The 144,179-nt window shown below is 40.8% G+C and overlaps 1 protein-coding gene across 8 annotated transcripts; it reads right to left on the bottom strand.

Moving 5' to 3' along the window:
* Nucleotides 1-41,019: 41,019 nt before the first annotated feature.
* Nucleotides 41,020-143,759, bottom strand: ADD3 (adducin 3). 8 transcript variants are annotated; one of them, XM_084903383.1, is made up of 15 exons: nt 143,454-143,759; nt 70,064-70,284; nt 57,907-58,045; nt 56,720-56,871; nt 55,706-55,786; nt 54,522-54,671; nt 53,904-54,047; nt 53,693-53,791; nt 52,380-52,562; nt 51,551-51,808; nt 50,142-50,261; nt 49,612-49,698; nt 45,536-45,659; nt 43,860-43,955; nt 41,020-43,255 (listed from the first exon to the last, which is right to left on the bottom strand). In XM_084903383.1, the coding sequence occupies exons 2-15, from the start codon at nt 70,256-70,258 to the stop codon at nt 42,963-42,965; spliced, it is 2,121 nt and encodes a 706-aa protein (XP_084759509.1). In that variant the 5' UTR covers nt 70,259-70,284; nt 143,454-143,759; the 3' UTR covers nt 41,020-42,962. The 8 variants fall into 8 exon arrangements, with proteins under 8 accessions (XP_084759509.1, XP_084759508.1, XP_084759510.1 ...); XM_084903382.1 differs by lacking the exon at nt 143,454-143,759 and adding an exon at nt 141,223-141,582; XM_084903384.1 differs by lacking the exon at nt 143,454-143,759 and adding an exon at nt 89,356-89,463.
* Between the last annotated feature and the right edge of the window lie 420 nt (nt 143,760-144,179).

The following is a 144,179-nucleotide window of genomic DNA, read 5'->3' as shown; positions in this document are numbered from 1 at the left end:
ACCAAAGCCAAAGTAAACAATGGCTTGAAGAAAATCTACAAAAAGTGCTGATTTGCACTATTCCCACAGATGGCCACAGCCCCCACCACCATTCCCATGGAAAACACCACCGCGGTGCCAAATCAAGTTTCTCCTCCCCCCCCCCCCCCCATCATAGGGGCATTGTTTTTGTTATTATGTGAGTGCTTAGCACCAGACAATGGCACCACAAGAGACTCAGTGGAGGCAGGAGAAACGCCTTTTTGTTTCACAAAGTCTGTGCTGCCGTAGCCCAGAGCCTCACATGTACTCATTTTGGTAACATGTATGTGGAGGGATGAATGTGTCAGGCTAAATTAGCGCCAAGCCCCTTCCTTGGTTTTGCAGAGCCCATCCAGTGTTAAATCATGTTAGCGTCCTAGAGAGTCCCCTCCCCCACCGTCCCCAATTAACAGGTTTCTCTAATAAAAATGGCCTCAGCAGAAAGAGCGGCGTTTCAGGGGTTATGTCATGGGACAGGCCTCCAGGATGCTGGGTTACAAGCTCAGCTCCATTCCCGATTAGCTTTGCTTCCCAGGAGGAACCATTCAAAAAACCCTCTGCACCTCGCTTTCTCCGGGGCTTTGACTCCATAAGTCAGGGGTCTTCAAACTACGGCCCGCGGGCCACATGCAGCCCCCAGGGGAGTCTGATCCTGCCCGCCAGGTTTTTTGGGCAGTGAGCGCAGCCAAGGTGTTACAGTAGAGATTAGTAGTTCATATAGTCCGGCCCTCCAGCTCTCTGAGGGACCGTGATCTGGCCCCCACTTTAAAAAGTTTGAGGACCCCTGCTAAGTGAACAGGCCTCTTTGGAAACTGGCAGGGAATTTGTGCAGAGAACAGGTAGGGCTGTGGTTGGCAAACTGTGGCTCTCAAGCCACATGCAGCTCTTTGGCCCCTTGAGTGTGGCTCTTCCACAAAATACCACAGCCTGGATGAGTTTATTTTGAAGAAGTGGCGTTAGAAGAAGTTTAAGTTTAAAAGATTGGGCTCTCAAAAGAAATTTCAATCGTTGTACTGTTGATACTTGGCTCTGTTGACTAATGAGTTTGCCGACCACTGAGGTAGGGGATAAGAAGGCAGGTGCAGCCCATGAAGAACACGTGTGCTCTCTGAAAGGAAAGTGTGACTGTGTGCCCAGCAAGGCCGGCCTCAGCGTCCTAAAGGCCCAAGGTGTCTAGAGGTGCCTGCTCAGCATGGGTCTTATCTTCCAACCTTCTTTTCCTTTCTTCAGCCTGTTTGCCTGTGGGTAATATTTTCCCATCAACCTTGTTTGCATTCTAAAGTAAGACCACTCTCTCTTTTATTTGCCCCTCTTTCTCCCCAGACATGCTGTACTCTTACTTCAAAGGAGTTGTTTTGTCTGTAATCGTGTTTTCAGGTGCACAGAGGCTGGTTAATCACCGACATGGCGCTGGGACGGTTGCCCAGACCTCCCCTTCCTGCAACAGTATGGGATGCTGGGATCCCTATGCTGGACCATTCTGTCTCTCCTGGGCTCCTCAGCTCTGCTCCTCCTCCTTACCTGTTCTCTCCTCGCAAGTCCTTCCTATCTAAGTCTGTCCCACCAAAGTCTAGCTTTTCTTTGGACCTTGCCAGCATGGCCAAGTCAGATTCTTCCCTGCTCTTTGACCTGTGGTCTTTGTACTCAGGCTTGATAAAGACCATCAAGAGATTGCCTGCCCCTGCATTGGCACTTGAGTCCTAACCCCCAGAGCTTTCCCAGCAGGTTTTTCCTGGGCATGTTTCCCTTCGATAAGGCATCATGGCAATGAGTGGAGGAGCTGGCTTAGGGCTCCTTCTCTCCTTAAGAGTCTTCATCGTGTCTTCATCTATTAGAAGGGAGGCCTACGACTAGTCAGGAGCTGTAAGACACAAGGAGCATGTCAGGAACAAGGAGAGCTGCCTCTCCCAGTGGCTCCTGGCACAGCCTTAAGAGTGTTGACCAGGCCTCCTCCAACCACTCCCCGCCCCCACCCACACACTCACCAGCGGGTGTAGACATGGGCAGAGGATAAATAGCCTCCACCCTCCACGGGAGCTGGCCCGGGTGTCACCTGCTCCTACGCATTATCTCTGCTCTTCTGGACTCTGCCCTCCCTCCTTCTGGACCTCTGAGGTTGGCAGGCCCTTCCTGTCTCAGCTGGGCTTCTTCTGTACAACGCCCAGCACTTAAAGGGTTCATTAGACTATGAGCTCATCAAGGACAGGAAGCATGCCTCTCTCCCCTGGCATTCCCAGCCCCTGTCGCCTGGCACAGTACATGCAGGACACAAAACAGGGGCTTGGGCCATGAGGGTCAAAGGCAGGAATGCCCTCACCTGCCTGGCTAGAATCTTGGTGCTGGCCCTTCGCAGCTCCCTTGCTCAAGAGAGGCAAGAAGAAAGAAGCATTTGACACTGTCTGCGAAACTATTTCTGAGCCACTCGATTAAAGTTTAAATATCAAGATGCTGTCTCTGCGGAGAAGCCAGAAACCCAAGGAGCCAGATAGTTGAAGATCCCTGCCCCCAAAGTACTCAGTCTGCCTTTCCACATCCTCACTGCTCCACCGACCTGGTGCCGTGATGTGTCTCCTCTGTAAGAAGATGCCTCTGATGGGGAATTTTCAAAAGTCACCAGGCAATAAAGGCAGTGGCCTGAGATCAAGGTGAGATTCATACACAGCTATTTTTTTTGTTGTTGTTTACATTTTCTCCCTCTGGGTGTCTTGCAGATGGATCAAGGCCCCTACTTTCTTTGCTGTCTTCATATTTTGTAAAAAAAAAAAAAAAAAAAAAAAAAAAGGGGGGGGGGCGGGGAATTTCTCAAAGATCCTAAATTCATGTACATTAAGGTACCCATGCATGATACTAGCTGAAATGCAATCATTCCCAGAGACATTTGGCATTAAAAGGTGGCCAATGCCTTGAGCTAAAAGGAGAAAGTTTTACTCAGCCAGTGTGGCTCAGTGGTTGAGCGTCAATCTATGAACCAGGAGGTCACGGTTAGATTCCTGGTCAGGGCATGCAGGAGGCAGCTGATAATGATTCTCTGTCATCATGCTGTTTGTCTTCCCAGCCTCCCCCCTCTTCCCCCCAGCCCACCCCAGTCTCTCCTCCTCTCTGAAATCAATGAAAATATATATATATTTTAAAAAAGAATAAAGTTTTAATGGTGAAATGTTAGCTATCAGGTGATAGAAGGGAAGGTATCTGCAGATGGTAAAGGATTTCCCTCCTGATTGTTAGCTGGACAAATCTGTGTACGCCACTTGACCTGTCAGAGCCTCTGAATTCTCACCTACAAAGTGGGAAGAACAAGGATTGCCCTGCTGAAGGGGCGTATATAGAAACTTTGAAACTGTAAAGTGTTGTGCACATCAGGATAATAGGCTAAGAGAATTTGAAAGATTATCAGGGAAAACAAAGGCAATGACGAAAAGATGGATGAGAGTTGAAGCCCAGAGTTTTGAGCTGGCCCTTCCACTGTGTTACTGTGTAACGCTGATAAGTTACCTCTCCATCGTCAGCATCAGGGTCCTCACCTGTGAAGGGAGAGTTTCTCCACATAGTCCACCTCTCCCCCATTCCGAAAAGATTCATTAATTCATCTCCCCATATTCGTTAATCACAGGCTGCGATGTGACTGCCCATGGAGGTTTCAGATTAGCAAGGGAGAACCAGCATGACCACCCTGATAAAATTCTAGTCCTAAACAAAGCAACCGGCATTTTAGGTCATCCAATCTACCCCACTACTGGGAAAAGCCTGCTACCCATTGGTTCTTTTTAAAACAGCAACAACAATAACAACAACAAAAAACCCACACACACAATAAAATGCAAGAGGCAGCTGATCAGTGATTCTCTCTCATTCTTGATGTTTCTATCTTTCCCTCTCCTGTCCTCTCTGAAATCAATGAAAAAATATTTTTTTAAAAAAGAACAAAGGAGGCCCATTCCTGTGTTCAGAGAGGTGTTGGGGGTGGGTTCTAGGACCCCAGGCTGTGAACTCCTGGGTCAATAATCTTGGAGGCAGCCCACACATCGGGGTCATACAAAACCTACAGGTTAGTCCCTGACCTTCTGCCTGGAAACCTGTCCACCCCCACCCCCATCCTCCCCTCCCCTGAAACCTATTTCTCTTTCTCTTTTTTCATTTCTCCTGCTTGAGCCCTATAAGAGCAGTGAGCAAAGAGCCAAAACCCACAGCCTCATGGGACTTATTTCTTACCCAGGTATACATGTAGACATAGGACCAGTCCTATGCATGCAGATGTCCATGTGAGCACATACATGCGTTCAAAGACAGACCCCTTTACGCCTGTGTCTTTCAGAAAATGAAATTAAACTCCAAGTTGGAGACAGGTTGCAGGTTTGATTCCTGGTCAGGGCGCATACCTACATTGTGGGTTCCATCTCTGGGAGGCAACTGATGAATGTTTTTCTTTCCCATTGATGTTTCTCTCCCCCTCGCCTCACTAAAATCAACAAACAGCCCTAGCTGGGTTGGATCAGGGCATAGAGTGTCAGCCTGTGGACCAAAGGGTCCTCGGGTTCAATTTTGGTCAAGGGCGGGTTGGGTTCCGGTCAAGGGCACATACCTTGGTTGCAGGCCTCACCCCATGCTGGGCTTCTCCTCGTCCTGGGCTCATGCAGGAGACAACCAATCAATGTGTTTCTCTCACATCAATATTTCTCTCTGTCTTTCCCTCTCTCTTCCATTTTCTCTAAAAATCAATGGAAAAATATCCTCCAGAGAGGATTTAAAAAAAAATAAATAATATCATTGGTGAGGATAAAAAAAAAATAAGAGTGAGGAAGGGTTTGCCTTCATATTTCCCTGTCTTCTTGCATTCATTGGAAATTAATTTTGTTTGCATAAAACTGGCCCTTTGCAGGTTTCCACAATAGTAAGACACACCACATTTGGTATCAGAATAGTTAAATTTTTAAAAATTTCATATGTCATTATAATTGACATAGTCCCCATGATCTCACAGGTATGTGTGGCCTGCCAAGGAATCACGTCAAAACAACCATCTGAAATTATAACCTACCTGGAAAAGTCAGAAATGTAATCAGAGGCTCTTTTCATATAACTACACCCTAAAACACCCATCCCAGACAGGCAGGCACATGAGAATAACATGTTGGCATACAGATGCAAGAAACTGCCTTGGACTTTTGATACTTAATTGCATTAAAGTAGAATTGAATAAAATAAAAAAAATCCCAGACAGAGGCTAGAATTGGGAAATTCTTTTTCATTTCCTGTCCGTGTTTCAAAGTTGTGGAAGAGCTGGGCTCTGTCAAACCTCTGACTGAACGAATGTTAAGGACCATCTCATTAATTTAATTTTATATCCTGTGAACATGAACCCTTTTAGGTACATTATATAGGGGTGGGCAAACGAGAAGCAGTTCATTCTTGTATTATTACTTATTAATTATAGTATTATTTATTGGTATTGCAACCATAAACCTACTTTTGCCCCAATAAATTCAAATAAATAAGCAAACAAAGAAAGAAACATCACGTTTTCAAGCTAAATGTGAGTCAAACAAACAAAAACAAAACAAAAAAAAAGGAAGGAAACTTCTGAGTTCATTTTACCTTTTGCCCTTCTGTAAAATGGTCATAAACTCACCAACACTGGCCATTGTCAATGCCCATGGGTACAAAGGGGCTATTTTGAGGGCATTCAAAAGCTGAAGTCTCCTTCCCAGCCCAGCCTGGAGAACGCTGGATACACCTGTTCCTTTTCTCTTTAGTAACCCTTCCCTAATCCTTTTTCAAATTTCACCTGTTGTCGGAGGCCACTGCTGTTGTCATTTTTTTTCAAGGACAAACCTGTTTTTCAAGTGGTAATTGTATGGGCCATCTGTCTCCATTAGCCAGCCCCAATCCCACCATCTTTCTCCAGCCCCCTAAGTGAGTGAAATAATAGCGCAATAAAAGACTCTACTTTCAGCAGACAGCATTCTGTTCATGTGTGTTTAATATCAGGATGAACCTATGAACAAACCCGGTAACAAAAGAAAAAGTCAGCTGAAACCGGTTTGGCTCAGTGGATAGAGCGCCGGCCTGAGGACTGAAAGGTCCCAGGTTCGATTCCTGTCAAGAGCATGTACCTTGGTTGCGGGCACATCCCCAGTGGGGGGTGTGCAAGAGGCAGCTGATTGATGCTTCTCTCTCATCAATGTTTCTAACTCTCTATCCCCCTCTCTTCCTATCTGTAAAAAGTCAAAAAAATATATTAAAAAGAAAAAGAAAAAGCCATCTTTGGGTTTCCAGAAGTTTTCCTGCCACAGGGCTCAGAGCTTGAGAAACAGCTAACTGACCCCTTTGATGAAGAAAATAATTTTATTAGTGTAGACCCCTGGGAGGCATTGAGCTGCTCTTATATATTCAGAGAGGAAGGCAGAGATAGAAACATTAATGATGAGAGAGAATCATTGATTGGCTGCCTCCCACACACCCCAAACAAGATTGAGCCTGCAACCTGGGCATGTGCCCTGACTGGGAATCGAACCATGACCTCCTGTTTCACAGGTCGATGCTCAACCACTGAGCTACACAGGCCTGGTGTGCTGCTTGTTCATAGGGGAACATAACTGGCTAACGTTTGTGCTGATAGATATTCTGAGAGCACGCCTATCTTCATTAGGACTTCAGATAAAGTCCTAATCAAAGTGGTTATGACTCCTTTTGAAGCTGCACAGGAAATCTCTAGGAAACACAGTCTAAAGGACTCTCACTCAAAGGAAACTCCTCCTTTATTAATAATATTCAGAAATTTGTTTCTGATCTGGTTTGGGTAACTCACTGTGCTAAAAGAAACATCATAGGGATTTGGACAGTTTTTCTGGGAAACCAAATCCAAAAGGTTAGGGTAGGGGCTGCAGGTCATTAATTTTGAGGGACATTGTTAGCCACCACTTGCAGTTTGGGCCTGGGAAAGGAAGACCCAACCGAGGGGCATGTTAGTGAGTGTAGGGAAGCTATTCTCGGTGTAAAACTATCTTTGCCTCTTCCCCTTTGAACTGGTAAGGTTTAACATCCTTTGATGTAGTTAATTTTACTGTGATAGCAGATTTACCCAGAGATGATTCTTGCATAATTCAGGCCTGATTATCTCTCTGGAGAGATGGGTCCAAAATATCTCATGGAGATATTCTATTAGCAAAGGGCTTTGATCCCTTAAAAATATTGGTGGGTTATGCTAAAGGTGGACATGACACTGAAATTCTGGTGGGTGTTTGCTTTGGTGAAGAGGTGTAGGTAAAAGCAGGAAGGAAGGCACTTGCACTTCCAGGAAGATGAGGTAGGCAGTTTTCTCTATAGGGATCCTCAAGGCTCAAGGAACAACACAGTGAAGAGTTCTCTGGGTTTTAGTTTTGCTTCATTTATCCCGGTCTCATAGCTAAAGAAGCTGGCAGCCTGGAAACGTTAAGTGAAGACAACAAAGAGGTCAAGAAAAACCTGTTCTCTCTTCCAAAGGACCAGGAAAGGGACACCCTGGCATGACAGAAATCTTTTGGAGAGTAACCACTGTGCTTCAGCCAAGCACCACAGAAAACTGTGACCCCACCCACCCTCACCCCAGTCAAGGCCAAGTGGGAGCCTTGACTTCCACCTTAGCTAGGCTGCAACAAGGCTCCCCAACATCCCCCTCGCCCCCCCCCCCCCCCCCAGCCCAGAGAGGTGCCAGAGAAGGCAGAACCGAGAGCCAGAACCTTGAACTCTGCCAGCCAGGAATGAGGCACACCCCTCTGCAGTGTTGGGGTAGGTCACACTGGGAATTCCCACCCCTGTACAGCTTAGCCAAGTACCCTTCTCCTCAAAGGTTAATGGAGGCCCATAGGCAAACCCGGACTTCTGTCCCCACCCAGCAGTTACAAGGCAGTGCTCCTCTTTTCCTGCCATAGTGGTGTCAGTGGGATTCACACAAAAAAAACAGGAGGTTTAAATAGGACGAAGAGTCTTATAATATGAAAATGCCCATGTTTCAACAGAAATTCATTCATCATGTCAAGTACCCAACAATCTCAAACTAAATACAAAAAGACAATCAATAGATACCAACACCTAAAACAGAGAACTAGCCACATAGAATTTTTTTCAACGAACAGTTAGAAAACACGCTTGAAAAAAAGTTTAAAAAACAGGGGGGAGGGGTGTTGCAGCCAGCATAGCTCAGTGGTTGAGCATCAACCTATGAACTAGGAGGTCCCAGTTTGATTCCTGGTCAGGGCACATTCCTGGGTTGCAGGCTCAATCCCACTGTGGGGCGTGAAGGAGGCAGCCGATCAATGATTTTCTCTCATCATTGATGTTGCTATCTCTCTCTCCCTTTCCCTTTCTCTCTGAAGTCAATAAAAATATATTTTTTTAAAAAAAAGGAAGTCTCAACAAAGAAATCTGAGATATAAAGGAGAACCCGATGGAAGTTTTAGAATTGAAAAGTACAATGAACCAACATAAAAAGTTCAGTGGATGGGCTCAGCAGCAGAATGGAGGAGACAGAAGAAATCGTCCGTGAACTGGAAGCTAGGACAATAGAAATTACCCAATCTGAGCAACTGAAAGAAAATAGACTGAAAAAAGAAGTGAACAGCTTTAGCCAGGTTGGCTCATTGGATAAAGTGTAGGCCTGTGGACTGAAGGGTCCTGGGTTCAATTCCAGTCAAGGGCACATGCCCAGGTTGTGAGCTCAATCCCCAGTGGAGGAAATCAATAAAAAAAAAAGTATATATATTTTAAAAATGATAAGTGCTGATGAGAATGTGGAGAAAAGGGAATCATTGTGCACTGTTGGTGGGAATGTAAATTAATGCAGACACTGTGGAAAACAGTATGGAGATTCTTCAAGAAATTAAAAATAGAATTACCATATGACCCAGCGATTCCAGTTCTGGAGATATATCTGAAGGAAATGACATCACAATCTCAAAGAGATATCTGTCTGCACCTCCATGTTCCATGTTCATTGCAGTGTTATTTACAATAGTCAAGATATGGAAACAATCTAAATGTGAGTCCACAGATGAATTGATCAAGAAAATATTGTATATATATATATTTTTTTTCAGCCCTAAAAAATAAGGAAATCCTTGAGGACATTATACTAAGTGAAACAAACCATACAGAGAAAGACAAATGCTGTATGATCTCACTCATATGAAGAATCTAAGAAGAAACTGAATCCACAAAAAGAGAGGGGTCACCAGGGGTGGGGTTGGGAGTGAAGGGAGGATAATGAAATGAAGGTAGTCAAAGGGTACACACTTCCAGTTATGAGGGAGTTCTGGGGATCTCATGTACAGCTTGATGGCTGTATTAATAATACTATATTGTAAACTTTAAAGTAGATCTTAGAAATATCACCACACACACACACACACACACACACATACATCTATGTGAAGTGAAGCTATATTAGCTTAACTAACCTCTTTGTGGTAATCATTTCACAATATATCCGTATTTCAAGTTATCACATTGGACTCCTTAAATTTATACAATGTTACATGTCAATCACATCTCAATAAAGCGGTATTTTTATAAACACTCACACAAGTGTACTTGCAAGTACCATTGGGGGCAACCAGGTAAAAGGTAGACAGGATCTACAATTATATAAACATCAAATATTTAATTTTAAGAAACAGCTCAGGGGGAAATAAATCAGAATTACCCTTAGAAGTCACAACCATGCTCCCCATTCGTAAGTGTAGAGGTTAAGCATGTCATAATATGCCTCATCCCACTTCAATATGGGTAACCTCTGGTCCAAAAAGAACTAGAATTATCTTACTGTGATGTAAAATTTAAGAAAAGAAAAAAATGCGTTAGTGCTGCCCAAATGTTTAGTACAACGTGCTTACCATTGCTTTATGCTACATTCAGATGTTATTTTTATTAAGCTATGGTTGCAGCTAAACAACACAAAACAGAAAGAAGCTCTCTAGTCTGAGCGTGACCACGGTCCTGGGTTGGAGTTCTCTTTTTCCTGTTCTGCCCGGTTCCCACTCGCAGCTCCCCTGCACAGCAGCAGTTTTGGTTTCATTGTGTGTGTAGTTTTTATTTTTTTCTCCTTTCCAAGCCTCACCAAAAAGGAGGTGACCACGTGGCAGAGTCAGGCCAAGGAGAGCCAGCGTCTGCCCAGAAATGGAATCTAGCCATGCCCGTACAATTGACCCACGGAGGCGTGACTACAGGAAAGAGGGCCTGGCCATCGGTGGCATGTGTCCCAGGGGCCCGGGGAAGGCCATGGGCACTGTCCCTGAGAGACTGGGGATGAGATTCCAGAGCCACCGGAGTTTGCAGGAGTTTGCATTGCTGCTCTCTCAACTCCCCATCCTTCTTTCCCTCCTTCCCTCCTTCCCTCCCTCCCTCGTTCCCTTCTTCCCTTTCTCCCTCCCTCCCTCTCAGGTCCTCCAGCCACCTTCCTTTGGATTTCTTTTAGTCTACTTTTTTTTTTTTTTAAAACCAACAACACCAAAAAAAAACTTTAAAATTTTAAATAAATCAATCATCATCACAGAAATACAGAAAAGAAAAAAAATAAGATCATAAGAGTTATTCAAATCCCAGCTGCTACTGATAACATTTGGTTGGTAGATACAAAGAAACATACTTATTTTCACACTTCAGGTCCTTCATTCGTAACCCCCTTCCCTCCAGGGTAAAGTCAAAACTTGGTAAGGGGAAAAGCCATGTTACCATACACAACAGACATCCCCTTCGGCCCCCAGTCCATGTGCCTGTAGCCACGTCTCTCCTGGAAGAATGTTCTCCCTCGTTACTCCCCAAAATGTGTACACACTTGGAAGCCAGTGTTTGTTAAAATACATTTTATTTTCAAAATGTGCTAGAGTCTACAGTTATCAGCTGTTAACGTGTGTATACATACAAATACACACATATACACACACACACACAGATTTTTTAAAAATAAAAATGAGATCCTATCAAACAGACTGTTTTGTAACCTCTTCCCCCCCTCTCCCCCTCATTCATGAACATCTTTCTAGGTCAGTAAATATGCTTCACAATATTATAATGGCTGCACAATTATATTCCATTATACGACTGGACCATAACCAGCCCTTCCCAATGGTAGACATTTCAATTGTTTCCAAATACTGCTTGCTGCTGTACTGTAAACAATGATACAATAAACATCCTAGACTCAGCAAAGCCTTCCTGGACATTCTTACTTATTTCCTTGGGACACATTCCTGGAAGGGAACAGCTAGCTATATGTTTGAATTTTTTTTAAAAATAAGTATTTTTATTGATTTCAATTCCCTCCAACTCCTGGTTCATAGGTCAACGTTCAACCACTGAGCCACACTGGCTGGGCCACTAGAGGGTGTTTCTAAGGAGCAGTCATTCAATGTCAGGTCTTCCTGGATACATTGTTTTAAGTCTTTTTGTATTGGCACCTTCAAAAGCGTTGAGCTAAAGACAACTCCAGCCCTCTAGTTCCACCGCTATTGTAACATCAGAGCCTGATGACCAGTCTACTTTACAAAACCACCTCTGTCACAGTCCAGATTGGGAAGAGCGCTGGAATCAGAACTGAAGACCTGGGTTCAAGTCTCAGCCACACACACACACACACACACACACACACACACACGTCACCTTGGACAGACCACTTATTCGTGGAGCCTCGGCTTCCTCTCTGTGAAATGAGAACCATTGTCATCGCTGCCTGCTTGCTTCACAGAGTTGCTATGAGAGGACCCGTTAACACGGCCCATGGAGAGCCCTGTCATTACTAGAGCACCATACAATTACGGGGCTCCATTATTATTTTTTTCATGCCCAGACACTTATTTGGTTATTTTCCCCTGAAGATCACATTCTATTCCATCTGAACGTGGGGACATGAACTTTGGGCAAAGCCAGGTACGCCTCCGCTGGCCCCAGGGGAAGTGGGGGAAGTAGAAGAGGTGGGGGAGGTGGTGACAGTGGGCCCCCTTTCCCTTCCTCAGCAGCCCCAGCCCCACCCCAGCGCCCAGGCACTGTAAGATGCTGCTGTCAGGGCTCACAGCACGGTGGGGACTGGGGATGGTGGAGAAGTGAGTGACGATCACGTGTTGTGGTCAGCGTTACAGAGGTCACCTGAATCTGCGGAGGGCAGGTCCTTCCAGATCAGAGAATCTGTCCCCGGAGCCTGGTGATCAGGGCTGGCTTCTAGGGAGGGAACCCATGCTGAGTGAAAACAAACAAGCAGCTAAGCTAGGCAGGGCAAGGAAAGAGGGCAAGGAACAGCGCCTGTCGCCTGTCGAGGTAGGTTTTTTTTTGGCAGCATACTGGGTTCCCGAGCCTGGGGTGGGACAGCCAAATCCACAAGGCGGTGGCCGGCTCACTTTTATCCCGTGCATTTTCCAAAGCCCCAAGCCCATCCAGCTCATTCGGAGCGGGCCTAGGGGTCCTGCAGGCTGCATCCCTGTCCTGGAACCCGACTCCGCGTGGCTATGGAACTTGGACGGCAGCTTCAGCTCCTGGCTGCCTTGCTGTCACCAAATAGTTTCCCACTGAAGGCAATTTTGTTAGTGGGGGTGGGGGTGGGGGATTGCCCTGTCACCTCTTTCCTCCCCCAACTCCCTGACGTGAGGTTGTGTCATTAGTTTCTTGCTTTGGCAGTTTTGTTATGGAAATGACATATGAAAACACAAATTGGGACGCGTACAGTATAATTACTGATCCTGCGTATTCATTTCCTCCCTTTGTTACTGGTGCGTCCCCACGAAGCCCTCACACCGGCCACGTCCCAATCCTGCGCGCTGTTGGCTCTCGCCTCTTTCCTTCTGCGGGCCAGGCGGGCCGAGAGGGAAACGCAGCCAGAGGAAGTACCTGCCTTCCCCGAGAAGGGCTATTTTTGTGACAATGCTGAGCTGTCCCGGCCTCCGAGGTCCAAGGGCTTCCCAGCTCTCCCCACACAAATAGTTCGCAGACCGAGCCAGACACGGGAAGTCCCGGCCAGGGGACCTTTCTAAAAAATTAACTGCAACAAAACAAGTATTTTCCAGCCGTGCATCAGGCTGGACGATGCCACCCTCCCGGGCCCGTGACTGTCTCCTGTCAGCACCTTCTCCGGAGAAGGAGGTCACATACGCTGCTTGATTTGACCACCTGCCAGAGCTCACAGTCAGGGGTTCAATGCTGTGTGACCTGTCCCAGCTCCTTGGATGACCTTGACTTTGGCTTCTCTCCAGGGGAGCTGTAAACACACCTGCCGGTGAGGCAGGAGTGGCTGAGAGAGTGGGCTCTGGGTTTTAATCTTGCTTCTGCCACAGAGCACTTTGGGCAAATGTGCTTACTCAGACTGACTCAGTGTCCTCGTCTGTAAAATGGGGCCATGAGCGGTTGCCATGTCAAAGACATGTTCTGAGGCAGATGAAGCATGTGGAACAGAACTATTGTGCTGTAGATTCATTGCACTGATGGCCTCGATTCATATCCTCTCTGTATACAGCCTCTTGCAATGTGGATTTGCAGGAACCCCTGTCAGCAAAACGAGCCTATTTCTCCACTCCTGGAGTCTGAGTCAGCTTGTTTCCTTGGCCAGCAGAAGTGACAGTGGGCCAGTTCAGAGCCTAGGTCCCCAGAGGTCTTACTCACGGCTGCTCTGTTGGATCCCTGGCTCTGCCAGGAGAACAAGCCCAGGCTAGCCTGCCGGGTGATAACAGACTACGGGAGGCAGCGATGAGTCAGCCTTATTGTACCCACAGAGGCCCCAGACGTGTGAGGAAGTCCAGCAAGGATCAATGAACCAACCCCTAGGCAACCCTTCTAACAAACGAGCAGCTGACCACTGGGGCATGAGTGAGGCCATCCCAGACCAGAAGAACCACCTACCCAACCCACAGGCTCCGGAGCTGATTGGATGCTTATTATTTTAAGCCACTAAATTTTGGGGGTGATTTGTTATGCAGCAATAACTAACCGGTGCATGTAGTAAATTATTAATGTACTTTCCCCCTCCTCTAGGACTCACTTTCTAAATGTATTGAACCATTGCCCATCTATACCACCATCTGATAATAAGGTATCAGAGCAAGAACCTTAGCCCTGGGCTCAGACAGACAGAGTTTAAATCCTAGAGTTTAAATCTGACAGGTACAGAGACAGAACCTTTAACAAGTAACTTTTGTTCTATTACATGGAAATTACAGCATCATACAAGGTTGTAGTAGGAATTGAATAAAACAATGGATGGAGATGAGTCTGACACCCAGATTCTCCTTCTCAATCATATTTGACAAGGTTGGGCAGTTAAACTCAGTTACCTGATGCTCTACAGAGAAGGCATAGGCAACAGCTTCATTTGGAAGCACAAAGGAAGTGTTCTCCAGTTAGCCAGTGATGATAATCCTGATCCCAGTAACTATAGGAATCCAGGGCGTTTGCTTCGTGTTTGGGAAGCACATTCCCATAGACACTGTTGAGCTTCACAGTCACTTGGTGGAGCCCTTTGGGATCAGCACTGTCCCACGGTACAGCCTCCATATAAACAGTGGAGGTCAGTGGTTTGCCCTTTGATACTCAATGGCAGGACTGGGACTCCCAGGGTGAATAATACCCCCAATATTCCAGTTGATAGAGTGCTGAGAGCCCATGCCCAGGAAGAGTCCTACTAAGGACATATTCACCTCCACTTTTCTGTGCATATACCATTACACTACATGTTCCTCATCTCCTGGAAACACAGCTCAGATCTCCCCTTGGCTGAGCACTGAGGTCTTGGCTTTTTCCATTCAAGAGCCTTTTTGTTGAGGCAAAGAACCTTCTCTTGTCCTTATCATTCTCTGCTAGAAAATAAAAGGACCCAGTCAAACCTGTGGGCAGCCAGTCTACTACACTGACGGGCCTTCCTCCTGCAATCCTGGGAGGGTCCTCCCCAACCGCCACTGGCCAATGTGTCTCAGCAGCTGAATCCTTCAAGGATGAGGCTGGTTCCTGAATAAAGACCATGAACTCCTTTCTATACTCCCTTTCAGTAGGAAACTCAGAGCTTCCCCTGCAGTGTCAGTCAGCTTGTGCACAGAGCCCTCCTGATGGGCTGGCTTCTGTCCTGGGTGAGATCATGAAGAGGTGGGCATGGAGGATGCAAAATGTCAGTGAAACGGTCAAGTAATGCTCCTGCCTTCCAGGAGCCCAAGATCCAAATGGGTCCATCCAGGAAGTTGGCCAAAAGTTAAAGAACTATTTGTATAAAGGTATTTAGAGCAGCATGATTCCGAGTGAAGACAATCTGGAAATTGCCCAAATGCCCAACGAAAGAAGGTTGGTTATGCAAATGTTGTTTTATCAAATTGAGGGAATATTACTTTCCCATTAAGGATACTCATGAATTTTAAGTAGATCCACGGAAAAGTGCATATGAAATAATATCGGGTAAAGGAAGAATGCAACAGTTCTCATGCTTGGTTACACCTGTGCAAAATCTGTCTTGCACAGTGATAATGACTGTAGGAAGATATCACAAAATAAACAAAATGGTGGTAACGGCATGATTGAAATGTTTGGGTATGTGAGCTTAGTATGCAGTGAAAACAAATCTAGAAAGCAGCAAGAGAGACACAAACCATCTTTATGCATCCAAAGTCCATCTCAGACTGAAGTTTGAAAACAGACAGGTAGCTTTCGGAACACTGGGCAAAACACCAAAGTGCAAATGAGAAGAAGATACATGCACAATAGTCAGGGGAGGGAGGGGATTAGAAAAAGTTGTGATTATTCAAGTGTTGGACTTTGAGTGGCTGAATGATGTATCACTGCTAACCGGCACTCCTAGGGACATTTGGCCATACTCGGGGAGCGTGCAGCAGCCGTTAGGATGGAATCCCAGACACAGGGTGCCCACTGGGAGAGCTGTGGAGTGTAGGGAGGTCTATTGGGTGCTCTTCAAGTCATATCAGCAACTTGGCTGTTCACTCAGCATGGGGAAGGCTGGTCCTCGACATGTATTCAAGTTTTCTGGTGTGTGTGTGTCTTGTGTTTTAATATATTTTTTAAAATATATTTTTATTGATTTCAGAGAGGAAGGGAAAGGGAGAGAGAGAGAGAGAGAGAGATAGAAACATCAATGATGAGAGAGAATTATTGATTGGCTGCCTCCTGCATGCCCCCTACTGGCAACTGAGTCTGCAACCCGGGCAAGTGGCCTTGACTAGAATCCAACCTGGGACCTTTCAGTCTGCAGGCTGACACTCTATCCACTGAGCCAAACCAGCTAGGGCTTGAGTCTTAATATTAATAGCACTGTATAATGATGCGAAAGAACACAGATGAGCAATGGGAAGGTGAAGTATGCATTCAATTTGCTTTGAAGAAGCAAAGTCTTATTATAGAGATGTTTAATATAGGATGTTTCTGGAGGATCAAGGGAGGACAGTACATGTACCCTGTCTGATTTTCTTCTCTGGTCACAAGTTAGTGTCCCAAAATGCACAGCCTGAGACTCTACCTGTCTGTTTTCAAACATCTGTCTGAGGTGGACTTTGGATGCATAAATATGCAGATTCCAGGGCCTCCGCACCGATTCGGACTCAGACAGTTAACTAGTTGTCAACAAACCAGCTCTCTAGGAGGGACCCGTGCTTTCCAAAGAGGAGTCATCACAAGACTGGACATCACCATCAGCCCCTCCCAACTCCTGCCCTAGGACTACAATTTGAGAAGCATTGAGCTAAAAAATGTCAATTTATTTAACAATGAATATCCTGCCCTAAATGGTTTGGCTCAGTGGATAGAGCATCCACCTGTGGGTCCCAGGTTCAATTCCAGTCAAGGGCACATACCTTGGTTGCGGGTACATCCCCAGTGGAGGGTGTGCAGGAGGCAGCTGATTGATGTTTCTCTCTCATCAATGTTTCTGGCTCTTTATTCCTCCCCCTTCCTCTCTGTAAAAATCAATAAAATATATAAAAACTAAATTAAAAAAATAAAAATACAAATCCTAATCTAGTCCTCCTGGAAGGTGTAGGGGCCATTTTCACACAGTAATGGGGAAAACAGGAAAAAGGAGGAAAAGCAGAAGGGCATTGGATGCTAAGGAAGAGGGGGCAGGTCCCTCTCCCCTGAGCAGGGACAGCAAGACCAGGAAAGCCAAGCTTTTTATACCCAACTAGACTGATGCAATCTCTGCCACCATTGGCCAATGGTGCATGACATCTATGACGTCTTCCATCCTGTTATGAATGGATTGGGGAGGATGGGTCTATGGGTGGTTGTGTGTGAGTTTCGGGCCTCAGGCCGGGACAGGCAGCAGAATGGATTGGGGGCTGTAGGGTCCTCTAACTCTCTCAGTGTACTCACAGTTAGAGAGAAAGAGACAGGCTCAAATAATTTGTTACAACAAAATAATTTTTTAAATGCCCTGAGAGAGTAATACAAGTATTGTGGGAACCAGGGCAGAGAAGGGAGTGACTAATATCTCTGTGTGGGGGTAAGGAGAGGGCGGGGCTGGTTGGATGATTAGCTGATGGCCTGTTAAGGGACAGGTATGGTAAACAGTAATTTCATCCTCGCAACAAATGCAAAGGGAGATGTCATTTTATGTGGATGAATGGGTATCTCAGAAAGACTGGTTGTAGGCCAGTCCCATATAGTGTTGATTTGGGTACAGGCAGCTCTGTCAGACCCTGAAAGACGAGGTGTGATTTCCCCCTCGGATTCATTTGGTTGTGATCTTGGGTGAGTCATTTCCTCTCAGGTTTCATCTACGAAAGAAGGGTTGGGTTCCCTGTGTGATCTAAGCAGACGTGTTCCCAGCTTAGATCCTTGTGGAGCCTGCCGAGGCCTCAAGTGGGGAATCCCTAGGCCTGAAAGGAAACAGATTCTGCTCTCCAGGAGGGACCTGTGCCTTCCAAAGAGGAGTCATCACAAACTGGACAGCACCATCACCCCCTCCCAACCCCTGCCCACCCCCACCCTCCTGCTAGGCTTGGGCAGGAAGCCAGCATGGATATTCCAAAGCCCCAACATATTTCAAGAGGCTGCAGCAAAACCACCAGGGAAGCAGGAGAGGGTTTTTGTTTGTTTGTTTGTTTGTTTGTTTTCCTGGTTTAGTATTTTGTCTCTTGATCTCCCATCGCTGTTACAATAGAAAGTTTGCTGATTCTTGATGCCATGTGGGACAGAGGAAGTCTTCTTTGTTAAAAGTCTAAATAAAACCTCTGGCCACTGGTGGCCCAGCAGCCCACAGCGGCTGCAGAATGGATGGGCCGGGAGGGAAGCACCAAGGTGGGATCCTCTCTGGGGAGCCCGAAGGACCACACATCAGGCTGTACCTCCCAGAGCTAACTGCAAACAGAAGGAAAATCAATCCCGGTGGTGCCAAGTCCCTGGCTCCAGGCTGTTAGGAAGATAAAAGATTCCTTCCCTCCCCCTCCCCCAGCCTCCCAGGTCACCAGCCAACCTCCTCAGCTGAAAAGCCACACCCATTCCTGCCGGCTCCGGGGGCAAGCCTGCACGCAGGCTGCTAAGTCTACTGCCACCAGCAAAGGCCACGGAGACTGACCGTCCCTTTCCTGGGGCAGCGGCCACTAACAGGACCCAGGGTCACAGCGGTGCTCCAGGCCGCTCCAGGAACAGCCCGGGGGCCACCCATCCAACTGGGGACCTTGGCAAAGCCCAAGCCCTGGTCCAGAATTATTTGTCTCCATCCATGGACAGTCCCGCCAGCCGGCCTCTGGGCTCTCGGGGACCCCGTGTGGGGCTTTGACACCTCGATGTTAGACCAAATAGTTCCCAGCTGTGGAAACAGGCAGACCAGCTGTGGTAGCTCAAACCGAGGGGTGGGGTATGGGGTGGGGGAACTGTGGCTCATTTGTACCATTCCCCACACAGCGCCAGACTAGCTTTAGCTCCCTCTGTTCGTACCAGTGGCAAAGGCTTGCTAGAGACTTTTATGCGGGTTGTCTTATTGATTTCTCAAGGTAACTGGGTGAAATGGATGCTAGTTACTATCCTTTTTGTTGTGGATGAGCACAGGGCGGTTAGAGAGATTAAGTGGTGGAGGTGAGATCAGCTCCATGGCGATTTGGCTCCAGAGCCTGGGCTCTCCACCAGTTCACCAGGGAGGATCCTGGGTTCAGAGTTGCAAAATATCCACAATGGCCTCCACCCCATGATGACCAGTCCATGGGAAGTTCTCAGGCACCCCTGTCCCTGCTGGGAAGTTCCTGAAAATAGGAAGCAGGAACTCCAGAAGGTTAACGCCAATGGGAGGGCCTGTGGGAGGGGGCGGAGGGTGGGGGTCAGGGACGGAGCATGTTTAGCACCAAGAGGTCACCTGGAACCATGGCTTGCTAGCTGCTCCAGGCCCTGGGGTGTGATCCCCTATCCCTCAGCACCTTGCTCACCCCTTCCCACACATCCTATCGCTCAGTTGTTCTCACCTGCTATTGGCTGCCTCTAAGTCACCTGTTCCCTCCTTTGGGTCACCAACATTTTTACAGGGGCCTTCCAGAAGTAAGGATGGGAAGTGCTGGGGGTTGGTGGCGCCCCAGGAGGCCTGAGGGACTAGCTTTACCTTTTCCTCAAACTGAGCCTTGGAGGCTGCTGCCCAGCCCAGCCCAGCCCAGCCCGAGGAGCCTCACTTTCAAGGGCAGAAAAATACAGCTTCGTGGGGATGGGGGAGTTAAGTGGGGTGTGGCCAAGGTAGATGTGAAAACAACCTAAATGTCCTAGACCCGTGGTCAGCAAACTGTAGCTCGCGAGCCACATGCGGCTCTTGGCCCCTTGAGTGTGGCTCTTCCACAAAATACCACAGCCTGGGCGAGTCTATTTGAAGAAGTGGCGTTAGAAAAAGTTTAAGTTTAAAAAATTGGGCTCTCCAAAGAAATTTCAGTCATTGTACTGTTGATATTTGGCTCTGTTGACTAATGAGTTTGCTGCCACTGACCTAGACAGATGAATGGATCAAGAAAATGTGGTGTGTTGTGCATATGTTGCATATATAAATATGATATAATATATTGTGTGTGTGTATATATATTATGTATTATTTTATGTATATTATATGTTTGTATATAATATTATATTTACCTCCATACACACGATGGAATATTCAGCCTTAAGAAAAAGGAAACCCTGCCATTTGAGACACCATGGAAGGACCTGGAGGACATTATTCTCATTGCAATCAGCCAGACACAGAAAGACAAATACCGCATCATCGCATTCTATGTGGAATCTTAAAAAAAAAAAAAAAAAAAAAAAAAAGAGTCTCACTCACGGTAACAGAGAGAACAGGTGACTCTCAGGGCCTGGGGAGCGGGGCAGGCAGGGCGATATGGGCCAAAGGGTACAAACTTTCAGCTACGGTGGGTAAGTGCTGGAGACCCGACGTGAAAAACAGCATCACAAACTTGAAACTTGCTAACAGGGCAGATCCTAAGTGTTCTCACCACATTGGCACCAAGATAACTACGTGAGCTGATGGCCGTGGTGATGAGCTTGATCGGGGTGGTTACTTCCCGATGTACACGTGTCCCGAAACACGGGGTTTACACCTTAAATATACACGATTTATATTTGTCCACCACACCTCCATCAGGCTGGGGGAAACGTGGAGTGCGGCGTCCGCCTGAAGGGCTGTCCCGGAAGAGAGATTAGGAAGAGGGGCTCGGAGGGCAGAGGGAGCGAGGGGAGCAGATGTCAGCTTAACATAAGAAAGGCCGCATTATCATTCTCGCAGCTGCCGTCCATTGAGGACCGTGTCAAGCCTTATGCTAAATGCTTTTATCTCCCCTGGTTTAAGCAAACCTCCTGGCCACCTGGGGAGGAGATGCCTGCAGGTAGTGCGTGTCCCTAACATCACCGGGAAGGGAAGCTCGGTGACGTTAGCTGGTTACAGGTGGCTGAATTAGCATCTGGGAAAGCTGAGGTCCCTACCACAGGTGGCTCCAGAGTCCACGCTCTTCACCATGAAGCCTATCCTCTCCCCCACCCTCTGAAGAGGACGGCGACTCCCCCATTCCCAGAGGAATTCGGAGATGCTAAAACGTGCCTGATCCTAGGAATCCCCTTCCCCCCAGATGCTCTTCCATATCCAGCCCCCCCCACCCCCCTGGCCTTGCCCGGAACCACTCGAGGGCCTCCCCAGTCTGTCTGAGCCTGGGAAGCCTGGCTTTAGGGAGAGGAAGCCGGACCCGGGGACTTGTCAGGGCTCCCGTTTCGATGTGGCCTAACACTCTGATATTGTACTTGCAGGCAGGGCCTCCCTGAGCCAACGTGTCAGACTTTCTGGCACCTTTTGATGGCTCCGGGGCACCCGAGCTGGCTTCAGAGCCGCCTTGATGCCCCACAGATACGTGGAGCGGGGCTGGGAGGGGCCCTGGGAGCCGGGGGAGAGGGAGAGAGAAGGGGAAGGGAGGGGAGCAGTGGGAGGAGTTTTCCACTTCCAGCTCTGAGGGGCGGTCCCGAGTCTCTCCACACCCACCTGGCAGAGAGGGTGATCCCTTACTGGAGAGCCCGGATTGAGGGAGGATATCTCCATGGACCATCTTCTCAGCTGCGTAGGAGGATGGCTTTTGGACAATGAACCAGGGAGAAGTCCCATCTCCTGGAAGCAATGACGGAGGACGTGGGAGCCCTCCTGAGCTTGGGGAGCCCTCCTGAGCGAGGCTCGCTTTGTGGCGGACACTGCGCAGCCTGCAGTGAATCCTCGTGAGCCCTGTGATGCGTACCGCGAAGCTCCCCTTCTACAGATGGGCCAATAGGCTTAGGGAGGGGGGCTGATGTGTTCCCAGCCCCACATTAGCTGGCAGAGCCTCCCGATCTCCCGGAGCAGCACCCCACTCCTAGCCACCCCACAGTGTGGCCTCTCATCTTCCTTTTGGATTCTGAAGACGTGCCCACAGCCATTGTTTTGTCCTGACAGCCAGTGACCAGGAATGTTGGCCACGGGCCAGGCACTGCCTTAGGTGCCCTACACAGACTGACTCACTGAATCCAGCAACAGCACTAAAGGGTGTTGTTGTTATCCCCATTCAACAGGTGAGAAGACAGAGCCTCGGAGACGGTGGCTCAGCAGTGGGGCACGGATACAGCCACGCCTCACACGCAGCGAGTGTGACCCCGAAGTCTTCAGCATACGCCAAGCTGAACACGCAGGCCCTGCTCCGCTGTACTTCACAGAATCCGGCTTCACAGATGCCGTGATTTTTTATTTATTTTTTTACAAATTGAAGGCAAGACCCTCCACCAGCAATGGGGTAGGACTATCCCAGTGGTCGGCAAACTCATTAGTCAGCAGAGCCAAATATCAACAGTGCAACGATTGAAATTTCTTTTGAGAGCCAGATTTTTTAAACTTCAACTTCTTCTAACGCCACTTCTTCAAAATAGACTCGCCCAGGCCGTGGTATTTTGTGGAAGAGCCGCACTCAAGGGGCCAAAGAGCCGCATGTAGCTCTCGAGCCGCAGTTTGCTGACCAGTGGACTGTCCTCTTGCGACGCTCAAAATAAATGTGGTCTAGAACCGAACCTGCATGGCCTCTTCCGCCATCCCCCCTCCCACATACACACAGATGTGAGCTCCATTTCAGTGATTTGGGGAACTCCTGGGGTCCTCTTTTGGGGTCCAGTTCTAGGATGAGTTTTGTTTTTAACTCAAAACAAAGATTTGGCTTCATGCTTCCAGGGAGACATGGAGGAGGGAAGCACAGGCCTGGAGTCTCCGTCCCCTTCACCACGCCCAGGGGAAAGGCCAGCTCTGGCCATGCCTTTCTGACCCTTTGGAAAAAGACCACGCTGTTGGGCAGCTCACACCTGCCCCTCATCCAGAAATGGGGCCTCCATTTTCCCTTCCTGGAGTGGGAACTGGGGTGGAGTCCAGGAGGGTATCAGGGCCGGGCCAGGAGCAGGAAGTGCTGCTGCTGCACCTCAGGGTCCTCGAGTTTAGTCTACATCAGCATCACCTGTTCAAAGGCGCATGCCCGGGCCTCATCCTGAGGAGTCTCGTGGAGTCCGTCTGAGGTGTTTTGAGTAAAAGCCTCATGTGTGCCTGATGAGGTGGCCCCTGGGCCAGGAATCTGACAAGGTCAAGGTCAGAGTCCACAGGACCCTCCATGCTGGCAGTGCAGTGGAGAGGCAGCTCATGGTTAATTCTGCTCTTGCTTGGGCAATGGCGCCGGTGGGAATCCCTGGGGCGGGGCGGGGGCTCCTGGGCTTGTTGGTTAAGGTGCGGGAGAGGAAGAGGTTGTCCCTGAACTTCTCCCCAGTGCCTACCTCCCTGGTTCCCAGCAGGTGGCCCCAGGCTCAGCCTCCATCCTCCATCCTCCTCCCTTACCTGCAACCTCTCAGGCCTCCCCCTCAGCCTCCCATGGAGCTGCGGAGGCCACCAGGCTGCATGTATAGGACAAGACATAGTTCCTGGCCCCCAGGGACCCAGAGTCGAGTTGAAAAGGTGGACAAGTCAAGCGAGAAATGCCCGTGAACCTGGGCGTTTGAAGCCTGCGCTGGGGGAAGTGGGAGAGGCAGTGTTAGGAGAGGCTGTGGCTAATGCTGGTTGGGGGCATGGAGGCGGCTGGAGGGGGACCTGGGAAGTGGGGTGGCTAACCTCTTGGGTTTGCAGGGGATGGAACGGATCCCCCTGGATGCAGGAATTCCATAGAAGTGCTGGGCAGACCCCACATGGAAGGCCCGAGCGCTCCCAGAGGCACAGAAGCGCCACCTGAAATCTGTGTGACATTAGACTCTCCCTCCACCCAGGTGGAGGAGGGGAAAGAACACTGGGCAGTCTGGAGGTTTGGGGACCCACCTCTGAATACTCCGGCTCTTTCACACACCTTGAAAGAGGCCTGGCCCAGAGCGCCTCAGGTTTCAAGTAAACAGATGACTTACAGGACAAGCAGCAGTGGGGAGTGGCGGCGACTGCATCAGCTCTTCCCTGAGCTCCTGCCTGCGTCAGGCCTGGGACAAATGTCCAGCGGAGACTGTCCATTGAATCCCCGTCTCTTCCCCGCGAGGCCCATTTTACTCCCCTCAGTGGACAGGTGAGAAGAAAGAGGCACAGAGGGGGCAGGCCGCCGGCCCGGAGTCACACAGCTTCAGTGCTGAGCTGGGACTTGGACAAAACACCTTCCTTGAGGAATGAAGATCCACAGACGTTTGCTCTACTGGGCCAGGGGGCACCTCCCCGGAGTTCTAAACAAGAGTCACCTGTGGCAGAGAATTAGCGCCAGAAGGAGGGCATGACTTAGTTCAAAGCACAACATTAAACCACAACAACACCCCCAACGGCTGGAGACAGCGTAAACACGAGGCTGCAGAGCCGAAGCTTCGTTCTGAGGGTCTAAGTCATACCCAGAGGCCGAAGCCCGCACAAGCCCATCTTCCCAGGGGAGAGGGGCTCTCTGGTTGGGGCCGAGCAGCCTTTGAGAAAAGAATGGAAGGATCGGTTGCGTTTCTGGAGCACGGTGCCTAACAAAGGGGGCCTCTGTCAGCCTCTGGGTCCGGCCAGGTGACGCCGCTAATCCTAAAATCTACCCTGCAAATCGCACGGCCCGGAGAGAGGCCCCTGTCCCCGAAGCCCTGGCCAGGCAGTCACCCCGGTGCAGGCGGCAGGTGGGGGCGGCCTGGAGGCATTCCCCTCCCTCGGGGAGAGGCGCAGTGTTTTTGCAAACTTTCTCGTGACAAGTCACAGGAAGAAACGCATTCGGTGTCACGACCCGGCATGTGCCTGCCTGTGTGTGTGTCTCAGGAAAAATGTCCTCGTTGAACGCACTGCACTGTTGTTTTCTAGTTTACTCTAATTCATTTGTTTGTTTTGTTAATTATTTTAAAAAATTTCTTTATTGAATGTGGTATCACATAATTGTCCTCATCCCCCCATCCCCATCTCAAACCCCTCCCCACGCATGCCCCCAACCCCCTGTTGTCCATGACCGCCGGTCAGGCTTATATTTGTTTTAAAGCTGGCTGTGAGTTGCTCAGTTGGTTTCACTCCCCACGTATGGTTTATGATCCTGTTTAAAAACGCCCACACTGTGAACAGGGACACGGCTAGGAGGTGTTAAGGACAGGAATTTATATGGCGGCCACTCTCTGTATCCCTGCGCCTTCGAATAGGGTTTTGTGTTTACCCTCCTTGCATCTCATCAGCATTTCTCAAAGGAGTTTCATGGATTACCTTGGTTCCCAGACATCGGAGTGGATGTTTTCCTCCAAAGTGGTTCTGTGCTCAGAAAAGCTTGGGAAATGGATGCACAGGATAGCCACACCCGACATGTCACAATGCACTGAGCATGTTCAAGGCTCTGAGAAGGTCTGCAGCGAAGGGCCTGATGAACTCTGAGTGCCCAGCCTTTCTCGGACTCCTTTTGGACCACACAGACACTTGCTCTCCCTCAGGGGAGCATTGGTGTCCCCAGAACCCAGGGCCTCTGGATGCTCTCCATTCTTTGTGTTCCTCACTGTCCCTGCCAGGCCAGGGAGGCGGGTGTCCTGGGAGCACTGTTGAAACACACGGTTCCCCTGCTTGTCTGATCTCCCACATCCCAGGGCTCCTGGAGGGCCACTTTCCCAAAGGACTAAGGAAACACCTCCACCTGGGCTGCCTCCAGGGACTGGTGCTCAGTGTCTCAGGAGTTCAGAGAGCTCAGCCTGAAGGACCGTTAGCTCCTCACCCTCCCTGAATGCAAAAAGGGGATGGGGGCCTCGGGCTCCCCTTCCTCCCTGCCTCCCACTCCCGAACAGGGGTTCAGTAACTCACACAGCAGCCATGCCTACACAGTAGCCATCCACGCCCCTGACTTCCAGCTTCTGTTGTGGTTCAGGTCAGCCTTGGCCCAGGAACACGTGTTCAGATGTGTAGAACAGCTCTGCTGCTGTCCTTCAGTGCTTTTTTTGAATCTGTCATTTATTCTTCTGCATACAAAAGAAACACAGGGATAGATAATGAAATTGTTTTGCTTCCAAAAAAATAAGGAAATTTATTTCGTATCTCAGTTCTCAAATCCCCCAGTTCCTCTCGGGAGTCGACCAGTTTCTAGTATCTTCAAATCTACAGAAAAAGGTCTATATCACGTGCCCACCTCCACATGCAACGTTAAACACAAATGAACATCCTCTGCACACTATCAGCACCTTATTTTAAAAAAATGTTTTTGTTGATTTTAGAGAGAAAGGAAGGGAGAGGGAGAAAGAGAGAAACATTGATGTGAGAGAAACACCAATTGGGTGGTTGGCCTACCACAGGAACCAATGATTGAGCCTGCAACCTGGGTAAGTGCCCTGACCAGGAATGGAATCAAGACCTTTCGTTGCACAGGATGATGCTCCACCAACTGAGCCAGACCAGCCAGGACTCAGTACCTCACTTTTTAACTTGAAGGATTTGGGAAATTATTAGTATACTAAGAGTTTCCTTAGTCTCTCTCTCTCATTGCTGTAATGTTGTGGCCGTTTATACAGACATCAGAGTGTATGTAACTCGCCTCCCGAGGAACACGGATTCCTCCAGTGCTTTCTGCCGGAGACGACACTGCAGTGGGTGAGCGTGGGTCTCGGTTGCCGTGCACACCTGTGAGCGCGTGTGCAGGATGCAGTCCTGGGAGTGGAGCCAGGAGACGGGGGTGTGTTCTGCCTGTCTTACCCCAGCTGTGTGACCTCGGGGAAGGCACATGCCCAGCTCCAGTCTTTCCTCGCCTTGTGAAGCCAGGAGGTGGGGCCCACCAGCTCCCGATTCTTCCTTATTCCGGTACAAGTTCTCGAGTTCTTGGCGCATTCTGCAGGGCACGTCAGGCAGCCCTGGCCTGTTCTTACTCCCGGTCTTGTCTCCGTTCTGGAGTCGCTTCTGTTATGAAATCGCTGGTTAGAAACAGGCCTTTGGTCTTGCTCTTGGGGAGAAGCTGGCTGAGCGGCGTGACTACTCTCTGCCTCCATAAAAGCAGAATCTCCACGTGGCTGGGGGCTAGTGGGTCTCACTCACTGCTGTGTCCCAGGGTCTAGAGCAGCCCTGTTGAATAAAGACATAAAGTGAGGCTGGCTGGCATGGCTCAGTGGTTGAACATTCACTGGTAAACCAGAAGCTCAAGGTTCAATCCCTGGTCAGGGCACAGGCCCGGGGTTGCGGGCTCCATCTCCAGTGGGGGGGGAGGGGGTGGTGGTGCAGGAGGTAGCTGGCCAACAATTCTCTCTCATTATTGATGTGCCTGCCTCCCTCTCCTCTCCCTTCCTTTCTGAAATCAATAAAAATATATCTTAAAAGAATAAAGGGATACGACAGCAATGACACCCCATTGCACACCTGCTGGAATGGCCAAACTCTGCTGGCCAGGGTGTGGAGCAGCAGGAACTCCCATGGTTGCTGGCAGGAATGGAGCGCTCACCTTTCGAACAAGCCCATCACCGGAGGGCCTTGAGGAAGGCAGGCCTGTGTGTAGGGTGGCAGACACCCCACCTGCCAGGGCAAGAAGAAACATCATAACCAAGACTCCCCGAGAGCTGACTTCTTCTACTCTTCACAGAAACACTTGATTTCATCTTCAAAGCCAGCCCCCGGGAGGCAGGCGCCCTTGATGCTCTCTCTTTTGTAGATGGAAGCCTGAAGTCCCAGGGATGGAGTGCCGGGTCTCACAGCTCGGGAGAGCCCGGCTTCGGGCAGGTGTGCTCGCCTCCCTCCCTCCAGGTCGTTTCTCTGCCCCGGATGCTCACACAGCGCTCTCTGCCCTGGCATTCCCGACGTGTGGTAGCCGGAAAGGCCGACAGCATGAGCGAGCCGCTCCGTGGGCAGGTGCCTGGTGTGGTTCCGGGTGAGGTATTCCCTAGCAGCTAAGCATCGGGAATAGAGATCATTTCCGGGTGAGGAAAGCAAGGCTCAGAGACGTTAAATAACTTGTCTCAAAGCAGTCTCAAGGCGGAGATTCAAACTCCGCGTTGGACTCTCAGTTCACGGTGATTCTTCATTGGGGGCAGGTTGTCTTCCTCAGAGATTCTGATGAAAAGCCAGCTTCCCCATGTCTCGAGTGAACACCATGCGTGAGTGGTGTGTTCAGGGCTCACTCTCATCATTGATGTGTCTGCTTCCCTCTCCCCATCCCTTCCTGTCTGAAATCAATAAAAATATATTAAAAAAGAATAAAGGGGTACGACAGCAGTGACACCCCATGGCACACCTATGATGCTCAGGCCCTGGTCAACGTGCTCTGCTTTGCTCATGGTTGGAGGGACCCCTCCCAGGAGCAGCGCCTGGGAGCACCTCTCTGGGAGAAAGGCGGCTTCCCAGGGCTGGTTTATCACACACACGGGCCCCTCTTCGCAGGCCCACGGAGGGGGTGCCGGAAACCATCAAAAGCCGAGGCTGGGAAACCCGGCTTCCTGCGTGTGGCCTCCGTTCCCCACCGCCGCCACCACCACGACCACTGAAAACAAGCCCAAGCCCAGCACAGGCCCTCCCCACGCCATTCTCCTGTGATTTATCTCCCGCTTCCTGTTGATCTCCAAGACTGCTTGACTTCACAGCTTCTGACTTCGGTTCACAGTCCACTGAGCGATTCCCAGGGCTTGAGAGGAAGCAGCATTTAAAAAAGAAAGACCGAGACAGAGTGGAAGGTGGGAAATGGCAGGGTGGCCTGCCTCTCTTCACCCACTTTGCTGGGAAGGTGGGGACCTCTTCTCGCCCCCCAGGTTGGCTGCCCCAGGGACCTCTGGCCCAGGCCGTGTTCAGCACATTTGTCTCAAGCAACACGGAGAGGCTCAGGGCCTACCTGGATGAATGGTCGGTTACTGGTTTTAGTAAATGTACCCACTCTCTCACCGGTGGTTCTGGGGGTGTGGAAGGCAAAATTGCTGTCAGGGTTTTTGGGGTGCAGTAGGGACAGGGCCACAGGACACAGGACCTTTGGAGACGGTGGATGAGAAAAGCACATTGTCCCCTGGGAAACCAAGGGCCATTGGCCCCGTTTCCTGGCTCGGCTCCCCAAATGCCTTCTTGCAGCCATAATTTCAAATTCCACCCCTCCTACCCCCCCCCCCCCCCCCCCCCCCGCCAGGAGATCTCTCTGGAGCACCAGTAAGACTTAACTCCGCCCTCTCCCAATCTGCTGGTCTCCCTTCCTAACATTTGTATCTGTCTTCCTAGATTGTGGGGGTGGTGGGAGGGGAGAGCATGGGTGACCTCTTAATCACTCTTATTAGAAATTACACAACGGATATGTGTTCACTGTGTGGAAATAGAAAAAAAAAAAATCAAAGAACACCCCTCTTCCTCCAAAGAGTATAAAATCTGTCCACGATGCACCAGCTAGGACTGGGACATTTTGGTGATCTTTCCCTTTTCTTGGGTGTACACACACACACACACACACACCTCCCCCAGGTTTACTTAAAGATGGAATCAGCCCTAGCTGGTTTGGCTCACTGGATAGAGCATAGGCCTGGGGATTGAAGGGTCCCAGGTTCGATTCTGGTCAAGGGCACGTATCTTGGTTGTGGGCACATCCCCACTGGGGGGTGTGCAGGAGGCAGCTGATCAATGCTTCTCTGTCATAGGTGTTTCTAACTCTCTATCCCTCTCCCTTCCTCTCTGTAAAAAATCAATACAAATATTTTTTAAAAATGGAATCAAACACTATTTCCTGTTCTGTAACTCCTTTTGTACCTGTTTGATAATCTTAACATGTTTTCATATCAACATTTTTATCACTGAGAATCACTGCAGAACATTCTATCAAACAGTTGTAATCACAGTAATCTCATTTAGGTTGTATGCGTGTGTGTGTGTGTGTGTGTGTGTGTGTGTGTTTAAATAACAGCTTTATTGAGATATAATTCTCATACCATAAAATTAATCTTTTTGAAATATAGGATTCAGTGGTTCTAATGTATTTACAGAGCCCTGCAACCATCACCACTATCTCATCTTAGAACATTTAAACACCTGTGCTCCCTGGAAACCTCTGATCTACATTAGGTCTTTATGAATTTGACTTTTTTAAATATATATATATATTTATTGATTTCAGAGAGGAAGGGGGAGATAGAAACATCAAAAATGAGAGTGAGAGAGTCATTGATTGGCTGCCTCCTGCACACCCCACACTGGAGATCGAACCTGCAACCAGAGCATGTGCCCTTGACTGGAACCAAACCTGGGACCCTTCAGTCCGCAGGCCGATGCTCTATCCACTGAGCCAAACCAACTAGGGTGGATTTGGTTATTCTTGACATCTCATACAAATGAAATCATATAATAAATCTGGCTTCCTTGGCTTAGGGTAATGTTTGCAAGATTCACTGTAATGTTCATCTCTGCCATAGCATGCACCAGTACTTTCTGTAGCAGAATAAGATCCCATTGCATGGATAAAACCATGTTTCATTTATGCATTTGATGGTTATTGAGGTGTTTCCTCTTCTTGGCTATTATGAATGATGCTTCTATGAGCATTTGTGTACATGTTTTTATGTGGACATATGTTTTCAGCTCTTTTGGGTAGACACCTGGGAGTGGAATTGCTGGATCCCAGAAAAACTCACCGTTTAACTTTTTGAAGAACTGCCAAGCTGTTTTCCAAAGCGACCTTCCCATTTTGCATTCTCATTAGCAATGCAGAGAGACTCAGCTTTCTCCACATCCTTGCCAGCCCTTGTCTTTGTCCACCACCTGGAGTTTAACCCCAGCCCTGCCCCTTGGACACAGGAACTCCTGAGTCCATGTTTGCTGGATTGAGCATGCACTTGCCCTGCTCAGAAAGGATGTGTTTCTCTGAAACCCCTCTCCACACTCCGCCGCCTCAAACACCAACCAGATCCAACCGCACTTGGAGCGGGGTGTGTGTGTGTGTGTGTGTGTGTGCAGTCTGGGCAGGGGCAGCGACAATGTCTGGGTGCCAGGAGTGGGCTAGCTCCCTGCCAGGCATGGACTCACCAGGGTTTTATCCCCAACACCAACCCCATGAGGCCCACAGGCTCATCGCCACCTTCCAGCAGAGAAAGCGGAGCTGGGAAGAGATCTGCCCACGGCCAAGCGGCTGGTCCGTGGCAGCTTTGCCTCCAGAGTTCCCACGCTTGCTTCCTTCTCAGCCACGCGGCCCGTCTCCCCACACTTTCTCGCTCTGGGGGTCGTCTGTCTGTCAGTCTGATCACAGGCCTGAGCACCCACAACCCAACTTCTCCCTCGGTTGGGCTCTGCCTTCTAAAGGGATACCCTTGGCCCTGTCTCAGGCCCCAGATCTGTGCTGGATAAGATCATATCGCAGCAGGGATCACATGAGCAGCCCTGACAGCTTCCCGAGGCCGGAGGGCCCAGCCTCCATCCTCAGAGGAAGCGGGAGCAGAGCAGACACAGAGAGGCAGAATGGGGGGGCGGGAAGGTTCCCAAGCATGGAAGCAACTTCTCTCAGGAGAGACACAGTGGCTCCAAGGGCTCCGGAGTCAGAGATGCTAACCTTTGAATGCTGACCCCACTGACTGATGAGTCGTGGGCAAGTATGTGGTCAGCGATGGGCCTGTGGGTCCGAATTCAGAAGACACAATGAGTGACACCGGTGCCTGCCCTGGGGGGCATCGTCAGGAATGTGTGCCCACGGAAAGCACCCAGCACCCTGCCTTAGACATGCTCATCACCCTGTACTTCCCACCCTTAGGTGACCCCTCCCAGCGCCCATGCTGTAAACTAGGGGTGTCGAACTCAATCAGAGAAGGGGCCAAAATCTAAAATCCAGCCTAAATTGCGGGCCGAATGGTTTACTGAACAGTCATAAACTGACAATGTCATAAACTGACAGCGGAGTGCAGTGATGACAGCGCGGTGCGGGCCACATTGCAAGGCCTGGCGGGCTGGATTTGGCCCGCAGGCCTTGTGTTTGACACATGTGCTGTAAACTCTTGAAGCTTCAGGCACCAGGGCTGACAGTTGAGACAGCAGGCCACCGGGCAGGACTCCCGCTCACCTGCACTTAACAGGCACAGGATGACTGTGGGCTCACCCTGCTGTTCACCACGGTCACAAGTCCGGGACTCACAAGCGAGGGATCAGCCCCAGCTATAAGGAAAAGGAAACGCAAAGCCTAATTGCTGCCCATAGAACCAGGAGGACAACCCGAGGGGGAGGGGCACAGCCAGCTGTGTCTCCTTGTGACCCAGATCCGCCCAGAGAAGCCCTGCTCAGAGGGTAGCCTGTCCTGTGGACACACGGCTCCAACCAGGGCTGACAAGCCCTGGCTCCTTCTATGGGAGCTAACAACTTGGTGGTGGTCCCCAGCAGGTGACCTCTCAATGCTTGTTACTCCATCACTTAGAGAGGAGGTTGAGCACAGAGAGAAGGGTGGAGGACCACGTGGGGTGGGGTGGAGTAGGGTGGGGTGGGGTGGGAGCAGTGATGGGTTGGGAAGTGGGGGTTGGAGAGGTAGGAATCCACAGCCCCTGGCCAGTACACCTGGTGCCCCAAAGAGCTGGTCCTGCCCTGGATGGGGTCCCATCTCCCAGCAGCAAGGAGGCTACCAGCTACTTCTGGAGGCAAGTGGCCATGTGACAATCAATGACTGGGAGGGTAGTGTCGGGACAAAATCTATATTTGGAAGAGGACGCCGAGTTGGGTGGGTGGATCCCCGGCCTTATCAGGTCTCCGCAGTCCAGCATGGCACCAGGGCAGATGGGCTGTCTCATCTCCACCCTATTGGGCTTGGCTCAGTTCCCCTAAGAGGGAGGACCTTGTTCTTACACACACACACACGCCTGTGCTCAAGGTCGCCCTACTCCATTGACCCCACCCACTGGCCTCCATGCCACAGCCAGCTGCAATGGGAAAAGAAGTTGGCTGGCTTTCAAAGTCAGCGGTGAGGCGAGGCACTACCCAGACTGTGCAAATACTGGCAATAGCGGAAGGCAGGAGACATGCTTCTGAAAGGGAATTATCATCTGTTTGATTCCAAAGGACTTAGAAAGGAATTAAACAGCTTGGTTAAGAGTTTATCAAACTTGGAGGACTTAACCTGTTTCTCCCTGGCACCTCATGGCCATGGCTAAGACAGGCCAGGTAGCTAATGGTTGGGAATGGTCTCTGTTTCTCTGAGGCAGGGGGATGGCACACTGGTGACTTCAGGCCAACAGGTATTTGCTATGCTCTTCTGACACTTACTAGCTACATGATCTGGGACAGTAATACATCTTCCTGAGTCTCCATTCCTCATCTTTAAAACAAAGAATAAGTTTTTTTTTCTTTTGTTTTTTTTTTTTCTGAAAGAACGAATGTAAAATATAGGGCCTAGGTCTTGGCAGGTGCTCCATAGATGTTCCCTCTTAAAAATGACTTTCCTTTTATTTATTTCTTTATTTATTTATTATTTAAAAAATATATATATTTTATTGATTTTTTTTTATAGAGAGGGAGAGAGATAGTTAGAAACATTGATGAGAGAGACACCGATCAGCTGCCTCCTGCACACCCCCTATGGGGATGTGCCTGCAACCAAGGTACATGCCCTTGACCGGAATCGAACCTGGGACCTTTCAGTCCACAGGCCGACACTCTATCCACTGAGCCAAACTGGTTTCGGCCCTTTTATTTATTGTCATACTCATTCTATAGAAAAATGGGGAGCTAGAAATCAAACTCAGGTCTCTATGACTCCAGGGCACAAGCTCCTAATGACATAGCCCCTGTGTTCCCAGAGCTCACAATCTTGCAGGGGAGACAGATATATAATCAATAATGTTAACGTAAGACAGGCTCAGTGTGATCCTAAAGTGCCACTAGGGTTTGGTTAAAGATGAAAGTCGTTTTGATGGGAGAAACATCCTCCATCAGTGGGGCCAGGTGGAGGGTGCTTGGAGAGCTAGAAGGGCACCTGGGAGGGTGCAAGCTCTCGGCTGGGCACGTGGGTGAAGGGAAGGGGGTGGGGGACTAACAGGAACAGGTGTTCTATGGACAGCTGCTGCAATAGAAGACGGAATGATTCACACAGATGATGACGACAGATTGGGGTTCCTACAGGGAAAGGCCCAAGGCCCTAGCAGGCGGAGGAGTGCATGGAGAGGCCATTATTTGGGCAAGTGGCAAGGCAAAGCAGAGAGGTCTTCTGACTCAGGAGCAAAAGTCTGTTTCCACAACCAGAGGGTTATGGAGGATGTACCAGGGAGCATCAGAGCTGTTTCTCTAATCTAAAATCACAGGCTCGTGTATTCGAGGAGGAAACACAGACCACTCTCTCTCTGGTTCTCTGCTATCTGGTTAGTACTCCGGGACATCTTAGAGTGACTCCCGGTAGGGGGCCAGAGGCATCGTGAGAGCTCGTTTTTCTATGGTGAAACTATGCCTCAGAGAGAGAAAAAAAAAATAGTTTGCAAGAAACAGAAGGCCATCTTCATAGCTAGTACTTGGGTAGCACTTGGCCCTTGTTCATTGGTTGTTTTGGTCCTCGTGTGAAATATCAGTAACTTATTCCCGCTGCCCTGTAGCACTCATGTCTCTTGTCACATGGACAGCTTTTATGGTGGAAGTCAGGCTCCTTCCTGTCTCAGTAGCGTTCCTGTCCCCAACAGCTGGGGTCACCTTACCCCCTCACCTGGCTGTGGTCTCCAGGACGGGTCCTGATGAGGGAGGAAGAACTAAGCTAGCTCCAACCCCAGGCTCTGAAACTCACTCAACAGCAAGCCTTCCTTGCAAGTCTCCAGGCCAATCCCGACCTCGTGTCTTGGCTGTGAGCATTGACTTGCACCTGGGATTCTGAGCAGTATCATGTCCCTTGGCTTTGATAACAGGATCCCCATCTGCCATTCTCTTTACATCAGAGTTCCTGTCCCAACCAGCTATTCTCAGGCCCCCGAAGCCTGAGGCCCTGCCTGACCTTGCCATTGCCCCACAGGAAGTGGAGGAAGCGGTGCTCTCAGAGCTTAGCTTGGGGCTGGGGCTCCTGCACAGGCCACAGGACTCCTGCAGGTCTGCTTTCCTGCACCGGATTCCTGATCAGGACTCCCACTTCCCTGATAGGCTACTTTACCAGATTGTGCTTTTGGTTGATTGCCACGTCTTCCAGATTCCATATTTCACCTGCTGGGCTGGCTGTCCTATGAGCTGGTTTAGCGCAAGCTGCTCCAGCAACGTCTGACTTTGCTCAGCGAGCGGACAGAATTCCAGAGCCTGCCCCACCCAGTCTGCCCTGTTCCTCTGCACTGAATTGAGCCACGCTCAGCTCGACTTTAGCAAGTGCATGTGCGTGCCTCTTGCTCAATATTAACCTAAAGGTCAAGATGGAGACACAAGACCATACCTATACAAAATTATTTCATATACATGGTTCTAAAATACAAAACTATTTATTTTTAAACATCTTTATTGTTGAAAGTACTATATACGTCCCCTTTTTCCCCATCCACCCCCCTCCAGCACCCTGCACCCTCACCCAAGGTCTTCACCATCCCATGTGTAAAATTATTTAAAAGGTATTTTGAAAATGAAACATCTTGCAGTTGCCACACGGTGTATTCTAAAGGGCTTAACACATCCAAACATCAGGGAGTACTGGGAGCCTCTCCCCTTCCCTCCCCACTGGGGACCAGTAGATAATATTCAGAATGCATTTTTAGTTGTCTTTAGAACCTCAAGTGACCTTTATTGCAGTCGAAAGAATTGAAGCCAACGTATCCAAAAGAGAAAGCAGGTAGGAAGTAATGTTTAACCTTAACTTGTTAGCCGAGTAAACACCTTTGGAAGAGTATGCCCGTGCCTCCCAGCGAATGGGCTGTATCTCATGTTCCCTCATAAAACTGTCAGGAGGTCATCTATTCCGAAGTCAAAGTCTATCAGCCCGGCCGCCGCTGAAATCCAGCTCCCAGGGCGTTACTCAACAGGAAAGGGGTGAGTTATAGGGCGCAACGACGACTTCCTCCATAGCTCTGCTCGGTGAGACACACCAGAAGCTATTGCTTTTGGAAAAGGTAATTCATTTAGGTCCTGCTTATGAAAGATAATGCCCATCTGTAACCCCGACAATAAAAATAAATTTAAAAAATACCCCGTTTTAAGTCAATAAGGACAGACACTAGCCTGGCAAATCACTAAAGAGTCTAGCAACACTGCAGCTCCAGGTCCAGGCTGGGACTGTCACTACCAGTGTGTGTGTGTGTGTGTGTGTGTGTGTGTGTGTGTGTTTTACCAAATGGTCAGAAAAGATCATTTAAGTCAAGAGGACAAGTGGAAAATCCACAGAACAGTCTACTTCTTAGAGCCTGCATTTTTATAAGCTTACATTTTTAGAAGCTTACTACTTCCTCATTTCCATCCCCAGCTATAAGGATATTTCAGCTTTGGGAAATCCAAGTGTTTTCTTGAAAAATCTTAAGTCTAAACTGGCTAGAACACTGTTTGGCTTAAAAAGTCCAATTACTTCACCCCCAACTCGGTCTTTTCACAGGGCTCACACATTCACTGGCTTTTTGAGAGGCAGTCTAACATAAGTAGACAATGAGGAACATTCTCATCTTTAAGAGTTTGTACTACATATTTGTTCTTATTTGTCATTTCAAAAGCACATTAGAAAGTTTTAGAATTTCTTTTCTTAGAAATTTAATATTCCTCTGTGCAGATCCAAATTAGATGATGAATAAAATCAATGCTGCTGATTCTAAGGTATGGAGGTTAGCAAGAAAACATTATTTTGTCTAGAGACAGGAGTTACCTGGACTGAAAATATGGGATTAAAAATAAACACAATATGAGCTAGGTCAAGGCTGGCCCTGGAGGACAAAACCTAAAGTAGTTTGCGTAGGGGAAAAAAAGCTAGCATAATCAACAACCTTCACTATTGCTTCGGTCAAGACACACCCAACCAGAAATTACATAGAACTTAAAATAATTGTGGATCATATATATATATCTCCATCTATTTTTTCAGCTAAATAAAACATATTCTTTTTTTATGCTATAGAGGGAGTATAAAAAGTACTAGTATGTCATTTAAGGTATAACAACAGTATCCTATATAATAAAATGCAAACAACAGAACAGTGGAACAACCAATCAACAGAACAGCCAGTCGCTATGACATGTGCTGACCACTAGGGGGCGCACGCAGAACATGGCAGGTGGTGGCCATGGCAGGATGGTGGAAAAGGTGAGTGGGGGCACCAGACCAAGGTGGGGCGCCGGGTGCTGTCATCGGGGCGAGCCCTGGTGGTTACTGAAAATTCTTTGCTCCTGTGTACTATGGTCCTGCCTGGTTCTCGCACCTGTTGCCAGTGCTGGCCCCGCTTGTATCCTATCACTTGGCACAGTCAGTGGGTGCGAGTGGCAGTTGGCAGCCCAATAGCCCCTGAGGGCTTCTCCACCTCCCCCTGCTCCTGAGGGGTAATTGGGGCAGCAGACGACACTCGCACCCGCTGATAGCACTACCCTGCCCCAATTGCTCCGTGCTGTCAGCATGTGTGAGCAGGGGCAGTGCAGTCAGTACCTGGGAGCAGCGGTGGTGGGAGTGGGGCTGCCAGCAGACAGGAGATCAGAGGCTGTGGTGGGAGGGGTAGGGCAGGGGCGTGGAAGATGAGCCAAGACCAGCCCCTGTGCCCACTGCAGCCTCACAGGTCACAGTTCAAGGTGCACAAATTCATGCACTGGGCCCCTAGTTTAAAATATAGGTTGCAGCAGTAAATAACTAAGCATCATGATTAAGTTGAGAAAATAAATAAAAGACTTTCACAGAAATTTTAGGACTTGAAATTTTAGGAAAAGCAATTATTAAGACTCAGGCTTGGTCCTGCCATACATCTAATTATTCCCATAATAAAATTCTGAGCATTAATTTGCAGGGAACTTCAGAAAAGTATATTGATCTACTTATTTACTATACTGATCCATTCCTAAGTTGTGATAGTAGAAAAGCAGGGAATGCAACCTGAAGATCTTTGCTTGAACCCTGGTGTATGCCTCTGAGCTGTATGGTTTAGGCCAGTGGTCGGCAAACTCATTAGTCAACAGAGCCAAATATCAACAATACAACGACTGAAATTTCCTTTGAGAGCCAAATTTTTTAAACTTAAACTATATAAGTAGGTACATTGTTATCAACTTAATTAGGATACTCCTAAGCTGGTCTTTGCTAAAAACTCAAGGGGCCAAAGAGCTGCATGTGGCTTGCGAGCCGCGGTTTGCTGACCATTGGTTTAGGCAAACACAACTTTCCTGGAAGGAAGATTTCTCCTAAGTCATAACGAGATAACTAAGGAATGAACGAAGTAATTTGGCCTCTGTAAACTTTCCTCAACTTCATACTGTGTGTAGCAATGCATGATCAGAATGAAGTTCTCAAGCCAAAGTCAGATATTTGAAGGAAGTTCTTTCAATGAACTAAAACTAAATTTAGACCCAAGATTGCCCCCTAATGGTCAGATCAGAAATAAAATCTCTTTGAAAACCACTGAATTCACAAGTTATTTTTTCTATGAAAAGTTCTCAAAGGCTTATCCTTGGTCTCATCTCCAGCATGTACACGAGGTTTTTCTCCAAGAAAGACTGTCTCCAAGTATAGTCACTTAAATAAAGGTGTAAGTAGATATGGTATATTTCTCTTTAAACCTACTTATACTAACTAAAGTCTTTTCAAGCTATTTTTAGAATATATTTTATTGATTTTTTTACAGTGAGGAAGGGAGAGGGATAGAGAGCTAGAAACATCGATGAGAGAGAAACATCGACCAGCTGCCTCTTGCACACCCCTCACTGGGGATGTGCCTGCAACCAATGTACATGCCTTTGACCGGAATCAATCCTGGGACCTTTCTGTCCGCAGACCGACGCTCTATCCACCTTCGGCATTTTTAAGTTTTTAAAATAACACTTACCTTAGAATACCTCTCCCCCCGCTGCAACATTGGAAATCAAAGAGAGAGGAAAAGAAAGTAAAAAATAAAGAGCTTCTACCCAAGTCTCTTGGTAATTTAAGCAAAGGTATAGGTGCCCTGCCTTCTGGTGTCGTGCTGAAGTCAAGAGCCGATCCTCATCCTGAAAGGTGACCTCACCCTGGGTCATTCCCACTCTCCAGGATTCATTAATATCTTCATTCTTGGGGCAATTTGCTGAAAAACAAAGTGTCTTCCAAATCAAAGGTTAATGTTTTATCCCCAATGTATATCCCATAGCTTATAGGGGTCTTCAAACTACGGCCCGCGGGCCACATGCGGCCCGCAGAGGAGTCTGATCCGGCCCGCCAGGTTTTTTGGGCAGTGAGCGCAGCCGAGGTGTTACAGTAGGAATTAGTAGTTCATATAGTCCGGCCCTCCAGCTCTCTGAGGGACCGTGATCTGGCCCCCACTTTAAAAAGTTTGAGGACCCCTGGATCAACACATGAAGTCACCATAGTTGAACTTACAGTCCTAATTAAGGAGGCTGACTCTTCCTAAAAAATCCCACAAAAATGTACACTGGAGCCTCATAGGGTCTGGCACACAAATGGCACCAGTTATTTTAGAAACAGGCATCTCCATGGGTGAAATACTTGCACATCTTTTTTTGTTTTTTTAACAAACCCTGGTCTCATTATCTACAAAATAGGAACACCATCTACTTTGTTGAGATGTTGAAGGCTAATGAGGATGAAAAGCACTTATCAACAAGTGATAGATGTTATCAATTATCACCTCAGTCAAAAAATGCCAAATATTTTAAAAGAGGCATTACATTGCCATTCAAAGGCATAAAAACTCCCCCAGAGTCATTTTCTACCATGGCTTCTTTCTGAAACTACACCTCAAAAATATCCAGTGTTTTCCTAGACTATGGAGTCCCTGCTGGTGGTATTGGTATTGGTGAAATGGGACAACAAAGTTGAAAACAGTCAAGTGAGGGAAATGATAAGCAATGAAGGGAATGTCTTCTATTCCAAGTTCTGGGTATTTCACAATAAACATGGTAGTGTCTGCAGACTAATAAAAGGGAAGTTAAGTGCAAGGACCAGAAACACACTGGATTGTTAGGTCTATTGCACCCTCTAGTGGCCACAAAGAAGACTTTTTAAAAACCCGTTCCAGTCAAGATTAATTGCAATTTTGTGTTTTTTATGTCAAGAAAAAAGAGCTAATGTTAAGAGAAACCAATGCGGTTACAATTTGATCCATTCGGTTCTATTTATTCCATGCTGAATGGAAATACTAATCAATAGAGTAAAAGGCATGAAGGCATTATCACCCTTCATGCTGTTGACTCTCAAGTGAGTACTGAGGACAATTCTTTGTTGCTTTACGGAAGGGACTTTTGAAATAAGCATCTTTCTAAAACAGCAATTTTTCACCACAGGGCTATTTACAAGCCAAGGTAATAATTAAATTTGCCCAAGAACTATGAATCTATTCTTCTCTGCCCATACCCTTCATTTTTATAATGGGTAATTATAGTAAAAACTTCAATTAACCAGAACCCTCAATTCACATGATTTCCCCTCTTGCACTCTATTTTTAAAAGAAAGTTGAAAAACAATCACAAGAAATCATTCATGTGAGGGATTTAGTTGGAAAATTCATAGGGTGGATTATACTATGTTAAGAAGGAAAAACAAACAAACCCCTGTTATATTGTCAATACATCTATAACTGAACAAGAGCTGGAATTAAAAAAACAATTTCTTATGTGGTGGAATTGTAACCTATTTCCTATTCTTTCTGCTATTTTCTTGATTGTTACGATACATAAAAATCAAAGAGAAGGGTAATGTATATAAACTCATCATGTATTCTATAATATTTTTTCTACATCTGTAGATCAGAAGAGCAGAATTAAGACTGAGAATCCTCAATTCTTCAAAGATCTTTAGATTTCAGAGATATAGTTAAGGTCACCATACTCTATCAAGGCAAAAAATGGGTCACTTGTCTTTCAATATGAGCTAAAACAAGAAGGGTTTTATATAGTTAATTTTAAACTAACCTGAAAATAAATTTACCAGGACATCCCATATTCAGAAGCACCAATCTTATTTAAAATCTCACTGCAGTATAAAACTCAGTCCACAAAGTAATTCAAGCTAAGTAATCACCCTGAGTTGAAAGCTCATGATACCAAATCCATCTATTTAAAATACTGTTTATTTGTGATTTCACATTAATTAGCATTACATCTAAGAGCAATATCAGATATCATTTATACATTTTCCACAGGACACAGAAATTCATTGGCTCATTCTTTATGCCAAAGCAAGTAAATAGAGGCATTAGCAAAAGGTGCAAATAGTTCACTGTTGTAGTTTAAAAAATATTAATGCACACTGCATTCATTTAAGATATATATATATATTTAAAAAGTTATGGAAAAGCATAATTCACAGGTTACTGTTTCTACATACATTGTAATACAACATAAATGATGTAGAACATAAAAAACCCCTCAAATACAGAATTAAACTGAAAGTATGCACTAAGAGATTAAAACACTGATTCCAGTAGTTGGTGAGATTTAGAATGAAATTTCCAGCTCTGTTTCAACTTTGCATCATCATACACAAACAAACAGAACCAGCCCAGAACACACAGTTATCAATGTAATGTTTTCATGCCAACTCATCCTCCAGAAACACTTTGGATTATTTTTATCCACTGATCACTTTGGATCATTCATTTTACAATGATTTGTGACATCACTTGGGTGAAGCGGGGAAAACTATATTAATCCTAGGTTTAAATTTGTATTTACATTAGAAAGAAAGTTAACTGAAAAGATAAAAATTTTTGTGAAAATTAAGAAGTGGTAGTTTTCTCACTAGGGGAGGGAAGTTAGACCTACTGACTTTTCCTAGGGCTGCCTTCTAACGATACATCAGTTGCAAGGATTTGACCCTTTATAACTGAACTACCAACAAGAAATACAATGATTTTGGTAGAGAAGCAGAATTTTAGAAATTTGGGACTGGTTTCGAATAAATTACACTTCAAATCCTATCGTGACTATGAGTCATTATCAAACTAGAATTCTTCTATTCACAACACCTCTTTTGTTCCCACCATTCTTCACTTTCTCATTCTTTTCCTTTTCATTTGGTTAACATACGAGAGCTTCTTCATTCATAAGCAATACTAAGAGAAAAATACATTATAGGATTCAAATATGAATCTAGTTATACTTTTAAATCCTCTAATTCTGTTTGATACCAAGTCCCTGGATTCTTGAGTTATATTTGAGAATATTTAGTACCAAGCAGCCTCAAATCTGCTGTTGTTAAATGACTGGCTAATTTGCTTATGACATTTTTATACTGAATGGTATACAAACATCTCAACATACAAAAATCGTTTTTTCCAGAGTTAAACTAAATAACTGATGTTAAGTGTACAAAATCCCCTTTGTTGAAAAATAAGGGGTTTTCTAAATGAATAAAAAAGGACGTTCTCAAAAATTATATTTTCTAAAATGACCTTTTTTTGGCAAACAAAGTTACTTCAGGTGAGGAAATTTTATACTATGAATAAAATTCCAAATGAATCTTTTATTATATATTTTTTAAAAAATTATGTGCCAGTGTATACTAATGCTATAGATTCTTATCTTAGAAGCTTTTTAAAGCATTCTATTAATGCCCATTGAAACAATGGGAACCAAAAAGGTACAGTTGATAATCAATGATAAAAAATTATAATCTGATTACCAGGTAAAGCAGGTGTAGAGAAACAAAAATTCTCTCCCTTGTTCACTGGTAATTTCTTTCCAACAGATATAGAGAGGGCCTGAAGTAATTCAGACAGATATCTGTTTGTGGTGAATTATAACATTTCATAAAGGTAGAGCTAATCAAAACTAGCAATTTTTAAAAAATTCAAAGCCTTTTTTTGACATATAAAACGAGAGATGAATTTGAAAGCTTTTCTTCATAATATGTTTTTCTTTTAGTAAAACCCCTTTCCAGTTCTCAGAGTCCAGTTTGCTACACACCCCCAATCTGATCTACCACTGCATATTAACGATCAACTTAAATGTGCAACGTCACATTGTAATAATAATAATTATAAAAAGACTTCTTTTAGGCTTCCACTTTCTCCTTTTTTTTGTTCTTTTTCAGAAAAGAAGGAGTGCGGAATTTCTTCTTTTTCTTGGATGGTGATTTTGAAGGCGAGCCTTCGGGTGACAGAATTTCTTCAATTTTCTCAGGAGACTTAATGGTAATCTCGATGTTGTCTATGGTCGTGCTTGTGGTTAACCTGCTCACTTGCTTAGCAAGCTCATCCTCAACATCATGCATGTCATCCTTGCCGTTCACTACCATGACAGGCGCTTCCATGGAGATGAAGCTCTTAGAAAATAGCTCATGGTTTTCTACAAAAGGGGAGGGTTTTTGGTTATTTTATATAGTTAACATCTTTGCAAAACTGAAATGTTTTAGCAATGTACTAAGGCATTATTTAACTCCAATAAAGATAGATCATTATTTTAACGGACTACACTGGTAGATCTACCAACATGAGGAAAATTTTCTTACATAGTATAACGGGGAAAGTTGTTAGACCAAAAATGAAGGCTAGTTAAGTCCAGTCTGATGACTTGACAGTTTCACTATAAATCAAGTCAATACAAATGAGGAAGACAACACATATATATTTTTTAATTTTGGGGTTGTTTGGGAATCAAAACTGAAAAGGTTTCATGTTTCTGATTGGAAGACATATGATAAACCAATTTTAATTTCACAAATTCTTAAGAATTATGAGTTACCAAAATGCAAAATAAGGGAAGTCAATATAAATGCTGAACAAAAAAGTAGCACCCCACTTACTAAAAATGTAAAATAATTGGGAGCTTTAAGTAAAATCAATGGCAAACTTACTGCAATCAGGTGCTCAACTTCCTTACAGAGACTTAAATGAAAGAGGAAACTTTTTAGATTAACTCAGTGAATGCTATGGGAAATTACATTGAATACCTTCTAATTTTTCAGGGATATTTTGCGGTGACTGAGTTTGAGACTGAATTTGTGAAACACATGAAGCGTCATCTGAGAGTAATTCCTGCTCAGCATCTGTCGGATAAGAGTTTAGTTAAAAGCCATGCAAAACAAAGAAGCATAAGATTTCAGGGGTTAGTGCATAAGTCCAATGCCTGCATACACAGAGATGAGAAAGTCTTCAGCAATGAGCTGCGCATGCTAACCGTTACTCCATACCTCAATAATTGTGCGTTAGGAGGAAGTTAATGTGTTAGAATTTCTGGCTGTGAATAGTCATTTTACATACATGCTTACCAAGGAAGCATGGCTACTGGTAGCCCAGGCAAACAATATGTATGCAATTAGCCTTTTCTAGGGTGTTAGGAAACTAAAATATACTGAGCAGCTAGATGCAAAGAATTATGAGACCTCACCAATGATGTTACTTTAATGAGGCAGAATGCTTCACTGAATTTTTGAACAATATCCAATTAGTGATTCCTGTCAGAGCAATATTAGTGAGCTAATTCAGAAGGTCAAAATGAATGTGGAAGAAACCATAAAGTTATAAATAAAGGTGATGACTCTAGAGTGTAATATTTGTTACCTGGCATCTTTAGGCTTTCAAAAAATAAGAGATTAAAGAGGGACATTTTATAAAATACAGAAACAGAAAAAGTTCTCATTGTTATATTAGATCAAACAAATTCAGTAACACCGCTTAGAGAATTTAGTATAATTACATTAATGGGTCAGGATGACTCCCTTTTGTGACAAAGATACTAAACAATGATAAAACTGTTCTTCCTTAGTTTTCCCTACTTGATACTTACCATGGACAAAAATTCTTTAACTACTGGTTCTGTTTTGCTTTGGGTGAAATTTTAACTGTATATTGTAGATCTCTAACCCATAGGCTCATACCCTCTTTTGAGATCACAGACTTCTTGTCCCCCACCTTAAACCCCTCTCCCCAATTATACCCAATTAAGCATATGTTTTTAAGACTGCTCATGTACTGTTTGAAGTTTATCTACCCAAGATTGAGAACCCCTGGTGTAGAGAATCTCTTATTCTTGAGAAAATGGGACCTTGTGTTCCAACTGGGTGCTTTCATTAGCAATTCTAAAATATAATCCTTACTTAAGGATTCTGAAGTCAGAACTCAACCTAGAGCACCTGTGTGCTTAAGAAAAGTCACATCAAAATCCTAACAGTTTGCTTTGTATTTTGATTTTGAAATTATAATATTGGTGAATACCTAGGAATAATAGAGATTTTATAAAGCATTAAAGTCACATACCTGTAAATCTATAATTATATCAAAGTTAAAAGTTTTTAAAAAGTCACAATCTCTGAAATGTTCAAATCTATTAACATATCTACATTTACTTTAGTAGAAATTCTTTATTCATCTGGGGATTTCACTTTACTTTAGACTTTTTATTACTAACTAGATTATTTTCTGAGCGGGGAAAACAGTTTTTACTAGATGTTAACATACATGGTCCGTGGCAGCTCTTTAAAGTTCAGCCTCATCTATACTCAGGACTGGGAGAGATGAAAGAACAATCGGTTGTCAAAGAAATATTTCAAAAAACACTGACTGCCATCCAACTCAAGGTGCTTCATTGGTAACAGTAGAGTTATTCTAGGCTTAATTTAAAACTAACCTTCCAGGCCTTGCTGTTTACGTTCGATTGTCTTCTTATACTCTTCAAGTTCTCCTTCTGTGAGATGGCTGAAAGGGTTGGGAGGAGGTGGTGGGCCAAGATCATCATCTTCGAAGTGCATAGTCTTGCAAAGAAAAATGTCAACTCGTTACCAAGAGCTTTACTTACATCTACATATTGATTTACGGATATATACACAATTTCACACACATATATAAATGCATGTAATGTTTGCGACACCTTATAACAATCATAAGAAATGATAGAGCAAGATGCTTTTTAAAAATTTTGGTGTGAAGAAAATCACTTTACATACAGATATTCACTTGTCAGACAGTTTGTAATTTTGTTCTCTGCCCAAGGTGCAATGCTAGGGACTATATGGGGTTCCAATTTAAAGCAAAATCCTACTTCAAAGGAATGATGAGATCTTGTGAGCCACACAGCTCCATGTTGTAATCTATATCACTTATGAAACTTACCAGGAAAAACTTCATTATAAGTATCAGGAGCCTTTTCATATGCTTGATTTCTATTCTGTATCATCAGTCTCTTTGTTTCTTAGAGACAGAGATTTTTCTATTACCAGGCACTGGTATAGAGTAATTTTTAAATAAACTTTTGTTAATGTCTAGATTAATAAATAGTTCTTACCAAAAAAAAGAAAAAAGAAAAAGAAAAAGAAAAGGAAATGATAGAGCAACATGCTTTGTTTAAAATACTCATATCAGATTAGTGCTTTTAGACTACTGAGCCAATGAACTAAAATTGCCAGTGATGTTTCCTCAATAAGCCTATTAGGTCAGTTAAAAACAAAAACAAACTAAGCTTAAGTTCTAATCTTCACATAACTACAAAGTATCTTAAAAACCAAAAATTGCTGCATTTTAGAAAGCCTTTGTAAAAAAAAGTATTAAAAAAAAAATGAAATGATACCAAAAGAACTTCTTTAAATTTCCTATGAAAATAAATTTGTCTTTGCTCCAGGAAAGAATTAATGAGATTTTTACCTGGCAGATTGAACCCATGTATTTTTTTCATGCATTTAAAAAATACATTTGTATTGATTTTTAGAGAGAAGAAGTGAGAGGGAGAGAGAGAAACATCGATATGAGAGCAAAACATCAATCAGCTGCCTCCTGCACTCTCCTTACCAGGGATCAAGCCTGCAACTTGGGCATGTCCCTAACCAGGAGTTGAACCAGCAACATTTCAGTGCAAAGGATGATGTTCAACTCACTGAATAACACCAGCCAGGGTGAACCTATGCATTTAAAAAAAAAAAAAAATCCTTCCCAAAACTCCAAAAAATGAGTAAAGGAACAACAACAAACATGATATAAACTTTTAAGGAGAAAAGAATGAAAGAGGGGACAACAGAGGATGAGAAACGCTAACACATTTTTAGAAACTGGAAAGAGAGCGGGGGGAAAAGTGGGTAGCAGAGCTGAGAAAGTAGATCCTTAGCCCGGCAAAGAATGAAAATGTAAGAAGCATGCTCATTTGTCCTATACAAAGGCTCAGAAACTAGAGGCATCAGGTACCACGGAAGGTGGTGGTGAAGAAAAGTAAAAAGTGGGACAAGTTAAAAGTCCGAATACGGAGCAGATTCTCAGGTCTCCTTTACTATTCTATACACAAAGCATTTACCTTTCTCCCATCTCTGCAGAAGATCAGAGGCTTAGACTTAAGAACAGCTGTGTAGGGGACACAAAGCACAGCCGAGGGCTCCCAGAACACTGGGAGATTGGCAGGAGACTAAAGAATTCTCCAAATAAATCAGTGGCCCCAGATAAAAGAACAGACATTCACATTTGGGAATTTCCCAGAAAAACAACCTGATCCACGTCCAATCATCCTGCAGGGAAGCTCCCGCATCCCCAAGCTCTGCACAACCAGAGCTTCTGACTGGCTCTCAGTACCTCATTCTTAAGAATAAACAGACTACCACAGGCTGCTAGACACCCGAGGAAAGCTTCAAGAGAGGGAGACCAGGATAAAAGAAAATAAGGGAAGCTGAAAAAATTTAAAATTTATTCCCTAGAGCAACAAGAAAAAATACTGCAACCATAAAAGAACAGGATGTTATTTAAAAAACAAAAAGAAAAAAAAGAAACATTCAGGAAATAAGAAGTCTTAAAAATTAAAAAACAACAACAACAACAACAACACACACACACACACACACACACACACACACACACACACACATCAAAACAGAAAATTAAATAGAAGGGTTAGAAAATAAAGTCCAAAGGAAACCCTCTAGAAAGTAGGATAAAAAGATGGAAGTAGGAAAGAAAAAATCAGAGGTTCAACTAACAGTGCATACTGACAGAAAAAGAAAGAAGTAGGAGGGAAAAAATTATTGAAGAAAACTTTAAAAAGGTCCCAAAATGGAAGGCTATGACTCTCCAGATTGAAAAGGGTTACTAAATGCTAAGAACAAAGATTAAAATGAAATCTACTACAAAGCATACCATCATAAAATTTCAGAAAAGCATTGATGTAAAATAGGTCCAAAAAGAAAAAAAAAAAAAAAAAAAAAAGCAAAGGTACATGAAATCACAATACTCTCATACTTCTCAACAATAACATGGAATTAGGGGACAACAGATACTTTTCATATTTGGGGGAAAAGTTATTTCTAAACTAAATTCTATATCCATGCCGAGACCGGTTTGGCTCAGTGGATAGAGCGTCTGCCTGCAGACTGAAAGGTCCCAGGTTCGATTCTGGTCAAGGGCATGTACCTTGGTTGCGGACACATCCCCAGTAGGGGGTGTGCAAGAGGCAGCTGATTGAGTCAAAACCGACTCTCTCTCATCGATGTTTCTAACTCTCTATCCCTCTCTCTCTTCCTCTCTGTAAAAAATCAATAAAATATATTTAAAAAAAAATAAATTCTATATCCATGAAGATAGAATACAGGATTTCAGATGGTTACTGCCTATGTATCCTTTTTCAGGAAGCTATGGCAGGATGTCCTCAGTGATAAAGGAGTATATCAAGAAAGCTGAAGACACATGATGCAGGAAACGGGATACTACATAGGCAAGATGCACAGGAAACCTCATGATGAGCTGTGCAGCTGGCCTGAAGAGCCATCAGTTCAGATCTGGACCAGAATGACAGGGTCTGGAACTAAGAGATTACCTGTTACCTTTTCTCCATGGAAAATAATATAAAGAGAAACTCTATAATCCTGTTGAAAAGTTTGGGAAGAACTAATCCAGTGTGCTCAAAATACTAAGCCAATGATTAAAGAAGGTAATTATTAACACCAGGGGAGAAAAGTTGTATAAGAAAGAAAATGTAATCAGAGGATACTATCTGAATCAGCAGTAAAGGTTAATAATATAAACAATAAAAGACGATTTAACAAATAAACTGCTATAAACCTCACTAGAAGAACGGAAAAGGAAAGTATTGTGTAAACAGGCTAAATCCCCATCTTCCATAAAAGAAGTCACTATCATCTTTTATTGATTCTCAGATGCACTTAGACATTATATTAATCTTATAACTGTCAGGTTGTTTCTTTTTTAGTAATACATAAAATAATGGTACTTCTTACAGTTGATGACATAGATTTGAGAAAAAAGTTGAAGTCTAAAATTGACAAATTAAGAAAGCAAAATAAAGGTGCTCTTTAGAAAAATGAAGCAATTACTACTAGCAATTACTACTAGAAGAAAATCCTTGCCCCTGAAACTGGAAAATGAAAAGCGATATTTAAAAAAATTGATTTCAGAGAGGAAGGAAGAAGGAGAGAGAGAAACATTAATGATGAGCGAGAATCATTGACTGGCTGCCTCTTGCATGCCCGCCACTAGGGATTGAGCCCACAACCTGAGTGTGTGCCCTGACCAGAGTCCAACTGTGACTTCCTGGTTCATAGATCGACTCTCAACCACTGACCCTGCTGACTGGGCTGAAGGTGTCATTTTAAGTTTTATGGATTACTTGACTTTTAACTTATATTAACTTTAGTAAAAATAAATATTCATATTTAAAAATCAAAGACATTAATGTGATGGAAGAAAAACAAAGTGCATACTACTTCAAGGACTTACAGATGGAGGCTTATCTATAACAATTCCAGCAAGTAACTGAGATTGTGGTCCTGCTGTTTTCAGGTCATATCGATTTTGTTCTCGAATCTAAATTGAAAAACAAGAGCAACAAGTTCTTGGGGGCAACTATACAGATGATCTTTACTACCTGACCACACCAGAGAAAGGGCCTCTTTAACATCCACCTCCATAAAGCCCCCTTTACCATCCTAACCCCTCCCCACCACTTTACCATCCTAACCACTCACATTAATCTCCTCCACCCTTCTTGACATGAGATCTCCTGTTGTCATATACTGTTAAAGAACTACATTTTTCACTAATACCACAGCTCTTAAAAGCTTCTTCCCCACCAGTGTCTAGCACAGAGCTGGAAGTATTTAGTACAAGCTAAAATTATACTGAATTAAATTAAAAATTCTTCTGGATTCAAACCCCTGAGCTTAGTATTAATCAGATCCAATCACTAATGATGTAAACATAAAACAGCATAAAAATGCCTCCCCTGGGCAGAGAAGACCCTGTCTTACCTTGTTTCTTCTTTCTAGTACGTCATTCGGGTTTGTATTTAAAGGAACAAACTGATTTGGATCTTCGATTTTGATAGGTGTTCCACTGCTAAATTTAGAAGAGTCCTCTGCTTTCATCCACTAAAGAATAGAAAAAGTTCTAGCATGAAGCTTTTTGCTAAGGAAATACGGTAGGTTCTGTTTAGTGACTCAAGGAGGGAGTGCATATACTACCAATATTCTGAAGAATTTCACTAAGCAGCATTTAGGGGTCCATTAGTGTATCTCACACTAGTTAGAAAAAGGCTCACAATCAGCATTCACTTAAAAATACTGTAAAATATTCACATGAATACACACTTTTGCTATGTAAATTTTTGCCTTTTAGCATTTTAAATATGATGCTGAAATATTTCAAGCATAGACATACAGCTTGATCGTACATTAATTTACATTCAGAGAGAATTGTCACTTGCATTGAATTTTCAATTGATGATGGCTAAGAAGTCACCAAAAAGGACTCAAGAAATCTTTTAAGATTTAGTTTTCCAGACTTCAATTTTTATTTTTGGCTGACAGAAAATGCAAAGGGCCTGACCAGCATTTTACAAAGGTGTTAATTTGGTAGTAATCTATGGAATAATAGAACCACAGGAATTGAAGAACCTTATACAATTCTTGTTTACCCCACAATACATTCCTTAAAAAGGCAAATATTCAACAAGATTAATGATGGCGGGGCATCAGTCTCTGCCAATAAAATTAATTCTGAGAAACATGAGTTGAATTATGTTCTTTAACTAGGAGATAGGAAATCTTATAGACTAGGGAAAAACACTTTGATGATTAGGCATTTCCATTTTAAATGTTATTGATGCATATGATAGGATGAACTAATTCTGAATATCTAGGAAATAGTCAGTGATAGTCACTCTAAAACTATAAACAAATCTGAAGCAAAATGCTGAAAAAGATAAGAGCCCATTTCTCTATGAGATGCTGCATAATTGTGCCGTAATTCCTGAAACTTTGGCACGCTGGTAACTTTTATAGTTTGTTACAATACAAACTACAAAGCGGTTTCATGTAATGGGTAAGAACTGCCTATATTCAAAGTCAGACTGCCTGTATTCAAATCACTTACAAATGATTACTTAATTCCTCTGTGATGCAGTTTTCCATCTATAAGCCGGGGGCGGGGGGATCAAGGGGGGAAGTAGAAAAACAGCACCCTCTCATATTAGAAGTAAATGAGGTAATTCATGTAAGGAAAGTGCCTTGCATAAAGTTAATACCTGAAAAAGGCAGCGATACAATTATTGTTAACATTATATTCTACTTTCCCAATATTTTTTGACATAGAACATTCAATTCATGAGTAGCTAGGCAAAACATTTCGTAAAGGCAAACCATGTAAAATAGTGGCATACTGTGATTTTGGTCCTGGGACTGGTTTCCCCATTCCGAGAGTCCTCAGGCACATTCACTTTCATGTAAGTATTTGGTGAATTCAGCCATCTGGTTTTCTCACGCTGCTGTTTCTGTGCCATGTATTTGAGAGGAGAGAGTGGGACTGTATCGTCTTCAAAGGAAAAAGCAGTCACCGTTGCTGGGATTTCCACATCACTCTTGTGCCTCGGTTTCTCTCGAATAAGAGGATGCCTATATGCGTAGCCTGTCCTATATCCCTAAGGAGGAAAAAGCCACATGGGAAGCAATCAGAGCTGTACCAAACACAGCATCTGGATCCCAATTCTTTAAACAAATGATTCAAAAAGACTCCTTTGTTGAAAAACAAATAAAGAGGAAAACATCATTCCAAACCCCACATGACACTAGAGTTAAAATTAAGCAAATTTCAAGATATGGTCAAAACCGACTCCAGCTGACAATATAATTTCCAAGCACACAACTGTTTCTGACAAAGGTAACTTCAAAACTGCTGACGAGAAATATTTTTCCTTGCTATGAGCTGGTTTTCTGGAGGCCAAATCACAGTGTTCATTGAAATCTATTTCTGGGTCTGAAGGCAATCTGCCTCTGACCCTCAGTAAAAGAGGGTATAACTTAAGGTAAGATGACATTAGCAGGTTCCACTGTTTAATTCTTAAAAATATGGTAAGGTTACACTTGAATGACACCCTAGGGTCAAACTCTCCTCCTGGAGGAGGAGCAAGTTCCAAAACAAAAGGGAGATGGAGCCATCTGCTCTTGAATCAGGAGGTATGAAATCCAAGTTTATGTCCCACTTTCACCTACCAAATTGTCCAGAGTCCTCATCAGTCCTTCAAACTCAATCTCGCCAACCTTCCATTTTTGATGGGAACCCATGTTGACTCCCCCTCCTCCAGAACCGGCGATGGTGTGAGTGAAAGCTTTATACTTCTGAAGATCCAGTACAACCAGATTGTCTACTCCACCTGCCCCTGCTAATGCCCGAACCTGCAACCAATGCAAAGCACACACAGGCAAAGATGTGAACCCTATAAAGATATTTTACTTTTAAATAGGCACACTTTCAATCTAGCAAATATCTAATACTTGTCATAAATAAAAAAATAACAAAAAATAAGGCAACACATTTATGAAAGTAGACAGCTGAAATATCTCTTCCATCTATCTGAAAAAGATACCTGACAGGACTCTGATCCTCCCTGATTAAAAAAAAATACTAAATTTAACTCATCTTAAGAAACTGAATTCTCCTGCCAAATTTTAAAGTCCTTTTCTTGCAGTTTTACCATGGCTATCTGGTTAAAACTTTCACTGAAAATTATAATTTTAAAGGAATACAGACACTATACTTTGAATTTAAGGCTACTTAGGCAGAAGGAGTCAGTTCATTAATTTATTTAAGCTTTGTACAGCTTCATTTAAGAGGCGGAGGAAGTATTAAAGCAAAAAAATAAAAAATAAAAAAAGAATTGGTTAAGACAAACTAAGTTTGTCTTAGAAAAAGTACCCCCGCCTCTTTTTTTTGTGGCCCTTCCAATAAATTAAGACTATTACTACTTGCTTCAAGAGAACCTGCTTGATTTTCTTGAAGAGAGAAATTAGAGCCATTAAATACATTCAGCTTCTCTGAGAAAAAAAAAAAAGGTATTTAATAAATATTCAACCTTTTATTACAACAATGAGGTTGAGGCTATGAACTAGTTGGAAACTGTGTGAGTTCTTAAAACTTCTATCCCCACTTTTACCATCTTTATAGAAGTGGCCACAACACATCACATCTTTGATGATTGGTAGCTGCCTTTGTGTCTCAATTAGCATTATGACATTAGAGGTTGAGAAAAGTGCAATTATATTATCTTAAAAAATAGCATTAAAAGGAAAATAATCTTTGAGGCCCTTAGATTTGTGTGTGTGTCTATATATGAATTTAATTTTCTTTTCTCCTATTTTTAATTCAAGAGATAACTGAAGTAAAGCATAACTTCTCTTAAAAAACAAAACAAAACAAAATCACCAACCAGAAAAACTTCAGAAATAAACAAACACGAAACCCAAGTCACAACCAAATTAACAAAACAAAAAAAAATAAAAGGGGCATGTTGAATAATTATTCCTACCTGAATCTCACAGGCTAGCTGCACACTAAAAATATAATGAAAAGCCTCCTCAACTGTTTCTCCAAGTGCTACCACACCGTGATTTCTGAGTACCAGCACCTAAAATAGAATTCCAAAGCAATCACTTCAAATAGCTGGCATAGTGCACACTGTTCTCATCAACAGCAATAGCAACAAAAATAGCTCCTTAGACAGAAACTCTACTACACACCTTACAACTTGGCCCCAGAACTTTCTGCAGCTGAATTCTCTCCTCCTGTTCATCAAGTGACCCTTGATAGTCGTAATAGGCAACATCTCCGAGGATCAGGGACTCTTGAGAAATGGGAAGGATTCCACATTTCATGGAGGATACCTAGATGATTGGGTCCATGCCAAGATAACATATTCAGTTACCAATTACATTTTCATAGGAACCTGATTCTTTAGCCAGCTCAGGAAACATTGGCCTATTTAGTATGTTCACCATCCAACCCACCTCCCACTTTAGTTTTTTGCTTCTTTCAGAAAAAATAGGAGACTCAGGGGATACAACACAATTTAAATGCCTTGTCGACTATTGTGCAAGAAGCATTATTGCAAAGAACTCAATGACCCAATTATTAAACTAAATTAAAAAATGTAAATGCTATCTCTCTAGTTGTTTCCTAGAATGATAGCATTTAGGCCAAAGGGTCCTTTGATTTCTGGGTATGCAGAGGATTATTTCAAATATAACTTTAAATGGTGGAGTCTGGAAGAATTTGATAATAGAGTATCATGTAATGAAAGCCATGAAAGTAATAAATTTCCTAGCGTCATTGTTGGTTTTGGCCCTTTAGTGACTTACAGCTGCTGTTGCAAGGGTATGGATGTGTATCACACACTTAACATCTGGACGTGTTGAATAGATTGCAGCATGGGGACTGAATCCTGCATAGTCAATTTTCAAGTTAGTACTTCCCTGATCAACCACTTCTCCTATTATATTGACTTTCACCTGGAAAAATCAGAAAGACATTGAATTGGTACAGATGTATCAAAGTTTGCCTGTGTTCTACAAGTTAAAGCATGGGATGGCAAACTTTTTTGTCAAGAGTCAGATAGTAAATATTTTAGACTTTGTGGACCTCTGTTGCAACTACTCAAGTCTGCCGCTGTAGTACAAAAGCAGCGTGAACAATTACAAAAGAATGGGTATGGCTTTCTTCCCATAAAACTTTACAGAAACAGGTAGTGTGCCACAAAACTTAGTATTTAGCAAGAAATACAGTTTCTAAAAAACTGAATAACTTAAGCTCTTCAAATATGGCATTTATTGAACTGGCTGGAAAATTTCCATCTGCTAGTACTGCAGCACCCAGAACCAACATGGTTCCTGCTGTTTTGGAGGCCGATGACTATGGCTAGGAGTACAATCATGGACAACTGAAATGCCAGATCAGACCCGATTTTCATACCAAATAAACTTTGTTTAAATATATCTATGAAATACAGATTGATCATGTGAATACTAGTATATATTGAAAAAAATTTTTTTTTATTGATTTCACAGAGGAAGGGAGAGGGAGAGAGATATAGAAGCATCAACAATGAGAGAGAATCATCTGCCTCTCGCATGTCCCCTACTGGGAATCAAGCCTGTAAACTGGGCATGTGCCCTGACCGGAATCGAACCATGACCTCCAGGATCAACGCTCAACTACTGAGCCATACCAGTCAGGCAAGTGTATTTTTAAAAACAATTCCCAGAGTGCAGAGTGAAAAAAACTCTGAAAAGATTCCCTTCAAAATATGGACAGGTTAACTGATAAGACCAACTCATTCTTAGTCTCTTCAACTACCCTATTTTATTTCTTTTTGAACCCTAAAGCTTTTCTTACAAGTCAACATAACTTGCCAAATTTTTCTCTGTTCTCTCATAGATGTTTTTTCCATCAATACCTTTTATTGTTCCATCCTGCACTAAAAGTTAAAAAACCTGTCAGAAAATAAGGAAGCACAGAAAAAGTAACACAGGAATGAAATTTATACCAAACTGGAGGCTGTGGCTTCAGAAAAAGACAGGCCTCTGGGAATGAGGATAATGTGGTCTTGCTCCTTACTTATTCTTACCTGGGAGAAAGAAAAAAAATAGGGAATTACTGTGAGGAGTTCACATTTTGCAATATAAACCTGACTACGAATAAGTGTAAGAGATTGGGGGGGGGGGGGGGCGGAGGGAGAAAAAAAACAAACAAAGCAGATATTAAAGATGTGCAACATGAAATTTTTCCTGAATGATTTTCTTCCCTCAAACCTCAAGTACTTGCTAAAAAATTCTGACATTAGTTTCTCACTTACTGAACTTACCTAATTTGGTGGTTCTAAAATCAGCTACTTCATATATAACAAATGCCAATATTATTCAATTGAATATGGTAATAACTATACTCTTTATTTACAACTTGGAAATTAAGGTAAAATGGGCAAAGGAAGGAGAACAGAGTCTCTTCCTAGGAAGGAATTCAGGTGGGGATGGAAAGGGCAACAGAAATGGCCGGGAGAAAGGGAAGTTATAAGAAGACTGCATGTCATATCTGTGCCATTTCCATCACACGATATTTTCATACTTTTTTGCTTCCAATTATTGTCTTGCTGCCAAGTATGGAAACATGAAAACAAGATGATCACGAGTGGGAAAATATATTTTAAAAAATAAAGACCAGGGAGGACACTTCCTTAACCACTTCTATTTTCCCTACCCCTAATATCTTTTCAATGTCATTGACGCTCAGGTATAATTAACACGGAGAGAGAAAATTCTGTCAGAAAGATTTCTTCCTGTATAAATTCTACAACTGGGTTGAATTAAAATACCTCCACAGATAGTAAATGGAGAAGTTGGATAATTGCAGCCTCTCCCTTTAAATCAGATTAGACTGTGATCCAGCAAGCTGGGCTTAGAGAATAAAGTCGGAAAACTAGACTTCTGAGTAAAGGTGAGAGCAGCACAGTTGTCTTCTAGTTAGGATTTTAAACAAAGGAAAAGAAAGCCCACGAACTCACTGAGATGTATGTGTTTGCCAGGTGTGCCCATCCAAACAGGTCGACAAGTCTGTACAGGCTGGCAAGTTTACAACGAGTAAGTTTCTCTCCCTTCACGTAGGAGGATGTATCTGCCCCAGGAAGATCATTGATAGGTGTGACCATGCCGAGACCTAGAAGAGGAAAGATCATGGAGAGAGATTCAGGTCAAAGAACCCCTTACCTGGGCATTAGTTGCCGGGAAGCAGCCTGAGTCTCAGTGGCCAGCCTTGTACATAATAATCTGAAACTTCTCAGCCCACACAATGTTTCATTAGCTTATCTTCCTTCAGAGAAATACACTGAGAATAAAACCTTGCATCAGCTATCTTCCTTGCTGTTTCATTTACGTGTTAGGGAGTGGCTTATTAGGAAGTTAGGCTCACACTACTGGGGAAAATGGTCTTATGACCCCATTGGTGGTGAAAGTGTTATTAGTACTGAGGTTGCTGCTAATTTTATGACAAAAAGATCACAACAGAAAGCTACGTTTAAGATATCTCCTTTCACTTTTATTCAACCAAAAATATTTAAGATGGAAGCAGTCTGGCGCCTGTCCTCACCAAGAACAAAAACTAGTGTTGATCTCTAATGACTCAGTTGCTACGTTCAACTTTTGCTCAGTCTCCATTCCCTTTGACACCATGTACCACCTCTGATTCTAATGTGATGTTGTCCCTGACAGTCCCTCTGGCACTCTGTGTAACTGCCCGGGTATTGCAGTGAGTTCTACACGCATCTCACTGAGATGTAAAGTGCTTGAACTTAATGCCATAATTCTTGATATCCTGAATGTTCAGCTCACCAACTTGGTGCTTTCACAAACCTGTTAATAACATAATGTCCTAACCCCTCTTTAACACCAAGTTTGTAATTTTCCTCTATAGTTATCTTGCAGTTTTAATCTTCTGTGCATTCATGGTATGTGTCCTCAACTAAATTATTCATTTATCTAGGGCAGAGACCACATCTAATGACCATTTTGTAATCCTCACAAAGTCTAGTGAATGCCTGATTGACATGAAAAGTGAGAGATTCTAATACCATTACTCTAAATGTTAGATGTTTAAACTTAAGGACTAAACCAGAGCAGAATATGTTGCTAGGGATATATAGTGTGAAAGTAGAGACAAAATTATCATTTTTTAAAACTTTCCAAACTGACATACTGAGGGAAGGTGAAGTAAAGCCCGAGAAAGAATTGGCCATGATGTAATCTGCAATTTGCTGTAACGCTAGTAATCCCGTCGGGTTTTGGCCTTTCTTCATCTGTTCTTGAATAAGACATTCCAGGTCTTCCCGAAAGGCCTGCAATACACAGAAACAACCGCTGAGCACACACATCTCTCCTGGAGCGGAACAACCCAAACACAACTTGCTGATATAATTAATCTTTTTCTCTCCACCTCTCTTTTGAATGGGTTTCATCCAGAGTATTTTAAAACAAGTATAAAATACAAAATAATAAAATTCAAACACTGGAAGAAGCTAGAAACTTGTTTTCAGAGGAGAAAAAAAAACATTAGGTATTCTTAATCTCAAAATTAGCTATTATAACATCTATAACAGACAAGTATAGTAAAAGCAACCAGAGCATCAGTATGGACTGATAACTAAGAGACCTGTTCCTTGCTCAGCAGCCTCATTATCTAGGTTAGAAAAGAGTCCCTACTTGAATGGGACATGACTCTTGACTCTAGAGTTCCTAATAGCAAAAGTCTTCACTGAATCATACTAAATTGTGGCTTTCATTTTAGGATTTCCATGGTAGTGCCTTAGCCATGAACTCTGGAAGCAAATGGTAAGCAGAGCTGAGAACGGATTATTCTCCTTCTGCAACACTGTGCTAAAGAAAGAACACTTTTTTCCAACTTTGGGTACTGCATGTTCCTGTTCTGGAGTTCTGTTGTATCTTTTCTTTTGGGGTTGGGGTGAGGAGGGTGGCAAGGGATGAGTGTGTGGCAGAAAGTGTTTATATAAATAAAAATCCTGAACAATAAGGGAAAAATCTCTATTTTAGTAACCCTCGAGTTGCTAATATAATTGATCATTTGAAACCTCTCCAAATCTTTCACATTACTTGAAATAGCTGATTTTGTTATTTCTATCACACCCAATCAACACTTACTTTATTAAATTCAACATTTGTTCTCTTGCTCATGTCTACTTTTTTATTCATTTTAAACATGAAGGCTTTTGCAATATAAATCATCTACACCATGCTCTTCCATTTGAGATTGGTTACATATGTAGCAGAATGTCCTGCCAGAAACTGAATTCAATCCTGCCCCCACCCCGCCACACACACACACACACACACACACACACACACACACACACACACTCTTCAACTAAGAGGGAGAAGGCAGACATTTGCTTTGGAATCACTACTTCCAAGAGGGGTAGGTATGAAGAACCTGGAGATCACAGGGGAAACAGTCTTAGAAGGGTTGATCTCTGAGTCACTAATAGTAGCCTTTCCTCACAGGTTGGGAATAAGATCCCCTGGAATTCCTCCTTAGATGTAACCTTGCTTAGAGTATGGCTGAATAACTTAGAGGTTTTCAGAAAGAATGACTTTTCTTTCCTCTCTCTTAAAAAAAAAAAAGGCATAAAAGCCCACAGTAGAAGGGAAAATGTGGTTCTGAGACTATGAATCAATGCTTGTGTTGCTCTTTGAACAACAGCTGAGAAGCATCTGTGACAATCACTGAAAGAGCCAAGTGCTAATAGCTGTAATCTTGGAAACTCAATCCTGGGCACCTTGGGACAGCTTAGCACAGGAAGAGGGACAGAGAGGTTATCCTTCCCTGATGCCCTATGGTGGCCTGCACAGACATTTGGGTCAGTGCTGAACCTGCATCTTCTGTTGGACAGGGTAAGACTATTTTTAACCACCACCACCACGTGGCGGGGGGGGGGAAGCAGTGGCAATGGTGGACTCCACAGACTTTAGTGTGACTTTTCACATATGCAGACAGATGTGCACACCACATCTTAGATATACAAGCCACTAATGAACCCTTTTGGACTATATAAGTCATGAAATTCTTGGGATAATTTAGGGGAAAGTAGAAATTCCAACATGAAGGCGCTGTACTTTACACTAATACAGCAGGTGGATGTTTGAGTGATTGATTTCAAATATATTAGCTGTGACCATATTTGAATTCTGAGTTCATGGAGCAGTGTACACCAGTTAAATATGGCTTTTCTTTTACAAATTCAAAGCTTGTCAGATGAAACTCATTACCACAATTATAAAAATTATGAATATCTAATTCTATTGTCTATATCTAATTCATTTAAATAGATGATTTAAACCAGAGAAACTATCCTATAAAATCTCTTCAACAGAAAACTCCATTCACACATTTCTAAGACCTCATGAACATAAAGTAGTTGTATATAGAACTGTTAATAACGTGATTGCCTTCACACAGATAACTAACATGAATATTTTACCATGCTTAAGGCTGAAAAGAATCTTCCAGATATACTCATTTATCTTTATATAAACTACAGAAAACTTCTGGATACCTGGCAATGGGTCAGTCTGCTCTTCTGAAACTATCTTCTCTTTACAAGACCAGTGCTCTAACCCCTGAGCTATGGGATCCACTATTATCTTCTTTTTAAAACAAAATTCTACTTAAACTTTTCTCAGCTCAAAGCAGCTGTAACCAATGTTCTTTGAGTCAGTAAGGAAAAAAATTTAAGGCTACCTATTATATCACTAGTTATTAACATTATAATAGCTCTGAAAAGTAGACATTTATTTTATTGAATGCTGTTCCAGGAAATATAGAAGGCAGATTCCGTAGATTAAAATGATACAAAAGTAATTAAATGTGCATTATAAAAGACAAGCTAATAAAAATAAGTATAAAGGAGGTGAGACAAAGCCAGTAATGAGGTTAAGACACAAAGTTCATGCTATAAGACTCTATGCATTCAATATAGATGAGTCGAATTTTATCTAAATTCTCTAGCAGTCAACATGAATCAAAACAATCTTCCCAGTGTGCTGATTTACAATGGTTTTAAAGTTAAAATTAAAGAGATTCACAACTATTTGTGAAACTGATGAGACATTTCTGCTGGGTGAGATGAGAAAGCTAAGTAAGAAAATTTGAAAAATTTGTCCAAGGTCACATAGCTGTCAAGTGTCAGAGACAAGCACTCAGGTCAAACAGATTTTTCATTAGTGATAATGCTTTTTCACTACAATATATCCCACAAAATGGTGAATACCATGCTAAAGCTTCGGGATGATCCATAGTGTCATGCAGGGGAATGTATAAGCCCTTCTGTAATCAACTAAGAGAAAAATATGATTTGCCCCTTTAAAGCTAGTGAATAGTGTCTATAAAGGGTAAGAAAAATTTCAAAGTAAATAAAATTTCTCAAGCCTTTTTATATAGTTAACAGTGCTTCAATAGATAAGAATTTTTCTATTCCAAAGGATTTAATTTTTTTGTCATAACATTTATAACTCATTTTAATGTTTCAAATATTTCTGAAATATCATTCAGCAACTGCTTAAGTTATATTAGTGTAAAATTACTAATTATATAAAATTGTTTCAGCTATTTTTCAAAGCTTATCAAATAAAATTATTAAACTTTCATTAAAATTTCAAAAATAAAATATTTACTTATCTTTGTGATAATTAATCATATTCCTACTAAAATTCAATGTTAGCAAAACAATAATACTTTAGAGTTGAATCAGTTGAATCTCACAACAAAGTCCTGAGATAGACAATGATTTGTTCAAGGTTGCACAGCTAATACATAATGAAACAAAGATTCCAATCTGGGCTCTCAGGTGGACACATGATCTTTCCCTAATTTTATCAGAGATGGGTTGTATCACTGAAACCAAATACAACTAATAAGGCACCAGGCATGTTATGATCAGAAATACTGAGTAAATCTCTTAGGCTAGATTAGAGCATTAGGTTGAAATGACAGCAAAAAATTATATAGCAGCAGATTATGATGATCCTGGAGTACTTGTCGTCTTACATCTAGGACCTCTCCCATCAAAGGAGAATGAGAAACTAACTTAGAGCAGGACAGCAAGGTCACATGCTGGGCTTTTGAAGTCAGGTTAAAAGATCAAACAACACATATACACACTACAGCATAAAGTGTGGCTTCCACCTCAGATACAGAAGAGCAGAGAGGAGGAAGTAGAGGGGGTTATTATGCCTTGACTACATGAATACATGAATGTGAATACTCCAGGTTGCCATCAGGGTGATAGAATCTTTGAAACCTTCAAAACTCAAAATACAATTTAAGGAATTATGATTATAATATTCAAAGTGTTGCCACAACAGCAGAACATGTTTTAAATGAGCAATATTGTATATAACTTTACATACACAATTTTCACAAAAATATTTACTTACTATATGTTAAATATTGTTCTATATGTTTTTATGTTACTTGTCACAGCAACTGTATGAGGTTCATTTTACCAACAAGGAAATTGAAGATCAAGTTAAGTGAATTTCCCAATGTCACACAGCTAATAAGTGGTAGTGAACCCAGATCCAGAACAACTATTGTATGTATGTATAAAAAATTGGAAAATGATGAGAAAATGAGTTACCCCTAACTTAGACCAAAATAGTCTGTTCTTACTCCAGGACCTCTATAATTTGTTAAGTAATTTTTTTGTCTGTATCTACCATTACCACCTTGTGCTCTGGTCTAGTCTAGGGAGGTTTGTTCAAGTATTGTCTCTGATCACAACTTGTAGTTTTCTATCCTTGCTCAGAATATTCCACCAAATGAAAATGCTGGCTTCCACTGTTTCTCTAACTAATGAATTACTACCCTTTACTGAACATTCATCTTAAATGCCACCTTCTTATTGAAGTCTCTCTTTTAATCACCTCATTTAGGAAGGATCTCCTTATTTCTTCTTTTTCCACCCCGTTCTGAATTCTTTTAACATTTGCCTATACAACCATATGATTATGATTTATTCCTCCTATTCTACTATACCACAATATCTGATGGCTGGGACTGTCTTTCACATTCCTAGAGTCTCCCTAAGTGTCTAGTTTAGTGCTCAATTAATAAAAGTAAGTTAGAGTTTTCTTCTTATTTTCCTAGACATAAGAGAAAAAAAAAGAATGTAATCTCAATCTTAACTAAGTTAATGATAGCAAAGATCCATTTCATAGTTTATTATACTGAATCTGAAGCTCTAGAAAACAGTCTTATCAGTCTATTACTTGAGTGAGAAATTCCTCCTGTTTGATTAGGCCCGTACATCATCTAATGGGAGAAAGTTATCTTTTTTTTATGTAAGAAGTGAATATTCACTGAATGTTATAAATTTTTAAAAGTCATTTAATTCTTCAACTTAAATAAAATCATACTTGAAAACTTGGTTTGTCCCCAGAATATTATAATTTGGACAGTTTCCTCATCAAATACATGTCTAAAAAAGTATGATAAAAAAATCACTAGGTAAAAAAACAAAATGTTTAAGTTAAAGAGAGGGTGCCTTAAAAGCCTTATCTGAATCTCATACCATTTTATGCATATTCTGTCGATGTTGAGGGAGTGATCTTGTAAACTTTGAATTTATAAGGTATGGATAAAAATAACTTATAAAAAACATGAAAGATTCAGAGATTTGAGATTGTGTAGGGTATGAGCATACTTTTAAGTACATATATATTCTTTTATGCTATTAACCAAAAGTAGAATTAACTTGAAATTCAGATCTGAAGGCTTCTGCATCTAAATCAGAACTTTTAAGGAAGAAGTAAAAGATTTTTAAATCACAAAAAAAGAGGACCACTTTGATAAAAGAAACTGACCTGATACAATTATCTCAGTTAAGGCTAAAAAGAAATCACATTGGCTAATTTTTAAGTAATATCTAACTCATGAAAATCAGGTAGCAATACTGATAAGTATCAGAGGTGGATTTATATATATCCACATGTGGATGTTCTATATCGTAAGAGTTATTAGAGAGAAAACTTGGAGCAAAAAGAAAAAAAAAAAGATTACAGACTTGCTGCTCCCAAGGCACCCTACAATTATATTATTAGATCTCTCCTAAAGAGGGATTAGGAGCGTAACAAACTTACTTAGAAATTCTCCATTAAGAAATGTATTCATTTGGAAATAGATTACCACTGGTCCTGTTGAAAGGAGAAAAAACAAATAAACCAAATTTTCTTCTGGATGGTCTTTCTCCTGTATCTAAGTCTTAGTTATTATGAACCTAAAAGTTAGAACAATATCTCTTCTTGAAACTGGTATATAATTAAAATACAAACAGTTAATATAGAATGCTTGCATCTTAAACTTCTAAAGTGTCCAGATAAATCATGGTGAGTTTGACCAACTATTCTAATTAAGACACAGTTAAAATTTAGGTCTTAATGACAGTGATATTCTAAAAGGTATATGACTTGGAAGTTTCTCCATTCTTCAGAATAAGCGTATAGCATCACCCATCACCCTGTCATGTGCCTGAATGCTCACCATCTACATTCCTGTTGTGCTATCTTTCAGAATAACATTACACACTTCTGTCAACTAGTCTAAATTGCTTCCTATAAGTGGTAAGGCTTAAGAACAGTTTCTTTTTCTGAAACCCACCAACTGTTTTCCACAGTAAAGTTCTATAGGAGCTTGTTGGACAACATTCAAGTGTTTAATGAGTCAAAGCCTACTCAGCTATTCATATATCCTTCATCCATGTATTCAGAATTCACCAAATGCCTACTATGCACATGCGCTATTATAATAGTTTTTCAACTTACATACTTCAACTTTGATAGGGCGTTATTTAATTCCAGAGGTTTGCTATGAATGCTTCATTCTGAGACAGGAGGGGAAATGACAATCTAGGGTCTCCATAGACATGTAAATGAGGAGTATATTTGTCAAAGAAAACTGTGGCTTCTCTCTACTGCATTAACAAAATGTCTAGAAGCCAGTTTCCTCACCAGCATTTAATTTCTAAGACAAATACTTTCTTAAATTAAAAACAATTATGACAAAAGGCCATGAAATTAAGTAATACTTGGAGTCTGGATGAGACAAATTCTAAGCTAGTCTCTTATTTTCTCAGCTCAAGATAATAAATTGTGCTGTTGTTCAAATTTACAGACACCAAAATGTCTTCTAACTAGAAACTCTTCTTGAGTGGGGTTGGATTAACTTGAGCAACAGAATTTGAAGATGAATGAAAAAATAATATATAGGTGAAATTATTTCATTGTTATTGAATGCTTTAAATGATACAGCTTAGTGGTTAAGGGTGTGAACTTTAGAGTTTAAATTTAGACCCCACCATTTAACTAAATTTGTAAAAACTTCAGTTATCTAATGTCTTTAAGTTTCAGTTTATTCATCTGTAAACTATGGATATTAATACATCTTTGATGGAGTTTCTGAGGATTAAATAACATTCAATACACAATAGGTGCCTTGCACACAGTAAATCCCTAATAATAAAAAAAAGTATTATACTTTGCTTTTATTGATTTCTCTCCTTATTTGCTTTCTTCCCAAATGAATTCGCCATTTTAAACTTATCAATTTGTTTCTTACAAACACAAATTAGAAATACCTTTGATTTTTATCTTATTGGCTCTGAGTTTTGTCTAATAATGAACACCAATATTCACAGGATGCCCACAGGTTTGAAGAGACTTACGTTAGCAGAAACAACTCAAGCATGGGCTTAAAGGAGCAAAGACAGTACAAAAAGATAAGAGGCAGGTTGAGAAAAATACAGTTGCCAACCCAGGCTACCTTTTTTAAAAAATATATTTTATTGATTTTATACAGAGAGGAAGGGTGAGAGAGAGTTAGAAACATCGATGAGAGAGTCATCGATCAGCTGCCTCTTGCACACCCCCTACCGGGGATATGCCCGCAACCAAGGTACATGCCCTTGACCGGAATCGAACCCGGGACCCTTCAGTCCCCAAGCCGACGCTCTATCCACTGAGCCAAACTCTCTATCCACTGAGCCAAACCGGTCCCGGCACAGGCTACCTTTTAAGGAAAAGAAATAATGATTCAGAGGATAGACCCAAAACCCAGAGGGCTGAGCCAAGAGCTAAGGAGACTCACCCTGGTAAGTAGAAGCACTGAGTCCTCAACAGGGGAACTTCCAAGCATTTGCCCAAATGGATTTCAGAATTGCTAGGGCAAGTTATTCCTTTATAACCCAAATTTTCCCTCTTTTGAACAGGAATGTTATAGCATTATCTTTGCCTGCCCCACCACTTATCTCTTTAGTTCTTAGGTGAATAAACTTACCTCTTTAGTTTTTTAGGTCAATAGATTGAGAAGAGGAGCTGAACTTAAGGAATTATACCGCAGGACCAGATTTATACACTTGGACTAGATTTCGATGAGATTCTGGATTCAGGCATGAGACTTTTGCAGGGAGAAGGTGGGTATATTTTGCAGGTGGGAGGAAGGTAAATAAACTATGACAGACTGTTGTGTTTTAAAATAAATTGTGAACAGAAAGTGAACAATCCTCCCCTCATAAGGTGGAGCTTAATTCCTGTCCTCTTGAGTATGAACTGAACTTAGTGACTCAGTTCTAACTAATAATCATGGTAAGAATGGAAGTGTTTAAGTCAGAAAAGGTGCTGCAGGCTCTTCTTTGCCTCTCTAAGATACTTTGGAAGAGAACACTCTTAATAGCTTCAGGTAAAGGTCCATGTGGAAGGTACTCTGGCCTTTTGTGAATGACCCTCGGGGCCAGTTGAACCTTTAGATGACAGCAGCTGGGCTGATTCTTGACTGTAGCTTCATAACAGACATTGAGTCAGATCACTTATCTAAGCTACTCTAAATTCCTGACTCACAGAAATGATGAGATATTTAAAGCTTTTTGTTTTAAGCTGCTAAATTTTGGGGTAATTAGTTATTTAGCAACTAGAAGCCCGGTGCACAAAATTCGTGCACAGGGGAGGGGTGTCCCTTAGCCCAGCCTGCACCCTCTCCAATTTGGGACCCCTTGAGGGGTGTCCAACTGCCTGACCAGGCTTAAACGGGCAGTAGGACATCCCTCTCACAATCCAGGACTTCTGGCTCCCAACTGCTTGCCTGCCTGCCATCCTAATTGCCCTTAACCGTTTCTTCCTACCAGTCTGATCACCCCCTAACCATGCCCATGCCAGCCTGACTGATGTCAAACTGCTCCCCTGCCAGCTTGTTTGCCACCAACTTCCCTCCTCTGCCAGTTTAGTAACCCCTAACCGCCCTCCCCTACAGGGTTGATTGCCCCCAACTGCCCTTCTTTGCAGGCCTTGTCCCTCCCAACTGCCCTCCCCTACTGGCCATCTTGTGGTGGCCATCTTGTGTCCACACAAGAGCAGGATCTTTGACCACAAGGGGGCAGCCATCTTGTGTGTTGGAGTGATGGTCAATCTATATATTACTCTTTTATTAGGTAGGATAGAGGCCTGGTGCATGGGTAGGGCCAGCTGGTTTGCCCTGAAGGGTGTTCTGGATCAGAGTGGGGGTTTCCATGGGATGTGGGCGGCCTGGGCGAGGGTCCTGTGGTGGTTTGCAGGCCGGCCATGCCCCTGGCGACCCAAGCGGAGGCCCTGGTATCTGGGATTTATTTATCTTCTACAAATGAAACTTTGTAGCCTGGAGTAGAGCCAGGCCTCCTGCTTGCTCTGTGGCTGCCACCATTTCTGTTATTATTTACCTTCTATAATGGAAACTTTGTATCCTTGAGTGGAAGCCTGGGCTTGCCAGGGTGTGTGGAAAGCTTGGCTTCCTCCATTGCCAGGGAAACCCAAGCCTCCCTCCAGCTCTCTGTGGCCACAGCCATCTTGGTTGGGGTTAATTTGCATACTCGCTCTGATGGGCTGGTGGGCATGGCATGTGGGTGTAGCAGAGTGGTGGTTAATTTGCATATTACTCTTTTATTAGGATAGGTAACTATTATAGGCCACTATGTATAATTTCTTTTGGTGAAAAGTTTGTTGTTACACATGGCAGGAAAAAAAATTTACACTTTCACAAACAAGATTTTAAATTCACTAGCAAAAATCTAGGGGGAAAATGATCAATCTACAATTTTTTTAAACCTTTGTTACTCTCTGGGCTAAAGATTATCACTCTTGCTATATGAATATAGAAGTAACAACATATATATCGTCCCTTTCTCATTATTTTATTAAGTTTCCCAAGGCACAAGTAAAATTGATACTTTTAAGCCAAATCATAAATCAAAATACATAAATATTAAAATTTAGATAATCTACTCAAAGATATGCTGTCTCTGGTTTAATGAGGAAATTTCCATGTGAAGTGTAGTGGAGTATTTCTTCCTGTTAAACTTTACAGTTAGAATTGAATGGTCCTTTTTAGTGCACTTACCAAAGAAATTTCAGTATTTAACAATCCTGAACAAAATCTGAACTTTACCTCATTCTTTCAGTTACTTTTTACTATAAATTTACATAATCACTGAGCTAATAAGTTGAGCTTAAAAATGGAGTTTCTTTAGAAAATATATCTATGTTACAACCAATGGACATGGAACTCTGGGGAGGGAGGGAGGGGGGCAAAAAAAAATCAATAAAATATATTTTAAAAAAATAAAAAATAAAATAAATAAATAAAAAAAAGAAAATATATCTATGTTGATACAAATAATTATGTCCTTCAAATATTTCTAAACACAGAAATTCAGTTTCATAAAAGAAGGCACTTAACATTTACTCCTTCATGATGAAATCAGGTTAATCTCCTTTCCATTGGGAAAGAGTTTAAGGGTTTATTTAAAGGATAGCTTTCAGATCAACTGAAGGACTTGTATGCATGCATATAAGCAAACCAATGGACGAAAAACTCTGGGGAGGGAAGGCATGTATGGGGGGGGTGGTGAATGGTAAGATATGTACACATATAATACCTTAATAAAAAAATGGAAAAAAATACAAAATTGATAGTGAAAAAAATAAATAAAAAGAAAACACAAGTAAAAAACAAAAAAACAAAAAAAAAAGAATATAGGATAGCTTTCAATTTAAGCTATACTTGTCCTAGCCGGTTTGGCTCAGTGGACAGAGCCTCAGCTAGGACTGAAGGGTTGAGGGTTTGATTCTGGTCAAGGTTATGTACCTTCGCTGCAGGCTTGATCCCTGGCTCTCGTGGGGATATGTGTGGGAGGCAACTCATCTATCAATGTGTCTCTCTCACATCCATGTTTCTCTCTTTATGTCTCTCCCCCTCCCTTCCACTCTCTCTAAAAAAATTCAATGGAAAAATATCCTCAGGTGAGAATTAACACACACACAAACTAATAAAAATAAATTTAAGCTATGTTTAAATTTCTCAAAGCTTGCATTGCTTTTATAACTTGTATTTGCTTTTTATCTAGGCCACTGGTATAGAAGAATTCCTGAGAGTGGAATTCCCCTTTGGCTTTGGACTTAACCTCTATGATTAAATTCACAAGGGCACAACAAAAATGATTTACCAGGGCCACCCCAGGCGGTTCTGTCTCGGTGCTTATTTTAGTACCTAAGTTGGAAACCTAATATAATCCTAACCTGGGCATCATGTGTCTATGTGTGCTGAACTCTGTCTGCCTTAAGGGGACCATGACCTTCATTTCACATAAGGTATGAATTAATTTTGCATCTTAAATTAAGCTGTTCTCTCATTATCTATTACTTATACATGACCTTTGAAATTCCACTAAGGGTAAGAAAACTTGAATATAATTTGTAAGGTCTGGATACTACTGTGCAGACAGGATTTTCTTCTTGAGTTTAGATTGTAGTCCACTTTTAATCTAATTAGTCTGGTGTGTATGCATGCATGTGTGTCTGCATTAGGTATATGTAACACGAGGCTGCCCAATCTCAGATCTCAAAAACCTTAAGTCTTCCTATGCTGCTCTGATTGTCGAGGTACCCAAAGGAAGAAGAAAATATGTGCATGAGATGTACCTCATTCCTTTCTTGGTTTCTAACACTTCAGTAATGCCTTTCATTCCTTCAGATATATTCAGTCTGAATTGGATGACCTTGAGCTCAGATGCATCTTTCAATGAAGCATTACATTCAAAAATCACCCAAAGAAAATTAACACCACCAAGACAATACTGTTTTGTTATTAAAGCCTTGCAAATTAAATATCTAAATTAGGTGTGTATTTTGCATCTGCAAGATGGGGGCACCTAATCACTCTACCTCCATCCTTCTTCTAAACTGAGAGTTAAGATACCTCCGATTTCACTATATCAAGGTTTCCAAAGAAGAAGAAAAAGTATAGCCTTATTATTTCAACTCACAGGACTTTGCAAGATCTGAGTAACTCGTTTTCTCTGTTCCATCATATTGAAGTCTTGTCGTAGATCAGGAGACATATTCCTCTCTCTGATGTATTCTGGGTCATTTTCATTGATGCGGTCAAAATACCTCTCTTTGTGAGGCATGCTGGGAGGGGGAGGAGTAGTGATCACGCCTTGGCTGGCATCTGAACTCATGCTTCAAGCCTGCTGATTCCCCTTATCTGTATTAATAAACACAAAGAAGGACATTAATGATAAGGTAAATTCATTATAAAATTAAAATTTTACATGGGTCAAGCAGAACCTCCCCCTCTCCCCCTCCCTCAATCCCTACAGTAAGTAGTAGCTTTCTTTAAAAAGTAACTTCTTAACAAAATATCAGATCAATTTTTTAATTAAGGTAAAAAATGTCTTAAATTGTAACGCTAAATTGGAAATTGATATTTTTAGTGCTAATGGAAGCTTGTGGTTCAATTATAATGTCACCAACTGCTGTTTAATTTTAAAGGAAGTTATGATAAAAATACACATGCCACATCTAAAATGGCAAATTTTCACAATTAGTGAGTACTGTCCGTAGAGCTCTTTTCTCTCAGTTATGGGGTTTTGTTAGACCAAACTTTGGCCAGATTTAAAATCCACTACATTTTGTAGTGAATATAATTTACTGACATGAGAGAAACATGCTTTAAGATTTTTAACTGATCCGAAACCAGTTTGGCTCAATGGATAGAGCATCGGCCTACAGACTGAAAGGTCCTGGGTTCGATTCTGGTCAAGGGCATGTACCTTGGTTGCGGGCACATCCCCAGTAGGGAGTGTGCAAGAGGCAGCTGATCGATGATTCTCTCTCATCGATGTTTCTAACTTTCTATCCCTCTTTCTTCCTCTCTGTAAAAAATCAATAAAATATATTTGGGAAAAAAAAGATTTTTAAATGATTCAACAAGTTCCCAGGGAAAATGTAGGAATCACTAAGATTGCTAGACTACATAAGGCCAGCAAGATAGTACTTCAAAAATCCAAGTAAAGAAATAATAAAAAGCTATTCAAAAACCACATGAACAGCTGATTCACTTAATTATCATGATTATCGCTGATACTAAGGATTAGTTTTCAAGCTTTGAAAACATTTAGGACCCACAAGATTATCTGAACATAAAGAAAATTCAGAAAATATGGGAGAAGCTTGCAGCATTATTTTCAGTAGCCAAGATAACAAATTAAGGGTTGATGAATGAGCAGACTTTTAAAAATGAAATATATATACAACAGAATACTATTCAGCCGTAAAGAGAAGGAAATCCTGCCACTTTCAAAAACATGGGTTGACCTTGAGGGCATTATGCTAAGTGATGTAAGTTAGATAGAAAAAACGTGTACATGAAATGTTCATAGCTGCACTATTCACAATAGCCAAAAGGTGGAACCAACTCAAATTCCATCAACTGATGAATGGATAAACAACAAATGTAGTATTATCCACATAATGGAATATTATTCAGGGGAAGGCGGGATGAGGAGAGACTGCTTAACGGGTACTAGGATTTCTGTTTGGGGTGATGCAAAAGTTCTGATTCTAGAGAATGTGATGGCTGCACAACATTGTGAATATACTTAATGCCACTAAACTGCACACTTTAAAATAATTAAAATAGTAAATTTTATATTCTGTGTATTTTACCACAATAAAAAAAAAAAGAACTCAAAATGAATCACAAACTAAAGTATAAAACTATAAAATTTTTAGAAGAGAAAATTTACAGATCTAGAGCCAGGCAGAGTTATTAGACTTCACACAAAACCATGACCTATAAAGGAAAATGATATATTGGACTTCACCAAAATTTAAAATATTTGTCTGCAAAAATCTGTTAAGATTAAAAAAACAAGCTACAGACCATGAGAAAAAAATTTGTGAACCATAGATCCTACAAAGGACTAGTATGTATGATATATAAGAAACTCTCAAAACTTAACAGTTAAAAACATAAAACAATTCAATTAGAATATGGGAGTCTTACATCTTTACTAGTATACTGCCTTACAAGAAGAATGCTTCAAGTGAAGTAAATGGTAGATTTTATTTCCTCTTAACCCTGAATGACAAAACCTAAGATAAATATTTCTGTTTCCAGGTGATATGTCAAACAACTCAGTTCCCAGGCTCCTTCTCTTCAAAATGAATTAATCCTATTTTTAGTACCACACTACTACTACTATACACAATCAGGCTTCCTAGACTTCAGAGCAATATAAATCAGTGCAAACCAGTATGAACTCTATTACAAAGAAAATAAGTCTTTAACAGTGTTCTTTGAATTGAAAATGCTGTGGAAAATAGATTTTTAAAAAGTGATGTTATAAAACTTGTCAGCACTATGGGTTTTCCTCTGGCCATGCAGATTAGATACAAGATATCAAGCATAAACAAAATTCTAGTTTTAAAAATCTTATCCAAATATTTATGCAGTCACTATTCAGCATGTATGTTTAAAGAACATTATGTTCAAGACACAAATAGATGAAACACTCTAGAACGGTAAGCTTTTTAAAAATGGCAATCAGCAATAGAAATATACTTTATGTTATAATCACGTAAAATACATGAGATATATAACAAATAAATTCATGACATACTTTCCCTTACTTGTAGTATATTCTAATACTTTCAGTTTTTTAAAAATGTGGGTCACACTGATTCATAATCTGCTAATGAGTTGTGACCCACAGTTTGAAAAACACTATCCTAGAAATTCGAGTGATGGTCAGATGGGAAACAGAAAAAGAGGAAAGGGAGGAAAGGAGGGTGAGAGAGAGAGAGGAGAGAGGAGTAAGGAAAGAGAGAGTTGATGAACAAGGGGAAAGTGAATATGTGCTAAAGAGTTAGAAGAAAACAAGAAATGATTCATTGATTTATATATATTAAATGTTTATGACAGTTTATAGAAATAAGGTCTTAGTGATTTGTGGGATAATTAAATTCTCTTCCATTGGTCATGCAGGAAGTACCATCTGTATAACTCAATGTCAGATTTTTCCCCCCGACTCTAATCTACTTCTAGTTCAATTGTCCAGATCTCTTTGCTCATGTTTGTAGTCTTCATAATGGTAGAATGCTCCATAAGTGGCAGCTGAATTGAATTATTTTACTATATTACAGCTCCTTCTATATAAATCTGGTTTGTATTATTTCTAGGCTGGGAATGATAAACACAATCTTATGAAAAGTTATTACTTATGAAACGTCTTTCCAAACTTAAAATTCTTGGCAGTTTTAACAGCTTTCTCTAGAATATAAGCAACAAGATGGCTCTACTTTCAAGTACCAGGCCTAATGTTCTATATTTAAAACAATAATCAGATATGACAAGATGTCAAAAGGACATTTGATAACAACAACAGCTTTTCATAGAGTTAGAATTTTTCTTAATGAAAGTTACTATAACTTTTTGAAGGTGTTTGAAGTTCTAGAAAACAAATTGGACTCGGCACCAACTATGACAAGTCACATCCTCATATTGGTCAATGAAATTTAATTCATTTTAAATTCAAAAAAACATGAAATAGTTCCAACTGCTAGCCAAATTTTTATATACAGCTGACATAGATTTGTAAAAGTAGATAAAAGCCAAGGAAAATGTAAAACAAACAAATTGGCATTAAGTATAACTGATCAATACAAATGACACTTTCTAAGTGCCCAATGGAAGAAGACTTAATTATCCCACAAAGCACTTATTGCTATAATGCTATTGATTCTATGACAGCTGTCTAGGAATATTTCAGACTAGATTTAAGAATCACATTGTACAGATGAGATGAAACTATATTCAGAGATGTTGAGAGCTTTTTCTAAAGCTATACTGCTCAAGCACCAATGATTACTATGTCTTAATTAGAGGTTATCAAAATGACATTAATTGTGCCCTGGGTAATAATAAACAATATTCAAGTTTACATTTTTACCACTCAAGTTAATTTGGCATCATTTTGAAAGAGTTGATGGCCTTTAACTATTTATAATGAAGCAAATCAACCCTCAGAAGATCATGTTGGCAGCATCCCCACATCGTAATAAAAAGTTGAGGTTTCGTAATTTGCCTCAGATAACCAGATGCTCTTCAAATGAGGAATTATTCATGGTTACAGATATTAATAAGTGTGGAAGAGTTGACAAAAAAAGATGGAATAGCTCCAAGGACTGTCATTTCCCAAAGTATACATAGCTATTACAACTTTGATTACGGCCTTTCTTTATTGTGGTGCCTGGAAATATAGGATCACAATATTCAGCACCCAAATAGATATAGTAAATGTTCTCAAGGTAGTAAAATTAAAAAACCTTGTAGGGCTATAAAACTGGCATAAATGCAGAAACTTAACTCTGTCTGGCCTCCTGCCAAAATATTAAGATGGATTTAAATCATTTTTAAATTTCTGAATCCTTTTTGTTGTTGTTTTGAAATGACTTCTGTTAAGTATATCTTTATTTTTTTTTAATATATTTTATTGATTTTTTTTAGAGAGGAAGAGAGAGGGATAGAGAGTTAAAAACATCGATGAGAGAGAGTCATCTATCAGCTGCCTCTTGCACATCCCCTACTGAGGACATGCCCAAAACCAAGGTACATGCCCTTGACAGGAATCGAACCTGGGACCTTTCAGTCTGCAGGCAGATGCTCTATCCACTGAGCCAAACCGGTTTCGGCTGTTAAGTATATCTTTAAAATTAAAATATAAATTCTAATCTTCAACTTAAAAGTCTAGGGAACAATTGATCTACAGATGATTAGTAAAAGATACTATTGGGTCGGCAACTAAGTAATTGCGGATTTTTAAAAGAAAATCAAAGACAATTTTTTCATGGAACTAAATAACTTTATTCTGTAATGTATTGCCCATTTTGATCAATGACCTTTTGTCATCTTTCAGGCAGCATCATAATCCCACGTTCAAAAAACTTCTGGTTTTTATTAGCAAAAAACTGAATCAGGTACGATTTGACATCATCATCATTATTGAAATTTTTACCATTTAAGGAGTTTTGTAAAGATCGAAACAAAAAGTAATCAGATGGTGCAAGGTCAGGACTATATGGTGGATGTGGCAAAACATCCCAACCAAGCTCCATTAATTTTTGCCGAGTGACCAAAGACGTGTGTGGCCTTGCATTGTCATGATGGAATACAACACCTTTTCGATTTGTCAATTCGGGCCGCTTTTCTTCAACTGCATTGTTTAATTTCGTTAGTTGTTCAATGTAGACATCAGAATTGATCGTTCGGTTGGGTGGTAAGAGTTCAAAGTAGACAATTCCTTTGTAATCCCACCAAACTGATAACAAAATCTTCTTTTGATGAATATCAGCTTTTGATGTTGTTTGAGTTGGTTCACCTGGCCTGCTCCACGATCTTTTCCACTTGATATTGTTGTAAACAACCCATTTTTCATCGCCAGTTATCAGTCGTTTTAAAAATGGATCATTTTCATTACGTTTCTTTAGCAAATCGCAGCTGCTAATGCGTTGCGTTAACTGTGATTCTTTCAGTTCGTGAGGAACCCATGTATCGAGTTTTTGAACATAGCTAAGTAGTTTTAAGTGATTTTCAATGCATGTATGTGATACATGAAGCTTCTCTGCAATCTCACGTGTTGTACTGTGACAGTCTGAATTGATTATTGCTTTGATTAGGGCGTCATCAACTTCAACTGGACGACCAGAGCGTCTTTCATCTTTGAGTGAAAAATCACCAGAACGAAATTTGGCAAACCAATTTTGACACTGCCGTTCTTTTAAGGCTTCGTCACCATAAACAGCACATAACTTTTTATGAGCTTGCGATGCGTTTTCCCTTTGCGGAAATAAAAAAGCAAAATATGACGAAAATGTTCCTTTTGATTTTCCATTTTTCAACGAACGCCAAACGAAAACTACAAAACAGATCAAAAAACTTTTTTTACTGATTAACAGCTGAATAGCCAACTATCAAATAACAAAATGTGTTTTACATTTGTACTACGTCTGCAAACTAAAAATTCAACTGAAGCCATATATGTGTGAAACCCGCAATTACTTAGCTGCCGACCCAATATTAATCTGAGTCTTAGTTAAAAATTCAATTTAAAGAAAAAAATACAACAAAATAAGCTAGTAGCAGTAGCAACAACCCATTACATTACTAAGTGTCCTATACTTAATGGGAGTTGACAGCTAGATCAGCATTCATTAAAAAAAAAAAAACACACACACACACACACAGAGAAAATAAAAAATTGGAGGACACACTATGAGAGTATTTTGGTTTTTTGACTTTTATTTACAAGATAAATAAAAAAAAACACTGTTAACTGATAAACTATTTTAACAAACATGAAAAATACATCCTATACTTATACAATTGGAACATATAGTAGTTACATGCAATCATAACATACATAGTTCAAAATGTAAGTGCAGAGCAAAAATTTCAAGTAGGTGCTTGCTAGGACAACATTCAACAGGCTGTTTCAAAGACCAGAGGCATTCACTGCTGTATTAAGCAGAGGATGAATCTAACTCCTACTAAAGTGCCAATAATTGATGAAGACTATTTCATTGATCAACATTACTTGTGAGCTGGATTTCTGCATTTGAAGAGTAGGGGTTGGGGAGGAGAGAGGCAGTTACTTGTTTAGACATTGGTAAGAGTGGAAGTACCATCCACTGGTAACTTGAAAAAAAAATCCTTCATTATAAATTTACCAGATAATGGCCAGAGTTACAGAGGGCAGAGTTACAAATCTGAAAACACGTATAAAGAGTTACAGTTCAGAAGAAATGTATTTTCTAAAGTCCAAGCTCAATCATTACCCAGTCTTAGCTCAAATTGTTCCCAACATGAATCATTTGGAAAAGCAAACAAGAAACGGATTTTCCAATAAACTAACATATAGTCTTATAAAATGATGAGTAAAACAATCAACCATAGAGAGGTAATCCTTCACATATTTTGAGAATACAAAAACATATGCCTTGGTTCCTTTACCATCCTTTCTTCAAAATATGACGAATGCCTTGTATATATTCCCTCAGTTATCATTTGTCCACAACCTGGAGCTTTTGGAAATGATTGGGGGGAAAACAAAAGAAGGGCCCGTAAGAGAAAGTTAACAAAGACAAGTGGATTGATTACTCCAATGTGTCTCTCAGACACTTTGTTTCTGTTAAGTCCCCTGGTATCAGTGAAATTTTAAAAACTGAGATCCAGGAAACTGTCCAGAATTTGACAGCTCATGATAAATGAGAGGTTTCAAAAAATGGAATCACTGGAGATTATGATTTTTAAAGAAAGATTCATTGCGCTTAATTTCTGGAGATACCTTAAGTCTTTGGTTCTTTACTATTTGGTATGTACCGTATTTTTCGGACCATAAGACGCACCAGACCATAAGACGCACCAGTTTTTAGAGAAGGGAAATGAAGAAAAAAAGATTCTGAAACAAATAGTGTCCTAAAATATTTTATGTGCATTAAAACCCAACATCACAGTCATAAACACATGTAATCAACCCTGTAAAGTAAACAGCAGCATTTAGAACCATTTTAGAGCCGGGCAAGCACACAGAGACCACACAGAGCTGGGCAAGTAAAAAAACTTTTTTTTTACAGTATATGTGTAGGCTATATTTGGACCATAAGACGCAGGGACTTTTCCCCCCCACTTCTGGGGGGGAAAAAGTGAGTCTTATGGTCCGAAAAATACAGTAAGTAAGTCCTGGGCACAAAGCTTTTTTTTTTTTTAAAAGAAACATCAACCCTCACATTCCTTCAGTACTAAAGTCTACTTAATTATTTATCCAGTACTGAGCTTAAAAATTTAGTCTTTGCTCTTGACATTTTCTTGAGAGTAATGTTTGAGGTCAAATTCACTCTTACCTATTACTGCATATCTACTCTAGAAACCTGGGAAACTTTCCCAAGTGAATATCAGAATACAAGTAATATAGAAAACTTAACTCCCTGAAATTCCAATCTTACATCTACCTATTTCACCAAGGCATTCACTGCTGTATTGCTGACAAGTACCAGAGGCTAAGAAAGAGGCATAAAAGAATTTGCTTCTGAGCCTCCAGAAGAAACCAAGAAATTCTGGTTCCTAAGTCTGAAGAAATGCAAGCAATTCCCCAAAGCTCATTATTAAAAACTAGAGGCCTGGTGCATGAAAATTCATGCACTGGAAGGGGGGTCCCTCAGTCTGGCCTGCCTCCTCTCATAGTCCAGGAGCCCTCAGGGGTGGGAGGTGACCTAGTGATTAGGGGAAGGTGATGCCCCATCACACCTCTGCTGCTGCCACTGCCAGCAATGCAAACCTCGGCTGGCCCTGGTTACCTGAGCCTCGGGTGACCCTGGGTGGCTGGGCAGCCAACATCCGAGGCTTGCCTGCACCTCGGGTTGGCCCTGCGTGGCTGGGGGACTGAGAGGATTGGGCGACTCCGGAGGTAGGTGTGTGGAGCAGCCAGATGCCTGCTGCCCCAGTGGGGCTGAGAGGACTGGACACTGCCATCTTGTGGCTGTGGGCGCTGCCATCTTTGAGGGTGTGGCAGTCAATTAGCATATTCCCTCTTTATTAGAGAGGATGAGTTGAGTTTTGCAAAATCAAACATTCACCCAAAAGGCTAACCTAGAAAACTCTTTTGTGACAATACTTCTAACAGGTCTATCTTTAATGTGGTCATTGTGACCAGTGAGTGAGGTTGGAAGGGCACAAAAAATATGAGGCAAAGTTCCTTATTTTAAAAACTACTCAAATATATACCAATAAAATGTTAAAGAACATAGGGTATGAGTAAGTCCCAAGAGTTCATCTTGATCTCCTATTTCAGGTATTCCAGCTAAAGATTTTTGGCTTTTATAGCTATAATTTATAAAATACAGCTGTAAAAGTCAATCCAAAAGCTGTAGGTAACTCAATACATCATTACTACAAAGAAGTCTGAGTTAAAGGAGTTCGTACTTCAGATTTTGGCTAGTATGGAGAATTTCAAATCACCGTAACCTCATCTGTGTGTCTCTCCCCTGAGCCTCTCCCCTCCCCTACCTTTCCCTATGGAAAGTATAATATTGAGCCATTTAAACACAGATAATAGTACATGGAAATAACTTTTAGAAATATTTGGTTATAACTTGTCATTTTAGAAATCTGATAATGGTTTTAAGCGGAGGTCCATGAAAAGAGATATTTATCAACCTCAGAAATCTGTTTTTGTAAAAACAAACTATTTTTGTGAAACTAGCTTTTTCAAATGAACCATCTGTAGATTTGAAGTTCAACATTACATACTGTACTGAGTTTAGTAGTATCCCCCCAAATTTATGTCATTACCTTAGAAATGTGATCTTTTTGAAAATAGTCATAATTTGTAATCAAATTAAGATGAGGTTATACTGAATTAGGACACAATGACTAGGGTCTTTATAAGAAAAAAGTGAGAAAAATGTGGACACAGGGACATAGAGGAGACACACAGGGGAAAGCCATGTGATGATGGATGCAGAGATTGAACTGATGTATCTGTAAGCCTAGGAACACCAAGGACTGCTGGCAAGTCCTAGAGGCTAGGAAAGAAGTATAAAACAATTTGCTTCAGAGCCTCCGCAAGAAACCAACTCTGCTGAATTTTGACTTCATGCCTTAAGAACTGTAAGACAGTAAGTTTCTGTTGTTTTCAGCCACTCACTTTGTGGTACTTTGCTATGACAGTCCTAGAAAACTAATACACACACTGTTCCAATGGAATTTCCATTCCAATAATATCTATTTTAGGAGGCATTTTATCAGCATAACAATGTGGATGGATAGCACCTATGCAGAATCAAAGTCAGTTCTTTAGAAATAAATACTGCCTTCCCTAACACCGCCTAATTAGAAACAAAAGAGAAATAGCACCTTTAGAATTTAAAGGAGTTAGAGAATAATAGGATATAAGATATGATTACATCCAGTCCTATATTCTCTTTTCTCCAAATGAAGAAACAGGTTCCAAAAGAAAATGTGACTTACTTAAGTCCCTCAATTTCTCTTACTCGGGTCATTTTGCATGAGTATCATGTGATATATAGATCATATGATCTGTCATTGTAAAAAAAGATTTAAAATATACACTTCATTTAAAAATTCCTTCAACTAGCTGGGACTGGTTTGGCTCAATGGATAGAGCATCGGCTTGGGGACTGAAGGGCCCCGGGTTCAATTCCAGTCAAGGGCATGTATCTTGGTTGTGGGCATATCCCCAGTAGGGGGTGTGCAAGAGGCAGCTGACCGATGACTCTCTCTCATTGATGTTTCTAACTCTCTATCTCTTTCCCTTCCTCGATGTACAAAAATCAATAAAATATATATATTTTTAAAAAATTTCTTCAACTAAAAGTTTTGGCAGTAAATTAATTTAAGAAGCTCAGCACATTACATAAAATGTTAACTTTTATGAGAAGAAAAGCACTTAAAGACTCAAGCTCCAATTTCTTGATTTTAAGGGGTTTGTAGGTATGCACTCAAGGTTAACAGATTTTTTTATTTTTTAATTTAAATTCTTTATTGTTTAAAGTATTACATATGTCTTCCCACCCCCATTCCCCATTGGTCTCTCCCTGGCTGTTCCCACCTCCCAGCACATGCCCCCCCCCCCCACCCGCCCAATGTATGTGTCCATGTTATGCTTATATGTATGCATACAAGTCCTTTGGTTGATCTCTTACCCCTCTCCTCCCCCCACCCCCCCTCTTTCCCTCTGAGGTTGGACAATCTGTTCGATGCTTCTATGTCTCTGACTCTATTTTTGTCAGTTTATGTTCATTATATTTTTTAAAAAAATGTGTTTCCATAAGAATTTAGGGTCATTTGTACCGTCCTATATAATAAAAGCCTACGTGGCATCAGGCCCTTGTGTGATATCATCACAAGATGGCCAGCAGAGGAGGGCAATTAGGGGTGACCAGGCCAGCAGGGGAGGGCAGTTGGGAGCGATCAGGATGGCAGGGGAGAGCAGTTGAGGTTGATAGGGCCAGCATGGGAGCAGTTAGGGGGGATCAGGCTGGCAGGCAGAAACGGTTACGGGAAATCAGGCAGGCAGGGAGGCAAGCAGGCGGGCAGTTAGGAGTCAGCAGTCCTGGATTGTGAGAGGGATATCCAACTGCTGGTTTAGGCCTGATCCTACAGGGATCCCCTGAGGGGTCCCAGTTTGGAGATGGGGGTTGAGGGACACCCCTCCATGCATGAATTTCATGCACCAGGCCTCTAATTTTTAAATAATGGGAAGGCTTCTCTTTCAAACTTTCGTGGTAATTTACCAGAGTAAACTATATGACTCAGCTTTTTGTGCCCACTCACACATGCTGGAAGGGACCACTTAAAGTCTTTGCTATATTTTAAACTCAGGCTTGCAGAAGGACTATTGTTTTTCTGAGGCCCACGAAGACTAGACTTACAGCTTAGTTCTTTAGTGCTCATTTAGCTGGACTTAAAGCCCACATCAAGTACTTTATTGTCAAATAAAAGCAATCTTCATGGAGCTTAGCCACTTAAGTAGCTCTCTAGAGTTTGGTAAATATTTTGTGTCTACCCTTGATCTCTATTGTTAGGGAAGGGTTTCACAGAGTTGTAAAGTGGTGGAAAGTTTATTTCAAACATATAAAATGTAGTATGGATACTTAAACCCTTGAGGTTCATGGTTACAACTGAGAAGCACAAAGCTACACACTGTAATTTACCACAATGTCATTTTCTTAGTCCTTCCCTCAAGGGAAAAGAAAAAGTATTCTAGAATCTCATCCTAAAAGAAAATACTTAGGAATCAAGCCTGGGAGGCTCTAAAAATAGGATGAAGAAGGCTTCAAGTCTATCTCCTATAGACTTTGGAAAATGATGTCTCTTCCAAACAAAAGCTATTTCCCTAAGGCTTTGTTCACCTTGTTTCTCACACACTTAAACTATTTCCCCTCTCATCTTCATCCATCCAAATGTTAATCCACACTGGAGGTCTTAATTTAAAAGCCAAATTCTTCCTTATAGTTTCCCCAATCTCTCCCACCAGAATTAGCCTTTGTTTCCCATTGGTATTCCCAAAGTACTTTGTCATAGTGTATGATGCTTTTAAATTATTTGAGTATATCTGTCTGCCCCAGCAACATCTTTTTCCTTTCTTCACTATCATTTAGAATTGAAGGTCAGATAAAGAGCTTCACAGATAAGAACAAGCTAAAGGAGTTCGTCACTGCCAAACCAGTATTATATGAAATGCTGAAGGGTATTCTCTAAGAAGAGGAAGAAGAAAAAGGTAAAGATAAAAATGATGAACAACAAAGTGAGAACAAATACATATCCATCAACAAGTGAATCTAAAAATCAAATGAATAAAAAATATGAACAGAATAAGCTGGTGAATATAATAGAATCAGGGGCATAGAAAGGGAGTGGACTGACAATTCTAGGGTGAAGGGGGTTGGGAAAGAGACTGGACAAAAATTGAACACCTATGGATGAGGACAATGGGGGGGTAAGGGCATGAAGTAGGGTGGGAACCAGGTGGAGGAGAGCTATGGGGAGAAAAAAGAGGAACTGTAATAATTGAAACAATAAAGACTTATTTGTAAAAATAAATTAAATGAGCAATTTTTTAAAAAAATGTATAGTTACTGCTATGTTTTGAGACCAGATACAAATAATGCTACACAAATGTCATCTTAACCCCTCAAAAAACTACTTATTCAACCAATCAGCAGACATTAAATGTTAAGGGTATAAAGAAATATAAATCACAGGTCTAGGTCCTATCCTTAAGGACTTTCCAGTTTAATAAAAGAGAGAACTAAAACATGACCACATGGAAAGATAACTGGTAGTAAAAGCATTTTACGATAACTGCCAAAAAAGACTGCCCGGCTGTGCGGCTCTTTGGCTGAGCATCAGCCTATGCACCTGGAGATCACGGTTCGATTCCTGGTCGGGGCATGTGCCCTGGGTTGTGGGCTTGATCCCCAGCACTGTCAATTGAGGATTCTCTTTCATCATTGATGTTTCTCTCTCTCTCTCTCTCTCTCTCTCTCTCTCTCTCTCTCTCTCTCTCTCTCTCTCTCTCTCTCTCTCTCCCCGTCTCTCTCTCTCTCCCCATCTCTCCCTTTCCCCCCTCTCTTCCCCCTTTACCCTCCCTCTCTGAAATAAAAATATATTTAAAAAAGGATAATGTGAGATTTCCAAGAGCTGTTGAGAAATGCTAATAAACAGAATTTTGGATTAAGATAGTAAAGAAGATTTCAAAGAACAGATAAGGTCTGAAGTTCTTCATATACAAAGTGAGGTGGTTTGACCAACGACCTCTAGGTTTAGCTACCAGCTCTGAAATTTTATTGTACTCCTTGTAACATAATTATAGTAACTTTATATTAACTGACTACACCTTAAATGGAATTTTCTTCTTCCTAATCAATATGAAAAGTAACGGCTTTTAAAAAACTGTCAGTTCCCAAATAAGCAGTATTATAAAATTATTTTTAATATAAATATCCAAAACTGAATACTTTATATCTAATATAAGGGTTTGAAATTTCATAAGAAAACTTGAGTTGGAGACTTTTTTTCTTTATGCCATTTCTTGCTGTCGCTTCCAAAACTCAAAATGGACTTTTAAATGGACATTTCCCATACTTTAATGATATATTTGAAATTATTCAATTTATTATTGTCTCCCTGTGCACAGGAAGAGCGTAAACCCACAAAAGTTCATTACCATTATTAAAACAACCTTTCTTCTTTGTTCTTTTTAACTGTCATGGCTTTTATGTGTAGCAGTCACTGATGGTCAAGGGTACAAATATATTCTGAAGCCCAGCCAAAGGTTTTTTTGTATGTGTGTGTTTTTTTAATGTGCAACACTCAAAACAAAGCAAATATTGGCTTAGTTATGACACTTGTTGTTCTAATACATTAATAGCCTATTGTTCACTGTGGTTGTCTCAACAAGATAATACATTGAAAAACAGCGTTTCCTGATAGGAAGTGAATTCCCACTGTGTGTGACAGGACCCTAGCCAAAAGCTGGGTGGGCTCCAAAGGAGAAACGTCAGTCCCTTCTGGGATTGCATAACAGACCAGAGTAATGATTAAAGGTTTTCTTCTCTCTCTCTCTCTCTCTCTCTTGTTTAAAATGGTTTTCTGCTTCAGCTCAAACTATAAGCTATTTGACTAGTTTTGCTAAGGACTGTTTTTCTAAAATGATTTAAGATGTTTTAGAGTTTGTTCAACATCCTGTAGACAGACAGCAGTATCCTGTATATTTCTGACTGTAGTGAATTTCCTTAGACATAACTACCACAATGGATGGGGTAACTTGACAAAGAAGGTATTAGGATGTGTCATCAAGACATAGTGTGATCACTTTCAAGATTAATTTCATACAAGCAATTGTTTAAGTCATTAGACTATCTGAGGCATGATGACTGCAACAGGTTTTTATAACTCAGATACAGTTTAGTAGGCTAAAATTGAGGCTCTATGAGTCCAAGCATCACAACTTTATTCCCTTTAGAATCTGATTAGTGAGAAAATGATTCACTAATGTAAGACACACATACAGAAGAATGTGCCTGCATGGTAACTGACAGTGAGTGCCTTGTAAGACATACAAAAGAAACCCTTTTAAATATTGCAAATATGCTTCATTTTCATTGACTGAAATTTGAAGAACTTGCTCCATTCCTTCCACTTACCAGTGGACATTAGAAAACTCCAACAATGAAAAAAATAGGGACAGTTGTCACTTAGTAGACTTCAGTGAGATTGTCTCTGCCATCTAGTCAGTCCCATCATTTAATGCAGTGTTTGTGTTCTACAAGGTCCTCAATACATTTTGATACCTGAACCATATGTCAAACAATTGATATAAAAATTACCATGAAACACCAGTAGTATAATTATCTAACATTACTTGGATAATAAATAATATCTCTGGCTTTAGAGAGGTATACATATTCAAAGTATGTTAAGCCTTCTGCCAAGAAGCTAGGGTAACCAGCACACAAATACACACTACAGAGCAAGAAAATGTTTATCTTCCTGTTGTAATTACACAATGGAACTCTGAAGTTCTTATACCATTTTGCTTTCAGGACAGGTGTCATTTGACAGAATTACAAGAGTGAAATTGTGAAACAGACAGTGCTAAACAACCCACGTGTAAGACAGCAAAGATTCCTGCTTCAGTGACTTTATAACTTTGCTGTGTAACTTAATAACTTTGCTGGCAGGATGATGGTGTACAGTTGACCTCTAAGGCTGCTTCCTCAGCACCAAAACAGAAAATGTTAGCTATGTCAAGCAATATCAATTTTAGCATTCAAGGAAACAAAGAGATGGATTAGAGGGCTAGGATGTGAAAACAACTTAAACAAGGGGGCTGAAGCCAAGTTTCTAAGCCCTTAGGATTAGCTTTGAATGGTTAGATTCATTGAATATTACAAGGATCCATTTTAAAAACAAACATCACCTCACTCGGAATCTTCTCCTCAAGTATTCAAGTCTGATAAAAGGATTTGCTTTTACTTGTGGAATGGGTTTTGTGCTTTGGAAATCGACATTTTATAAAGGAGAGTTTATGTAAAATATAGAATATTCAACTTCCCTTTTTTACATCCTTAAACTTTCAAAGAGCTTAGGCCATATGGCAGGTCAAATACATTGCAGACCACACAATATAAACAAAAGATGTTTTCAATTAAATAATAGAAACTTCATATAATTTAGGTTATATAAACCAATATACCAACAAAAATACTAGGTAAATATTACAGCTGGAAGGGACATTAGAACTCGTCTATTCCAACGTCTCATTTTATAGATGGTAAAACTGAGGAAAAAGGGAGTTATAGGTGAGCTTATAGGTGGTCTACCTATAATCTCACACTCAAGTTACTGAACTCTGAACTCAACATCACCTCATTAATCTGCTGGAAAATGACCCCTGGAGCAGTGCTTACCTATGCGTGAATGGCTGGGACATTAGGGGCCTACCTTTGGTGTTCTAACCAGAGGAGAAATTGGTGAGGGGTTCCCCACTTCCACACAATACTATCATCCTTTCCTATAGCACCTAGGTTCTGGATTCTGTCCCAAAATGGAAGTAGAAGAGAAGACTAATGACATAAATATATCTGATTGGGGAGAAAGGGAAAAACCTGAAAATAATCCAGATATCTATCAAAAGGTGAATGAATAAATTACAGTATATCCAGCCATATACTGAAGTACTATACAGCCAATAAAGAGAATGAGGTAGCCGGGCTGGCTTGGGTAAAATTTGCATAGCACATTGGAGTAAAAAGAAGGGAGATTGGGAGCAGCTCTATTGGACTTGGTATAAGAAATTCACTCCATTCTTTATAATTACAGAATTATTATAAGAAAACTAGGAGTATTATTGAGGATATTAATCATTGACTTTCTTCAAAAGTTACAAATAAGATCTATTTAGAAAATCTTCTAATTTCAATATTTAACAACAAACTGGTTGGCAAGCTTTACTCCGGAGCAACTTTAAAAGTGTACGAGTAACTAACTGTATTCTCTGAGTTCAAATGGACAGTAGAAATTATTTAGCTCAGTGGATGAAAACCAACATTTTTAAAAAACAAAATAGAACAGAAAATAGCTGTGTTTTCTGTGTTGTAAGAAAAATTTATTCCAGAGATTAAGTGTGTATATGTAGTGTATGTATTGGGTCATGATACAAAACATCGAAAGGAAGTTTTAAAGCCATTTACCCAAGGTGACACAACTAATAACTATTGTATACTGAGTACAGGCAATGATTAATGAAATGCTACACACTTGTGATAAAACATTTATCTAGTATTAACTTGAAAATTATTTTCTTGTTGAGGAGATTATTTATATAGCTATTCTACTGCTCAGATATTAAAAAGCAAATTTACAAAATTTCTGATATACTAGTATATACATTATATAAGCAAATCTTTGGTTCATGTCATTTATAAGAATGATTCTGGGTTAGTATTTAAACATTTATCAATTCTAACATTCGTTTTAGTAGTTCTGGAATATGCATGTCTTTACAAAAGAATATTAGGATTCTAAGCTGGAAAAGATTTTAGAGAGCTAACCCAAATCCCTAGTATTACAGGTAAAGAAACTAGTATCCAAAGAAATAGCCTATTGATTCCCAGGCTAGTGCTTTTTTTCTGTGATACAATGATTTTACTTTATTCTCACATCCTAATCTATCTATACTAATTAAAAGGGTAATATGCTAATTAGACCGGGTTGACTGGCCATCTTCCTGATGTCCAACTTCCTTCTGGACAAAGCCATGGTGGTGGGGGCCGAGGCAAAGGTAGTTAGGGGTGATCAGGCTGGCAGGAGAGGGCAGCTGGAGGCAACCAAGCCTTCAGGAGAGGGCAGTTGGGGGCATTAGGCAGGCAAGCAGGTGAGTGGTTATGAGCCAGTGGTCCTGAATTGCGAGAGGGATGTCCCTGTGGGATCAGGCCTAAACCGGCAGTCAGACATCCCCCAAGGGGTCCCAGATTGGAGAGAGTGCAGGCCAGGCTGAGGGACAACCCCCCTCCCGTGCACGAATTTCATGCACCAGGTTCCTAGAGAGTGTGTGTGTGTGTGTGTGTGTGTGTGTGTGTGTGTGCGTGTATCATCCTAATATGCAAATAGACTGAACAGCAGAACAACCAAACAACCGGTTGCTGTGACGTGCACTGACCAACAGGGGGCACGCACGGAACACAGCAGGCGTCGGCATGTAGAACATGGTGGGTGTTGGCAGTGGCAGGATGGTGGTGAGTGGGGGCACCAAACCAAGGCGGGGCGCTGGTCACTGTCATCAGGGCGAGCCTCTAGTGGTTACTGAAAATTCTTTGCTCCTGTTCACCATGGTCCCGCCTGGCGCTCACACCTGCTGCCGGTGCTGGTCCGGATGGCTCAGTGCCATCAGTGGGTGCAAGCGGCGGCTGCTGGCCCCATCATCCCTGTGGGTTTCTCCACCTCCCCCTGCTCCTGAGGGTTGATGGGGGCAGCAGCTACTGCTTGCACCTACTGAGAGCGCCGGCCCCACTCCCATGTACTGTTGACACCAGCCCTGTCAGTGTGTGGGAGCAGCGGTGACAGCAGGGCTTCTGGAAGACAGGGGACTGGGGCTGCAGCGGGAGGGGCTGGGCAGCGGTGCAGAGGATGGGCTGAGACCCATCTCTGTGCCCACCGCAGCCTCGTGGCCCACGGTTCCTTTCAAGGTGAACAATTTTGTGCACTAGACCTCTAGTGATGTTATAAAGTTGCTAAACACAATTACTACCAAGTTACAAAGAGGAAACTGAAGCAAGGAAATGTTAAGAAGTCCAAGTTCAAAAAGGATGACACAACGTCACCCCTGCAAGCTTTATTGAAACCTACCAATTTCAACATTCAGCTCTGATTTTATCTGGGGCAAGTGGTTCGACTTGCTTGGACGGAATGGGTGTGTCTACTCCACAAGGGTACACAATGAACATGCACGAGAGGAAGAAAACAGTCAGTTTAGACATCACCAAGCACATCCTCTCTCAACCAGCCCACTTTGGACAGTGCATAATTAAACACTACACAGGCACTTAAAAACTAGCCAGAAACAGAACCCTAATGTGTGTGTAGAGGGGCACGTCAGACCCCATTTGCAAAGAAAAAACTGAACATGAACCTCATTAAATAACAATAATTTTCCTATAGTTTAACTTACTGTTCATGTCATAAACTCTAGAAAGAACACAGAAGCATAGATAAGGCATGGAACAGAACTTTTGGCTGTAGCCTTCCCCAACTCTTCTGACAAATACCCAACAGCAACAGGACAAAGCATCATTATAACAGAAATAAAGGCTCTTTAGATGCTGCCTTTTTAAAAATTCAATGAACCCTTCTTACACACAAAGTTCATGCTATGATGATTCGAAATACAGCACTACCAGATTATGCTATTAATGCATCCAATAAATTCAGTGTAAAACACTATTCCAGTATTTTCCTTAGTTTAAACAGTCATTCCCCAAAAACAATTAAACACAATTTAGTAAATCGCTTAAAGAAAAACAGAGCCAACAAGAGAATAGGAAAAAATTTAGTTCGGTGATAAAGCCACAGGCTCCTCCCCAAGAAGCATATTACATGTTACTAGCAGCTGGCTCAAAATTAACCATCTATCTTATCTATGCTTCCCTCTAAGCTGTGCATGATCAGTATTACAATAGACAATCCATTACTTACAAAAAAGATGGAAGCTGCTGTACATTTCTTAAGCTGGTTCTGTGTGGCAATTCTGATGCAATGCTGCCCTAAAAATGAACTTTGTTTTAAACAGCGAGATATCCACACTCGGTGCGGTTAGAGCAGGGTGGAGCCCACTCTGGGGGAAACAACACACCCAGGCAGACTTCAGTGAGAGCAGACTGCACGTTAATATTGCCATAACATTTTTCAGGGCCTCAGAGTCCAAATTAATTGGTTAATCCTCCTTAAAGAAACAGGGGGAAAATTCACGTTTGTAGATCAGTTTTCCTGCCATGAAATGAAATACAGATTAATTTCTTTCTTTCTTTCTTTCTTTTTTGAAGAAAGTAAAGATAAAATGCAAGTTATATCACAAAGCTTAACTAACAAAATAGAATGTTAGGTGGAAGTGAGCTACTACAAAGGAAGTCCAACCATGCCAACTTCTAAGTTTAGCAACAGCAGCTTCAACATATCTCAAGGTGTCAGTAACATTGCTCACTCTAGAACTTTACTTTGGCCCATTTGGCAAAAACAGGGGATTTGAACATGAACATAAGCATTACCTACCCTACTCTACCGATGCTCTAGCTCTCCTGGCAATCGGAAACAATAAAAGCATTTTCTTATCAACTAACTAGTAAGTACTGCCTTAAAAAATAAGGGTTTGATTTATGGGCTTCCTTTGGCAGAATACTGAAATGAGCACATAAATTATTTTGATGAAAATCACTAATGTGCATACTATACTTTGAAAAAGTTTGTAATTACCAACTTTTAAAAATAATTTCATGAATTTTTATTTAAAATTTTATTTATTTTCAAATAAGATATTCAGTAGTATGCATACATATACATCTAAAAATATTGAATGGTGTCTAAAATAATTTATCAGTTATTGAAACTATCACAAAAGATATGATTATTAAAAGTGATTTTACAATGGGAGAAAAAGGAGACTCATGTAATACTTTAAACAATAAAGAATTTAAATTAAAAAAATGATTTTACTCAATATTACTTTTTGAATATGCACATTCAGAAACACAACCAACTATTACTTTTATCTAAACTCCTATCACTCATGAATTAAAAAATGTTTCTCAGTGAAATACCCAAGCATGTATAAAATAAGTTATATAATAATTTACATAGGATTTAAAACAAACAATAGAAAAGGATGGGGGGGAGGGGCGTGGAGGAAAATGTTATTTTTAATGATACATTACCCTCACCAACAGCTACTCCCTCACACTGAAACAATAAATCAGTCTGGAGAATTGACCATTTCGATATTTTGAGAGATGTCTAAAAAACCATTTTTCAGGATCCTAGGGAGGGGGTGATGACTGATCTAGCCTTTTGTTGAATTATGAGGTCATTCTTGCCATAAGATAAATCAACCCATTCCAAAATAATCTTTCCATAGTTCAAGTGCCTGATTTAATTATTTTTCAACCATGATATGTAATTATAAATCATCTGTTTGCTTTCCCCCAAACTGAACAACTCCAAGGTAGCAGAGTTAGATATTATATCTGAAGAATCCCATCTTGATACTTTTTGGATTTGCACTGCTGGAAATGTCTGTTTTCAAGTCAAACTTCACTTTCGCAGCTGCAAAGGAAATGACAAGAGAAGAAAAACACAGCCAATATATATCAGCAATTAATTCCATCCACAACTGCCCAGCTGTTTGCGCATGGAAGAATCGGTCTGTTTCCTTTTGGGGCTTTCACCACTGAAAACTGATACTGCACATTCAGAGACACAGGCTGTTTGTAACATGTCAGGAATGTGCACAAGATCACACAGAGTTGAAGAGACAAAATGAAATCCAGATCTAGTTTTCTTGGGACTTGCCAGTAATATTTCATAGCTTAAAAAAGAGAAGAAGAAGAAAAAAAACACTCAATCACAGAAACAGCAAAATATATGAAAAAAATATTCTCCCTTCTGAATATCACCCTTCTAATAAAGAGGAAAATCTGCCAATGACATCAGATCAGGTATCAAGAATAGACACCGATTTATTGGCATAGACAATGTGTGACATTCTCAGGAATCCACATGCCCCAGTACGTTAAATCCAGCCAATACTTTTTAGACTACACAGTTGCTTGTCCAATGTGTAGTTAGTCCCTTTAAAAAGTCCTTATAAAAGTGAAAGTTGTTGAGAACCAATGTTTTCACCATAGTCATGCAGAAAAGCAAGTTTTATTTAACACTCACATACACCTGCCTGTTTCAGGGATTCATGTAAATTTATAGATCCAATCTTTTAGGGAAACTCTCAAACAATCAAATTTCTCCTTCCCACTGCCCATCAGTTTTACAGATTTTATAAAAATACTCCATTACTGAGTGCTAGAGGCTTAAATAATAGTATGGCTCATGTGCAACTCAAGAAGCATTCTACCCCCCTCTCTTTCTGCTCTAAAATTCCATTTTTTCCAAATATTTATTTCACTTAAATTTTATAAAAACATATAGTATTTTAATACTGTAACTTATTTTCAGAATGTAAAATAACTTGTGAATAATTATTGTTAAGAAAATTAGAGAAATTGATATTTTTAGAAAATAATTCAAAACATATTTTAGCTGTCTTACTAATTTTTTATAAACAACTAAATATCCCCATAGTTGAATTCATTATCCTAACATAATTCATTGCTTTCCCCTTTTGCCACTCAAGAATTCATGCACTCCTAATGATCTTTTCTCAAACACAAGTTGAATGAGATTCATTTGGGGCACCTCTAGGGGCTGGGTTTAACCAATGAAGAAAAGGTAAAGTGTTTGCTCCAAATACAAGAGCGACATCCCATAAACTTCAGAATGAAGATTCTCTCAAGCCAGAACTCAAACCAGCTCAATGAGAAGTTGTCTGTAATTAAAGTGCTGTGAAAGCACCGAGTGTGATTTGTTAAAGAAATAACGAGGCATCTCAAACACGTGACATACTAAAAACAAAGCACACAAAAAAAGGGGGGGCTATTTCCTTAACATCATTTGATCAAAGGTACATCAGGGATGGGAGAGGGAGCAGAGGAAAAGTTTAATCTTTGGCTGATGATGACACGAACTTCTACAAATATAACTATCAGTAACTCAAACAACCACAGGGATGAGTTGCTCGACAAGCTTCAGCTCCAAGAGACATTAAGACTAGCTTGCAATGTGTAAAGGAAGGAACCTCCCAACCTACAAGCTGGCTAAGGAAAGAAAAGGTCTCTCTGAGCTGTTTAATTTAGAACACTTAAACTCAGGATAGTTTAACTAGAGCCTGGGATAGCATTAAAAGACCCTTAAAGGGGTAAGGGGAAAAGATGTTGGTATGAAATTACCGATTCATTTGCAAAGTGATTTTCTCCCCAACAATTTATTATAATATTTTTAATTTTATATATGTACTTATTACAATTTTCAAATATGCAGCAAATTTGAAATAATCTTACACTGAGAACCATATAAGCACTACCTAGATTCTACTATTAACACTGTATATAAAATTAGTATATTATCCACACTGTACTATATTTTATCACATATCTCTTCATCTATCCATCTCTCTATTCATCCATTAATCTATCTTATTTTTAGTGAATTATAAAGTAAATTACAGACACCAATATACTTTCCCCCAAATATGTCCGCATGCATATCATTACCTAGAGTTCAATATTTATTTATGGTTTTTTTCTTTCCATGTAAAATTTATACACAACAAAATGCAAAAATGTAAGTGTACACTTGTATAACCCAAGCTCCTATCAAGATATAGAACATCACATTCACCCTAGAGAGTTCCCTCATGCCTTTTCCTAGGCAACTCCCTCTCACTTCCCCAGAGGCAATCACTATTTTGATTTAAAAGTGATTTAAAACAACTCCAAACAGTCATGTTTTTGCAACCTATGCATTAGAACATTCTCACTATATCACATAAGGTTGCACAAAATTATCAGACATGAACAAAATAGATGAAGGAGCCTAAGGAAAAAAAATAACGTTAAAAGGAAGTATAGCGTTGATTGATCAATGATTCTCACTCATTGATGTTTCTATCTCTCTCCTTTTCCCTTCCTTTCTGAAATAATATATATATTATTTCAAATATATATATATTTGAAAAAAGAAAAGGAAGTATAGCCTCAACTGCTCCAACTACTCTACTTCTTAGGTTAAAAAAACTAAATACAATTTAGAAAGCTTGACTGCCTGTACTAGTCATCCCACTGGTCAGTAATTTATTGGCTGAGCCTAGTCTAAGGCTCTTTATGCAGCAGCTCTGCACTTCATTTAGGATAAAAAGAACTAAAGTTTTGGAGATAGTGCTGGCTCTGAGGAAGAGCTCTCCCCCTCACAGGCTATGCATCTTAAACAAATTTTGGGGGGGTTGGTTTTTAAAATGCCTTTTACTTTCAGTGTTCTCATGTGGAAAAAAAAAAAAATCTTAACTCAAAGCTGTGTGATTAGTAAAAGAGATAATCACTGTAAAGTGCCTGGCATATAGTGATCAAAGGAAAGAAACATAGGAAGTAGAGGAAAAACTGACAGTATGAGGCAGTTCAAAAATAAGCACATTCACATACTGCTTCTAAGTTCCTGTGCTTTCCCTACTCATTTTGTACATGCAAAGAAAATAGCAGTAAAAGCAAATAAAGCAGAACTCTTTATTTAATACTGAGATAAGCAGTTTTTACATCTAATAAAAGGGCTCCTTGTTTCCCCTTTGCCTTCCGATTATGACAGAACAGTGGTGGTGGAGGAGGAAAACAGACCTTTCGCTTTGAAGAGACTACTTATACCTTATAAACTTGCATCTTTATAAACAGCTCCCGTTGCCTAGCAAGATGTTCCTTTTTCTACAAAGTGAAAATTCAAGGCTCAGTTAATAATCTAACCTACTTTGCTGATCTACTCCGTACAAATTTAAAGCTCCTTCATCTGTGTCTCCACAATGCTTTAAACAACAGCATTCCAGGACAACTCATACCAGCTAGCTGTTCCCAAGGGTTTCCACTACTTGAATGGGAGTACTCTGTATCCAATGCCTAGCATCCTGAAACCATCCATGTCTGCTGAATGGATATACATGGGTAATGGGTATTCAGTTACAATCAAAGTTGTCTGGCCGGCATGGCTCAGGGGTTGAGCACTGACTTACGAACCAGGAGATCACAGTTGGATTCCTATGCATGCACATGTTCCAGTTGCGGGCCAATCCCCAAAGGGGGGCATGAAAGAGGCAGCCAGTCAATGATTCTCTCTTATCATTGATGTTTATACTTTCTTCCCCTCTCTCTTCCTCTCTGAAATCAAAAGATACACACACACACACACACACACACACACACACAATGAGTGGCCAGATTATTATGATTTTGAACATATAATAATCTGGCCACTCGGTGTGTATATGTATACATCTTACCTAATAATAGACAAACATGTAAATTGACCTTACCTCCACTACACCATCAGCCAATCAGGAGTGATATGCAAATTAACCCAACAAAAAACAAAAGTTAATTTGCATACACAGGCACTAAGTGACTGGGGCAGGATGCTTGCGCTGTCGCCATGGCGACGATACAGGCGTTCTGCCCCAACCCCGGTCTCTCAGGGCCTCTGGGCAGCATGGTAAGGTGGAGCTGGAGTGGAAAGAGGTCATTCCTAAACAGAAAGAGGCAGCTCTCGGGCCTGAGCAGAGAGGGGCTGGGCCAGAGTGGAAAGGTGGTGCCAGCAGCCAGGAAAAGGAAAGCCCATTCTAGCATGAATTTTTGTGCATCTGGCTCCTAGTGTGTGTGTGTGTGTGTGTGTGTGTGTGTGTGTGTGTGTGTGTGTGTGTCAGAGGCCCAGTGCATGAATTCATGCATGGGTGGAGTCCATCAACCAGCCTGGCCAGGGGAGGGGACATGGGTGGTTTGCCGGCCTGGTTGAGGGGACAATTTGCATATTAGCCTTTTATTATATAGGCTATACACTGAGTGCCCAGATTATTATGTGTTCAGAGATCATAATAATCTGGTTACTCAGTGCTGAACACTCACTAGAAAGGAAAGCAAAGTGCCAGAAAAACAGGAGGTCAGGGAGATGATCGCAGAACGTATTAAAAGGCATGAAATTAAAAAAAGATTAAAAGCCAACTGTGTGCAAACATCGGTGTTCTCAGAGAAATGACTGCTGCTAAACAGTTGAAGTGCCACTGGAATAAGGCAGATGCTGTGTGTTTTATACAGTTATCCCATGTACCACCCACAGCAACTCAATCACACAGCACTATTATGCTCTTTTCATAGATGAGAATACTGAGATTCAAAAAGGTTAAGGAAATAGCTCACACTAGTAATAATGGAGATAAAGCCGAAACCGGTTTGTCTCCGTGGAGAGAGCGTTGGCCTGCAAACTGAAAGGTCCCAGGTTCGATTCCGGTCAAATGTACCTTGGTTGCGGGCACATCCCCAGTAGGGGGTGTGGAAGAGGCAGCTGATCGATGATTCTCTCTCATCCATGTTTCTAACTCTCTATCCCTCTCTCTTCCTCTCTTTAAAAAAATCAATAAAATATATTAAAAAAATAATGGAGATAAAAAGTAGAGAAGTGACTTTTTATCAGAAGTGATTTTCATACTAAGCTAATTTCACAGTGCGGAGAGGGTCTGAGTTAAAGAAAATGCAGATAGTTGTGGGGCCACCAAACAATACAAGAGATGCAGCTGAGGAAGAAACTCTCAAGGGGGGAAAAAAAAAAGCCTGGATCAAAATCAAACCAAAGCTGAGGTGATAAGAGGTATGTGAGTTCTATGTAGGAGTAATCTTCATGAAACAGTCTGCTAATCTGGAGTTATAAACCCTTAGTCAGAGATGTGCCAAACTGGTGAAATGCAACTCTGGTCTGCGGGCATCTCTGGCCACATTTGTAATTTCCCATTTAGGAATACCCTGGTTTTGCCTCCCTTGCAAAGATGGATTCAAGGAAAACCTCCACCTTGAAGTTTAAAGCCTCAAATCCCACAGCTCTCTGGCTTAACTCCCAACGAACAGCACTCATGACACATTGACTCACAATTGTCTCTTCTGGGATAGCTCTCTCATGTGCTCTGAGCGGAGGAGAGGGCCCCGGACCTCATACGGGGGAACTTCAAAAAATATTATAGTTGATCAATGAATACTGTCCTTTGCCGAATTAATATTTGATAGATGGTTATTTGTTAAAAGAGGTAATCCAGGATTTAAAAAGAAGCAATTACAGAAAAGCTTATAAAGTTACAGATAAATGAAATATGGTTAGTGTCCAAATAGGTTTTCTTTTGGATTAAAAAAAAAAAAAAGGTAAAAAGACATAACCTACAATGATTGGCAAGTTAAACCTAATAAAGCTGAGTCAAAATTCAGTAAATCATTAAGTCTGAAGATCAGTCATAATCCCCATCTAAAACAAAAATTAACCAAACTAGTGAGCTTATAGTGTTTCTGAAGGTTGCCAAACTTGAAGTGAAACAAACAAACAAACAAATATGTGGCTTTGACCCTACCATGGCATAATACAACAACCTGTTTTATTTACCACTCTTAGAGGAAGATACATACTACATAAAAAAATAAAAATAAAAAATAAGCCGAGGTCGGTTTGGCTCAATGGATGGAGCGTCGGCTTGGGGACTGAAGGGACCCGGGTTCAATTCTGGTCAAGGGCATGTGCCTTGGTTGCGGGCATATCCCCAGTGGCGGGGGGGGGGGGGGGGGGGGGGGTGTGCAAGAGGCAGCTGATCGATGACTCTCTTTCATCGACGTTTCCAGCTCTCTATCTCTCTCCCTGCCTCTCTGTACAAAATCAATAAAAAATATATTTAAAAAAATAAAAAGTGAAGAATAATATATATATCTACTCTTAAAAAAACCTGGATTCACAATTTCTGCTTTGAGGAAATGTCCAAAAACAGAACAGAATACAAGTAAAAATAAAATGTAACATGAATACACAGCATATGAAACCATTCACGACACATGAAATATATTTCTTTTGCAATCTTGTCCAGTCAAGAAGGCAGCATAGGTAAATAGGTACTTGAATCTTCCCATAATCACTTTGGAATTTAACAATTAACTACAAAACCACCATCTTTCAGAACACTTGAAATCTAGCTAAACAGAAGTCATACACCTAAAGATATAAAGAAGCCACATGGAGCCTGGTAAAAAAGGCAAAGACATGAAATGGGCTGGTCCCACATCCACGTGTGACATATTAAAATCAGGAATGATATCTTGGCTTTGGAGCCCCATCAGCCTAGGGTTCCACTGCCAGGAAGAGAAGTCCTCATAACTCTGGCTCCTGAAAACCAGCAGGGATTGTGGCTGAGATACACAATGGGCTTTTGGAGTCCCAGGCAGTTCTCTTACAGGCCCCACACATGGACTTACTGGGAAACTCTGAGCTCAAAAAAGCCAGGAACACAAGGGGAGAAATAAACTGGCTTCAGGGTGAGCCCTGGAAGGGCAGCTTTTTCCCAGAGAGAAGTGCTGGCAAGAGGCCACTGTTCCCTTGGGCTCTACAATAGAGCCAGAGGTGGGTGCCATATCTGAGTCTCCATCAACTTCTCTAGTCTGTTAGCCTCACCCTGGTACTCCCTGAGACCCATTCCACCCAACTTGTGGGTCTACCCAAGCCGCTTCCAGGAGCTTTTCCACGCAAAGGACCTGTCTTGACTTATGCTGTAAACTTTCCTAAAATTTCTCAAATAAGCAGTATCTGACCTCAGTGTGCCCTTACTTCTGGTTAAGTGTCCCCAGGCTCAGCACTAACATCAGCTGGCCTTGGTTGGCCGCTCATGGGTACATCCAAGCCCACACACGCGCGCCTGAAAATCGTGCCAGACCCAGACCCAGACCCTGCCAGTACTACACCCATTGGGCAAGATTCAGCCCCAGCCAGCCCCACATGCATCAAGCCCCACTGGGTGGGGGGCACAGCCTCAGGTCCCTCATCAAGCCCCGCTAGGCGGGGTGGGAGGGTGCAGCCTTAGTTCCCCCAGCACACGCTGGTAAGGGGATGTGGCCTGAGGTTCCCCAGCCTGGCACTGGGGCAGAGGGTGTGCCTTGGCCTGATGTCCCCCGTCAAGTCCCACCAGGTATGGGACATGGCCTGAGGTCCTCTGTCAAGCCCTCTTGGCAGGGTGGGCAGCCTGAGGTCCCCTGGCCATGGGCAGGCAGCGAACCTTGAGATCCTCCATCAAGCCTCACTGAGCGGGGGGCACAGCCTGAGGTCCCATCATCAAGTCCCACCAGGTGGGGGGCATGACCTGAGTCATCGTCATCTCCCCTCTTCCCCCCCAAGACCTGCTGGGCCGGGGGTATGACCTGAGGTCCCCTGTCAAGACCCACTGGGAGGGGAGAGGAGACAGCTTCTTAAACAATTATAAGTACACACTGTGTTCCTTTGTTAAAATAGATATGTTGCAGACTCGGAAAAAGGAGCCAATTTGAAAGGTTCTGGGGAAGTTACAATTGGAGTTTGGTATTTGGGGGAGAAGATGGTATGTACAAGCCTGGCAGAAAGACATGCAAAGACAACATACTTCTTAATAAACTGGTACTTTGACACATGGCTTTGCTTTAAATGAAAGAACCACACATTGCAACTAATGCAAAAGGGAAATAGAAATTGTTACTAGTTAATAGCTTATAGTGGTTTATATAATTTAAACTATAGGAATCCTACAATTGACTAGCAAACCATGTAGTTTAGTGTCATGTGCTTTTGCTTTCACCCTAATTTTTAATTTGTATGCTAAGAAACTCAAAAGCTATTTATATCCCCCCCCCCTTTTTTTTTAGAACAATGCTTGTTTACACTGCACAAATGAGTGACTTAGAAATAATTAAGACCAATTATCTTGAAGCCATTCAAACTGTAATCTGCCACCACATCATCATGGAAGTAGTATAAGAATGTTCTAGGTTAATACCAAGGTTAAAAAACAATGACCATGTCAATCTGGAACACCAGTACCATACCCTATGGCAGGGGTCGGCAACCTTTAAGACATAAAGAGCCACTTGGACCTGTTTTCAAAGGAAAAAAAAAACCTGGGAGCCGCAAAACCATTGCGACATTTAAAACAAATATAACACTGCATATATTGTTTCTTACCTTAATGCTATATACCGGATCGTGCAGAAAAAGGATTTTTTCACTTAACAAAAAGAGCCGCATGCGGCTCCGGAGCTGCAGGTTGCCGACACCTGCCCTATGGGCTCAAATCCTTAAAAGTATAGGCATGGTAGATTTAATGAAAGAGGCTGGGAAGAAAAGAATAAATAAATAAAACTAATCACCAAGCACTATGTTTGCGAGACACCTAAATTCCCAAGGTTACTGGCCCAGAAAGATGTTGACACATATAGAAAAATTACTTTTGGGGATTGGAAAAGTGGGCTAACCTCATGAAAGGTGAAAAGTATGCCATGTTAAATCACTAAGAACAGATAACCATTTTATCAAGTTACTACTGAAGTGAAAATGCCATCAGCTAATGTTTAAGATATATTCTCACATCCAAGCCCACATATATAACCAATTCTCTTTTACAGAGAATATTATAAACACCATCATTTGCAACACAGCCTATATAACAACCTGAATGAAAATATCTTCTAAAACAAAGTAAGTAGTGTTATTTATATTGCGAATTCTTTAAAGATTCCTTGATAAGTTCTTTTAAATAGTAATCTCTCCTATTTAATTTAGGATACAGCCAACTTTTTAGAGCACATATGTACACAAAGCAAGGGTCATCTGTACTTTATATTCATGAATTCATATCTATAATACCTAATCTCCGAGAATGAAAGAACAACAACAACAACAAAAAACAAAACAAAACAAAACAAAAAAAAACAAGAAGGAAAGAAGGAAGGAAGGAAGGAAGGAAGGAAAGGACCTTTGCAAAATGTTCAGTCTGAAGGGGTTAATCCTCATGTAGGAATTCCTCAATGAAACATTTATCATTGGACAGTGTATAAGTCCCTTCCTCAGAAAATAAAAAACAATTCAGGAGAACTGCTCTTGAGTCTCTGAGAAGGGAGGTGCAGGACAAACACTGGGAGGAAGAGGGCAAAGAAGATGGAAGAAAGGAGATGAAGAGACAATTTAAGAAGCCCAGAGTGGCTTGAGATAAGGAGGATCAAGTAACTGTGACTGCAGTCTGAGGCAGGGCACACCCAAAGGGAGCTATGTGACTTATTTCAAGGGGGTGGAAACTGTGAGCAAGTGAACAATTTTGGTTTTGTTTAACTGAAAGGTTGTGCAATCCTACAAACGAGAGAAGGGAAAAGAAGGGGTGTTTTTTTCTAATATAGAAAAAGTTAGAAAGTAATAAATGGTTTTCACTTAAAATATTAAAACAAAAAAGGAAAGTAAATGTCATATGTGAAAAATTGAGAAATTAAAGGAAAAACACTATAAATTTCATGTAAACCAGAGCAGTATTATTTATTGTCATGAAAAGCTTCTTATCCTATAGAATCTACCATCCTCCATACAACAAGATTCCTATAAAGCATACTAACAAAAATTTGGGGGTATGTTGGTCAGTGTAAAGCTTTTCTTTACTCAAACTTTCAATTTGGCAGCTTATAGAAACAATCCCCAATGGCTAAGTTTTTAAAACTTACTCCAAGATAAGCAGGACTTGACTCCAGTGGGCTATTTCCAAGTTGCCAAGCCATTAATCTAAAACAGCTCTTATCCTCTTTAAACTGATTCCTGCTGGTCCTATATAATAAATGATATAATGTTTTAAATTAAAAAAGGAGTGGAAAGAGAAGGCCCAAACTAATGCCTTTGGAGTTACTAAGTTAAAAACTAAAACAAAACTGAAAATGAGAAACAATAAGATAACACACTGAATGCTATATTTTTTAATCATGTGGCTAAAAATTACAGAAAGGATTTTGGAAAGGGTTCTGCTAGAAGCAAATTACTTTTGTAAATTTCAAGTTTAACAGTTATATACACCCTCAGAAATGAAGCAGGAGAAAAAATATTTCAAGCTTTTTACATTTATATTTATATTACATTAATCAAATCTATTCATTCCTCCAAGCATTCATTAATACCCAACAGGAATGCATACATATCAACACCAAAAAAAAATTAAACCAAAATGTTCAAAGATTTCATATAATGATAAGTATACTGAAGAACGTATCTTAGAATAGAAATTTACATGGATTAGGAGGCTACCTAGATAAAAATAACAAAGCAACATAAAAGCAAAAGCAAAAAGTTAATCCTTCATTAGCCAGAGCATTTGTTATGGTAGGTCTCCATGTACCTACCTCTATAAGCATCTAGATTTTTTTTTTTTTTTTTTTTTTTTTAGTTTTTTAATTGATTTTTAGAGGGAGAGAGAGAAACATCAATGTAGAGAGAAACATTGATTAGCTGATTCCTGCACACTGCCTACCCGGGATCAAGCCCACAAGCCTGAGCATGTATCCAGAGCAGAAATTGAACTGGCAACCTTTTGGTGCATGAGACAACACCCAGCCAACTAAGCCACACTGGCCAGGGCTATAAGCACCTAGATTTTTATCTATGTATTTCAGCTTTTATGTGCATTGTGTGAAATACAGCACCAACTTGCTTCACTTCTTACTTTTGAAGATGCTCTTACTCTGTTTTCACAAAGGAAGAATTCACTATGGCCAATCCTCTCACTTAGGCTTTTCCCAAACCAAGAAGCTGTAGAAGAAAAAATAAATCCTTTTCTAGACTGTGCTATACCAATACAAGGGAGTGCCATTAAACAAATCAATCCACAAGCCCCTGTCCACGACCTACAGGCATCAGTATTGCATCTCCTTCAGTGTAGTCTGTGTCCCGCTGTGGAGCCTCACCATTGGAACACAGAGACTTCATCCTTTTAAATCAAACAGCTCAACTGGCTTGCCTTCTTTCCACCTTTCGTATTATATAGTGGGTCTTTGGGAGTAATTGACACTAATATAATAAGAGAGACAACTATGTTTTGTACAAGCAGAAAGCCTAGGCTTCATGAATGTCAAATAGAGCTGAAAAGAACTTAAAGGTCTTCTAGCCCAATTTCTTCATTTGTGAGAATTCAGAGGTGCCTAAGGCTGCTACCTAAGGTCATACAGAAAACATATCTCCTCACTTCAGGCCAGCACTCTTTCCATTCTATCAAAGTTAAAGTTGCTACTCAGGAAAGAACGCTAAAATTGTAATACTCTTCCCTATGGAACATGTTGTCATTACTCTGTAGCGCCAATGAAACATTCCACCCATGTCAAATGAAATGATGAAAAACATCAAGCTATCTGTCCAATGTCAAGAGATGAATTTGCGCTGTTGTGAGTGACCTACTAGTTAGTGTTTTAGGCTTACACAGACATCAGAACATAAAATAGGAAGATGGAAGAAGAGAAGGATAGAAGGAGGGAAGAAAGGAAAGAATTGTGGATAATTAATATTGTTCCAGTGGCAATCAAAGATGTTTAGGATGGTAAGATGAAAGGAATGCTGTCCTAAGGTTGTTCTGAATATTTGAGAGAGAATAAAATGGTAGAACTCTTAGAATCCAGAGCAAGTATGTGATTATTTGTAAAGGAATTGCATGGCCTATAGAAAGAATAGAACTACTTCAATTATTCCAGTAGTCTAAAACATCCAAATACTCTTCTTGGGACCTTCTTTAAACAATTATTTAGAAGGTGTTTCTCCTTGTCATTCAGTTTTTACACATACACGTACCCCATATTTATTTCACTCTCAGCCTATACCCTAGTATTTAACTATTGTTCACATCCTCATCTGGGCATATATCCAACCTCTTGCTCCATGCAACACTGGAATAAACTTTTATTAGGAAATTCGAAAAAGTAAATGAACAGGAGGAAAAGCAAATACATTTTCACACGAAGTACAGGATACAGCTGTGATCTGTCAGACTTTCAGGACTATCTCCTTAGCTATCAGAAAAGTTACAGGACTCCCTTTAGCTGACCAGGAAGTAGCAATTTAAAAAATATAAATGTTCCCAAGCCCCAATTCTACTGACTTCACTTCACATTTCCAGCACACACTCACCCTTTGACCAGGACTGTATAATACACCCAATCAAATAGCCTAGATGAAGTGTTGAACTTGATGGATGACAAGTTCAGAGAATAATCTTTAGTTATGATGTCCCCAAATAAAGAAATCTGTGTTGGTTATATTCTTCTGAAGATACAGGTTGAAGCAAAAATGACAAAACCAGCCTTGGCTCTTAAGAAATTCATACTTGTATGAATGATCGTTAGTTTCCCATTTCTGAAAGTTGTTTCCATGGCACCAAAATATAACTGAAAAACTAAGATTTTCTTTTTTATCCTTTGCAAGATACTATGTGAGCTTATAAAACAAGGCACCGAACCCAGGCCAAGACAGCAAAGGTGAAGGTGCATTTCATAATAGAGCTACCATGTGATTTATAAGTGACGTATATATTACACATATATATGTACATGTGTGATTTATAAATTATATTTTAAAAGATAGAGTTAGCTAAGCACAGAAGCAGCAAGAATGTGCTTAGGCACTAGGAGTAGCATGAACAAAAGCAATGGTATATTTGGGACCGATGATAATTGGTTTGTAATACTGGATAGAGTCAGTTAGCTGGATACTTAGCTGCTGAGTAGATGTGCTCAGGCGAATCATCAGATCACATTCCAAATAGTAGTTCTACACACATAAATAAGAGGCTCAAAACAAAGGAAACAGTGATATGCTCAAATGGGTGTGTTTAGAGAAGGGAGGAAGTGGTGAGCATTTTAACCAAGAGAACACTATAGAATTACTTTCAAAATAACACCCCTTTCAATCTCTTGACTTCCCCAGCTTACCTCTTAAATCAGTCAGAGGAGAGAACACCAGGGTTAGCACAGTCCTCACAAAGTACTATCACCATGGGTCTGATACACAAAAACAGAGCTAACTTTCAAAGAGGAAGTCACCATCTTGTCAATTAGATGATATACATTAGAAATGAAAAGATCAGCTGTATGAAAAAAAATCAATAAAAGAGCACGTGGAATAAAGTGAAAGAACTCTCTCTGAAATCTTGCCCTCTCCCACAGCAAGCTCCACAATTTATAAACAGCTGGGAAACTTCCTTTTCACAGGATGACTTTTTCATTAACATTAAAATGGAAATGACAAAAACTGCCACACAGAAAAAAGGTATTTCCTGAAGGACGAAGACAGAGCACTACCTTTAATACACACACACACACACACACACACACACACACACACACACCAAAATACATGCATACAACAAGTAGAAATATTTTTCAAGAGATACAGGAGAAAAGAACTAAGTCAAGGAAATATTTCATGTTAGAAGTTAGTCTTTGGGGATTCATCATTTTGTCCTAGTGAGTTATCTTAAGTGAAAACCTGCTTAAAGGGAATGATAAGAACATATATGCACTTTATGCTCATGCAGGGATTTTTAAAATATATATTTTATTGAATTTTTTTTTTTTTTTACAGAGAGGAAGGGAGAGGGATAAAGAGCTAGAAACATCGATTAGAGAGAATCATCGATCAGCTGCCTCCTGTACACCCCTTCACAGGGGATGTGCCCGAAACCAATGTACATGGCCTTGAACAGAATCAAACCTGGGACCTTTCAGTCCACAGACCAACGCTCTATCCACTGAGCCAAACGGGTTTGGGCCATGCAGGGATTTTTACCTATAGATGTTTTTAATAAGTATCTAGTTTCAGCTTTCTTTCTACAGATACACAAAAAGGTTCCATATTTCTTAACTAGCTTATCACTAGCTCTTACAATTCAGATTACCTCCAAGAACTAATGCTTGAATGGTTTTTTCTTTAATTTATACTGATTTGTAACAAGCATATTTGATCATTCAATAAAAATATTACTTTGAGTGCCTCCTATGCACTAAATACCAGTTTACATGTTGGGGCACAATGGACAACATGTCCTCAAGGAGTATACATTACTCACCATTGTGAAGAATATATTTTAAAAATCCCTTTGCCAAAGTCACTACCCTCATATCCCACCTCTTATGAACAAAGACATCAAAAGATTTTACAACCAAAGGAACTCTTAAGGAAATAATTGGAAACTGTTAATAACCTAGTGTTTCCTTACACCACTGACCACGGGAATCCAAACAACTTTCTAATAAAGATATGGATCTAGAAAGGACCAACAGTAATCTAATTACAATTCCACCTTCCCACTAGCAAAACCACTTTCCAACAGTGCCTTTGGGGACTGAGGAAGACCAGTCAAAAAAGAATTCTTCATTTGCTCTAGATACATGGTGAGGTTACTTCTGAGGAAGGTAGGCTGCAATGTAACATCATCAAATTTCACTCAGAAGTTGAGGACAGAGGTCTTAGATTTTAAATGTACACCAGTAGTTTCAAACTCAATATTTTTATGAATCTACTCAGTGTTAACTAGACAAAAAACCTGATTTGTCCATTTCTCATTTCCTTCTGTTAATTCTTGGTCAAAGCAAATTAATACTTTAAAAACCAGAGTTAATTTTTCACTTTCTATTCCAAATCCTGAATTATTTTGAAGAAGAAGAAGAAAAAAGTCCCACTTTTCCCTAAAGCATAAGGAAAGACACTCTACTTCTAAAAATAATGTCTACTATTGTTTTTGATGAGGGGAAAAAACAATCCACTTCAGCTGGCAGTCATATTCAAAATAATTTTAGTTCCCAATATAAAAGGTCAAGATTAATTTTTTTATTGCTTATTCCCCCTTGCACTTTCATGCTTTTTATAAATATTACTCTTCATGCCTGAATTTGATCATTAAAGGAACCAACTAATTAGAAAATATATCATTCAATCCAGCAACTGAAAGTCTGCAAGTGCAAAATGCAAGTAATTCTGGCATGCAATTAATTCATAGAACTATATATGCATTTGAGGCTCATCAGAACCCTTTTGAATTATGTCACTCAAAAGGCTTCCCCCCTCTAAATCTAAACCTTGGAACTCAGGGAGAATGACAGTTATGCAGCTAATCATCTCATTAAGAACTCTTGGAATTGAGATGTGATTTTGGATTATTGTTTTTGCTGACTTACAAAATCTGCTTGCAACTCAATAGTCCTCAGGTCATAAGCACATATATGCTACCACAGGCACTATATTAGTTTGCATGTTTAGCTAGGCCAAAAGATTTCATAGTGGTTAGCATGAATTTACAATAAGTGTTCCATTTTACCATTACAGCCTCAGTTCATTAAGAAAACTGATGGGCTTTTATGTCATCTAATAAAACATACTGTGCAAAAAAAAGTCTAAATTAGAAAAAGATTACATAGCTCTTTCTATGTGCATAGTGCCTTCTGGTTTACAATACACTTCATATCTGTTTCATTTTATGCTCAAATCAACTCTGTAAAATTATACCTTCATTACAAACTAAAATCCAGCAAGGACACAGAGTTAATAAATGAAAAAATTAGGACTGGAATCCAAGTCTTCTGACACCTGTCTTTTTATTCTTAGGCAAGTGAGCTATTATACTTTAGTTTCTTGAAGTTTTAGCTTATCAATTTTTAAAATCTGCACTTTTCTTAGACTGGTAGTTGAATAAAATCAAGGAAAAAAGTTATTAACATTGTAAATATTTATAGACTTTGAACCTTAAATAATTCCATTAGCCCAATAACTTACATTGAGTAATTTGGTAACCCACTTATTTTTCAATTTTGGTGGTTCTATTTTCCATATCATCCAAACATATGTTTGAGAGTAATAATATATGGCTTGAGTCAGGATATATTTAATATTATACTTAGGTAACTATCTCTTAAATAAAGATTGTAAATATCATACTTATGTAAATCTTTTTGTAATATATTTGTTTCAAATGGCTGAGACTTTCACTAGGTGAGTTTTAAAACATACTCATCTTCATTTTAGGTCCCCAAGATATTCCCAAGATGTTTTTTGATTGGAGATACAAACGAAACTTTTTTTTTTTTTTTACGAGAAAGCGTTGGAATTTAACTTATTCTTTATATTTGCTTCTAAAGACACTCGCTTTTTGTTCTGCAACTGAGTCTTTTTCCTAAGGTTGAGTTTTCTTATTTTTCTAAAATACCTATGATAAGTAGCATGATAAGTGTTTCTCTTTAGTAGTCCCAAAATACTCATTTAAGATTCAAGGAAGTATAAATATTACAAGACAAGGTTTGTAAAAATGTTCTTAAGCAATACAAAAATTATATAGGCCTCAATCTAAAAAGATCCTGATTTAAAAAATAATAATAATAATAAATAAAAATAAAAATATCCTAGTTTAGAAGACTTAGAATGGGACCCAGACATATACCTGTAAAATGCTAACATTCTGATTCTAATGCATCTCCCTGTTCAAGAACCACTAAATCTCATATGATCATTATGACAGTTCTATTTAACAGTTCTGTGTTATAGTGTATATTTACAGTGAGCAACATGAAGCTGAGACAAGGCCGTGTAACAGAATCCAAGTCCTCCAACTATAAATACATTACACAAAACTTCCTAAACCCAATATTATGGTTGTTAAAACAGTGTTAATTTGTATGTAGCAACAAACATTTTTGTAATTATTAAAAAATCATTTTATAACCACTTTATTTAAACCAAAAAATAAAAATAAAAAATACCATTTTACATTTATAAGAGTTTTAAATTTTTGAATGATCAATCAATAGAAGACTCTTATAGAGCCCTATAGGTAAGTATTGAATAATAAATAACATGTAGTTACTTTGAACTAACTATCCTTATTATTATAGAGGCACACTGGGAAACCATGACCCTTAAAACATATATTGTCAAGAGACCTGGGGAAAACTCCATTCCACTGTTTTTAGGATGGCAAATACTTCATCTCAAAATAGCCAGCACTGTCACCTATGAACAAACTTCAATAGCTTATAGCAGACATCTCTTTAGAATTACAATTGATCTCAGCAGTACCTGAAGACAAACTCTATAAAACAAACCAAAAAAAGGGACAAACTATCCTGAATTATGACAGTATTTCAGGTTTTACTCTTTTTTTTTTTCTTTTTTTTTCTTTTTTTTTAAATACTCCCCTGAGGATATTTTTGTATTGATTTCACAGAGAGAGGAGAGATTGATTGCCTCCTGTTCCCACTTTGACCAGGGATGGAACCCTCAACTAAACACGTGCCCTGACTGGGGAATCAAACACACAACCTTTCAGTATAGGGGCAGATGCTCCAACGAACTGAGCCACAACAACCAGAACCATGGTTTTAATCTTTTTAAATTTCACACCAAATATTTTTAAACCAATATTTCATAAATGCTTCATTAGCAACAGTATTTTTTAAAATTTGTTCTTAATGTTGACATTATTTTCTTCCCTAATTTTCTTCCCTTTAGCTCCCAGACCCTGCCCTCCCTCTCTCTCTGGTCCTAACCACCCACACTGTTGTCTGTATCCATGGGTTATGCATATATATTCTTTGGCTACTCTCTTTACCTTCTTACATCGCATCTGCCCCACCCACCTCCCCCTAGAAGACATAGGCAATAAAATCTCTCCTAGCAATATTTTTGCTGATATATATCCTAGGGCAAGGGAAACAAAGGAAAAAATAAACAAATAGGACTACATCAAACCAAAAATGCATCTGCAACACTATTTAATTCTAAAGTTACACAGAGTATTACATATGCCTTCTTTTTTCCCCAATGACCTCTCCCTAGCCACCCCACCCCCCAGCACATGCCCTTACCCCTCTAATGTCTGTGTCCATTGGTTTTGCTTACATGCATGCATACAAATCCTTTGGTTGATCTCTTATTTCCTTCCTCAACCTCCCCTGCCTTTCCTCTGAAGTTGGACGTTCTGTTCATCAGTTTATGTTGTTCATTATATTTCACATATGAGTGAGATTATGTGATATTTATCTTTCTCTGACTGGCTTATTTTGCTTAGCATAATGCTCTACAGGTCCATCCATGCTGTTGCAAATGGTAAAAGATCTTTTTTATAGCGGCGTAGTATTCCATTGTGTAGATGTACCACAATTTTCTAATCCACTCATCTGCTGATGGGCACTTAGGCCTATAATCCCCAAAGGGAAGTGATATAAGTAGATGGGGGGTTTTAAGTCTGATGTCGTTAGTATATGCCAATCAACTATGGGGTATATGTCACAAGTACCTTGTTGCTGATAAAATATTCAAGTTTGGGAAATATTTGAAGTATATAATAAAGCAAACCTAAGTTATCTTTATATTAACTTCTCATTCACTTGCATTTCTTGTGTGACAGAGCCAGATTATTGAAATTGCCCATAATTCTAAGCACATCTGTGAAAATGTATGGTTATGTTATACATAATCCAGCAGGAAAAAAATCCTGAGAAGTCTTGATTTAAATCAATCCCCTCATTTTATAGATGAAGAAAGTTAGGCTCAGAGAATTTAAGTAATTTGTTCAAAGTCACATAGAGTCCTGTTACTTCAATCAATGTAATCCCAGGAAGGCTGGGATTTGAATGGACCCCCTTCACTGATATTTCCTTCTGTGGACTGTGGCTTTTAGAAGAATGATTTTATAGTGCCTTCTTTGGTATTTGACAAATTTCTCTCACTTGCACATTCACTTTGGACACCCTCATTTGCCTCCTACAATGCCAACTACCATTTCTCTTCTTATTAAAAATGTGTACTTCCAATTGTCAAACTTCTCGTGCTTCAGATCTATAGGTCAAACTGCTCACCTTGAGTCTCCTACTGCTGTCCAAGTCTCTCAATCCCCAAAGGATTAAAAAAAAAAATTACTCACACATTCTTCTACAGAAATATAGAGATCTTTGTCCCAGTTTTCTTTCTCCATGCCAGAAACCTAGGAGTTTCTTTAACCTGACCTTCATCTCCCAATTCCTTCTAATTTCACCATTTTCCTCTCAGCCCAATCTCTTCCTCTCTATCCCTGAGTCTACTGATTTAAGTAGGCATTAATTTTCTCTCTCCTAGAATATCATAATAATCTCTGTCTTCAACATTTCATCCCTCAATCTACTTTTGATACTGTTGCCAAATGAGATTTTAGAAACAAAATCTGATCACTTCCTACAAATCCTTCAATGGCTCCCCATTTCCCAAAGAATAAAATTCAAATTCCTTAGCATGGTATGTAAATTTCTTCATAATTTTTGCTATAAAACTACTAGCTGTTTCACATTGCAATGAAATAATGAATACTTAAAATTGCAATGAACTACTACTAATTGTGGATGATAAACATTAAAAATTACTGTATAAGTATACACATCCTAATTAGTTAAGCTGGATGTGTGCTGGGTAATCATGCCAGTGTCAATCTTTTCAATTAAGCTGGTCCATTAATTACCTCTCAGTTTGGGCAAAAGTTTTACATGATCTTTTTCCATTAGGGTAAGAAAAAAACCACATCACATTTTCCACTGAGTATATTCTCACCCAAACAACCATCTCTGGCAATGTCAAACATCTTATTATAAGATAAAGGGTTAGAAATCTGTGTGTGTGTGTGTGGGGGGGGGGGGGGGAATTAACTTCCCTAATGATTTACCTAAAAAGAAAACTGCTATTTGTGGTAGGCAGCCTCTAAGCTGCCCTGCAATGTTGCAACCCTCCTAGTATTTACACTTTCATGTGTACCCTCTCACACTGTATCATGATTGGTCTGAGAAAGCAATCACATATGACAGAAGCAATGATAACGTTTGCAAGATTCTTTCTGTCATCCACCCAACTTGTTCTGGAGGAAGCTAGCTGCCATGACTTAAGGACACAGCCCTGTGGCCAGGCTTATTTGGCAAAGAACTGAGGCTCCCCAGCCCCTACGGCATTAAGGTATGCCAAAAAGTGTGTGAGCTTGGAAGCAGATTCTCCAGCCTCAGTTAAGCCTTTAGATGACTAAAGCTCTAGCCAGCAGCTTGACTGCAACTTCAAAAAGATCTTAAGCTAGAAGCACCCAGCTATTCTCCTCGTGCATTTCTGATCCACAGAAATTGTGAATAAATGTTTGTTGAACTGCTCAGTTATGTGGTGATTTGTTACACAGCAATAGATTAATATGGTTTTGAGTTGTGCTTATTTTAACACTAGAGGCCTGATGCACCAAATTCATGCAAGAGTAGGCCTTCCTTCCCCCAGCTGCTGGCACCTGCTTCCCTCTGGCAACCAGGACTCAGGCATCCCTCCAGTCGCCAGTAGGCATCCGGGACCAGAGCTTCCCTCGCAGCCCCAGCTTGGTCTGGAAGGTCGTCTGGTCTCATTAGCATATTACGCTTTTATTATTATAGATTAGAGAGTGCTCATGTATGCTTTTCTCTCATAAAAATGAAGCACACAAATTCTTCCCCTATTTCTCACATATCATCAGAAATTCCTTAAAGCAGTATTTCTCAAACTTGAGTAATATACCAACTTTAACGGGGAAGAACCCACACACTAAAAAAAGAGCCATAAAAGATATTTGGGTACCTGTTATCAGTGGAAGGTGAGGAAGGGGAGAAAAGGGATTACTTGAGGTTCTATGGGGTCTGGATTACTTCAGGTTCTATGTGCACATTTTATTTATTTATTTAGTGAGAAAATGAAATGTTTATTGGAGCATTCATGTTCTGAAATCTAGTATTTGATGACAACTTAAGTTTAAGGGTGTTACTTAAAATTTTGAGCCAGAGAGAATTAGACTATAATCTTAAATTATACTTCAAACTCTTAACAGCTACTGCCTATTCTTCCACTTCCCTATAATGAACAACTCCTTTTCCTATGTGCACATTTTAACTATTATTACAGATCAAGTTCATTTTCTAAGAAAGAATATAAAGGACGGGTATAGATACAATAGTAAACAAATAGAAGGAACTCATGACATCAACTCTGTTAAGAGATGGTTCAGTAAGAAAGCAAAGCAATGGCCCAAAAATATATCCTAATACGGCCTGCAGTCCCTAAATGAACGTATCGATAGTTCGCATGTCTGAGGTTTATAAATTCAGCATTTAAACTTGCTCCTCATGGGCAAAAGGTCATCATTACACATGAGGGCTGGAGCTCTATATTAGAACTTCCTCTAAAGGTCATATGTGACTTTTACATGTTTAAAAACAATCCAAAGTTGGGTGCATCACGATCGGAGGCTTGACCAACCGTAAGTCAGTTCTGCAATCAGCTCTGGGTTGCCTTGATGACCCCGCACTGACTGCTACAGTAGCAGGTGTGGTGACCCAGCACTGATTGCTGAGGAGGCTGCAAATCAGGCCCAGAAAAAGGCCTGAAGAGAGAAGCAGGGCCTGATCTGTAGCCTCTGTTTCTTTCTCTCACGGCCTGGCCAGCAGCGGTGCCTCCATTTCTCTCCAGGCCTTCAGCCTCGCCTTTCTGATCAGGCCCCTTTGATAGGCCCAAAGACACTGCCTGGCATAGAAACTGACCAATAAGAATCAAATCTGGGCCAACTGTGAAGAGCCAATGGCAGCCTAGGAGGCGGAGCTTTTGACGCTGACTGTCATAGAAACCAACTTCTAACTCCAGCAGACTGGTCATGACACTACTTGTATTGCTGAGCAATGATCTGCACACCCCTCTAAGGAATACTTTCAGATCTTAAGCCATTGTGAATTTAGAAGATCATATATATGGCATTACCCCAGAAATTGGGAAGCATCTAGAAGCATACTTAATTTTATTTAACTTTATTGTGCTTTACAAATCTTGTGTTTTGTACAAATGAAAGGCAAGACCTTCCATCAGCAAAAATGATTACAACTCTCTTTATTGCAGTGGCCTGGAACTGACCAGTAATATATCTGAGGTATGCCTGTATTTAAAATTAAAATGAGACAACTTTAAAAATTAAAATGTTCACATGAGAAATATTAAAACTTAGAGAAAATATAAAGAATTCTTAGCTGTTAAAAATACTGCCCAGTAATTATAAATACTATTTACTGTACAATATTGCCTCACTCCTGATGTTAAAAAATAAAGTAACTGCCCAACCTGAGTGGCTCAATGGTTAAGCATCAACCTATGAACCAGGAGGTCATGGTTCAATTCCGTCAGGGCATATACCCAGTTTGCAAGCTTGATCCCTAGTGTGGGGCGTGCAGAAGACAGTTGGTCAATAACTGTCTCTCATCACTGATGTTTTTATTTCTCTCTCATTCTCCCTTCCTCTCTAAAATAAATAAAACTATTTAAAAAAAATAAATAAAGGAACTGATGTAGAAAAGTTCTTAAGAAAAGAGGGCTTCTGGGACAGTCCATGCAGAAGTGGGCTGGTTTTGATGGGGACTATGGTAGCATGAGGAAAGAAAAGAGAGGATTCAAAAAGATTTCCTAGTCTTAAAAAAAGAGTGGTTCTTAAAATTGTTCTTTGACCAGCAGCAGGAGCAGCACCAGGAAACTGGTTAGAAATGCAAATTATTGGCCTTCCTCCAGACCCACTGCATCTGATAGGGTAGGTGTGGCCCCACACAGGCCCATGCATGCTAAGTCTGAGAACCACCTGTCTTAAAGGACTCATGTTATCCCTGGTGATGGAAAGCAGAGCAGGTCCAGTACAGGTAGTGGACAGTTCCCCAAGTGCAGTTTCTGTCTGGTCAGCTAGTCTAGCTTAGCTTTAGGGCTTTTGGTCCCACTTCTGTTGCTGAGCAGTTCCTGATAGAGTTGATTATTACTCATCTTTAGGCTTCCTAACCAATTATCACTCTAATATTTAAGGCTTTGTCACCAAGCAATATCCTATTGTTCTAGTGGATGTACTCTCTAATACCTGTAATTCCTAAAACATGGGATGCAGATGGGGTGGGGTTGGGGAATGGAGGAGGAAAGGGAATGTCAATGAAGAGTTATTAGCAGCCAAGGAAGCTGAGTGGATGAAGCACTGAAGAAAGGAAACCATATGGGTAATCCATATGTTCTATAAGATGATGTTATATTCCATAAAAGAGTGATTTTAAGGAACTTGAATTGTCTAATATAACACAAGGCAAAATGTTCACTTTATATTTCAGTATGGAAGAATCTCCACCTCAACTCCATTTGGGGTTTGATGGCCCAGTCATAAATACTACTTAGCATTAAACATGCCATTTTTAGTTACTTAGTAAATAAATGGCAAGCCAGAGCTAACAGACACATGGTTTTTCAAATACAACTGAAAATAAAATATTGTCTCATGGTTTGGTTTGGTGGTTAACAGTAAGAGAACTATTTTTTTTTCCAGCAAAAGGTTACATTTATATATTACATGTCCCAAAACCTGAAACATGGCTGGTTAAGCATTTTTGGTTTAATTTGTGCTCTGGCTCAAACTTACAAAATACTAAATATATTCGAGCTTCTGTTACTCACAATATGACACAACTTTCCAGTTTTCCAACCTAGGGATGATTCAAGATCCACATTTAGCTGTAACATTATAAAAACCATTCTGAGATGTCATTTTTAAGGAATTCATGGAAAGCAAAGAAATCTTTAAAACCCTTGATGTATATTCAAGTTAGAGAATATAAATAGGTTTTGGGATAGATAAGTAATTTGTTTATGCTTAGTGTGTCATTAAGTTGACAGTCTCAAAACAGAATTAGTTGCATGGCAGTATCTTGGGTTACTGAAATCTTTGGTTTTCCTTCCAGTTCAAGTGAAAACAATTACAGATTAGTTTAACTGCTCCTAAAATGTCTCTTTATCTAATAGTTGGATTTAAAATAATTTGTTTATTTTTGAAAAAAATATGTAAATTTAAAAATAGCTTGTTAAAAATTATCTGGTCTATCAAAAGTAAATATAAAATTTCAAATATAAGAAAAATTACATTTACAAAAACATCAAAATGCCCCCAAAAAATAATATCAATTTTTTTTTTTTTTTTTTAATAAGTTTTTATTTTTCATATTATTACAAATGTTCCTTCCCCCCCCCCCACCATTGCTCTCCTCCACCAGGTTCCCACCCCACCCTCTGCCCTTTCCCCTCTCCCCATTGTCCTCATCCATAGGTGCACAGTTTATGTTCAGTCTCTTCCCACGCCCCCCTCTCCCCTTTTCCCCAAGAATCGTCAGTTCACTCCCCTTCCATACCTCTGATTCTATTATATTCAACAGTTAATATTGTTCATCAGATTTTTTTAATTTCCTTGGTTTTTAGATTCACTTGTTGATAATTACGTATTTGTTGTTCATAATTTTTATCTTTGTTTACTTTCTCTTCTGAAAGAACCCCCTTCAGCAATTCATATAATTCTGGTTTGGTGGTGATGAACTCCTTTAGCTTTTTTTTATTAGTGAAGCTCTTTATCTGGCCTTCGATTCTGAGTGATAGCTTTGCTGGGTAGCTTATTTTTGGCTGTAGGTTCTTGCTATTCATCACCTTGAATATTTCTTGCCATTCCCTTCTGGCCTGCATGGTTTCTGTTGAGAAGTCAGCTGACAATCGTATAGGTGCTCCTTTATAAGTTACTACCTTCTTTGCTCTTGCTTCTTTTAATATTCTCTCTTTATCTTTTGCTCTTGGAATTTTAATAATGATGTGTCTCGGTGTGGTCCTCTTTGGATTCCTTTTGTTTGGAGTTCTGTGCGCTTCCTGGACTTGTAAGTCAAATTCTTTCACCAGGTGGGGGAAGTTTTCTGTCACTATTTCTTTCAGTATGTTTTCGATATCTTGCTCTCTCTCATCTTCTGGAACCCCCATAATTCTGATGTTGGTTCGCTTGAAGTTGTCCCAGAGGTTTCTTACATTATCTTCAATTTTCTGGATTCTCTTGCCTTCTAGCTTCTGTGGAGGAGTGTCTTCTGGCTCTTTATGTTCCAAATCTTTGACTTGATTCTTGCGATCTTCCCTTCTGTTTTTAGGACTCTGTAGAATATTTTTTATTTCAGACAATGTATTCTTTATTTCTTGTTGATCCCTTATCATTTCTTGTTGACTCCTTATTAATTCTAGTTGATCTCTTCTCATATCCTCATAGGCCTTATCCATCTTTTCTAGGAAATTCTTGAAAAACCTTATAAGTGTAGATTTGAACTCTATATCCAGACGCTTTTTGTCCTCCATTTCTTTCGTTTGTGATCTATTTTGTTGTCGCATTTCGCAGTTACAGATGGGACGGGGTTTCAGGGTGGAGCCTGCAGCTTTGGCTTCCGTCAGCCCCGCCCTATGCGGGTCCTTCAGTGCTCGCTGCCGGCGCCTCTGAGAGAAAGGTGCCCTCGATTTTCGCCTGCTGCCAAACAGTCTATGCTCTCCCCCAATGAGCCCGGTATTGGGGTTCAGTTCAGTTGGAAGTGGAGTTGGAGGTGGCGTTCACAGCAGTCTGGAGCCCCAGTCTCCTTCCGGTCAGGGCAATCCCGCGGCACAGCCGAGCGTCCCTTCTCTGGGGGCAGTGTGCGCGCCTCCGGGACCTCCTTTCTCCGCTACCCCGGGGTTCCGACTTACAGCCCAGCTCCCTCTGGCTGAGCCTGAGTCCCCGGGGTCTGGCCCAGAACTGGGGTTCAGAGCAGTCAGGGGCCCAGCACAGTTGGAGTTTTATCTCCTTTCCGCTAGGGAACGCCCGTCAGGCACTCGGCCTCCCTCCTCTCCGGCTCCGTCCTCTCCGCGCGCCGCGTGTCTCCGTACCTTAGGCTTTTACAGCTCCTCCGCGCTTCCTTCTGGTTTTCTCCTTGCTTCTTGTTGTAGGATTTCCAGTCAGTCGACTTTCCTGTAGTTCTGGGTAATGTCCATTTTATATTTTAGTTGTATTTTATTAAAATTGTTGTGTGCGGCTGCGGCTAGTTGCCTACCCGAGCAGCCATCTTGGATTCCCCCAAAAAATAATATCAATTTAAAGACATCTCCCATAGAAATTATTCTATGAAAAATGTGACTTATAATTCAGTTTTTAAAATAAAATTTTTAAACACAAGCATTATATTCCCCATACTGAGATATTTATAACTACCAAATATAATTTTTATAGTGATTTTTTTAAAAAAAAGTATTCACAAAAATGAACTCTCAGATCTGCTATCAACATTACCCAACGGCATTGTTTTCCCCAAATATGTTCTAAAAAACAAGAGTTCCATGGGCTATTAATACATTTTACTTGAAGATTGATTTCCTTGATCTAAGAAAGGTAAATCCAGTACTTAGCAATACTTGTCAGTCTTTGCTAATGTGCATTGTGAAACTTTAAAAAATTGCAGAAAATAGTTTCCCGAACGCATTTGAAACTACCTTTTCCTGAAAAATCTCTGAGATCTAAAGATCTACAAAACATATTGTGGGAAATATTACTCTGGGGCATGTGGTTACTAATGAAAAATGACATTACTTATATAGGGTTAATCTTCAACTTAGTTGACTAGTTCTTCAGGTCTAACCCCATCTATGATCTTTGAATTCTTTTCAAATGTGCCAAGTGGTTTTTGACGAGGCCTATCTACCTGGCTTGTTTTTAAAAGAATACTAGTTTAGAGTTGCTCAAATTATTAGGTTTAATCCATCTGCACTTCAGTTTCTTTCTTGTTCAAAGAGATTAGGAGGAAGCAAGTTGTGATCCCAGAAACTCAATAAAATGAAAAACAAATGAGTAGAATACAATGAACTTATTGTGCCTGCTATTTATTATTTACAAAAATGCTTGATTTATGTGTACTATATACATTACAATGTTAATACTATATACATTTTAATAAAGCACATAATTTTAAATTAAAAGTCAAAGTATAGTTACTTTTAAAAATAAGTTAAGAACACTGCTCCTCCTATGAAATCCATTCCCCAGAAATTAGCTCATCTGATTAGTACAACTGATCTGCCAGTTGGATGGATCCCAAGTAAACTTCATACTGGCACTTGGCAAAATATCCCTGTATCCAGCATTTAACATATAATAGAACACAAATTAAAGATAAATTCTGGGACTGCCCTGAGAGCAAAACAATTATAGAGTAATATGAATATATTCGGCTTGTCCCCTTTATTCTAAATTTGCTAGACGAACAGTTTAAATAATACTCCAAATTCTATGCTTAAATTCTGTTTACATCTATTCTGCATTAGTCTGTTGGCAGTTAGCTCTGGATTAGGAAAGACTGACATCTGGTAGTAATAGCAACTCTTTACTAGGTCGGAAGTTGAAGCCATGAACCTCAAAGAAATGCAAACCAGGTTTATTACTATGAATATATAAAAATCTTTTAAAATAGCCATTCAATAGGGCTTTTCATGTAAAAGAGAAGCACCATGTGTGTGCTTTTGTTCTCATAGATTATATAATTGACCTACAAAAGTCAAGTTTTAAAAGGGGTTAAAGGGATGAATGATTAAATTAAATAAGTACTTAGGCCTGCATTCCCTTCTCCCACAAGGCTGCCACTGTCCCTTTTATACAGCCTGGGAATGAGAGCCACATTAACCCTATTTAAGTTGGTTATTTAATTTAACTCTCCCTTCCCTTCCCTTAGTCATAATGCGGTGGTTCTTGGGTATACATTTTTACCTCTCAAAGAAGTCTCATGCAGGCAATACTTCAGATGAAGAGCAAATAATTAATTGTATAAAACACTAACAACACATATACAACATAGGAACACACACAAAGTTTTTAAAATTCATCACAATCTTATTAAATCATGTAAAAACACCAGACATGTAGAAAAACAATTATAATCTCAGATTCTATACTTTCCTTAAGTTATGCAGTTAGGGTAATGGAGCTGGGAAAATTGAATCCAGACTACCTGGTCAGAAAGTTTACTTTCTTTCTAGTATATCACAGTTTTTATTTCTTAAATAATAGTATTTTACAGTATGCATAGCCTTTAGTATTATAAATACTGTATAATATACATACATAGGTACAAAGAGCTTTGTAGTTTGAATTTGCCCAAACCTCCCTGCAGCCCACATTCAGTCTAGTTTTACATTTTGAACCTCTTTGTTCTGCCCTTTCTCTCCCTCTCTTTTCCGTCATCATCACTTGCCTGAGCCTAAGTGAAGGCAGCAGTGAGTAAATGCAGCATCCGGCCTTCCAGAGCACTCATGAACTGTGATTACATTTACTCTAATTTACAGACCAGCATGCCAACACATGGACTATTTCCCTTTGCTCTCATTCTTAATGCAACAATGTCAAGGACATGGCCATTAAGAGATGACCTAGGATTATACAAGACTCATCCAGCCCAATATGCTTATTCTACCCCATTATTTTACTTCAACCCTGTCTATAAAAAGCCCTTTCCTTCTATGGCTAGTCTGTGAAGTCTAAGATTTTATATTCCTGGCATTTAGAGAAGGAAATTCTTCTTGTATCTTTCCCTGAAGGCATCTGAAATATACTTTGTTGACTGATTTTCAAGGTGGGAAAGATGCTCTTTCTCAAGAGGTTTTTAGATGATCTAGACTGCTCAAGAGGCTTGTCAAAAAGTCTCTTCAATAATGTCTGGACAACTCACTAGATACCAGACAGGGGAGGAAGGTGGCCTGGTGTGAGGGGCATTGAAGTTATTTACCAAGACAAAGGAAAACAACTCATGCATCAGTCAACACTATTTGGCAAGAGACCCCTTAATATATGGTACTTTGCTTCAGCTAAAGACACACAGTTAATGGCAGATACAAGAAAAGCATACTAGAGCAGAAAAAACAATGGCTCTAGAACCAGGCAGACTTGGGTTGGAATCTTGATTCTGCTACTTACTGGCTGACCCAGGGCAAAGTCCCAATACACCTGAATCTCTTTCTTTATCTTATAATATCAAACATGCAGAACTGATGTGAAGATTTAACACCTTATGTAAAGTACCTGGCACAGTATCTGATACATGGCAGGCACCCAATAAACAACAGCTATAAATTTAATTTTTTAAATCACCTGTCTTCAAGAAGTTAGCAACTATTAGAGATGGTGATGGAGTAATTTTTTTTTTTTTTTATAACTTCACAAATTGCAAGAGTTAAAGAAGGAAGAGAGGTAGTGGCTGCTTGTAGGCAATAGCCCTCAAAACAGCCCTGTAGGACAAAGTGGCCCAGCCAAGTCAGCTGATATAACTGTTGCCAAGGCATCCTCGGGAGCATTTCCCTGATCCTCTGCAATCTCCCACCAGTAAGACCACAATATAAACTCTCATTTTATAACAGTATTGTCCAATAGAAATATAATGTGAGCCATAAATGCTTTTAACTTTTCTAGTAGCCACATTAAAAAAGTAAAAAACAAACACAATAACACACACAAAAAAGTGAAGTTAATTTTAATGTGTTTTATTCAACCCCAAATACCATCATTTCAACCTGTAATAAATATAAAACATTGAATTATTTCACATTCTTTTTCCCCATACTAAGTCTTAGAAATCTAGTATGTATGTACACTTACTGCATCTCAGTTAAGTCTAGTTAGAATTCAAGTGGCCAATAGCCGTACAATACAGAACCTGGGTCAAGTCTAAGAATCTACCCTAATTCTTGTTATTCCACAATCTTATTAAGGAGCTTAAAATCCTTGTTATTAAAAGATTTCACTTTTAAAATGTAAACCTCCTACTGGAAAAATAAACCTCTCTGGGAAAGCAGAAAACGAATCAGTTAACATTTCAACAGGGATCATCTCAGACAGGTTAGCCACCTGGGGAGTCAAGTGAGATGGTGGAGCAAGTGAGGGGGGGGGGGCAGACTAAGGTGGGGCACTGGTCGCTGTCATCAGGGTGAGCATCTGGTGGTTACTGAAAATTCTTTGCTTCCGGTGCTCACACCCGCTGCCAGCGCCAGCTCCACTGGTACCCACTGTGGAGGTGCTGGCCCCATCACTAAAACTGTTGTCATGAACCAAATGCCATAGCCAAATATTCAAACAATAAAAACAAGTCTGATAGATTCCATTCAGAGTCCTTGATATGATGCAACAGAGATAAAATGCATTCTTGATGGCTAAAATCTTACTAGATAAGTTAGTTTCCTAACTTATTACAAAAATAGATTAAAACACTAACATTTCTAATATTACAGATTTCTTCCTTGACTTTGCCTTATGAAATGGCCCACTTTCTTGAAAATAATGGAAAATTAGGGCCATAAGTTTTATAAACTATTTTTCTGAAACAAATGACCTCAAGCTTTCTTTTCACTGGTGGGTGAAACTGTTCCTCATTTAAATACTATATTCCCTTCCAAAGGAAAATGTCAAGATAGCCAAATACATCTAGTTTGAATTTTCAACATAATGTTCCTAAACATGTCAGAAACATTTACCATATATATAACTTGCATCAGTGAAGGGCATGCAAAACCTTGACTACACAAATCAACATAGCTTTTTGTCAAGAAAACAAGATAGTTTATGACATTCCAGACTTTTTAAAGAACTTCTTCACAAAATTTCCCTGAATTCAATGGAAGATTTAAAGAAACAAAAACAAAGACAGGTACCAACTATTTCTTCAAAAGCAGTTTCAAATCCTAAAGAGATTGAGGTCTCTCATCCTTTCTAAACCCTGCTCTAGGGAAGGTCAAAAGGCATTCTAGGGAATACCCACACTTCAGAATTTCATGAAATGGTTAAGATGGCTGATTATGTGATCAATATAAAAGGACTGGACCAGGTCCTAGCCGGTGTGGCTCAGTTGGTTAGAGTCATCCCTTGCACAAGGTCAAAGGCTGGATTCCGGGTCAGGGCACAGAGATTGTGGTTTGATCCCAGTTGAGGAGTATATAAGAGCAACTGATAGATCTCAATTTCTCCCCACCACCCCACCTCTTCCTCTCTCTCAAAAAAAAAAAAAAAAAAAAAAGGCAGGAGCCAAATTGAGAGTCAGGAGCCAAATTGTGAATCTAGAACATGTCACTTCATTCTATCTGACCAAGTCCTTCCTTTTATACATAACATGAGGTAAGGGTTCCAAAAATTCTATGACTCTAGAAATCATTCCCCTCTTTACTCCTATTTAACTCTCCAAATTTTAAAGTTTACAGAAAATTCCCACTTTCAGTCAATATAGAAAGCTTGTACAAACATTATGCATTCACAACATTATGAATTTATTTCATACCAGTGACTGTACATTTAAAAATGGTTATGATGGTAAATTTAATGTTATGTATATTTTACCACAATAAAAAATATTAGAAGACAGCAGACCCCAGCACTCCAAGATGGCATCAGTTGTACTGGTGAAGGAGAAGAAGTGCATGGATGTAACATAGGGGAATACCAAGCTGGATACTGATACAGGATTTTGTCCCGAAAGATACTGGTGGAGCATTTTAAATAGATTATTACCTATATTACAACAAGCATGTCAATGTGAACAAAGGAGCATGCTAGGGTTTCTATGGTGCTGGCAGCTTACATGCTTTTTAGCTACTACCTTTCTTACAAGGAACTCAAACAAGTAGCAGCAATACAAGTAACAATGAAGACAGCCCAGGATGAAGGGCATCTTTCTTTGCACCACTCCTTGAGGAACTTGATCATTGCTGAATTCTTTCCTGTCATTATTGAGAATAATGACCAATAAGACATGACTGTTACAAAATAAAAATATATTGGAAATTTTAAAAACAGAAGTCCCCACCCCAGCCCACAAAATATGATTATTATTTATAATTTCTGCATAGTAATTACATACTACCAAATACCATTCAAAAAAAGATAAAAGACCAAGTCTAGTAACAGCAAGCTTAGAGTCAGCCAGGTAATCCCAAAATCTGAGGAAAAGTTACGATTTGGGTAATGAAAGGAGAGTCAATAAAATGATGTCAAGTACTAAAAAAGTAAAAGTAAAGTTTTAGAAGAATCCAGTTCTAACTGGCATAACAGGGTAGAGACATAAAGATGGAAAAGGCTGACCATTCCTGTCCTCTTCTTCGCTTCCCTGCTAGATGCTTTCCTGTGGGAGGACTTCTCAGCTGGCATTTGCTTTGTTAGCATGCATCATTTCATAAAAGTTATTTGTCACTACCTAGGATAAGATATGAGTGAAAGATTACAATGACCACCTCCACTTTCCATAGCTCTGCCATAAGTGGAGGGGAAGCTGGGAAAACACACTCTAATAAAAAGACACAATGAATATGGAAACCATACTTTGGAGAACAGGGCTGGTTAGTTCCCCAGCTTGTTCTGAGCCTAAAGCTGTATCTTTTATGCAGCAATTCACCACCAGGTGTAGGCAGGCCAAGTCTTGATTCAGGAATTTAAAAATAAACAATGAAAAATATTTCTGGAATAATATACAAGAAAGTAAGAAAGTTGAGTGTTGAGGGAGGGGAGTGACAATTTACTTTTCACTGTATACTCTTTCACGCCTTTTGGATTTTTGTTCCACACCCATACATTTTGTATTCAAACACTAATTTTAAATATTTAAAAATAAAATTGATTTTTATAAAAATATGACTTGAATAGTAAGTTTACCTTAGAAACCAAGTTAATAAAATCATTATTGCTTTTAAAAATCTCAGTGAGCCCTAGCTGGTTTAGCTCGTGAATAAAATGTTGGTTGGCCTGCAGACTGAAGGGTCCAGGGTTTGATTCTGGTCAAGGGCACATGCCTGGGTCATGGGCTCGATCCCCAGTAGGGGGCATGCAGGAAGCACATCACTGATGTTTCTATCACTTTTCCTTCTCCCTTCCTCTCTGAAATCAATAAAAATATATTTTAAAAAACAACTCAGTGAGAGTGCTCTTTACATTTCTAATTTTTAAACTTTTAATCGTACTTTATGTCCATGAAGTATTTTTATTAAGTTACTTTTGAATAAATAAGTTATTTTAAACATTATTTAATGCTTAAAATTTTTAAGCACAGAAAGCAAGTTTTTCACTGCAATATTTTAGAAGTTAGTCTGTCAAATCTGGTACTTTCTTCCATCCATTTATAAAATCACTATGTGCTAGTGCTTAGGTCGGCAAACTCATTAGTCAGCAGAGCCAAATATCAATAGTACAATGATTGAAATTTATTTTGAGAGCCAAATTTTTTAAACTTAAACTTCTTCTAATGCCACTTCTTCAAAATAGACTTGCCCAGGCAGTAGTATTTTGTGGAATAGCCACACTCAAGGGGCCAAAGAGCTGCATGTGGCTTGCGAGCCGCAGTTTGCCGACCACCGTGCTAGTGCAATATCCTTTTTTGTTACATGTCCTATTAAAGGGGGCTAAAAACACGCAAAAATGACCATCATGCCTATAAATAAGCTATAAGTTAACATTCGAGGAGCCAAATCTCATATTGGTTGTTTTATTATGCAAATACACAAAGTCTTACTGGATTGAATTCTCCACTAAATTTACAGAGCAAAAACAAATGATTTTGCATGTGCTACTTTTGACGTTGCTGTTTTTTATATACACCACATGTTTATTTTTGAAGTTCTGAGATGAACCACTAAATGTTATTAAAGGGAAACTTTAAAATGGCACAATGACTTCCTGTAATGATAGCATGCAATATTTAATATTGCAATACTCAATGTCTTCAATTCCTTCTTTTTTTTATTCTACAAAAGTTTAAAATGAAACACAAAAACACAGTATAGGGAAGCAATTTCATTTAGAAACAAAAAGACTATTCTTTTTTTAAAAATATATTTTATTGATTTTTAACAGAGAGAAAGGGAGGGAGATAGAGAGCTAGAAAAGTCGATGAGAGAGAAACATCGACTAGCTGCCTCTTGCACACCCCTTACTGGTGATGTGCCCGCAACCAAGGTACATGCCCTTGACAGGAATCAAACCTGCGACCTTTCAGTCCACAGACCGACGCTCTACCACTGAGCCAAACCGGCTTCGGCCAAAAAGACTATTCTTCAGCCAAAATGTTGACTATAAATCATTCCCAAATGCACAAATGAAAACAAATCCAAAGATTAGACAATTAGGTAATAACTGACAAGCAATAAAAATGAAAGAAAATTAAGGAATAGTCAAGTTTCTAATGTATTTTATATATGTTACCATCAAGATTTGCTGAATCTACCTAATATCTAGTAGTACAGGTGCATCTTCCCACTGTCACCAGAGTATTAGAAATGGAGTAAGAAGCAATATTTAAATTTTTATCCCATGATCAAATGTTCCTTCAGCCCCTGCTTCCAAAAATATCCCATTCCTCCCTTTCTAACCTCAAAGCCACTGCCTTAGTTCATTTGCTTATCTCTACCTCCTAACTTGTCTCTTTGCCAACACTATCACAACATTCTTCACAACACCAAATCTGATTATGCCTCTCTCATTAGCTAAAATAAGTGCCACGGAGTAAAATCTAAATTTTTTTAAAATAGCACCCAGGGCCTTCATGATCTGATCCTCTCAATCTTACCTTTCCCCCTCATCTTCCTACCAGATCCATCAATCCACAGACCTACATGCTTGTGCATGCTCTATATCTTGGTCTGTAACATCCTCCTCTTCAACATTTGATCCTCTAAGATTAACTCAAATGACATCCTCCTACATGAACTGTGTCTCCCCAATGAGATAAATACTTCCCTTCTTCATGTCTACCTTCAGTTCCATTAAATCACTGTTATACATAATTCTCAGCTGGTGTTGGCATCCTATATAATAAAAGCCTAATGTGCTAAGTGTCTGGTCCACTGGTCGGCCATTCAACCAATCAAAGTGTAATATGCTAATGATATGCTAAGGCTACTCAACTGCTCACTATAACGTGCCTGACCTCCAATGCTCAAACTGGTAGGTTAGCTTGCTGCTGGGGTCCTGTCAATCGGGACTGAGTGAGATGGGCCAGACATGCCCTAGAGCCCTCCGGGATTCCTCTTCGACGAGCCAACCTCCCACATCTCTCTCTGGCCCCAATCATGCACCAGGGTGTCCCTTGGCCTGGCCTGCACCCTCTCGCAATCCAGGACCCATTGGGGGTTTTAAAGAGCCGGTTTCGGCCTGATCCCACAGGCCAGGCTGAGGGACCCTACTAGTGCATGAATTCATGCACCGGGCCTCTAGTCAGTTAAGGTATCTCTCTTCCCTACTATAATTCTTGTCTGGTTCACATATGTTGATATGCTGAAAACATATCACCATTCAAATAATATGAACCTCTATTCTCTAGGATGTTTTCATTCTTATAAAGGGATATTTAAATATCTACCATATATATATATTCACAATAAAATTAAGGGGTAAATTTTAAGGAATATGAATTATATCTTACTTTTAAAATAACATTAGGGTAAGTAGTACAAGAAAATTAAAGATAATCCTTTCATATACTTTTTCAACAGGCAACTCTTTTATAGGTAATAATGTTGTTTTTAATATGGTAAATATCATTTTGGATTGGCTGAAACAATTATTGGGAACTGAGTTCTCTTTATTTTAAAAGTATAGGTATGGAGAGAAAAAATCGAACCATCTCTATTGACTTAAGACCTTATAAACTAATTTATAAACTGGTTCCTGCTGTCTAAAACCTAGGGATATGATCATCATAAAGCCTTCTTTTGCTTATCTAAGTCATCTCCATAAAATAGGGTTTTTTAAAAAAAAATTAGACTCATCCATGACTTGCAAAGGATAGGATAAAAAAAAACTGCCTCCTGATTGCTACCTGAATGATGAAAGTATCTTTACTCTGCCTCTTTATGCAAAGCAACCTAAACCAGGTTTAATGCAACTATTCTTCCTTCCTCAACCTCTTATTGCAAAAGCAGTTCTATTTTAGAAATTAGGTCCACCTAAGTTGTTTTAATTGTTCTCATGTACATGAGTACACACAAACACACTTTTTTCCTGGTATCTTTTCTAAAAATTGAGATAAAATTTGTTCTTAAATTGTACAAGTTCTAGAACTTTTTCATCACCCCTAAGGAAAACCCAGTACCTACCCTGTTTCCCCGAAAATAAGTCTCTTATATTAATTTTTTCTCCCGAAGTTGTGCTAGGTCTTATTTTCAGGGGATGTCTTATCTTTCCACGTGCTAGGTCTTATTTTCGGAGGATGTCTTATTTCCCGGGAAACACGCTATTAAGCAGTCACACCCTATTTCTCCAACCCCCATCCCTTAGCAACCACTAATTTGCTTTCAGTCTCTTTGGGTGTGCCTATTCTGTACACTTCATATAAATGGAACCATACAATACTGGCCTTTTGCATCTGGCTTCTTTTGCTTATAATAGTGCTTTCAAGGTTCACCCATGTAAAATGTATCCGTACTCCACTCCTTTTTATGATTGAGTAATATGCCATTGCATGGATATATCACACTTATTTATCCATTTGTCAGTTGATTGACATTTGGGTTGTTTCCACTTTTTGGCTATTATGTTATCAACATTGGTGTACAAGTTTTTTGAGTAAACATATGTTTTCACTTGAGTATAGACCTAGGATTAGAATTACTGGGTCATAAGATAACTTATATGTTACTATTTTTAACTATCAAACCACATTAACTTTTGGAAGAATAGTCAAACTGTTCCATTTTACTTTCACACATGTTTTTAAATATAACACTATTTTTATTTTCACATTTTCATTGAAAGCAAATTGTCCTATCTGTAGAGAAAAATATTTCCTTTGGGACCCAGGGTGCTTAGAAGTTAAAATAAATTCAAGGCTTTACAAGATAGACTAAATATCTTCAAAACATAAAGATGTAAAGCAATACATCAAACCCCTATTACAGCAAAGTTTATTCTAGTCACCAAAGGGGTTAAATATGCAAATATTTAAAAAGGAAAAAGGAAAAGGACAATTCTCAAGTTTATACACTCAGCCAATAACTATGCACTGGTCTCCACTCAGAGCAACTTTCTCCTAAAAAATCTCCAAATAGATGTCTAGTAGACATTTCAAACCTAACATTCCTCAAACTGAACTATTCTCACCCATACCCCAAACTTGTTTCTCCTATAACTTTTGCTTAGACTCCAAACCTTGGTGACAAGTTTGATTTCTCTCTCACATCCCAGTTAGTAAAACCTGTTGCCTCCAAATTAAATATACCTAGAATTCAATCTATCTCACCACCTTTACCAGACACATTATCTCTCACCACAACTAATGCATCAGTATGCTCTAGTGTAAAAACACAGCCAAAAGAATGTTTTTAAAACCTATGTCAGATCATGTCCCATTCTGTTCAAAGCCATCCAGTGGCTTCCCAACACCATCCTCATTGTTTCATCCATGCCACATACATTTGGGCCTCAAGGCCTTTGGGCTTGTTATTCCTTGTCACCATGATCTTCTCCTTGATATGAGATACATTCTCAAGCCTTTGCTTATGTGTCATTTTCTCAGTGAGGACTTCACCTCGCCATTAGATTTACATTTATCATTATTCTCAAACACTCCTTTGATCTTCCTTCCCTGTTCTACATTTATTCATAACATCCACGCCTGCACAACATATACTCTATTTGTCTTTTTCTATTTACCTCCAAGAATATAAACTCCATTAGGGCAGGAGGGTTGTCTGTTTTGTTTACTGCTGAATTTTTAGCACTTAGAACAGGGTCTAACACATAATAAGTGCTCAGTAAGTATTTGTTGGATGAATAAGTGAATAAATGAAAGGAAACATAAAGCTGCTCAAAAAAGAAAAGATCTGCCCTAACTGGTTTGGCTCAGTGGATAGAGCATCGGCCTGCAGACTGAAGGGTCCCAGGTTCAATTCCAGTTAAGGGCAAATGCCCAGGTTGTGGGCTCGATCCCAAGTAGGGGGCGTGCAGGAGGCTTCTGATAAATGATCCTCTCTCATCATTGATGTTTCTATCTCTCTTCCCTCGCTCTTCCTCTCTGAAATCAATGAAAATATATTTTTTAAATAAAATAAATTAAAAGATCTAAACAGAGGTCAAATAAATATTTATAAGGAATTAATATACTAAACAAAAAGTTGGGGTGACAATGGAAAGCACCATTTCTAGAAAAAATATGCCACAATGTTTTTACAGTTTGCTTGCAGTGGTAGCCAACCGGTGGTCCGTGAGTTCTGAAAGGTTGGCGACCGCTGGTTTAAGGAAACCTTTGGGCAACGGTAGCCAACTGGTGGTCCATGAACCACTGGTGGTCCATGAGGTCCGAAAGGTTGGCGACCGCTGCTTAGAGAAAACTGTTATCCTTGTTCATTTCATTGTTTTTGAAAAGGATCTGTCCATCATCCATTGCCAAAGTCCTTTAGCTTCTAAAGAACTGAAACTCTGGGAGTTGACAAGTTCTTGGAGTGATAATGTCCTTTTCTCAACTGACACATATATGTTGAGCCAAGGACTTTCACGGCCTTGGGCTTCTATTAGGCCCAACCATAATACCTTCACATAGTACAATCACTGATTTCTTGGCCACCTTCCAACTAAAACCATTAGTTGTTGAATTCACTTCCTTTGAAAGTATAATCACGGCATCTTCAAACCCTGGCAATGAATCTTAAGACAATCTATCTCACTCCCTCACATATTTACATATGAGAAAACTAAAAAGGAAAAAAAGTGACTTGCTCCAAAATATCTTGAATAATTACACTAAGTATTGATATTTTCAAACAGTAGGTGATAAACATTAGTTAAGTCTAAGAGTATTCAGACATTTTGGAACAAATTGTTTAAAATCCAAAACCAAACAATGTTATTTACAAAAATTAAGTAGAAATGATTATATATCCTAATATCAACAACTCTATCTATCTATACATTAGCTTTAAAAATCATAACAGAGGTATCAACAGAATTATATTCTAGCATTCAGCAAAGAAAATGATGGACAAATTTAGATTTTTTTTAAAAATGTAAACCTCTTCCCAAAAGGAGACTTTCCTTGTCCAGTGATGGGACTGATGGTGATTTCTTTTTTTGTTTGTTTGTTTTTGTTTAAATTTCTTTATTGATTAAGGTATCACATGTTTGTCCTCATCCCCCCATCCCCCTCCCCATGCAAGCCCCCAATCCCTTTTGTCCTTGACCACTGGTTAGGCTCATATGTATGCACACAAGTCCTTTGGTTGATCTCTCCCTTTTATCTCCATCTTCCCTAACCTTCCTCTGAGGCCCAACAGTCTGATCCATGCCTCCTAGTCTCTGGGTCTGATCTTGTAATGATGAGGATTTCTAAAGTCTTTTTTAAAATAGCAACTTTCCCAAGCATTACTAGCTTTAAAATAGCAATATAAGTATGTTCCTATGAACTAGTCATTTTTATGTGGAGTTCAGAAACCCCACCTCTGTAATATTCTAATTATTACCTAGGGAGTTATGTCCTTAGCACTATTAGTAATGGGAATGGACAAATTTATGTTCTAGCCTTCAAGAGCCTTACAATGGAAAGAGACGGTGAACCACTATTATAAACTATTTCCTATCATCTATAATAACCTATAATAATAAAAGCATAATATGCTAATTAGACCAGATGTCCTTCCGGACGACCTTCTGGATGTAGTTAGAGCAGGGGGCGAGGGGCCCGGGGTGGGGGGGCCTGAAGCAGAGGCAGCCACGGCAGCGGGGGGCCAAGCCACTTGCACGAATTTCGTGCATCCAACCTCTAGTGTTACAGAAAAAGATTTATTATTTTCATGGACAGTAATTTCTTGCCATCACTCTTTCTATAGCCTGCACCTACCCTGTCTGTCAAAGCCCACCCCTGTTCTTCTTTCCTGGGGATCTTTTTCTGACCACTCCATCTATGGTGCTTGACCAGATGACCTGTGACAGTTGTTATCTGTACCTGTCATTTAGCATACATCACACACTGTCAAGTAATATCTTTTGTACTGTCATCTTAGTTGTTGCTGACCTTTCCTATATTTGACTGGAAAGTCAAGTCAGAATTCCAAGAAATTATATATGCAATTGGTTTCCCTATGGAGGTTTTCTGGAAGATATGACATTAATTCTCTTACACATGAAGGAGAAGAGTCAGAAGTTCTAAAAAAGTGATTGAGTTTAAAGTACACAGCACAACCATCAATGAACTTTAATTTTAGAAGCTTTTGGTTATACAAAACCAGTAATTTCCAACCTTTCAAAGTAATAAGAATGCCTTTTAAGGTTGAAATGTTAAACACACACACACACACACACACACACACACACACACACTCAAATTATCAGATATTAAATATCTCTTAATTGAGCAGGTACATGCATTCAAAACTATTAGTACTTATATGTGAAGTATGGTATTTATTTGGTTACAGTGCATACTTAATGTGCATGAGAAGTTAAGGTTCCTCCAGGACCTTAGACTGGCACATGACTGAATTTTACTCTTCTGTTCACATGGGATATTACTGCCATATCAAAAAGTACTGCTACCTAAAAATATGTAGGAACAAGCAAAATACAGAAAAACAACTAACAAACTCCATCCCAACCCACAGGACTCTCCCCGCAACTCCCGCAAACACAGCATAAAACCCTTCAATAATTCAACATCTCCTCCCATAAAGTAGCATATTCTAAGCAACATGAAATAATTCACTTCAATGTTCAATAATAAACTTTCCTTGTGGTTTAAATTAATATATAACATAGCAAAAGGAACAAAGAAATGAACATTATAGACAAAATCAATTAACAAATATTTGAAGGTCCATGTCATACGTAATTCCTGATTCTAGTGAAATCTCAATCCTATTTATCCATTTCATCACCCTCTTAAAAAAAAAAAAAAAAAAAAAAAAAAAAAAAAAAAAAAAAAACCACACCAATGTTTTCCAGCAGAGTCAGAAATATTATTCTAATTTTGGTTTAAGTTTTTGTGCAGTTTCCAGAAAGAACGGGCTTACATGCATTAGCAGTAAGCATGGTGTTTAAAGAAAATCGGCCTGGGCTCAAATCTTGGCTCTGCCACTTATTAACTGTATGGTCTTGGGCAAGTTACTTAACTTCAGATAATTTATGTCAAGTGCTTAACATAATCCTTGGCAGATTTTAAGGGGTGAAAAAAAGATGGTTACTGATTAAATAATAACAACAAAGATCTTATCATAACAATTTCAAAGCTGCCTTTCAATACAAATTGTCAAAGTTCCTTTTTATCCGGCTTTGATAGGCCTATTCCAGGTGTGCTAAACCTCCACTGACCTATACTGATTCTACTACCTCCGGTCTACTCACAGCTACTATCATCGGCATTTTCTGGAAATTTGGAAAAACTTGACCAAAAAAAGAAAGAAAAAAACAAGAGGCCAATTGAGTAAACCAAAACAACAATAAAATTCACTCTGAAAAAAAAATGAATTCATTCATGTAAGAATCACTGCCTTAGAAACTGAGACAAAGTAAAAATGCAAGAGAAAGAAAATAATCACCACTTAAAACTCTACCTCTAGTTAAGCAGATGATCTGTTTGATGATTTTAAGCCCAAATAAATTTTAAACATCATCATTATTAACTGCAAAAGCCATCAATAACCAGAGCCACTAATGATGCATGTCTCATTTAATTAATTTTATCACTTTTAATAATGTCTTCACCATCACTAAGCTATTTTTAAATATAAAGTCTCAACAACTTAGTTTCTCCTTTCCCATGCATTTCAACAAATAGTGAATTAGTTCTTCATCATGTGCCTACGCCTCCTGCTGGGAAACATAATTAAAATTAAGCAAGCAACAATTCCATTCATTACTAAGATTCTGCCAGATCCTCCAGTGAAGCTGAGCCTGGTTTCTCAAAGTCAGATGAGAGTTCCCTAAGAAAAACGTGGGGCTGCTCAATTTGATGTTGGCCATTCAGCAGATGGCACTCTTCCCTTTGAGCCCAAATTAGACAACCTCAAAGAACTGTGTTCTTTGACATTCAGGTGTGATACAAAGCAGGAATTCTCTCTTCAAAGTACTTAACTGATAGTCACAATCCCTCCAGAAATATATTCATCAAAAGCTGATGGCCCAACCAGACACTTTTAAAGAGCCCAGGAAAGCTCAGATTATAAAACATCAAACACAACATAAAATCACCTAACTTAAGTGATTACCAAGTAATCAGCTTCTCAGAGCCTTCACTGTGTCAAGCAGATACACTGTTCTTATTCAGGCATAAAAGGTTCCTTCCCTATTACATTCTATTATAGAGGTGACCAGATCCTTATCAAGTATTTCAACAATATTTAATGATATTTAACGATAACAAAGTATGTAGAGAACTATGATTTTTGTCATTATCAACATTTACTAAGACTAATAAAAGATGTATTATTTTCATATTACTTTCAACTTTTTTTATTTAAAATTATTTGTGATAACCACTTAAAAATCAAACATCCTAAATACAAAATTATTACTAGGGGCCCAATGCACGAATTTGTGCACCTTGGAAGGTGGACAAGGCTGCAATGAGCACATGGGCGGGTCTAGGCCCATCCTCCACACCCCTGCCCAGCCTCTCCTGCCATGGGCCCCAGCCCCATCTGCTGGCAGCCTGGTTCCCAGCGGTGCCATCAGCAGGTGCCAGGTGAAGCTCCTGAGGGGTGATTGGGCTGGTGCCAGGCGCCGGCAGCAGGCATGAGTGGGCCAGGCCAGCGCTGGCAGTGGGTGCGAGCGCTGGGCAGGACCATGGCACACGGGAGCAAAGAATTTTCAGTAACCACCAGAGGCTTGCCCCAATGATAGCAATTGGTGCCCCACCTTGGTCTGGTGCACCCACTCATCTGCTCCATCATCCCACTTCGGCCAGCCATGTTCCACACTCTGTCGTCTGCTGCCAACAATCGCCATGTTCTGTGCACACCCCCTGGTGATCAGCACACGTCATAGCAACCAGTTGTTGGGTTGTTCTGCCATTTGGGCTATTTGCATATTAGGGTATAGACAGTGTTGCCCCCAAAAATGTGTAAGGCAATATGGATTTCTGATTCATTAATGATATGTATTTTACTTTAATATAAAATGGATCCCAACTATTACATGATGAATAAGCTACTTCTGTTTGAGATCTTTTTGAAATGTAAAAAGATGACAGTTGTGGAGTGAGATGGAAGCAAAATCCTTTTAATGTAACATCCAGCTGAAAGCCAAACTTTTCAGCAATATGATAACGAATCCCCTTAAAAATTCTACCTTTTCACCCTAGCCCATTTGGCTCAGTGGATAGAGTGTCAGCCTGTGGACTAAAGGGTCCCAGGTTCAATTCCAGTCAGGGCACATACCTGGGTTGCAGGCTCCTCCCTTGGTACTAAGCCCTTGTTAGTGCCTGCAGGAGGCAACCAATTGATGTGTTTCTCTCACCTTGATGTTTCTCTCTGTCTTTCCCTCTCTTCCACTTTCCCTAAAAATCAACGGAAAAATATCCTCAGATGAGGATTAACAAAAACAAATAAAATTCCACCTTTTTCTAGGAGAGATCAAAGACCAGGCAATAAAAGTCATAGTAGGAAGATAATAGGAAAATTGTTTTAATGTTAAAAAACACACACACACAATAACAACTACAAGCTGGGAGTGGGGTGAGTAAGGCCAATATATCAACGTCACTGCCATCTCTTTCCCATTTCCACCTCTCATCCTATGCACTTGAGCCCATTCACAGCCCCACTTGAGCTCTGACCATCACCCTTCCCCAACCACTTCCTTAGATATTAAAAGGCTGACCTTTCAAAATCTTTTTCTTATGTATTAATAAGACAAATGAGATTAGAAATGACAATGCAATTAACAGTTGCTGGCTCTAATTTCTTTTTTTTCTTTTTGGTTAATTTTCACCCGAGGATATTTTTCTTTTCTTTCTAAATTGAACTTGTATCTTTCAAATTTATAGGTTTGTTGTTTTCCTATTATATTTTTATTACTGATTTCAGAGAGGGAGAAGGAGAAAGAGATAGAAACATCAATGATGATAGAGAATCATTGATCAGCTGCCTCCTGCACGTTCCACATTGGGGGATCAAGCCCGCAACCCAGACATAAGTCCTGACCAGGAATTGAACTGTGACTTCCTGATTCATAGGTCAATGCTCAACCACTGAGCCATGCTGGCCAGGCCCATGGATATTTTTTCATTGATTTTGAGAGAGAGAGTGGAAGGGAGAAGAAGAGACAAAGAGAGAAACATCCATGTGAGAGAGAGAGAGACATAGACTGGCTGCCTTTTGCACACACCCTGACCAGGGCCAGGGCAGGAGCCTGAAACTAAGGTACATGCCCGTGACTGGAATCAAACCCAAGACCAAACTAAGGTACATGCCCTTGGGTACAGTACCCAAGACCCTTCAATCTGCAGGCCAACACTCTCTCCACTGTAGCTCTAATTTCTGAAGGATTAAAAGTAGAGTGCTCTTGAAGAGTCCCTGGGGAAGCCGTGATCCCAAAATATAGTTCTTTGACATACAAAATAAGCCTAATTATCTTCTCCATGAGGATACTGAGTAAACCCATCTTTTTGCTATGGCACTGTCATTCTAAAAGATCAAAAGATGACAGGATGAGAATATTGTATGGAAAAGGAAAAAGGAAATGCTGTCCTTGCAAAGGATGAGCCATTGTGGAAGAACTTCACGGAAACATTGCTGATAGTGACAAATTAAAGGCATATATCAAGTCCCCAAGATACTGAAAACCTCAGCATTTCCCCAGCCTGACTGCTTTTTACATCATTGGAATTCCAGCTCCCCTGGCAGGCAATCAGCAGCCATGGGAGCTGAATAAAGCAGGCTCTGAAATCACACCTGCACTGTCCTCCCCTCTTCTATCAAGGAGGTACTTCCTAAGTGGCAGATGGGGAGTAAAAAATTACAAGGATAAATTTAAAGGAGTGTGAGAGTTACCAAAAAGAATAATTTCATGTATGTTACTTAGAGTTAGGTTTTCATCTTGCTTAATCCATTACTTACCTTTATGTGGATTTGCCTTAGTGCACATTGTGAGCGTTACATTTTATTAATATATACAGTATATTTTCTGAGACATTGATTTTAAGAACATTATGTTGTTACTGCTCTTAAGTTTCTAAAAAGCGCTTCCATGGTTGGCTGGTTGTGGAAAAATTTTAGCCTATGAAAATCATGTATGTCTACTGTAGAAAAAAGTGAGTCTCATAACCTGAGGTTCAAACTGTAGCTTTGTTTGAGGAGGTAGCAACCTTAAATGCTAGTTAATGTACTACCTATACATGCACCAATATGGTCCAGTTTCAGGCAATTTGAAACAAAGAGGTTTCAAAGTTCATCTTACATCAGGGAATCTTACCATTCACAATTAAGCTTTAACTAAAGCCAACTTTTTAAAAAAGTAAATGTAAAGTTTATGGTGGTGATGCAGATCAGACTTACATCAGGTAAAAGCTCATTTTTTATCTAAATTCATTATAAAGATAAATTTTGTCAAACCTTATAAGTCTTTTACAATAACAGTACAGCTTTTGCATAGTTAAAAACTAGTCTATACTATCTTCCTAAGACTGAAAATTTCAACATCAAAGATGGGTTCCATCCACTTTATACCTTTTGGTGACCAGGCTACTACTTTTTGGGCTATGCTGGACAGCACTGACAGCCACATTCATTCTTTAAGGTTTCTAAGGTACTCTTCGTTAAATTGCTCCTTCAGTGTAGTAAGTAATGTCATAGAAAGCTAAAAGAGATTGTTAATGAAGCTTTTCAAAGATACTCAACAAAAAGTAGTATATGAAACAAAAGACCGATTCTCATCTATGCTATCATCTAAGGCTGTAGGGTAAGTTACACAGTACTTTCTTAACATTCAGATATGTTTTCAATGGTGCAAATAAGTTTGAACATTATTTTGAAACTTGTTGAGATATTTAAAAATCAACATTAAAATGCATATAAATAAATAAAGCAAGAAAATTCCCATGAACCTTTTTCCTCCAAAGGTTTCATTTTTCACAAAATGGATCATTGTCAATTAAAGACTTCTAACCTGCATGACTTAGAGACGATTCTTAATACAACCCATTACAGTAAAAAGTTGAGATTGTCTTGGCTTTTGGCCAAGAGGATTTAGTCTCTGGCAGAACCCGAAAGACCTCATAACAATCTCATCTATAAATACTTTGGCATGGACCCCAAGATCAAATGATAAAGTGTGAACATAGAAAACATAAAATAAAGTATTAGGTCACTCATTTTGAATCTCATGATATGACACAGCCTATGATTGGTCAATTAATTTCAAATAGGGTATCTGTGTTTGAAAGAAAGAATAGTACTCTGGATTAGACATCAAATTTTTTCCTATTCAAACTCTATAAATTTAATATTTCCAAAGAAATTGGAAATAGCACTGAATATTGTGTTTATTTAATGTAAGAAACAGTAGTTAGTAACCTGTGTCTCTGATACAGCTTGAGATTTTTAAATTCAACGTATGCTTATTTTTAAACATTTTTCCCTTATATTACATCACATTAAATGGTCAAAAAAAAACCCGACTTATCAGGTCTCTACAATAATTCTATAGATTACTTAAAATGGCTCCTAATTTGAGTTATAACTAATTTTGCTTTACCTATCAACTACACTGGTGAAGTAGCAACACAGGCTGTGAGTGAAGTCACAGATTCTATCTTTTTACTTAAGGCTATTTTTAAAAAAATATATATTTTATTGATTTTTTTTACAGAGAGAAAGAGAGAGAGACAGAGAGCTAGAAACGTCGATGAGAGAGAAACATCGGCCAGCTGCCTCTTGCACACCCCCTACCAGGGATGTGCCCGCAACCAACGTACATGCCCTTGACCGGAATCGAACCTGGGACCTTTCAGTCCGCAGACCCACGCTCTACTGCTGAGCCAAACCGGTTTCGGCAACTTCAGGCTAATTTTAAGAGGCAATTCAGGTGGAACTTAAGATAGATCTAACTTAAAAATCTAACTCAGGTGGGTATGGTGTTAGTAATTAGAAGATGAGGCCCACTGATTTAGTGCAGAACCGGAACCTCTTGTAGGTGCATCATTGCTAGTTGGAGACCTATACACTTGGCAAACTTAAAAAAAAAAAAAAAAAAAAAAAAAAAAAAAAAAAAATTTAAATGTTATTAGTAATTAAAATGACAACATACTCTAGCATCCTCACTAAACATATGTTGTGAGAATCCTCTTCCAAAGTCAAAAGGTGATTCTACTTAATGCAGATTAATCACCACCCTTCAGGTTTAAACACATCCTATTGGTGGTATTACTAATATTGGAGGGTGTGGCTAAACAAGACACATGCTCAGCTGTAGTCTTGGGCATACTGTGAAGTGTCATTTGCAACTGTTACCAGGAGTGTAATATAGTTTAAGGGCTCACTTAGTTATATGGGTTTACTCTTGTGCCAGACCCTGGGTTCAGAACTAACCTGTGCCACCTGGTAATTGTCTAACTGGGTAAAATACTTAACTTCTCTGTGTCTGTTTAGTCATTGGTTGTCATGAGGATTAAGAAAATTAAATCACATAAAACTGTGCTTGGCACAGAGGAAGAGCAAATAAATATTGACTGTTACAAATATTTGCTGAGTCTTCACTTGGTGGGCAGCATGATATAACCACTTTCAAAAAAGTGTTTTTAATATACTGATGATAAACAGATAAAGCACTTACTCAGCACCAGACTATATTCTAAGCACTTTACATATAACCACAGGGTTAAGCTAAGCTTCTTATACTATTGTCCCACAACGTTCTATAAACTCAGTTTGTTCAGAGTTGGGTTTCTATACGTTTATGGGATTTCTTCTCTCAATAGAAGTGTTTTTTATACCCTGATGACATGCATAAGTTTTGCCCAGTAGTGCTAACAAACTGCTTTGAGATCGGTGACATTAAACAGCTAACAACCTGTAGAGACTTAGGTATGACAAAAACATACATAACAGGCCTGTTTCAGGAAGCCTTACAACCTTAGATGTTGAGTCCCAACCTATATCTAAGTTTTAGGATTGTGCGTAGGAGATGAGCTGGTGCTATGTGCTCTTAATCTCAAAAGACATTCTGATTTGAAACACAAATCCATACTTTAAATACCATTGGGCAGAACTCACATTCATTACAGTATAACATTATTGAAAAAATGGGTTAGAAATAGTAAAGTGTACAATATGATTTTCTTTTGCAGAACATAAAATTTGTATTCTGAAAATATAACATTTCTATAATGTAAAACATTTCCTAGGTAGCTGATCACCTACGTCACATGTTAAATGTTACCAAACATTCCCTGATATCACACATGTAAAAAGCTACAAGATACAGAATGCTTATAACCAACTATCTCAAGGAGTATTAAATTATGCTTAACATTCAAAATAGATACAATGCTTTTTTTTTTTCTTCCTTCAAAAGTAACTACTACCAACATGCCAGCACTTGAGGTCAATATTAAGACTGAACTCTTTAGAAAGATGAAAAGTTAAGGTAGCAAAAGTGGCCATTTTTTTTTGGGGGGGGGGGGGCGCCTGGTCCTCCCCCAGCAAAGTTAATGTGCTTAATTTAAGCAAAGGAAAACGAGTTATAGGGCAAATATAATGCGATCGAGACTGAGATATAAAAGCTACACATATGCTCCACAAGCAACTCTACCCTATAAATGAGTCGGTCTCATACCCAATTACACAAAAGTTTTAATAGTTACGCATCTTAATTTTCAAATGACAAATGACGCTGTACTCTTAGTTTATCCCCTAACAAAAACCCTCATTATAAGTCTTCCAAAGCCAAAATTAAGATGTACTGGGCGTGATGCAGAAACACTGAATCCCAAGAAAAGAACTATTTCACATTGCTACGTCTAAAACGTATAATTTTAACACAATCGTGCATTATAGGTTTAGGTAGCTGGTTGCAAGCCCCGGAACCTCATCAACTCCTCCACCAAACTTGCACAGAACAGCCATGGCTGAGTTAAATTCCATGTCTCCCCAAACCACCACGCCAGCAGGTCAACGGCAGCGGCAACATGTGCCGAAGAAATCAGTGGTTTTCCTTACGCTGCTCCCATTTTAAACGGGCACCCTTCTTGCAATCAAATCTCTGCAACAACAACAGCAACAAAAAAGTTCACCTGAGGCCATTCTTGGCATTTTTAATAAGAGGCCCAGCTCCTTCTACCTGTCTCTGTGGTCTTCTCGCCTGAGCTATAATAGCATACCTCCAAAGGAGCTGGAAGGGTCCCAAACGCAGGCAGCAAACCGGACCTGCTGCCAGCTCTGCTTGTCACCCCGGGGAGAGAACTCAGCCTAAGCAATGCGTGTTTCCAGGGGGAGGGTTTGGGGTGTGTGTGTGTGTGTGTGTCTGTGCGCGGGCGCACGCAGAGGGGGACAACGGAGATGCGGGTCACGGCAGAAAGGTGGCTGAGCACTTCCAACTTGTAACAAAAAGTGTCTTAAGTAGGAGAAAGGAAACACACCAACACTCCCTCCCACGGTACCTCCACCTTTCCCAAGCGCGGGAACCTCCCCCGCCCCTTCCCAAGCCCCGGCCAGGAGCGCACCTCCCCGAGTGCGGGGTCCCCGGGTCCCCGAGGCTGCAGCCCCTCCAGATCCTTACACCCCCCGCCCTCCTGGGGGAACCGGAGGGCGCCCCGGAGTGGGGGGCCCACCCCCGGCGCCCCCAGACCCTCCGCGCAAATCCACGCCCCTCGGGCCACCCCGAAGCTCGCAGCCCGGCCCCTGGGTGAGGCGAGGAGAAAGGGGGTGGGGGTCATCCAGGGCGGCGGGGGCAGCCAATAGGAAGTCCCCTCGGCTCCGCGACCCCCGCGCGACTCCCTGAAGGGTCCCCGCAACCCCAGCCTGCAGGAGCGGCCGCGGCCCCGCCGGGAGGAGGGGCCGACCCGCAGCGCCTCCCGTCGCGTCCCCCAGGATTACCTCGAAGCGCGCCGCCGGCTTTGTGCTCCCCTCCCTCTTCCTCCGCGGCCGCCGGCGCTGCAGCGGCCGTCCGATCGCAGCCGCCGCCTCTTCTTAAGCGGCCCCGGGCTCCGGAGGGGAGGGCCGCCAAGGGGAGGGCGGGACGGCAGAGGAGGCGGGAGGAGAGGGTGGGACTAGGTCAGGAGCCGAGCCCCGGGTAGCAGGAAGCGGCGACACCTGAGTCGCCGACGCCTCTCGCTCCGGTTCTCCAAAATTTCATGTAAACCCCACTCCTCCCGCGCCCGCCCCGAGCCCTGACGACCGTTACGGCCGCGGACCGCGCTCTGGCGGGACTGGCCCGGCGCCTCTCGAGCGCCCGTGGCCCCGCCCCTCGGCCCCCGAGCGTCCCCCTGGCCCCGCCCCTCGGCCCCCGAGCGTCCCTGGCCCCGCCCCCTACGGGCCGCCTCTCGCAGCCCCCGAGCGCCCCCTAGCCCCGCCCCTTGAGCCCCCCCGCACGTCTTAGCCCCGCCCCCTCGGGAATCACAGGACGTGCCTGGCTCCGCCTCCTCGAGGCCACGCCCCTCGGCCCCTCGCGCCCCTCCGGAGCTTTGGCTCCGCCCCCTGCGGCCCCCCTCCGCGCGCGCGAGCGCCCTGGCGGTGAAGCTGCGGTCCTGGGGGCCTCCGCGAGGGTTTGGCGCGGGGCTGCCGCCCGGCACCTCCTCCCCCGGCCATGCAGCTCGGGTCCGAGGCGTCCCCAGAAGATCGGATTGGAAAAACGACCCCGACAGAAGCCCGACTGCGAGGGGGAGGAGTCGCGCCTCGGAAGGGTCGCCCGCTCCAACCTGGGAGAGACCCCACCCCATTCGGAGGCCGAGCGGCCTCTTTCCGGGTCCGCCTCTGCAGTCCGCACCGATTGTGGGGTCTTCACAGGGGTTGGGTCACGGCTGAGGTCCAAGCTCCGCACGCCCCCCATCGGAGGGGCCTGGATTTTTTCTCCCCGAGCACAGTGGCCCGTGGGGGCGCCTCCTCCCCCTTAGCTCCACCGAGGGGCAGGGCAGGGGTTCTCTCAATCCTGCAACCCTTCCACCCTTCCGGGGTCTTCACCCCCCACTCTGGCCGCCGCCTGGTGGCTTTCTGAGAGCTGAGCTCTTGGAGGCGAAATGCCGAGGCACCGCGAGCCTTCCAAATGAACCCCGGGGCCTGGGAAACTTTGCAACGTGCCGTTGCCGGGAGGTGGATCCATCCACAGGTGACCCCCGGCCGCCCACCCCGCCGCCGGCACACGTCTCCCACCACAGCCTTTTCTCGAAACAGACCTCTCAGCCACGCACCCCTTGCTCTTGCACCCACGACTTGCACATCCCTCCCGCACACGCGTCCTCCATCACCGGCCAGAACCCACCACACCCCATCCAAGCGCCATTCTGGTTATTCATGGTCCCCTGGGTCCATCCCACCCGGACGCACACAGCAAACTTCACTCCCCACCCTAGATCCCTTCGCTTCCAAGCCACGGTTGCATTTCCTTTCCTTCCTCCTCTGCACTCTTTCCCCCTCAAATACTTAACGCCATCCCCTCATCTTCATCCCCTCCCTCTCCTCTAAAAATTTTTTTTTAAATGTGCTAATTAAAATGTAGTTTCCTCTTCCCACATATGAAGGGTGGAAAATGAACCTTGTCTTGGCCTAAACCGTGATTCAATTTATCCTCGTTTTCTCTCTCCCCTGGACTAAAGCTATAAGACATTTTAGTCTACCATCATCTCTCCCATCTGCTCAAAATCTAGCCATGCTTGATTTTTTTTTTTTTTTTTTTTTAAATCATCAAGCATGGTTATGGGCTCGTGAGGAAGGCTTCCAGTCTTTGGGGAGGAAATATTTTTTAAAATGCCCCACCTGTCATTTTTTATTTGGCATTTAAGAAGATCTGCAGTATTGGAGAGAGAGATTGGGAGTGGCTAGATATTTTATATATTGCATTAAAAAGCAAAAAAAAAAAAAAATGAAAGCCTTTGCTTGCATTGTGGTTAGCCTTTTTATGAATAGCCCCCCCCAAAAAGTATGTTATGGGCACATACCAGACAATAGTCTCCACTGTACAGGGCATTTGCCAGTCACATATCTAGACGACCCCCTTCCCCCCATCAAAGGAAGGCAAATGAACACAACCCATTTTCAGCATGCCTGACGAGCAATCTTCTCCCTTTCACACCGTTTCTGGGCAAAAAATGGAATAAAAAAATCGTGCTTACCCACGGAGGATGCGAGGCTTTCTTGTAACCAGGGCAGGAGACGCGTGTCTTCTAGGTGTGGATTCTGCAGTGCTGCACAGAAACCCGCCGCAGCCTCAGACCCGCGGCGGCCGCAGAGGCAGCAGCAGCCGCCGCCAGCAGCCCGCAGCCCGCAGCCCGCAGCTTCTCCCAGTGCTGAGTAGTAAAGTGTTGTGACTCAGAAGACCGACTCCACAATTAACAGGAGGCGCTTGCTTAAAAGAGAGGAGGCGGACTCTCTCTTAAAGGAGTGGGCTTGGTTCGTCGTCCTCCCCGCTATTGCTTCATCAGAAGCAGAAAAGGGTGGAAGCGGGGAGTTTTTTTGGACCTAGTAAAGCAGTACAGCTGTGGGAGGTCAAGGTTAAAATTAACTGGGTGATCGAGGGACCGGTTTAGCGTGAGTCATTGCAAGGCTGGTGGCACTAGTTTTAAAGAGCCCTGATAACTTCAGACATTGGGGTCTGGGCAAAAATAAACCCCTGTGCCTTGAAACTGATTATTTTGTACTAATATTTAATTTTCAATCACTGCACCAGAATGGAAACTATATAAAGAAGGGGTTGTTTAGTATGTAATAAAAGAATGTGCAAAGAATAATAAAATAAAACTCATTTATGCGACTGGGAGCAATGGAGTCAAGTTCTACTAATACTTAGAAGCCTACCTGGGATTTCAGTATTAGAAAATATATTATTGACAGAGGTTAAT

This window comes from Pipistrellus hanaki, assembly GCF_964339955.1.
Source record: "Pipistrellus hanaki genome assembly, chromosome: 14".
NCBI classification, from domain to species: domain Eukaryota; kingdom Metazoa; phylum Chordata; class Mammalia; order Chiroptera; family Vespertilionidae; genus Pipistrellus; species Pipistrellus hanaki.
This window is presented reverse-complemented; position numbering and strand designations above follow the sequence as displayed.

Bases quoted from the DNA above. Each gene is read 5' to 3' on its own strand.
- ADD3 (XM_084903383.1), bottom strand. From the start codon at position 70,258: ATGAGTTCAGATGCCAGCCAAGGCGTGATCACTACTCCTCCCCCTCCC. The intron at 49,699-50,141 runs GTAAGACAGGGT...TTTTCAATTTAG, and splicing joins TACTAGAAAGAAGAAACAAG to ATTCGAGAACAAAATCGATA. The intron at 43,256-43,859 runs GTATTCAATGTA...CCCCTTTTGTAG, and splicing joins TATCCCTGAAAAATTAGAAG to AAAACCATGAGCTATTTTCT.